A 125,137-nucleotide genomic window follows, 5' to 3' on the forward strand; every position below is an offset into this window, starting at 1 on the left:
GAGGAATCCACTGCAAAAATGTTCTAAAACATGGTGGAATGAGGCTGAGGAGCTCCAAAAGTGAGACTCTGAGAGCAGCAATGCTAAATAAGGACAGGTAGTGCCTCTGTCTGAAGGGATATTTTTATTGGGATGGCAGCAGGAAACATAATTTTCTTTAGCTGACATGTATATCTGGAGTGTGTTGCAGTACAGAGTCAGCCAGTGTTGTGTTTTTTTAAAGAGGGAAATCATATTTCATAAAACATCCAGAAAAAAATCACTGGGAAGGGAACACAGCTGGAGGTGGGCAAGTGGCCACTGGCCCAGGGGATGCTGCCATGGACAATGGCAATTCTGATGAAAAATACCTGTTTTCTGGCACGTCCCCATCAGGGTTTGGACATGTTTTCCCCCTCCAAACTCTGCTGGTTTAAAAGAGGCACTTTGGTTTCTTTTTTTTCTACAGACATGAGCTATTATTCATGGCCAGAATGAATATATGTTTGTACCCATATGGCTGTAATTACAGTATTCTATGTGCATTCCATACAATGTATATATTGTATATTGTGCATTATACTGCTGGCAAGGCTGTTGTCCAGAGGCTGTTGATTCTTCAGTTTGAAGCCTGTTTTTTTCCAGAGGTTTCACTTCCCGTAAAAGTCTATTCTGGGCTGAAACTCCCTGTGCCAAGTCTTAGGCCAAGATTGAAATTTCTTGTATGAAATTTTATTTTGAGCCGGTTGGAATGTTGTTCCAGAAGGTGGATAAGGGCTCGGAGTGAAGGCTGTGTCTTGCAAATCTGACTCCTAAAGAACTTAAATTCTGGGTAACCATTTATAGAGGTGCAAAATGCTGCCCTTCTCAGCTGGGTTTTAACCCCTTTCCTTTATGACCGAGGACAGATTGCTCTTGGTGTTGGCTTGTACATGATCATCATGGCCTGGGTTGGAGTACTGGGAAGGTTCTGGTGTCCAGGAGGGTGCAGCTGCAGACTTGGAGCAGTAAATGCTGAAGGGAGTTGGGTTTTGCACAGTTTATTTTAGTCCCTTTCTGGCTCCCAGAAAAGGCAGGTCTCTAAATTAGGTGTTCTGAATTACTGCTAAAGGGCTTCCCTGGCAGGGAATCTGGGCTGTAGCATTAGATGATGCAAATGCATCATCCCTGTGCTTTTCCACAGGTTTATTGATTCAGGCACATGGTTCCCAGTAAATACACCGTGTATCTCCTCAGCCTGCTGCCTGCATGAGAAAAATAGATCCAAACAGGAGCAAGAGATGGGCACAAGTGGGACTCAAGTTGGTTAAAAAGCAGATGGTAAGTCCAAAGGGAAATGTAAAATAATTTGGCTTTGTCTGTGCTTGACCTTGAGTGATTGATGTGATTTGGCTCCTGGTTCCCAAAGGGATCCACAGAGCTTTGATAAAAAAAGAAACAGTGAAAGAGCAGCTGCTTTACCTGAAGCTTCTGCATCAGTGCACAAAATCATTCCAGCGTTCCTGGGCTTCCTGAAAGCTCTCTGCAGACTGGGAAGAGCAGTCAGAGCAGGCTCTTCACAGCTGTGACAGAAAAACCAGAGCAGACAGCAGGGTCACATTCACCAAACTGAAACTGGAGAACAGTGTTCCATCTCTGGCCATTTATTTGTTGTCTTGATACTGAGCTTCTTCTCCCCTCTCTGCACAGCATAAGAAAGGATGGGCAGGACCTCCAGTGTTTAATTGCAAGAAACAGCCTGCTCTGATGGAGGCATCTCCCTCCTGCTCTGCTCCACATCCAGGTGCAGCAGGTTTTGTACAGGATGCACAGGGATGCTCCCAAAGAATTTGGAAATGGTCCTCTGTGATTTTAATGCTTACTTCTTTTTTTTTTGTTTGTTTTTCTTCTCTTTACTTTTGAAAGGCTGAGTCACACAAAGAAAGAAAAGGAAGAAAGGAAAGAAAGGAAATTCAGTCAGTCATGTTTCCTTTCTGGAATGTTTTCTTTCTGGATGAATTAATGCATTACCACTGCAGTGCATTGAACTGTGCTTCCATAATATCCTGTTTACTCAATTCCTTAGGTGAGCACCTGTGCACAACTTTCTTTTTCAGTGAAAGGAGACCCTTTAAACAGAAAGTGGAAGAAATGGCACAGCCTGGCAGGGAGGAAGTGCCATTCTGCATGTGCTGCTGTGGCTTTGGAGCTGCTCCCGATGTGATGCAGAATCCATCAGCCCAAAGTGATGAGGGCTGGAACAAAATGATCTTTAAAGTCTTTTCCAACCCAAAACATTCCAGGATTCTGTAATAAATCTTTGCTCAGAAGTGTAATCTGGATGGGTTTGTGGTGCCCACTGCTTGCAAACACACCACCCATCCCAATCTCAGTGCAGATTCCTTTTGGTCTGGAACAAATTACATCACCCTCAGCTTTTTGTGCCTATAAAGGGAGATGATGTTTAAGGCACCTGAGCACACAAGGCTGTTGTAAAAATGAATTAGGTGGTGGTTTTAATGTGCTTTGAAGATGAAAAGCATCACAGTGCTTTAGGTGCTAATTGCTCTCTGGAGTTTCTCTGCCCATGGTGCAGGTTGGGTTTGACTCTCAGGTGCTGTGGTTGGTGGTTCTCTGGCTGCAGCAGCACCCAGGGCCGGGGGTGTCCCACCCATCTGACAGTAGAACACCTTTTAGGGGATGTCATCCTCCCATATGACACAGCCTGATGTTTTGGAGCCCCCACGTGTGAAACCCTTCCCCTGCTTTGTGCAGACCCTCCACATTTCCTGGCCAGGAACTGTGCTGGGGGGTCATTGCTGCAGATCCTGAGCTCTGAGCTCTTCCCTGCAGGGACAGAGCTTGAGGTGAGTAAAGCTGTGAACCTCTTAGGGAGGAGCTGTTGGGCTGAAATATCCTAAACTCCAAGGAGTTCCAAACTTGGCAAAATCATGGAATGGTTTGGGTTGGAAGGGACCTTGGAGACCACCTTATTCCCACTCCTTGGAATGGGCAGGGACACCTTCCACTAGACCAGGAAGAAGTAGAATATGAATATGAGCACTTAAAACTTTTGAAGTATAAACAGAGACCACAACAAACATCAAAGTGACCAGAAGAATTCAGTCCCAGACAGGCTTCTATTCTGTGTAATGCTTGATGGATGAAGACAAGAAGTTTTGGGTTTTTTTTTTTAATTGAAGTTCTAGTTATGTCATTGTATTTATTCAGTATTCATAAGGCAAAACTGAAGGGCATTATTTAATTAGAGGGCTTTTACCTAATTCTCTTTGTTAAGGTGAAAAGAAAAAAAAAAAAAAAAGAAAGTTTCCATGAGATTTGTGCTGCTGTGGGGCTGCAGCACAGGGTGCTTGTGCCTAATGGGGGCTCTGGGAGCAGGCTGGGGCTTGAATCCTGGATATTCCCAATCACTGCTGGAGGTGAAGGTGTGCATGGCTGTGATCCCTACTCCTGCAAACAGTGCTTCTCACTTCAAACCGTGCCGCGAGACTCCATCCTTCTTTCCAGACGAGGACACAGTCTCCTGACTGTTTCCAAGGAAAAACGTGGATTCCATACTGCGGTTACAGAGCTGTGCATCAGCACAGCCGGGCGTGACGCTCGCGCGGCTCCTCAGGTGCACGAAACAACCGCGGACAAGGAATTCCAAACCCTCCTCCATCCTCCGCAGGGACCCGCGAGCGCTCGGTCCGAGGCGGAGCAGGAGCCGCGCGGGGTTTTCCTGAGCGCTGGATGCAGCGGCTCTGCGGCAGAACCCGGGATGCTCGGAGGCACCGCCGGGGTTGATGTTGGGCTCAGCCTTTCCCAGCAGCTCGCAGGAGGCGTTTAGGAAAAACGAGCACGTCGGATTGCGCTCCCGGCGACGGGAACAGGGTGATTAACATCGCAGTGGGTTTGATCACATCCCAATGTCAGCAAAAGGATGGTCACGGACTCAGGCCCGTCCGGAGGGGGACAGGGACACTGGCCGGAGGGAACCAGCAGCCGCCCGTAAATGACAGGAATGCGGCGTTTGTATTCAAGGCAGCGTTTTCAGTGTTTTAATTATATTTTTGGGCAATGCAATAAAATCCTGGCGACCTCCTGGATGCAGGCAGGAGACGGCAGCACTGGATGGAGGGAGGTGGCTCCCACCCAGCCCTAAATCCCTGAGCCCCTGGGACTATTTTCCAGCCCCTTTCCTCTGCTCCTCGACGAGGTTGTGCTGGGAGGCAGAGTGGGGGGGTCCCTGTCCTGTCCCCAGATAGGAAGGGGTCTCGGGGAGGGGGGGGTCTCCCGGAGGATGGGGTCTCCGAGAGGGGGGATCCCTGGGAGGAGGGAGTCCTTGGAAGGTAGGGTCACTTGGAGGATGGGGTGCCTGGCAAGGTGGGTGCTCGGAGGATGGGGTCCCCGGGATGGGGGGTCCCCGGGAAAGGGGTGCTCAGGAGGGATGGGGTCATCCGGAGAATGGGGTCCCCGGGAGAAGGGAGACCTCGGGAGGGGTGGTCACGCATTGGATGGGGTCACCGGGATGGGGGGACCGCGGGAGAGGTAGTCACCCGGAGAATGGAATCCCGAGAGGAGAGTCCTTGGAAAACGGGGGTCACTCGGAGAACGGGGTCCCCGGGAGGGGGGTCCTCAGGAGGGGAGTTCTCGGGCGGGGAGGGTGGGTCACCCGGAGGACAGGGTGCTCGGTAGGGGGGTCCCCGGGTGGAAAAGGGGGTCCCGGGAGCGGAGGTATCCCCGGGAAGGGAGGAAGGTCACCAGAAGGGAGGGGGATGTCCCGCCACTAGCGATGGACACGGCAGCCCTGCCCGGGTGCCGCAGGGATGCGGGGCCGGGGGCGGAGGGTGGGGAGCCCCGCTCCATCCCGCTCCATCTCGTTCCATCCCGCTCCGCTCCGCCCCGGGACAGCGGTCCGGCCCCTCGGAGCACCGGGCGGAGCAGACGGGGGGTACCCAGGGGTACCAGAGGTAAGGGGAGATACCAAAGGGTACCAAGAGCCTGCCGACCCCGCTCCGCTGCGGAGGAAGGCGGGACCGGGGCGGGGGGAACGGCCCCGCCCGGGGTGGGTCAAACGGGAAGGGGAAGGAGCGGAGAGGAAGAGGAGGAGTTGGGCTGCACCTGAAATGCGCGTCATTACTCCGGAGTACGGGCTGGGCTGGTGAGGGCTGTCCGTGCTGAGGTTCCGTGGCTGCGTGGAAAATGGTGAGAAAACCACGTTTAAAGGGGTTCGGGCTGGGGAAAAAAAGGGAGAAATGGAAATCCGAAGGAGTGTCCTCCCCCCGAGACCTACGGGGGCCCCCGGAGGCGACGGGCTGGGACGCGGCGGGGATGCGGGAGGATGCTCGGGGATGCGGGAGGATGCTCGGGGATGCGGGAGGATGCTCGGGGATGCGGGAGGATGCTCGGGGATGCTGCGGGACCGGGAGCTGTGCTGGAACAGCCCGGCCTGGCTCTGCTCCGTGTCATTCCTTGACCCCGCAGTGGAACCAGGATGAGTTTGGAGGGAAGCGGTTTGCGGTTGCGGGGCTCCCCGGGGCTGCGCAGCCCCAGGCACGCCTGAGCTTCCCCTTGGGGGTCAGATAAGGGGGAAAATTCAGCCCGTTTTTAGAGATCCATAAATAGAGCATCTCGCTTTATTATTGTATATTATTATATTCGCAATTTAAATAATTGAAGAGCAGTAAAGAGCACATCAGAGTTTTGCTTAAGTACCATTTCAGCTGCCGTCTCCTTACAGCAAGATCAATAATCTTATTTTCTGACCCTTCTGCAGGTGTTGTTCACTGATAAGTTGTTTTTTCCTCAAGCCACGGCTCAATTAGCTGAGGCTCTCACCCTCCTTGTTTGGTTTTCTTTCAGTTTTCTTTTTTTTTTTTTTTTTTAGCATAAAAGACAAGGAAAACATGATGTGCAGCACTAAGTCATCATCTGACCTTTAAAGACCGTTGCCAGGCTGAATCTGGGGAAGGGAGGAGAGCCTTCCCAAGTATCAGCTGAGCATTATTTAAGAAGCATTGGCATCTCCCATGTGGAATTAAAGCCTAAACCCAGTCATTTCCTTGAGATTGCTTTGATTGAGATGCCCACAAGCAGTTGTGTGTCACCTGCTTCCCTTGTCAGTGCAAATCATAAGTCTGTGGCTAAATTGGGGGAGTATTTCATAGGTTGAGTGTTTTCATTTTGTCCAGAATTATTCAATTAAATGCCTTGGCAGCTTTTTCTGCTCAGCCTACGTGCTCATTTTCTTCATCTGGAGTTCCATGGAGGATTTGGGGTTGTCTTTTTTATCCCAAATACAATTTTTCATCGTACAAACGATGCTTCTTCAGTGTCTTTCATCACCATGTAGCTTCAGTTGCTTACATGGAGGTGGCAGGTGTAGTATGAAAAGTTAATTAACATACTTAAAATGACCCTTCCTCCAACCTAGGTGATGTAAATTAAAGCGTGGCAGCGTTCCAGTGAAGATGTGGGAGTGTTTTGGTTTTTATAAGTGGATAGAAAATAATTAGAGAAACAGAAACTGGCACTGGTGATTGAATGTGATTAAATCATCTTGGCCAAATTTTAGATTTCATTAAAACAGAGAAGTGTGGCTGAGGGAAGGGGTTGCTGTGTCAGACCATCGTGTGGCTTTGAACAAGGACTTCACTGGAGCTTCTTCTCTGCTAAGTGCTTTTGAAATGTGCTCCTGAGAGCAAACAGTGGCAGTCCAGGCACTTGGAGGACATGCTGTGAGCAGAGGGGAGAAAGACAGTGTTTTTTATGACCTGTAAGCAATAACTGCTGCTTTTGATTATTTTGAAAACACTCTGCTGTCAGTGTGAAGCGTTCCTTCCTCGAAAATATCCGGAGGAGTTGTACTCATTTTTCCTGCAGGACTTAGTTACTATCACGGGTTGGTGCTTAAGCATTTTGTGGTTGGATTTTTCCTTTTTTTTTTTTTTTTTTTTTTTTTGAAGCAAAATATTATTTTTTTTTCCTTTAAATTTTATTTTCACGTTTGAAGTAGATTTGGTGTGACTTTAAGGGCAGCACTCCGGGCTGGAGGTGGGATTCCTTCCCAAGGCTTCTCTTTCAGCAGTGGGCAGCTGTGTCCCACGTGGGTCCTCATGCTGCCGGGGGGTCACTGCTCCCTGGAGGACCCCAAAACGCAGCCAGGGGAGCTGGGAGCAGGGGGGTTTGGTCCCTTTTAGCCCCTCTCTCCTCCCTCCTGCACTCAGACACAGGCTCTCAGTGCTGTCTGTGTGTGAGGTGTTTGTGTGTTTGAAGTTCTCCCAGCTCAGCTCGGCAGTGCTGACATCTGAGCAACCTCTAGTGAGATGCTGTCTGGGCTCCAAAAATAGATTTCCGTATTAAAATACAGCCAGGGCAGGAAGTTTGAGCCATGTGGTGTCTAACAGATAACACAGAAACCAGGTCCTGCTGTTGCCAAATACCTCCAAAATCATTGGGATAAATAGAGTCTCTAACACTGTCTTTTTAGTGTTAGAAAGCAAGGCGTTATTTTTATTTTCAGTGCTGGGCGTGTACGTGGCCAACAAAACTTCTGCCTCCACACAGACACCAACACATCACTTTTTCACCTATTTGTACATTTTTAGCAAACAAAGAAATTAATGTTCATTGGTTCTTAATTACAGAATTCTCTTTCATTAGTTAGTATTCTGCCTTCTATTGGTTATTAATTTCTCAGTGTCTGTTCTAATTAAGGCCACATTTGTAGTCTTTTTAGTATCTTTTTCCCCAGAAGGGACTTTCAGCACTTACACTGAATTCTTTGTTAGTTCTTTCATCTTCTGGTTTCTGCAAAAGGACCTTATAGGTCCCAATCCTTGTCCCAAATGTCCAGTATTAACAATACATCTTTCTCTCTCCCAGGCTTTGTCCATTGAAGCATATCAAGGTTAACTTTAGCAAAACTTAAGAGTTTTAGTACTTTTCCCCAGCTGTGTCCTCACAGAAGTCGCTCATGACAACTTTTTGCTGCGTGCTGGCTAAAAGTGATTTAAGGCCTGACACACAACCTGTGATTAATTAAAGGGGAGACCTCATCACTCTCTACAACTCCCTGACAGGATAGGGGAGCCAGGTGGGAATTGGGCTCTTTATCCCAGGCAACTATCAGCAAGACAAGAGGGCTTGGTCTCAAGTTGTGCCAGGGGAGGTTTAGGTTGGATATTAGAAAGAATTTCTTTCCAGAGAGGGTGCTCAGCCATTGGAATGGGCTGCCCAGGGAAGTGGTGGATTCTTCATCCCTGGAGGTGTTTAAGGACAGACTGGATGTGGCATCAGTGCCATGGGCTGGGAACCACAGTGGGGTTGGATCAAGGGTTGGACTTGATGATCTCGAAGGTCCCTTCCAACCCGGCTGATTCTGTGATTCTATGAAAGCAATTTACCGATAGGTTAATTAGGATCATTGAAAAGTTAGAAAAACGATGTCATTTCCAACCACTGCTGCAGAGCTGCCTGGAGCACGCAGGCACCAGGAACATCAGCCCGCCTCTGGAATGAGTGTTGGTGGCTGCAGAGCCTGGAACGTGGACGAATTCCTGAAATCTGCACTGAGTTTTGACTGAAGAGCCGAGGGGTGACTCAGTTGTTCACCGGGGGTGTGTGGGTGGCACTGGAAGGGTGGCGGCCGTGGAGCTGCGCTGGTGCTCTGCTGTCCCTGCCGGGCTGCTCACGGTCGTGTTCCACCTTCACAGGTGAAATATTCCAACGTTCCCAGGTGAGGAAGCAGCGGGAGATGCGGATCGACCCATAACTCCAAACCTGAGGCAGCAAAGTGGTGACAAAACCGGGGAGAGAAACCTGCCGGGTGCCCGGCCCGCCGGCCCTCAGCGGGTACGTGCAGGCCGCTGTCTCCCGGGAAAGCCTTTTTTAATTGGATTTAAGCGTTTTCCTCTTTCCAAAAGGTTACCCTGGGCGCTGGTGTGCTGTGCAGCCGGGCTAATGAAAAGGTTAAAATGTAAGGGGAAGGGAACTAAGCAGTGCTGGCCGTGCTCCAGGATGGAAGGGGGTTACTCACGGTAAATTGAACAGCTCGCCCGGGGTGAGCTGGCTCTGGCTCTCGGATGCATCGCCCTGGCTGGATGCCCTCGGCTCCTGCCATGGATGCTGGAATTCTGCTCCCAGAGAAATGCTTGGGTTTGTAGTTTATGTGGAAAAAAACAAGGCCAGGTTAGGTCAAGTCTGGCGAGCTCGCCTAGAGCTGGTCCTGCCCTTGAGTGGAGGGTTGGCTCAGGGGCATCCCGAGGCGTCTTCTGCCTGGATTCCCAGCTGGATTCCCCGGCTCTAAAGGAACATTCCCGATTTCTCCATGTAACAGACACCCAGCATATGTATCAGAAGGCATTTGAAATATGAAAAACTGAAAATAAAACACTTCTACGAAAATGTAAAAATAGGAGGCCCTGAAAGCTGCGACCGCCCGGCTTTGGATTTTTAAATTTTATTGTCACTTAATATTGATTTATTTGCTTTTCCCAAACTAGTCTTGAAAAATGGCACCAGCTGCTCCCAGAGAAGCAGGAGTATGGAGACAAACCCGAGCTCTCCTGTTCAAGAACTGTCTTATTAAGGGAAGGACTAAGAAAAGCAGTGTCCAGGTAAGGGGGGAGTCCTTGGGTCCTGCTGCTGGTGCATCCACTGTTATTCTGTGCTTAAATAACTCCCAAATCAGAGACAACACTCGGTTTTGTTGTGATGTTTACGAAGCTTCGTGGTCTACATTGAATTTTGGGTTGAAATAGGCTTTTTCAGAAGATGTTTTGTGATCCTTTGGTTGAAGATGTATCCTAATGTGTAAGGCTTTATACAGGAAAAATAAAATTATAGATACAGACAATATAAAAATATTAGTTAATGTGTTAATAACTAGTTAACCTATTAATACTATATATACTGTAGTATATATCTATACATATTTATAACATAATATAATTAATAGTAATTAAAATGTCCTTAAGTGTTGCCATCTTAGTGCACCTTGACAAGCATTTGTACCTGTAATTACACAGAATAGCAGAGTGAGACCTCCCCAAAAGATTTTTACCTTTTCTAACAGTTCAGCCCTGTGTGTGGGTGATGTGATGGTACTTGAGGATGAATGTTGAGGAGAAGAAGAGACAGTGCAGTGTTTGGCTGGGCTCATTTAGTGGTTCACAGCTTGTGTTTTGCCTCTTCTCAAAGAGCATGAGTTTGCAGATGTTTAAAGCTTGTTAGAATTGTCCCTTTGGGCCTTAAAATGGCTTCTTAGGTTACTAATGCAGGTGATTAAAATCCTGCTTCAGCGCCAGGGAAGGATTTGGCATTAAAGTTGCTGTTGCATTGAAAACATCCAGGGAATTTCACAGCCAGGAAACTGAGCTCACGGTCCCTCCTTTGAGCTTCGTGCGGGAGAAACCTGGGGAAGGTTTTATTTCCACGGCTGCTCTTTGAAATGCTCATTATTTTCCTTTGTGCAGGAGGTCCTTTTCCCCCTGTTTTTCCTGTTTTGGCTCATCCTGATGAGCATGATGCACCCGCACAGGAAGTACGACGAGGTGCCCAACGCCAACCTGGGCACCCTGGACACCTCCCAGCTGGTGAACTTCATCATTGGGTACACGCCACCCACCCGGATGGCACGAGAAATCATGAAGAAAGTGGCTTCTGATAACTTTGAAGATGGTATTCACACCCTAAACGTTGCATTTTTCTCCCTAAATCCCACTCTGTGACTTGTGTTTGGAGAGGGAACTCACGGGTGCTGCTAGTAGGAAAAATCCATTTATTTTCCATCTGAGTGAAGGCGTTGGTGGGGGGTTTTTTTTGTTGTTTTTCCTTGAGTGACAAATGTTCTGGCACTGCCATCTCGAAGTGATTCCCGTTCTCTTGGTGCAGCCACAGCGTTGTGTGGCTGCAGGGAAAGGTTTGGGTACAAAAAGCCCCTGAGCAGCTCTAGGGCTGATTGACACCTGTCCTGTCACACCCTGGGGCAAACTCAGGAGGTGGTGCTGTCCCAGGTTGTGTTTTCTATCCTGGTGTCACTATGAAAACAACATTTTTAATGTTTTTTAAATGCTTATTCTCATTAACACTTTGTCACCTCTTCTCTTGAAAGTGATTTTCCTTTTCTTTTGCCTTTTTTTTTCCCCGATTGGTTTTTTCCCCCGTTTGTTTTTTCCTCTTTTTCTCCTTGTTTGTTTTTTTTCCACACTTGTTTGGGTTTTCCTGTTTATTATTTTTCTTCCATTTATTTGTGCTTTCCTTGTTTGTTTTTCCTGGGTTTTGTTTATTTCCCCCATTTGTTTGGTTTTTTTCCTATTTGTTTTTCCATTCATTTGGATTTTTCTATTTGTTTGGGTTTTTCATTTCTCTGTGTTTTTCCATTTGTTTGGGGTTTTCTCCTTGGTTTTTTTTCCTTTTTTTTTTTCTCCAGCACTTTGCCTGCACACCTCACACATGTAACAGAAACTTATCTCTCCAAACCCACTGATGTATTTTTAGTTTGATATCTTTGATTTTCCTCTTTGTGTTCCTCCTGCTTCAGAGGAACTGGACACTTGGACACTTCCAGGGATGGAGCAGCTACAGCTTCTCTGGGCAACCTGTGCCAGGGCCTCCCCACCCTCACAGGGAAGAATTTCTTCCTAAAATCTATTCTAAACCTACTCCCTGTCAGTTTGAACCATTCCCCCTTGTCCTGTCATACATATATACATTTATATTTCTCCAAACTCAAATGATTAATGATTAACACGATACTTCAGAACCGTTGCACATTTTTTTCTCCCTGCTGTGCCAATACCTAAATCAACATAATAATTTCTTAATATCTCTCAGGCATCATCACTGAGGAGTATTTGAGTGAGGAGGAGCTGCAAGAGGCCAGTGCTGTCAAACCCCCCAACTTCGTGGGGGTCGTGTTCAAGGATTCCATGTCCTACCAGCTGAGGTTCCACGACTCCATCGCCATGTCCTCCGTTTATACGGAATCCAGAGGTAAACGTGAGCTCTCTCACATGTGCTCTGCAAGGGCATAAACTGGAAAATCATTTTCTATTTTTGTTTTCAGGCCTGGTGTTCCATATATTGATTTATGGAGGTTGTTTGCAGCACTGTCGGGGGTGGCCTCGAGCTGCGCGCTGGGGACAGGGCAGGTGTAACTCTGGGTTTTGGCGTTTTAACACAGAGCCAGGGAATCTTAGAGTGGCCTGGGCTGAAGGGGACTTTATGGATCATCATTCCCTGCTTTATTCTGCAGCCAGCTGCTCCAACCTGGGGAAGGGCTGTGAGTCAGTGACCTACTGGAGCTCAGGATTCACGGCGCTCCAAGCCTGCATCGATGCTGCCATTATACAGGTAATTGGAAGAAAACATCATAAACCCAGGGAAGATCAGCTCCAGGGGCTGCCTTGGCTCTGGCTGCTTGTCTGATGTTGGCTGTTAGTTGTGGGAAAGGCCATCTCAGAAGTCATCTGGACCCTGATGAGAAGGCAGAATGTTTTGGCTGTGCTTTGCTGTATTTTGTGCAGAATTGCTCTCGTTGGGCTGAATAATGTGGATGTTTGTCTCTAACTGCATCCAAATGAGCCTGAACACCCATCACAACAGTCCTCAAACACAAAGGCTCACAGTGCTCACCCCAAAATGCCATTTCAGGTGCTGTCCTAAAAGGGCTGCAGAATTTGCCTTATTTTGGTGTCAGTGTTGACCAGCAATTTTTCCCAATTCCCCTCCCCTCATCCCGCTCGTGGAGGGAGCAAATTTCATCTTTTCAAGGGCTAGAAATCTCACATTTGCTAATTTTGTCTCCAGGTGTTCAGATATTCTCCAGTTCTCCTGCTTTTGGATTGGGATTTGGGGTCTTCAGATCCCTCCCTGCCAGCGGGGATGGAGATGGAGCTGAGCTGGAGTCTGGGATGGGGCTGAAAAATCAGGAGCAATCCCAAAATAACTCTTCCTTCTCTTCCCTTCAGCTGAAGACGAATCAGTCGGTTTGGGAACAGCTTGAACTGACAAGAGCAGTGGTTATGGGAGAGGCTGCTGTGGTGGAAATCGATAATTTCCCCCGTGCAATCATTTTAATTTACCTGGTGATCGCCTTCTCCCCGTTTGGGTATTATTTGGCAATTCATATTGTGGCAGAAAAGGAGAGGAAGTTGAAGGAATTCCTGAAAATATTGGGACTCCATGACACTGCCTTCTGGTATGTGAGTGTTTAGTATAACTTGTTCTTTATAGTAGAATTATATATATATAAATAATTATTTAAAAAAAAAAAAAAAAACAACACTTTCTAGGAAAACTCTTCCATCCTTTGTTTTTTAAATTATTTTCAGTCTGATTAACTGAAAACAACCAGAAAGGGAAATATTCTGTAAAATCAAACATAGAGACACTTGCAGTATCATGAAAATATGAATATTTTAGTGAGTAAACACCAGAGTAATACTGTTGCATTTATGCATGTAAAGCTGTGCCAGACTTAGAGGGATCAAATCTGATGATGTGTGAGATTTTTATGTAGGTTTTTCATTCTCTTTAAATATTTTTGGCTCAGTATCTCCTTTCCTAGAGGCTCAAAAGGTAACCTACAGTTTGTTCAGAGCTTAGCAGCAGTTTCCCTGACACGTAATTAAATGAATCCAACTCTGTAATTTTAACAAGACAGAGTAGTCAAAGCAACAGGTTTTAATTTGTTTCCTTACCGTCATGGAAATTGTCCTGTGCAATACAATGTTTTATTTTTCCCCCCCGTGAGAGGATGTGCTAATTTGAAATCACTGATAGCTGAGGAGATAAAACCAGGTCTGGCTTTGCCCTTTCCTGCAGTGTTTTCACATCTGTCCCCACTGCACCGAAACAGCCACCTGGGCTTGTTGGAATGATTTTTTTTTTTCTCTGCTTCTGAGGAAATGTGTCATTTTTTTACTACCTGTACACAAACCACCCTTGCTTCCTGAGGTCAGAGTTGCTCACAGCTCTGCTTTTCAGAAAAGGATTTTATTACCCTGCCCGGTGACTGGAATGACTAGTGGATTAAATTTTAAATAGAATTTCTTGAATTATTGAAACCTACGACTCTGTTACTCTCTTTTGGTTATACCAGGGAATTAACTATGCAAGTTTAAAAAAAAAAATAGTGAATCATCTAATTGTGTGTCTTTAGCTGCTGTGGGTATCTGTGTGTGCTCTAGTGCCAAGAACAATTCCAGGGGTGTTTACAAGAGCTCTTTTATTTGGGGGCTCTTGTTTTGTTCCCAGCTTGGCCTTTGGTGCAGCTGTCTGGAATATTAAAGAATGGTGGGTTTAGCTATTTGTGTGGCCGGTTCAGGCTGGGGATTCATTGCCTGGTTTCTGTTCTTTCCCCCCCTTTGTTCCTAGGCTTTCCTGGGTGCTGCTCTACGTGAGCCTGATTTTTGTCATGTCCATTCTCATGGCAGTGATCGCCACGGCCTCCTCCCTCTTTCCCCAGAGCAGTGCCTTTGTGATATTTCTCCTTTTTTTCCTGTATGGAGTCTCCTCAGTAAGTATTCCTGGTCTTGTTAAATTCAGCCACCCCATCCCTGTGGGTTTTGTTCCTTTCCCACCTGTTCTTGTTCTCTCTCCTAAAGCAACAAGCGTTGCTTCTACAGGACCAAACAGTGCTGGGTGTCTGACCTGTCCCATCCCCTTCCTTGGCTCTTCTCCAGTTCAGGATGTTCTACAGGTGTCACCCATCACTGTGGGAAAGACATTTCCCTGCTGAAATATCTGGGTTTAAAATAATCAGTCTTTGAGCTGAAAACACTGTACAGAACCATTTTGCAGTCCCAACCCACATCCTCTTCAAAACATTTGTTGTTACTATATAGTGTAATGCTAAAACCCTAATTAAAGCTCAGAGAATTATATTTGAATATGTTATAAATATATTTATATAGCCTGTCTGAATTTATAAGCAGCCAGTGCCCAAGTAGGTATTTGTTTGCTGTCACTGGCAGAAGGGACACTCACCAGGGTGGAGGTGCACACTCAGCTCTATAAAAGAAAAATTAGGAACCATCATTATTTTCTGTGCTCTGTCTCCTGGCATCTCTGGGGAATCTGTCCCTCCTGATGCTCTGGAGGGATATAAAAGCTGTGTAGGTGTGGCACTTAAGGACATGTTTCAGTGGTGGCCTTGGCAGTGCTGGGGAAGCAGTTGGACTGGATGATCTGAAAGGTCTTTTCCACCCAAAATGATTCCATGATTCTGTGTGGGTGAATGCTGTCGTGACTATACCAGGAAAACGATATCAAGAGGCAAAATGGCATTTCACCTTAGTTTTTCTATACCTGTATTATTAGTTTTAAAACAACACCTTCCTCTCTGTTTTTTGCCCTCAGGTTTTCTTCGCCCTTATGCTGACACCTCTATTTAAAAAGTCAAAGCACGTGGGTATAGTGGAGTTCTTGGCCACGCTGGCTTTTGGGTTTGTGGGCCTGAACATTGTCCTGCTGGAGGATTTCCCCAAATCTTTCGTGTGGTTTCTCAGCCCTTTGTGTCAGTGCAGCTTCTTGATCGGTGTCGCGCAGGTAAAGAACCACCAGCTCCTCATCACCCCCTTGTCATGGATCATTTTCAAATAGATCTTGATGGAGATACTCTTAAACAGTTATTTTATTTCTAATAAACTGATGATGGTGGGGGAAAATGCCTGTTTTAATAACTTCCCCTGGGAGTTTGATATCAAGCCCCATCAAGGAGCTGTTATTCTTGGTGTTTGTTGCTGTGATCTCAGTCACTTCCTCATTATTTTTGTTTCTTTTGCCAAGTTTGCCCTGTGCTGTCCTGTCTTTCAGGCTGGCCCAGTGCTGGTGTGTAACATCTCCCTCTCCCTGTGCAGGTCATGCATCTGGAAGATTATGAAGATGGGGCAACATTTGCAAATATAAATGATGGTCCTTACCCGCTCTGTATCTCTCTTATTTTGTTGGTGTTGGACAGCATCTTTTACCTGCTTGTAGCTGTGTACCTTGACCAGGTTATCCCAGGTATGTTCCCAAGAGCTGAACTGTGCAAGGATCACCAATTCCTGCAGTCCTGAGCCCCCCCCCAGGCTGGTGGCACCTCTCCCTTAAATTCAGCTATGGAGAAAGGAGGTCATGCTGTTTGCAGATAGATTTTTGTGCTGTGACTCAGAATACTTTAAGCTGAAATAATTTATTTTCTGTTAAAACTGTGAGGTGTGAGTGGGGGGGGTTGGCATGTTGAGAATTGCTGACCCTAAAAAGCGAAATTTTTCCCTCTTTCTAGAGGAAAAACTTCCTTACTGGGCTAATGAACGCTTCAGCCTTTAAAATTTGCTCTTTGAGGGTTGAAAATCAAAGACTCCTCTGCCTGTTCCAGACCTTTCCCTGTGACAGAAGTACTTTAACATGAAACACAGAATAAAGTTGTTAATCTTACGACTAAATCCTGGTTAAGCCCCTCAGCTCCGTTCGCCTCTGATCCCTCTGGATTTGTATTACTGTGTTTAAGTCACCATTTTTTCAGTCCTGGGGATTTTTCTTGCACAGAAGGAGATTTGCACATGTATTTAAACTCCTGGCCAACCTGGAGCCTGCCAGCAGTGTTGATGGGAGCGGTGGCTTAAGTGCAGATGGTTAAACTCTGCTGAAGAAACCCCTCTGGAACAGGGGTGCAGGGTGGCTCGTGGACCTCTCACGGGAGAGCTCGCGGCTTTTGGAGCTAAAACCCAAAAGCTGAGGAATATCTGATGGGAAGCTGTGGGTTTTCCCTGTGTTCTCCAGGGGAGTTCGGGCTGCGCCGCACCCCGCTGTTCTTCATGAAACCCTCGTTTTGGTCCAAGCACAGGAAGAATTACAAGGAGCTGTACGAGAGCAGCATCAACGGCAGCTTGAGCTTCGGCGAGATCGTGGAGCCCGTGCCTTCGGAATTCCAGGGGAAAGAAGCCATCAGGTACAGCCCCACGTGCAGATGAGCAGATCACCTGGGTTCCCCGGGAATTTTTTTTTTTAACGTGGGATTTGAAAATCCCCTCTCAGTTCTGCGCCCGTTGGATTCAAATAGCATATGGTATGCATTGCAGAGAGCCCAGCGCGGCTCCTTCCCGGCCAATCCCCAGCATCAGTGGATGCTCTCCAAGGGTAAATCGCTGGGCTTAAAGGGAGGGTTTGTTTGTGGATGGTTTTCCTTTGGTTGGAGTCCTCTCCAGCCCGGCTGGTTTTCCGTTCCCTCCGTTTCACTGAGGCCTCGGGCGGCGTAAGCGGTTGCAGATGTTGGAGCGTCTGCTCTGCTGGGAGGGTTTAGTTTCTGGTAACACATATTTTAGGACAAAAGGCCGAATTCTAGGGTTGTGTGAAGACTGTGGTGTTCTCCACAGACCAGAGGGGAACTTCATGGTGGTTTTACCCAGCTGCCACATCTGAGAGTGTAAAAGGAAACTGAGAAATAGATATCCCCACTCTCATCTTTCGTGCTGTGCTGTGTGTCACCTGCTGTCTTGCATCTGGACTGTCATTGCTTTGTGGTGTTTCTCAGATGTTATTTTCAATGTCTTCCTTCGAGCCCCTTGTTGCCATCATTTTCCAGTGGCGTAGCCTGATGGGAGATGGGGAGCTCTGCATCTTCACTCCTGGTTGGCTCCACTAGTCTCAAATAAATATTTGAGCTCAGTGACCAGAATGAGTCTTGTCCACACCATCCATGTCTCTTTGGGCACCTGCCATGGGTTCAAGGGTCTAGTTTTAATCCTGATGTTCACATGAGAACGTTGTGGCCGTTGTTGCATTAAGTCCATCCAGCCTGGACTCTTCCCATATCATCCCTTCAGCAGCTCTCTAGAATTTTCACACTATCTTGTCATCTTTACACGTGCAGGTTTTCTTTTCTTTCATACCCAGTTCTCCTCCCTGCTTCTCAGCCATAACCCACTCCCATCCTCATTTCCAGGGCAGCCAGGCTTCCAAAGCCCATCCTGAAGGATGGGTGCCTTCAGGTTTTTCTCATTTGGGAAACCACTGGGGCTGGAAGGAAGGTTTTTACCTTTCTTGGGGAGAAAGATACCTGCTTTCTTTTACCTAATTTTGATGAGGAGCTGTCAGTAATCACATCTTTGGAGTCTGTTCTACTAATACCTCTTTTCTATATCATATCTGTGGAGTCTTTTATGGTATTGTGCAACCACTGGGGAGTAGCTGTTCCCTTTTCTACCTCGAGAAACCTCTAGTGTGTTGTTCTACCATGTGAAAGAGACACAGATTTTAAATAATTCAAGTTGTCAACAGAGGCAATACCTTAGAAGGTGATCAGAAAAAGCTTTCTGATGCCAGGGTGGAGATGGGCAGAGTTCATCAAGATGTCCTGTCTCTTGTCATGCCTTGATGGGTCTTGAATGTGTCTGGTGCCACTTTGATCTGATCATCTTGTTGTGACTGTTGCCAAGTATTGATCATTCAAAATGACATACAAAGATCCTGAAACAGTTTATACAATGACATGTCTTCTTTCAGAATCAGCTGTGTTCAGAAAACATTCAGGAAAAAGGGGGAAACTGTGGAGGCTCTCAGAAGTAAGAACATTTTAGCTTTTTAGCCGCTTGTCAGATGCAGAGGAGCAATAGCTGAATTGCTGAGTGATCTTTTGTGTTTCAGTTCAGGCTTTTTGGTTTCTCTTAGAGGGGTGGGACCTTGGAGTGTGAATGCCAGATGTGCCTGTGTGTGTATTCTCTCACAGCTTGGGCAGTAATCTTGTTTAGAACAGTACCCCAAGAAGTGAACCCTTATCACTAAGGAAAGCCTACTGGTATCATCCCTGTTATTCCTCCTCTGCCCTTGTGGTGATATGATCTTCCCTGCCCCTTCTCCCTGATATTTTCATTTTGTTTCCCTGTGTGGCTTTTAGATGTGGGTGCAGGGCCTATCCCATGCCCAGCCATGGAGGTAAGGTGTGCCCCCAGCAGAGTGTGAATGCATACCCCATATGTTAGTATTTGAATTTACCTCTGCCTTGGGAGCTGGCTCCAGTGCCAGGAGCACATCCCTGACATCTCCTCTTCCTCTGCCCCGGGGACCAGATTTGTCCTTTGACATCTACGAGGGTCAGATCACGGCTCTGCTGGGGCACAGCGGCACCGGGAAGACGACGCTGATGAACATCCTCTGTGGGCTGTGCCCACCCACGGATGGTGAGTCCTCGGGGCTTTTGGGTGCCCTGCTTTCAAAAGCAAAGCTCATGATCTTTATTTCAGGGTGCACCAAACTTTGAAACAGAATCATACAATCACTGGGTGGTTTGGGTTGGCAGGGGCCTTAAAGCTCATCTCATTCCAACCCCCTGCCTTGGGCAGGGACAGCTTCCTGTCTTTGAGCACTTCCAGGGATGGGGAGTCAACAACCTCTCTGGACAACCTGTGTTAGTGCTTCACTATCCTTATAATAAAGATTTTTTTCTAATATCTAATCTATCCCTGCCCTCCTTCATCTTAAGGTCTTTCCCCCTTGTCCTGTCACTCCCTGCCCTTGTGAAAATCCCTCTCGGGCCTTCCTGTAATGCCCCCTCAGACCCTATAAGGTCTCCTAAAGTTCACCTTCAATTCATAGCCACATTCACCTGCTCTCTGGCTGTAAAGACCTTCTTCCTTGATTGCTCCTGGATTTGTTTTAATTCTTGTTTTAGGGTTTGTCTCTGTCTATGGGCACAAAGTCTCCGAGATCGATGAGATGCTGGAAGTGCGGCAGATAACGGGGGTGTGCCCTCAGTCTGACATACACTTTGATATTTTAACTGTGGAGGAGAATCTCTCCCTCTTTGCTGCCATTAAGGGAATCCCTCAGAATGATTTGATACAAGAAGTAAGTCACCTGGGCACAGGTGTTGTCTTATAGGTTCACTTCTAACCTGTAAATCAAAATATCCTTTTAGACAAGTTTGGAGGGAAATATTATTTTATGGTACAGTAGACAAGAGGTACAGATATTTTGGCAAAGATAAACTGTTAATTTTTCCTAGGAGATTAAAATGTTCATGGAAAAACTTTAAATCCTGGCATTTGGGTTCAAGCATAGACACCTTTAAACTTCGTATGCACAGTTCACATACAGAATAAACTGGGAATTAGCAGCAGTTAATTTGAATGTTAATTGTTCATAATCTGGTTTAAAAACACTATACAGATTTATTTTTTTTTAAGACAGTAAATGTGTTTCTTGTGTTTTCAAGGTGCAGAAGGTGTTGCTGGATTTGGAGATGCAGCCCATCAGGGACAATCAAGCTAAAAAACTAAGTGGGGGGCAGAAGAGGAGGCTGTCAGTGGGAGTTGCTGTTCTTGGGAACCCCAAGGTGAGAGTGATGGAGTTGTTCCCAGCTTGGCATCACTGATACATTGATGGTTTGGTGTCTCTTGTCTAAACTAATTCATATATATAATAATATGTAAGATGCAGTAATTGTTACTCTCAGCATCTGTTGCTCCTTTTTTTTTTTTTTCTTCATTTATGGCTTAATTAAAACAACTTTAATGACTCAACCTTTGTGCTCAAGGCTGTTAAAGGTTCAGGTAATGGCAGTAACTCCGAATTTGATCTCTTTGGGAAATAAACAGTGTGACAAGTTTTCTGTAGCTTCTGGCAGGTAACATTTAGCCCCCAACAGTCAAATTGTTGGATGCTTTCCTCACAAAGCCATCCAGGAGCAGGAATGGAGCCAGAGAGCTCTTTTGTGTTCCAACTCTGTAATTTCTGGCCTGTGAGGATGGGGATTGCTTTGAGATCTGTATTTAAAAATGATGTGTGTGACAGTTCCTGGGGGTTTTAAAAGCAGGTGTGTGTATTTAACCACCCCTTAGGAGAAAAAGTGAATCCACAGCTAAATTGTTAATTCTAATATGTAATTGTGTTAGAACCAGAATAGAACAGACTATGGCATTAAGCTATTATAGGATTTTTCCATTTGTCACAACAGGAGATGGATTTATTCAAAGTGTAGTGGCAGCAGCTGCATTACTTAGTCTGGAATGTTCCTTATGTGTTTTAGAGGAATAACTAACAGGCTTCAGACAAAACCCCCTGGATCTGTAGGGGTTCCTGAGGTCAGTGCACATGGATGTGGCTTTGAAAACACTCTTGGTTTTGCCCCAAGGTTTTGCTGCTGGACGAGCCCACGGCCGGGATGGATCCCTGTTCACGGCACATCGTCTGGAACCTCCTGAAAAACAGGAAAGCCAATTGTGTGACCGTGTTCAGCACCCACTTCATGGACGAGGCAGATATCCTGGCTGGTGAGATCTTGTGCCACCCTGGGTGCCAGCCTGGGGTGCCAAACAACAGAATGCACGTTTGTTTGAAATATATCATTGAGTTTTGGGGGAAATTCTCAATCTTGTGCTTCAAAGGGGCCTTCTTGACTTCTGTTTCTAGATCGTAAAGCTGTGATTTCTCAAGGGATGTTGAAGTGCCTCGGATCTTCTCTCTTTCTCAAAAGCAAGTGGGGAATTGGCTACCGCTTGAGGTAAGTGTTTTGTGGTATTTATGTGCCATCAGGTATTTTCTTTTTATTGTTTTCTGTTGCAATCTCTTAAGATAGCACCCTCTGCCCCCCTTCCCTCCCCCCAAAAAAGAAAATCCTTTTATCATCTTGAAGGATAAAATTGAGTGTTTGGTGACTGTGGTGCCCTGCTGGCTGATTGTTGTGGTGCAGTGTCAGGAGAAGGTCAGGCTTTAACCCCCCAGTTTCTGGGGCTGTGTTTTTAGCATGCACATCGATGCCTATTGCAACACGGAAGCTACGACCTCTCTGATCAGGCAGCACATCCCTGCAGCCACCCTGATCCAGGAGAACGATGAGCAGCTTGTGTACACCCTCCCCCTCAAGGACGTGGACAAATTTGCAGGTATTGATGGGTTTTTGTGCTGCAGGGATGAGTGGCTGCAGAGGGGAATTCCATCAGGCGTGGCTGTAGCTGCACCTCTTGGTACAGTGTCAATTCTGCAGTTACCTGTGATTATATATGTTATTATTTGGCTGATGGTGAGTCAGTGAGGTCTTTCTCAGGTGAGTGAGGACCTTGTTACCTCCTCCAGGGGGGCTGTGGTGTGTCAGAGGGATGTGGGTACCTGACAGCAAGTGCTGGGCTGATGCCTCTGTGGTGAAGAGACCCTTTCACCCGACCATCCCTTTGTCCTGCAGAAGCATGATCTTGTTGCAGAGGGTTTTAATGGGCCAGGCTAGCCTCCAGTGGGAATCCAGCAAGCCCCAAATCCTACAAAAATCAACAACCCTTGTGTGAGCTGCAAAGAGCATCATCACACTCAAAAGCAATCTGTGAAAGACAGTAAAATGATAACCTCTAAAACAGTAATGCTGTCCGTGTCACTGCCTTAAAATTCAGTGGTGAGAGGGAGCATGGAGCAGATGTGAGGATTTCACTAGATGGCAGCAATTATCTGATCAGTCCTGTGCAGAGCTCCTTGTTCACCTCCCAGAAATAAATGGAATAAACACTGTGTCCTCTGTGCCATGTGGAAAGCGAAGGGAGAATCAACACCGATGGGAATATGCAGCTGATATTTCATAAGTGGGTTTTTTTCCCCTGCTGCATTTGAGTTAATAATTTATTAGCCTTGCCTTTAGCAGCCACATCGTGTACTTTTGAAAACAGACACCTTTTATGTAAGATGGAATCAATTCCCCCAAACTGTTGCAAGGAGAAGCCAAGGTTGGGAATGTGCCTTGGTCAGTGGGGCAGAAGAAATTGCAGAGATTAGAGCAGCAGCATCAGGGATCCAGCTGCTCTTCCCATTTTATACATTAGCATTTCCCTTCAGCCTGACCTTGGCTCTAAGCTCCTCATTTTAGGTCCTTTATTTTATAGGACTAACAAGAGCTCAATAGCATTTTTATCCAAGGGTATTAATTAGTGTTCTCTCTGAACCTCTTGTTGGTCCTCAGGCTCTGCTTGCTGTCCAGTTAACCTTGCTTTACACATCTGGGAATTCTTTTTATATGCATAAAAGTACGTATCTTATATAGATATCCAATTACTCAGTGGTTTTATTTGTAAAATCCCTTTGTGCCTGGGCTGGGATTTAGATAGGATGACCTGTCCTGCAGCCCCTGGGTATGATGCTACCAGGAGAGGGGCTTCTGAAGCTGCCCAGAGGCAGCTCTCAGCCCAGGAGCTTTAGGATGCTGAGGTGATTTTCATCAACACCACAGCTTCAGGAAAACCTACCATGTTTCCCTGACCACAGAGATTGAAGTTTGGTGCTAAAAGGAGCTTATCCCAACCTTGATTATCAAGCCATGACCTGCATCTTCATCTTTGAACATCGATATTTCTATGTTAGTGCTTTTTCCAAGGCTTTAGGGATGTGTCTGGTGTGCTTGGAGCTCTCTCAGGAGGTGGTGGAGCACAACTGCAGAGTTATGTGTCATGTCTGTCCCCAGGCTTGTTTTCTGACCTGGACACCCACTCCCACCTGGGTGTTATCACCTACGGCGTGTCCATGACCACGCTGGAGGACGTCTACCTGAAGCTGGAAGTTGAGGCAGAGATCGACCAAGCAGGTGGGGTGGGCCAGGAATGTTCTCTTGGTTTAGTTTAGTCTCATGTTTGTTTTAATCTCAGTTAGTATGGAATTGTCACTGCCAGCAGGAGGTAAGAGTAACAACTCCTCTCCCAAGGTGCTGCAACAAGGTGGGGCTCCTTTGGCCTGGTAACATTCCAGGCCGTTGAAATATTTAACGTGAAAACCGGGAAAAAGCAGTGAATTGGGCAGGAGGTGGTTCTGGGAGGATCCAGGGGAAAAGCTTTTCACTTATTAATTTTTCATCCAGTGCTCTTGCATCTGACTCCTCTGCTTCACAGTCACACATTTAATGGTTTGCTTTTTTAAAATGTCCTTTATTTTCCTAATGGACTTTTTGCTTTCAAGAATTTATAAATGCACAGCGTGAAATTAATTTCCAACTTTCTGCAACATTAGTGGCTGCACTTAAGGCTGAAACAGCTCAACTTGTCTCAATTCTCCTCCTTTGAAATTAACTTTCAATTCAAATGATAAGCTGAATAGGCTTAATATCATTCCAGAATTAATAAATTCCTTTTTTTTTGTTAACTTTAATCGTTTAAGCTATTTTCATAATTCTAAAGCTTTCTGTGTGATACAGACTTACTAGTATAAGTAAGTATATATACTCTATAGTGTATATATAGTATACTGATATATAAACTTACTAAGTAAGTAGAATTACTACCCTGCTCCACAAAGTTTGTGTGAGTGTGGGAGGATTTAACAGCTGAATATGCTGGTGCTGAATAATACAGGTGCATACACAGGCCAGTGGTATGAAATTGGGGCAAGTCTGCACGTTTTGAGTGGCAAAAATTTGTCATCTGCCTTAAGTATGTGCCATGTGTGTGATGGGGGTGGATCAGTGTCAGTGACCTTGGGATTAAGTTGAGAAATTGGGATGGGATGGGGTGGGATGGGATAGGATGAGATGAATTCTTCAGTAGGAAGGACCACCTGGCTCCTCCACCTCTCCCATTTCAACCCTGTAGCTCTGTCAGAGCATTGACTCTGTAGAGTTCTCCTCTCCCCTTTTTCAGATTACAGCGTGTTCCATTCCCAGCAAGTGCAGGAGGAGGTGGATAACAAATCCTTGGATGACATGGAGCAGAGCCTGCTGATGCTGTCAGAGACAAAGGCTCCAGCCATGAGCAACACAGCCCTGTGGAAGAAGCAGGTTTCCACCATAGCCAAAGTGCATTTCCTTACCCTGAAGAGGGAAAATAAATGTGTGAGAGTTATGTAAGTATTGAGATACAGAAGTCTTAAAACCTGTTTGAATGACACCAGAGAAAGGGCAGGATTTGATTAATTTTTTTCACATACTTACTGTGTTTTAAATGTAAATATGAAGCTGTCATTTCTGTTGAATACATTCTCTTTTGGGGGGTGAGGGAGGTGTTTTAATAACATGCACATAAACTGGACTGGCTTTCGCTGGATTTTAATGAACCCCAAACTTTTTATTTCTTTTCAGGTTGTTGCTTTTTCTGATATTTCTTGTCGTTCAGATTTTATTGTTTTTCATACACCACATCATCAAAAATTCTGTAGCTGCTATCAAACTTTCCCCAGATTTGTACTTGCTGAAGCCTGGAGAGAACTATCACAAGTACAGGAGTCGGCTCCTGCTGCAGAACTCCACAGGTAGGGGAGCAGCTCCTGTCTTCACCTCTCTCTTCAGTGTAGCTACTTTTGGGATTGGGGACAAAATTTTCCTGCAAGTTAACCCAGATGAACAGTTTCCAAGTACCCAGAGATGACAGAGAGTGAATATCATTTGTGCCATAGGGTTTAGTTCACAGATCTTCCTCCTCCTGCCATGTCCAGTAACCTCTTTCTTGCTGTGTCAGAGGATGATCCATATGAAGGAACTGGCCAGAGAGATTTAGATAATCAGCATTAAAATCCTGCTATAAAACACTTTGGAAAATTTGCTTTTTGTTTCAACTTAAGATGTTTTAAAAGTGCACAGCAGTAATCCAGGCAATGGAAAGGAGCATCTGTTCCAGCTGTTGGGAATTTGTGCTTAATACAATTTACTTTTCCTGCTTTTTTTTTTTTTTTTGCTAATTCACTGTTCAACTCAAACCTTGAATATCCTGATAATGCTTGTTGGCAGCTCTGCTCCCTCACTGCTGCACTTGAGTTGCACAAACTAATTGGAGAACATAACAAAAAAATTTTTCCTGAGTTCTTTGGAGGCTGTTGAGTGGGAAACCAAAATAAAATAATCTGTGTTGTTCAGAATAGCAGAGGACTCTCTGGTGGGCATGAGTGAAAGGAAACAGTGATCTTTCATGGGGTTATATCAGTGAGAAAATGCATCAATAATTTTGTGTAAAATACTACAAACTGGTGATAAGGAGGGATTTCAGAGTCGTGGAGATGTGGCACTCAGGGGCATGGTTTAGTGGTGGGCTTGGCAGTGCTGGATTAATGATTGGATTAATGATGTTTAAGCTCTTTTCCAACTTTAGTGATTCTGTGTTTTCTCTGTTCTTGCCAGAATCGGATATCAATGACATTGTCCACTCCCTTGGGAGCATGAACATACTCCTGGAGATGTTCAATGACAGTGATTATGTCTCAGCTGCACCTCACAGTGCAGCTTTAAATGTGTTTGCCCTTCAATCCAGGCAGGTGAGATGGACAGACTGGCTGGGTTGTGCCCCAAAGAGCCCCCAAGCAGCTGCTGGGGGCTGGTTTATGATACTCTTACCTGAAAAGCAACTATTGAGTCAGAGAATCAAGTAATATTACGTTGTATTCCTTATACAAAAGGCCTGAAAAGAGGACTTGTATTAACAGAATGGAAATATTAGCAAAATGAATGTTCTTCCATAATTATAATTACAGTAGGCCAATCAAACTTCCCTCCTCCTTTCTTCCCCAAAATGACACAAAAAGCCAACAGAAATGTTTTATTTCTCAAGGGACCTGACATAGGAATTCTTTTATCTTTTTTTTTTTCTTTTCCTTGTACTGACTGAATTACACAATCTGACAGAAGTACAATTCTGTGGTGCTCTCATGTGTAAAGAAAAACGAGTTTCATGGATTGTACGTGTTCTTTTCCATATGGTCACTGAAGGGCTGTCGGGAAGATGTGAGCTTTGGGGTTGTATTTAATCCCCAGCAGAGGAACTGCTTTGCAGTCTGCCAGCTCTGGTTCTTGTTCCCATTTTTGCTCATTGACACTGCTCCCATCAGTGTGCTAGTGCAGCTCCTCAGCTCCTGTAAATTTTTGCCTGTCTGGTTTTTAAATCCATTAGCGAGAACATCCGAGTGTGGGTCCTTGTGTGTTTTGTTTTTTCAGGCTGTAATTGCCTGGAGTGTCATTTGTCATAGTGTCACAGTTCCATAAAACATGCTGGGAATTTATTCCAAATAATTTGTTCTCTTTGTGAACATGACTGTTTTCCTGAATTAGGTTATGTGTTACAACCACTCTGAGCAGCCCAGAGCTCCCTGCAAAGCAGACTCAATTATGCAAAGATTTTTCCCAATGCTCAGGTTTAATTAAGGAGAGCCCTCTCAGGGAATTGCCCTTCGTGCAGAAGAATTAATACAGCACGTACTTTTCTTCCTAGAATTACGTTTTCGCTGTCATATTCAACAGCACCATGGTGCATTCCCTGCCAGTTCTGATGAATATTGTCAGCAACCTCCTGCTGCGCAGTTTAAATGTGACTGAGAGCATCCAAATCTGGAGCAACCCCTTCATTCAGGTGAGCAGCACCCCAAAAGTCACCCTGAAACATGGGGTGGGCGGCAAAGTGTCCCTGGAGTGAGAGAGGGAGTGTAGAAACACTCCACAAAACAAGGGAAAAGCTGGTTGGGATTGTTTGAGACCTTAAGAGGACGTGAAAGGTGCTGGGGTTTTGCTCTGCAGGTTGTGGAAGTGGAGGAGAAAAGGGCTTGGAAAGAGGATGTGGTGTTGGGAATTAAAGGTTGTACAGGGCTTGGAGTAACCTGGTTTAGTGGAAGGTGTCCCTGCCCATGGCAGGGGCTGGAACTAAGTGATCTCTTAAGATTCTTTCCAGCCCAAACCATTCCATGATCCCATGAAGTTGTTGTGGTTTGTTAGAGGTGACCTGCAGGTGTGGGTCTGCTGCCTCCTGTGCCAAGCTGGAGTGGCCTTTGGGAGAGGAGAGGACCTGCTGCAGGAGATAAATGCTCTAGAAGTTCATTAGCTATTATTTATTCCTCATATAAATACTCCCAGAACTTCCATGGCTGTTTCTCTTCATGCTGCAGCTCAAGTGATGTTGCCGTAGACAGAATTTATATTTTAGCATTTACAGTCACATTCCAACGCTTAAGGTGGTGTCTTGGTCCTGCACATGCTGGCACTGAAGAAATCTGGTTTATATTCCAGAATCTTCCAGACACAATTTTCAGGATGGAGATCTATTTCGAAGCCGTGTTGCTGGGGATCATCATCACTGGAATGCCGCCCTATTTTGCCATGGACAACGCGGAAAACCATAAGGTACCTCCCAGGTGTTGAGCCAGAGACACACAAGAAGTTAAAAATCTTGGATTTTTTTGGGGAAAACTTGAAGAGGGTTTAAAAATGGTGCCCTGAGAGGCAGCATGGATGGGATGGCTGTTTGCTGCCTGGGGTGGAGCAGGTTTGGGAAAAGCTAAAATTGGCAGTAACCGGGTAACACGGGGCCAGATTAACATGGCACTGATTTTAATTACTGTGCAATTAACACTGTTTTCTTCTCCTGTTGCAGATCAAGGCCTACACACAGCTGAAGATTGCAGGGCTCTATCCCTCTGCTTACTGGATGGGCCAAGCCGTCATCGACCTCCCGCTGTTCTTCTCCATCCTCGTCCTGATGATCGGGAGCCTCTTCGCCTTCCACTATGGGGTTTATTTCTATGTGGGCAAGTTCCTGGCTGTGGTGAGTGTGGTGGGGAAGGGAGAGCCTGGTTACCTTGTTTTCTACGAGTGTTTATTTCTCTTGGGTGGTTCAGTTGAATTTTTCCAATGGATTTATGGGGAAAACGCCCAAATAAAGCCTCCGGCGCTGAGGCTGCACCAAAGGCAAAACACTTTTTGTGGGGAAAATTGTTCAGATCTTGGAGTTTCATTCAGAGCTGGAGCAATAAAGCTTTAAAATACCAGCGTTTTCCAAGGAGGTGCTCCTTCTTTTTTTCCCTGTTTTCCCAGCCTGCTTTGTGCTCTTTGCTGGGACTGATAATTGCTCTGTTTGCATCAACGCACTGCTAATGACAAGGTCACAGTGACTTTGAGCACAGCCCATCTCTGCAGTGAGCTGCAGCATGTGATTCAACTGAAGACACCACAAGACTTCGTGTCTTTGATATTCAGAGCGGGCTTCCCTGTGAGATTGGCTGTAATTGAGAGGAATCAGCTTTTCCTTGCTGCTTTCCCAGAAGCTCTGAGATAATCAGGTTTGGGATGTGCTGCAGGGCTGGTTCTCTCCCCTTGTTTTAATTTCTACACAAATGCCAAGGTAGAATTCTTACTATTTGCCAAAATCTTGAGGTCGGCATTTATGGGATCCTGTGTTATAAAAAAAATGGGGAAGAGTTTAAAGGAGGGAGGTTCCTGCCTCACCTCACACTCTTGCATTTGTGTCTCTAATAATATATGTACCAAGGCAGCAAAATAAATCAAATTAAGTGACAAAGATGAATTCAGAGTTATGTATCACACCAAAGTCATTCCAGCTGATACTTAAACAAGAAATTCTTGCTTCACATTCCTGAGAAACCTTCCCTGTGTTTGCAGATTTTTTGCCTGATTGGTTACGTCCCCTCAGTTGTGCTCTTCACTTACGTGGTCTCCTTCACCTTTAGAAAAGTCCAGAACACGAAAGAATTTTGGTCATTTATATTTTCAGTGGTGAGTAACTTGACCTTGAGTTGGGATAACAGGGAAGATTGGTGAGCTCCACAACAGCTTCCCAGTTAATTTATTTAACTGTCTGCCCTTAATGCACAGGAAATGTGAAACATTTACCAGCATCTCTGTCTTCCTGTCACATCCTAAATGATAAAAGCTTTAAAAAATATGCCTCAAATTAGTTAACTTACGCTTAGAGAGTCTGAACTGGATGAAAATGGACTTTTTTTCCTTTTCTTTTGTACAGACAGCCTTGCTCTGCACAGTTGTCACTGAAGTGGCCTTTTTTCTGGACTATTACGTGGTAACCACCATCCTGCATTATGTCTTCTCCATCTTCATTCCTATTTATCCCCTTATTGGCTGTCTGATTTGTTTTATAAAGGTAAGGGGGCACAGGGGATCCTTTTCAGAGCACTTGTAGCTGGCTGGGACTGGGTGGGTATCTTTAATGTGTCATCTGTAGCCATTTAGCATGTGAAGAATAGCAATGCTGGGGAAAAAACCCACCTTTTTCCTGTTAAGCAAAGTGTTTCAGTTTTAAAATGAGGAAAGCAACAAGTTTTCCATTAATTTTTTTTCCAGTACCCGAAGGGAACCTACAAGAAAGATGGAGAGGGACTTTTTACAAGAGTGTGTAGTGACAGGATATGGGGGCATGTTTTTAAATTGAAAGAGAATAGATTTAGATTAGATATTAGGAAGAAATTCCTCCCTGGGAGGATGGGGAGGCCCTGGCACAGGTTGCCCAGAGAAGCTGTGGCTGCCCCATCCCTGGAAGTGTCCAAGGCCAGGTTGGATGGGGCTTGGAGCAACCTGGGCTGGTGGAAGGTGTCCCTGCCCATGGCAGGGGGTGGGAATGAGATGATCTTTAGGGCACCTTCCAGCCCAGCCATTCCACGATTCCGTGATATCCAAAGGAAAACCATGTGTTTCTCAGTGAGCAAACCCCATGATGGGGTTTTGGGAGTTGGTGGCTTGAAACCAGGAGCAGCCCCCGGGATTTGGATGGAGTTTTATCGGTGTCAGACTCATGCAATTAGAGCAGAGCTCTGAAAGTGCTTGAGCACCATAACTTAAATAGCTGCTGGAGATTAAATACACAGCCTCTGGTAGGTGGTTATGTGTGTTTTTTTCCTGAATTTTCAGGTCTCCTGGAAAGGCAAACGGAAGAGTGGGGGATACTACGACCCGTGGGACCGGCTGCTGGTGGCAGTTCTGGCTGTGAGCATGGCAATTCCATTATCTGCCTTATTTGCCCTAGGGAATTGCTGGCTCCTGCTGGGAACCCCTTCTGTTCACATCTCTGTTAATAAAGATTTGATCTAGTGCTCAGCACTGCTGAGCCTGCAGCTCCTGCAGCCTGTTGCAGCATGAGCAGAGTCAGTAAAGCTCAACATCTGCTGCCTCAGTGGCCTTAGTAACACTGCCAGCATTAATTCTGATTATTATGGGAGTCTGTGCTGATGGAGCAAGTACTCCAGAGCAGGGGCAATCCCTTGTCTCTCCAAACCCCCCAAATAATTGCCCTTAAATCTGAGCAGACTTTGATTGTGCATCCTCAGATGCGTTTAGTGATGTATTTAACATCTTGGAAACACCAGCACTTCTGTGGTGGTGCAGAGCTGGAGCTTCTCATCCCTCATCACACTGGTGGGGTCACCTTTGGGGTCACCAGCCCTGGAGGGCTGGCAGTGCTCCCAGTAACCAGTGTTTGTCTGCTTCAGCCCTATTTGCAGTGTGTCGTGTGGCTCTTCCTGCTGAGGTGCTTCGAGCTGAAGAACGGAGGGAGGACGGTCAGAGAGGATCCCTTTTTCAGGTGTGTCTCTTAAACAGCCTTTTTTTATTATTTTAAAGCAATAGTGCAAAGAAACTGCTTTTAAAGGTGCTGCTGGTGGTGAAACCGGAGTGTGCAGTGAAAGGAATACAATAACTTTCATTATATTCCATCCCAGGTGTCTGAAAAATTCGTTTTCCTCGCTTCAGTTGTGTGAAATTCAGGCACAGAAGGGCAGAAATAGGGGTTTTTTTTCTTTTTAAGTTATTTCAGTGCAAAATCCGGAATTTTGTAAGCGTGTTCCCTGTATGAAAACAGGGGGACTAACCCTTTCCCACTGCATGACTAGAGATGCCATAACCCAACAAATAGCTCAGCACAAAGGTGACACGGTGACAGTCCCCTTCAGCTCCTCCTGCTCTCAGATGAGCTGCAGGAATCTGTCCCTCCTGGGCTTGGCAAACACAAATGGCTTTCAGCATCAAAGCCCTGAGCCAACCTCAGCTCAGTGTTGTGTTCTTCCCCTTCAGAAAATGCTTTACAAAAGCCAGAACCTGGAAGTTCCCAGATGTGCCACATGAGGAGAACGAGGATGAAGATGTGAGGGCAGAGAGACTGAGAGTCAAAGAGATCCTGAGCAGCCCCAAAAGTGAGGAGGTAAAGTCCTGCACGCCCGCAGGCACTGCCCAAACCCCACATTTGGAGGTTTCCCAGAGCTGCTGGGATCTGCAGCCACTTCCCTCTCCCCTACTAGATGCCAGCAATCCTGGTCAGCAGCTTGCACAAGGAGTTTGATGAAAGGAAGGAATTTCTTCTGGGGAGAAAAATAAAGAAAGTGGCAACAAAACATGTTTCTCTCTGCGTAAAAAAAGGTTGGAGTTCAGTGACTTGCTGTTGAGCTGTTCTATGTACAAAAACAACCCTTGGATCCGTTTATCTGACCTTGTGGGCAATGGTTTGTGTCATCCTTTCTTTAGGAGAAATACTGGGTTTGTTGGGACCCAACGGAGCTGGGAAAAGCACGTTAATTAATATGCTCGTCGGGGAGATTGAACCCACCAGTGGGCAAGTATGTTACATGCTACAAGTTATATAAAAAATTAACTTTTATTTAGATTTTATTATTATTGTTATTTCGAGCGTTCCTGAGTGCAATGTGCAAAACCAGTTTGGAAATCTGTAATGTTCTGGAGCGAGGTCTGTGCGTTTTCCTCGCAGGTTCTGATGGGAGATTATTCTTTGGGGCTGAGCAGTGAAGATGACTCCGTGAAATTTGTGGGGTACTGTCCTCAGACAAACCCTCTCTGGCCAGATATTACACTGCAGGAGCACTTTGAAATTTATGGTGCTATCAAAGGAATGAGTCAGTCTGATGTTAAGGAAGTCGTCAAACGGTGAGTAGTTCATTTTAAAAATCCTTGAGGTTTAGCTGGATTTTTCTTAGGGTTTTTTCAGGTTTATTGCTGGAGGGGTTTTGCCCCTTTTATGGTGTTTTATTCTTCACCCCAAGTGCAATTTCTTTTTTTTTTTTTTTTCGTTTAAGTTGAATTGGATCTTTCCAGCAAACTCAGCAAGTGTGAATATTTAGGTGAGGAGATACAGGTTCAGCCACACAAAATTCAATTGGCATTTCTAATTTTTGTATATATTTTTTTTAAAGTTAGGAAGTGCTAACAATGACCTTTGGAGAAGCTGCAAGGGCAGAGAGTCCCAGGCTTGGAGCTGTTTCTGGGTTGTCACCACAGGCTCCTCCAGGACGTGGGGCAGGTGGCTTTTGTACGGAAGGACCCACCTCCAATTCTACTTATTGCTCTGCTTTTTTTTGTACTTCCTATACAAATATTTGTAACTGAGCTTTTCAAACAGGGTTGTTTGCACACTGGGATGAGGGGGAAGCTGAACCATCATCCTTTCTCTGGTCCTTCCCCTTCCGCAGCATCGCGAGCGCCCTGGATTTGAAGGATCACCTGCAGAAGACGACGAAGAAATTGGGTGTGGGGCTGAAACGCAAGGTATGGAGGCTGTTTGGATGCCTGTGCTCGGGGTCAGCAGCACCACTCTGCCCTCACCCTGCCCCTTTGCCTCCCTGCCAGCTCTGCTTTGCCCTCAGTATGCTGGGAAACCCCCGGGTCACGCTGCTGGATGAGCCGTCCACCGGGATGGATCCCAAAGCCAAGCAGCACATGTGGTGAGTGCCCCCAGGCCCAGGCTGGCCACAGGGTGCTTCCTCCTTGGGAATGTGCCTGAATTTGTGTGCATTATCCATGTTAACACTAGGGAGAGCCGTAGACAGGGAGTCACAGAATGGTTTGGGTGGGAAGGGACCTTAAAACTTATCCAGTTCCACTCCCTGCCATGGGCAGGGACACCTCCCACTAGCCCAGGTTGCTCCAAGCCCCATCCAACCTGACCTTGGACACTTCCAGGGATGGGGCAGCCACAACTTCTCTGGGCAACCTGTGCCAGGGCCTCCCCATCCTCCCAGGGAAGAATTTCTTCTAGTATCTGCTCTAACCTGCCCTCTGGCAGTTTAAAAACATTCCCCTTTGTCCTGGCACTCCAGGCCCTTGTCCAAAGTCCCTCTCCAGCTCTCTTGGAACCCCTTTAGGCACTGGAAGGTGCTTTAAGGTCTCCCTGGAGCCTTCTTTTCTCCAGGTGAACACCCCCAGCTCTCCCAGCCTGTCTTCCTACCAGAGGTATTCAGCCCTCAGAGCATCTCCATGACCTCCCCTGACTTGCTCCAGCAGCTCCACATCCTCCTGTGTTGGGAGCCCCAGAGCTGGACACAGTGATCTGGGTGGGGTCTCACAAGAGGGGGAAAATCAACCCAACCTCAGTGCCAGGTGCACTGTATCTATGTCCTCCCCCAGAACAGCTTGGGGATTAAAAGCTTGAAAGCTGAAAGAAATCCTTAAAATAATACAAGGAGTACAGATTTGAGTCATCTTTGGAAAATTCAGGTGTTAATTGTTGCTGTGGGAGTAGTGTCAGTCCATAGATAGAGGGTTTGTGTTGGACCATCACAGCCTTCTTTTCCTACTAACCCAGGAATTACTGTTACCTGCCAAGTGTTTTGTTCAAGGATGTTTTTTGGCTGTGTTTTGTAGGAGGGCAATTCGAGCAGCCTTCAAAAACAAGGAGAGAGCAGCAATCCTGACCACCCACTACATGGAGGAGGCAGATGCTGTGTGTGACCGTGTGGCCATCCTGGTGTCTGGGCAGCTCAGGTACCACCAGAGCCTCCCCCTGGGGCAGGGGGGACAGGACAGCTGTCAGCCAAAATATATTCCTTTGAAAATACAGATAGACAATTTTTTTTGTACCTTAAATCCGGAACAAAATTAATCTTAAACTGCCAGAAGGGTCTGTTTGAAGTTCAGCTGCTCCTTGAGTGTGGTCTAACATGTACAACTGGTATTTTCTCTCTGCAACTGCTAGATGTATAGGTACTGTCCAACACCTGAAGAGTAAGTTTGGCAGAGGATACTTCTTGGAGATGAAACTAAAAGAAACAGCAGATGTGCAGCAGGTGGAGTATCTGCAGAGCCAGATTTTGCACATCTTCCCCAACGCCAACCGCCAGGAAAGGTGAAGTTTGACAAACACGCAGAAAATGATGTTAATAAAAGCCTCTGATTTCTCAGCAGCAACTTGGCACCGGGTAGGGAATGTAAATATTTACACACAGCGAAAAAGAGGAAGGGTTTTGGGAACCAGCAGAGCCCAGGCTGCCAGGGCAGGGCCGGGAGCCCGCGCAGATGTTCGGCACGGGGGAAGCAAAACTCGATTTCTGCATAGCTGTTGCCTGACAACTTCCTCCTTGGTCAGGGCCTCTGGGAACTGGGGAAAAGCAGAGTCACTGGCCCTTACCTAGAAAAGCCTGAGTGTTCTCTGGGGCATCTCAGAGTTTGAGGGTGGGCTGGTTAGTTTTCCACCAGCAGCTTTCTTTGAACTTTTGCCGTATGAACCTGAGGGTGACTGCTGACGAGCCTCTCCAAAAAGTGCACTGCAGGCATCATATAAGGAGTGTTCCTCAAATGTGGGGGATCTGGAGGGGGGAAAGTTCCCTTTTCAGCAGCAGATGTGTGGGGCAGAGCAGCTCCCTGTCCTGGAATCTGAGTTGTGGGAACTGCCACGTGGTGCAAAGTTCCAGGAGATGCTGTGACCTCTAAGCTCATTTCAAAGGAAAAAAACTCAGAACTTCGGGACTTCCAGGCAGCGAATCTTCCATGAGTAAGCAGAATAGGAATGGTTGAATCAAAGTTGAAGAGCATGTAAGTCATAGAACAGTCTCTGGGGATCTCAGCTGGTGCACCTGGACCTGCATCTCTGAGATGAAAAACCAGCTGGAGCTGCATCATTCCTCCTGTCTTTATGATCATGATGAGTCAAAATGCCCAAAGGAACACTCAGAGAATGGGTTTAAATCCATTCAGTTGGATATTAATATTTTTACTTGGAATGATTTTGCTTGAAGCTAAATTAGTTTTGTCTCTTTGTTCCAGTTTTGCTTCTATTTTGGCCTATAAAATTCCTAAAGAAGATGTACAGTCGCTTTCACATTCTTTTTCCAAGCTGGAAGAAGGTAATTAAGCACTTGCCATAGTTCACATACAGAAATCCTTTTGTCTCCTATAAGTGACACTTTTGTCATGCGGTGTTGCTGCTCCATTTCTGTTCCACATTTATTTAATTTACTTTTCTTTTATCATTGTTGTCCCCAACTCTGTTTCTTGTGAAATCACGAGTAAGCACTTGTACCAGCTTAAAATCCAGTTGTGTGAGATAGTGAAGTATCCCTAAATCTGCTCTTATTAATTCTTTCCACAGTAAAACACACCTTTAACATCGAGGACTACAGCTTCTCTCAGGCAACACTGGAACAGGTATGTTAAATGATATTTTGTGGAAGTAAACCCTGCCAGGTGAAGGTGTCAGACAGAGGGAAGGGTTAGATTGGATGTTGGGAAGAAGTTCTTCCCTATGAGGATAGTGGGACACTGGCACAGGCTGCCCAGAGAAGCTGTGGCTACCTCATCCCTGGAAGTGTCCAAGGCCAGGTTGGACGGGGCTTGGAGCAACCTGGGCTAGTGGAAGGTGTCCCTGCCCATGGCAGGGGGTGGAATGGGATGAACTTTAAGGTCCCTTCCCACCCAAACCATTCCATGATTCTGTGGTGAAGGGCCCTGTGCAGGCAGCTCATCCCCCATGCCTGGCTTTCAAGCCACTGGGGCCACTTTACTGATGCCTGTGTGGGTATTTTTGGGAAACTGAGTTCCCCTTTTTCCAAAGTGAATAGGAATTGCCAGTTCCCCCTCTCCTCTTTATTCCCATTTTCTCCTTTAAAAATAAGATGCCAACTGCAGTGACTGGAGGAAAATAAATTTGTGGCATTAATGGGAAAGCTGCTCTGATTTATTCCGAGGTCGAGCGTCACTGTTCATGGCTGAAAAGAGGGTGAAGCTGAGGCTTGTTATTGCTTATTCTTGATTAATTATTGCTGATGATAAATGTCCTTCAGAATGTTCAATTTCCTTTTCACTGTGCTTCTAAAGAAACGAGGTGGGAGGGTACAAGCAAGGAGAAACCCCCCAAAATACTAAAAACTTGGAGATGAAGCGATGCTTTCAGTGCTCATGAGGTTTTTAGCATGGGTTGTATTTGTGACTGAGAATGTTCTTACAAGGAGCACGCGGGGTATTCATGTCCTCTCCATGTGTTCCAGGTGTTTGTGGAGCTTGCTAAAGAGCAGGAGGAGGAGGACAGCAGCTTTGGCACCCTGAACAGCACGTTGTGGTGGGAGAGGACGCAGGAGGACCGAGTCATCTTCTGAGCTCCTCGTGTCCAGATCTGCTCAGAAGCTGCTGGTGGTGCCAGCAGTGATCCTCTACACACACGCTGGGGCACGTGCCTGGAAAACACTGGAGCTGGGAAGGACAGGGAGAACTGTGTTTGGAAGCCCTGAGCGTGTCCCACCATCCTGGCCTTAGGAATAACGCCACAGTCGCGGTGTGAGCGTCCCCAGCTGACCTGGAATTCCTCCTCCCCTCGCTGTTCCCTGCTCTGTGTTGGGCAAGAGGACACTGGTCGTCTCCTGGTGTTGGTGGCTGGTGCAGGAGCTCCCACCTGCCTTCCCTCAGCCCTCCCATGCCTGGTGGGTGCCAGAGGTTGGGCTGTCTTAAAAGGAGACCCTGCATCTGAGCAAAGCCAGGTGCCAGTGGAGCATCCTTCCCTGTGGGGCTGGTTCACAGGGTCCTGCTGTGCCCTGTACCCTCAGCTGGGCACTGCTGCCTGTCCCACAAGGTGCCCTGCAGACACAGCCCTGCAAGGTCCTGCTCCTCCACCAGCTCATCCATCCCTGCTTATGCTTTGAAGATGCACCTGCTTAGAAGAGAGGGGGGGAAACCACTCCAGAGTAACTGCATCACTGCAGAGAGGGTCCTGAATTCCCAAAAAACCCACTCCAGAGTAACTGCATCACTGCAGAGAGGGTCCTGAATTCCACCGCGAGCTGGGCTTGGCATCTGACCAACGTGAAAATGTTCATTTTACAGGCATAACATGGCACTTGTTGGCACTTCCGTTCATTTCTCCTGCAGGTTGGCAGCTGTGGCTGAGCCCTGCTGCCGTTGTGGGTGGCACTGGTGTTTGTCCTGCATGCACTGGGGTGGCAGGGGGTGCACAGAGGGGATCTGTTCCTTCCCCCGCCTGGGGAAAGTACAAAGACATAACTGTGTAGTCACGGGATTTGCAGAGATGTGAGTATTCCTTGTGTTCATTAAAAACAGCCTGATTCTTTCCTTGGGTGTAACAACATGTGTCCTGCCAGCTGCTCTCAGACACAGTCCTTTGGAGATGTTTTCATTCTCCTTGCCAGTGGATTCATAAGTACACGTACCAGTGTTTCCTAATCCCTCTCTGTTGGGATAGCAGTCAGTAACACAGGGACACTTGCTTTGTCCTGGCCTGGCAATTTGTCACTGACCTTTGTGAAAACCAAGCTCAAATGATCCCGATTCACAGCCTCACCCGCAGGAATGGTGCCTTTTGGTTTGCACAGAAGCACTGAGAGGAGTAGAATAGGTGATCCTTCAGCCTAAGAGATGACAGATGTATGTTGAAAATATTTTGTTTGGTTTTTCTACACGAAGATATCATCATTTTATTTTTTTTTTTAGTTTTATAAGGTGAAATTAATGGTTGCTCCCAGTTTGTTTTGCTCTGCAATGAACAGGTACAGAGATGTGTTTATATCGAGATGTTGGCTTCATAAGTCATATCATTTATGTCTCTTCACAGTAAAGTTAGAAAAGATCTTTTGTTTTTCTTGTGAAAACTCAAAAAACTGGGTTAAGGTGGAGTTGTCCCAGCTGTTTGTAATTATCAGGCAATAATGTGTGTAACGTGTCTGATAATGGTTTATCATTGTGTTGAGCCAAAACCTGTTTTGATTAGTTTCTTAGTCCACTGTAGGGAGATGTGAGCTCTTTATGTACCACTTTGCTTCCTCTTCTTTTGTGCCTGTGCATTGCATATGAATGTGCAGCTTTGGTTTTGTGGTTAAAAACCAGCCCAAGCACTGCAGAAAGCTTGGACATGCCATTTCTTCCCCAGGCAACCACAGCCTGTGGTTCTGCCTGTTTTGGTGAGCCCTGGAAGTGAAACAGAGGTAAAGGGTGGCATTAAAGCACCAGCCTCTGAACTGCAGCTCCAGTGGAACCTTCTAGGGGTGAATCTTCCCTGTCAGAGAAGAAAATGCCCCAAATTCGGGTGTTTTGTTTGTTTAGCCCCCGGGCCCCCCAGCCCATTGCTCCCAGCCTGAGCATTTTCCTTTATTTGGAGCAAAGGTGGGACCCAGGATTTTGTCTGGTGGTACTTTCCCTTGTAGGTAGGTACAAGTTCAGTGTGTCTTCTCCAAGTCCCACATTTCTTACTTTGTAAGTGGTGTGTCAGCCAAGTGTCACATCAGTCCATCAGTGCACAGCACATTCTTGTCACGTGAACTTATGGAAGCCCAGTGTGACCTGTGAGCCTTGGTGTCTTCTTTTCGTTTTATTCTTTAACTTAGAGTTAATAGCCTGTAAAATAGTTCTGTACTGCCTGGGTGACAACGTCCTGTTTCAGATAGTTCCATATTATCTGACTTTTCAAATGGATCATATGAAAACTTGGGTTAGCAGCCAGATGAGCTCGGTTTGGTGCTGTTGTTTATCCTGGAGGAACCCAGGGGATGGTGGCACTGTATTTGTGCAGCTACATGGACAAAGATTTTTGGCTCATTTAAGTGACTGTGCGTTTGGGTGGGATCTTTTTGGCATGGTGACATCGTGTGTCAGTGGGGGGTAAGATGCCACCCCCAAACATCACTGTCATCCTAGTGTGTTGTGTCAGAAGTGTTTCAAAGCGTCACACAATGTCTGTAATTGCCAGGACAGGGGGGAAACACGTGCAAAATTAATCCAGAGAATCCCCTGGAAACACAAGAGCTTTGCTGCTGTGCTTTTGAGTCCCTTTGTTCAGCTGTTATCAGTGACATGCCAAGTCCCAGGTGTACAACACACACAGCGTGTGCTGTAGGAGATAAACTGGAGCCAAGGCAGCTGGATTTGGGGCAGATCCACCCCGTTTGGGTCACCATTCCCAGGTGTGATGGTTTTAGTTATCTTGCAAGGTTGTTGTGAGATAGTAGCTGATACATCCAAAGCTTGGAAAACACGTTTACTTTGTGGTGTTGTTACAAGGTTGTATTTTTCTATGGAGAATTTTATGTGTCTTGAGTTTTGTTTACACTCCTGAGAGAAGTCCTTATTTAAAAATATCTCTGTATAGTGAGTGAAGTCTATTGCATAGCCAACATCCAGAACTTTGGTAGCAGAAGCAGAAGGTGTTGGGCCTAAAGGTGCCACGTTTGTGATGCTCCTCCTGGTGTTGAACCACGTGCAGTTCATTTTATACACTTGCCTTTCTTTTACCACTTGGCTGTACTTGTAAAGGTGAGGATTTTCCTTTCCCTGCAGAAAGTACTAGCGAAATAAAGATGGGTTGGATTGTTAAACGCTCGGCTTTCTGTCATGTGTGTGTTTTGCCAGAAACAAAGGGGTTGTTTTCAAAGGCTTTGGCTGTTCTTGGGCTTCAGGTGAGTGGCTCAGGCAGAGTGTGGGGGGCCCCAGAACTTGGCTTGGCTGGGAGGGCAGACTGTGTATTCTTAGCTGAATTTGGGGAGTTTTTCAGGATTGCAACACTTGGGACTCGACCTCCCGTGGTTGTCTCCCGTTTTGCAGCCGGATTGATTCATCCCAACTTGGGGCTGGAAGTGCCCCCCCGGCAGCTGTGCGCTCCTGGCACGGCACGTCCTGCATCTGCAGGGATGAATCACCTCCAGCCACTGGAAAATTAACCCCACTGAATGAAAAATAGTTCATTTTTCTGGTTGGAGCTGTGCCCCAGGCGAACTCGCTGGGTGGGTGAGTGGGTGCTGGCTCTGGGGTAACAGGGAGGTTTGGCTGAAGGTGAGACATGGAAACGTGGTCTGCAGGGGTGGAGGACACTGTCTGCTCCTTGGATGTCCTCTGGGACTGCTGGCTCCCCAGAGTGACCCTGCTGAGGAGGAGGAAGAGGAGGAGGAGGTCACCTCCAGCCCTGTGGATCAGTGAAGGGTGTAGCAAACTGAAAGAGGTTTGTGCTCTCCAGACCCATCACTGGAGAGGAAAATAACCCCAAAGAAATCTAATCTCATTTTGGTGACAGTTCCCAGAATTTCATACTTGTTTGTCTTTCATGGTGTGTAGGGGCAGTGTGCCATGTATTTTTTTTTTTTAAAAAGCTGTAAAATTAATTCATTCCCTTATAATACTGCCTTTAAGAGACCTTCAGAAAGTCCCTGATTTAACATGCAGAATTTCTCTTTGATAAGGGTTTCCTGGAGCTCTCGCTGTTCCTTTTTCCTGCAATGCACAGCTTGGTATGTCCCTCTGGAAGGGTCTGGCTCCATTCCCAGCCCTTCCACTCTTCCTGGCAGATATAAAGGATGGTCCCAAGTCCCCTTCTCAGAAATCCTATGGAGCATCTGCTTGGGGATTTAATTAATGGTATTTTGTGTGTTCTCCTGCTGCTTTTCAGTGAAGCCCTGAGGGTTTGCCTTGGACTGGGGTCCAGCAGCAGAGCCATTCCCAGTGCCCAGGATGGGAAATCCTAAGAAACACTTTGGAGCAGGTGTTATTTTTATGTTGAAAAGCCTTTTCTGTAGCTGATGTGCAGTCGTACCAGGGCTCCCCAGGGCTAGGTGCTGCCAGCACACTGTGGGCATGGTCAGAAACATGCTATTTTTTAGTGAAGTGCATCTCAGAAGGGCTTTTTGCAGTCACGAGGAGCCTTCCCCATTTCCCACTTGTTGCCCAATGGGAAGTGATGCTGGAAAACACTCTCCTAAATGAGCTCATTCCTTGAAAATGAGTAAATCAGCAGCTGCAGCAGAGCTACAGACTTTTGTTAAGCAACAACCAGACAGCCCTTGTTTGGGTCAGCTCTGCAAATTAGATGCACAGTTCTCAAGCTGTTGAAATTCCAGGACAGTCAAATTAATTTAACTGGTTGAGTTATCGTGTGGCCATACTCCCTTCCAGCTCATTTGGATTTCCTGGCTTATCTGATTTCCTCACCTCCCTGTTTTGAATGCAGATCCACTGGAAAGATGTTTTGTAAAAGCCCAACACATTCCATCCTGATTCCAGCTGTGTAGCAGCTGCTGGAAAAGCAATTAAAAGAAATGGAAACAGGAAAAAAAATTTCAAAAATTACAAAAAACAACGAGGAAAGGAGGAACGAGAACTGAAATCCCCTTGGTCCTGGAAGGCAGGATTCACCTCGGCAGAGGAAGGAGCATTTGCTGAGTCAGGCTTTGAGCAAGATGGGGAGAAGGCAGCAGAATTTTCCCTCTGGAGAAGCTGGGGCGGTGAGGAGGTGGTTCTGCCAGCACTCAGGAGCTCCTGTTCACCCCACCTCAGGGTGAACCCCAGCTCTCCTGCCTGGTGGAAACGTCGCTGTTGTATCGCACGCGCGGCGCACGAGTCGTGTTAAATCCTGCAAACTCTGGTGTGTAAACATCTCCAGGCTCTGGGCCAGCAGGTTGTAGGGATTGCTCCATGGCTGGGTCATCACTCCAGAAGTTTTGGAAGCGTTCACACCCCTGGGACAGGGCTGTGACGTCTGGAGAGGGGCATGGCCACCGGACTGGGCTGCGGCGCTGAGCCCTCGCCGGGGCTGCAAAGGGACCAGGAGCTTGGACACTTCAGAGCTGGGGGGCACCTAGTCCTGATGGAAAACACAACATCAGGTAAGGAGCCTCATATTTCTCTTTTTTCTTTTTTATGGAGAAATTGATTTAGAAATAGAAAAATTCTCCTCAGGGCGTTTTCATGCAGAGCTTTTGTTTGGTGATCAATTTTTTTTTTTCCTGATTATTTAATACAGTGTTACACTGAATGCAGGGGAGCTGCCCCTTCCAGCTCATGTTCTCTGACAAATTTTAAGCTTCGTGACAAAATGTTTAAGAGGCAAAGGAGCAAAACTATTCAACTTTTCTGGGTGTGCGTGGATTTTGATTCTCATCACGGATGTACTGTGGCTGCTGGTGAAGAGCTGCAGATTGATCACTGGGTCTTCCCAGATGATAATCACTCCCTCCACTCTCCTCCTCCTGCTTTGCTGATGCCACTAAAGCCATCTGAAAAATTAAAAAAACCCAAGTTTCACTTCTCTGTAAGAGTTAAAGTGTTGAACTTTGACAAAGGGCAGGCTTGGAGTTGTTATTTTCAAGTTGAGAGTAGGAAAATAACCCGTTTCAAAGTCTGTGTGTTGAAGAGTGGAGTCGGTGTAAATCTGTCCTGCATTTATCAGGGGGCCAGATGCAAACAAAAAAAACTGCAATAACTGGTAAACAGAAGGGTACAGAAAGAGCACATTCACCTCTGCACTCCCCTTGTGCAGGGATTAATCCTTGGCTCCTGGAAAACCTGTGGCTCCTCTGGGAAGTGGGAGATGCAGCGTTCATTGCTTCCTCCACAGGCAGCATGGAGAGGCTCCTGACAGTGCTCCTGAAGATTTTTAGGAGTTAAAATCATCAACTCACAGAATATTTTGGGTTGGAAGGGACCTCGAAAGGACATCTAGTCCAACCCCCCTGCAATGAGCAGGGACACCTTCAGCTGGATCACAACAAGTTGATTTTTTATTAGAGGGAAAGAAGTCTGAGGAGGTGCCAAATAGGAATTCCTCGAGACAGTAAAGAAAGGAAGGGGTTATACGGGATGTGCCTTTCTGGGACAACCTGTGGGAGAGCAGAGCTGCACACACAGGATCCTGTGGAAGTTACTGCAACACCTGAGCAGTGTGTTCCTGGAGAGCAAGAAGTTTGGGTGTATTTAATGAGCCCTCAGGAGGCAAACACTTCCAGACTCATCCAGTTTTCCAGGGGATGCTCTGAACTGCCTTAAACACTGCTGCCCCCAGAGAAAATTCTGAGGGGTTTTATTTTGTCTTCTGAGCGTGAAGTTTTGTACCTCAGGTCTTGCAGAGGGTTCTCTCTTGCTTTATCTTTTTGATCATTATCTAATGGCTTAATTAGGTGTCTAATTAAAAGTTAATAATATCTAGTATTTATTAAGTATCTAACTGAAAGTTAAATTTCTCCTGATTATGTTCATACAGCTTTTCTGGGCAGCATCACTTGTTTGAATTCCTGGTTTCATGTTTGGCTTCCAGTGGTATTTGCTTCTTGCTCCACAGGAAAAAAAAAATTAAAACTGGTGGAAACTTAGTTGGAATTTTCTAAAAAGTTTTAGATTTGCTCCATCAGTTTTTAAATGAAGTGTTTGTCGTGCTTGTAGAGATTCAGTGCAGTTTGTACGAGACCATCATGTTTTCCATGAACCTTTGTTTACTGCCCCAGACATCCTGGTTTCAGTTCACAGAGCCTGAAATCCAGATCCGGGCGAAAAAAAGTAACGTTTCCTAGAAATCCCTTCCTATTTGTCTTTAACCTCCACTACTGGCTGGGATGGGGAAGCACAGGAGAAGGGAGAGCACCAGGAGATAAACCCTGTGATAACAGTCAGAGGGTAAACAGGGATTCTGGATCCATCACCCTCGGAGTAGGCAAATATGTAATTATTCCAAAAACAAGCAGGGAAGGGAACAAAGCAGTAGAACCATTTATTAACTCCAGCTGCCCAACCTGTGAAATCAGGAAGTGATGTCCAAGGGGAATAGAGCACTGTGCATTTGAGGCTGCTTTGATTTGGGGTTTCAGGCCATTTGAAAGGATTAAAACACAAAAACATGCTGGGAGGTTCCCTGCCCTGCTCTCCTCCTGGGAAGGGGGTGAGACCTTTCGCTCTGGACTCGCTGCTGTTCTTGTGCAGGGAATTAAACTTGGAGCTGAAATAAACATTCCTGATAAAAGTATCCCCCAATAAATATTCCCTGCTCAGTATTTAGGAGCATATAAAGGAACACATGGAAGGAAGGAGGGGTGGGAGGAAGTTTTTAAGATTATTTTACTTCTCGCTCTTTTCCTCTGATCCTGCTGGTCATAAATTTTATTAATATCCCCACTCAGAGTCTGTTTTGCCCATGATGGTGATCAGTCAGTGACCTCTCCCAGCTGTCATCTCAACTCTGGAATCCTTTGTTGTTTTTCTCCTCTCCTCTGTCCAGTTGCAGAGGGGAGGGAGAGAGTGGCTTTAGTGGGTACCTGGTGTCCAGCCAGGGTCAACCCACTGCAGCACCTTCAGCATCTCACCAGTGTTTTTGGTGGCCTCCTCCCCATGGATGATGTGGAAAGAGGGCATGTGTGTAACAGGGATGATTTTAGGACTTATTACAATACCTGGAGCAGGTGAGTGGTGGTTTGCCAAAAAACCACATCTAAGGCAAGGCATAAATGCTCTTTCTACAGTGAAATGTAGAAAGTGAACAGTTGTCTCATTCTACAAAGAGGAAGAAGGATGAATCTCTGCACGTGGAAGAGGCAGCTGAGCCCAGCCCAGCTCTCTGTTCCCTTCCATGATCTTGGGCTATTTCCTTTGAACTTCACCTTGGTTGTCCAAACTGTAAAATGGAGACAAGTTCTCAACCTTTGGCATGTTATTGGCTTCCCCCAAAATGCTGTTTACACAAGTAAATACCTTAACTTCCAGTGATCTGTTTCATTCTAAATTTTATCATTTTCTTTCTCAGCTGGAAAAATGCAGGGGATACTCAAGAAAGCCTCAAAAATATTTCGGCAAACCCGCGCTCTCCTGTGGAAAAACATCCTTCTGGTGTGGAGGATGAAGATTCAAAGTTTTCAGGCAAGTGTCGGTTCTTCCAAAGGGAAATTAGGATTTCCACTACAAAGTGGTTTGTTTTTTTTTTTTTTACATTGCATGGTTTTTATGCAAGGGGATATGAGAAACCTCAGCTGGTAATGAGGTTCCCTGGGAAATGTCAGCAGTTGCCCTTCTTCCTGTGACACTGGAACATCCCGGCACAATAAGGCCTTGTGACAAAGCTGGATTTGTTGCTTTTGGTTGTTGTTCCCACCCTGCACTGGACAAAGGAACACAATGTCTGATTCATGGCTACGGTGTACAATTACCAGCAGACCTCCTTGGCTCCAGCACTAAGAAAACATGTTTTCCACTTGAAACGTTCCTCGTGTTTTCAAATCCCCCACACCTGTGGAATGGCCTCTCCCTCGTGTGAGGAGCAAAGTCACCCTGTAATGGAGAGAGAAATTCAACTACAACAACTCCAGCTACGACTACTGCATTGAAGAGGAGAGACACTGCTGCCCTGAAAGTGGAAAGGATCTTTCCTTCTTCCCTTCTGGACTTTTATTGGAGGGAGAGGAGATTTGATCCAATGTAAATATTGCTTTATCATAGGAGAGAGAGTTAGGACTATGTATATAATGTATGATAATATTTATTTGTGTAATAGTTGTGATATAATTCCCTTCTCCCCATACTGAGTCCTGTGTTGTGTCTGGAAAACCCCTCTCACACCAGGGTGAGTTGTGGGAGGGGGGCTTGGACTCAGAAATTGGATTTTTTTGGGGGTCTCAAACCACAACACACCCACAGTCAGAGGAGCTGGACGGTGCAGAGCTGGGTGAGGAGGGGCCTGGAGGAGCCTTCCCACACCACCAACCCCTGGGCTCCAACTCAGCTCTGCGTTTCCTTCCTCCCCTCCAGGAATGGGTGACGTTGGCAGTTTTCCTCTTCATGCTCCACGAGACGGCGGATATGATATGGGAATACCCGAGGGCAGAATTCCCTTACAAATTCCTGGGGCAACTGGATGATCCACCCTTTAATGCCACGGGAGTGACACTCATGTACACACCAGTAACCAACACCACCAGGAGAATAATGGGCAGAGTGGCTTCGGATTCAGTGCTGAGGGGTAACGCTGCTCTTAAATCCCTGTTCCACGTCTGAACTGGCCCTGGGGGTGGGGAAAAACCTTTGGCCAGCGTGACTTTTGAGGGTACAAATTGTAGTGATGCCCATTTTCATGTTGTTGCCCGGCTAATCAGAGTTTTAGCTGTGATGGTTTTATTTTTATATTTTTTTAAAATATTGTTTATTTATTTTAACGACAGGTATAGTAATAGAAGAGATGGAAAATGAGGAAAAAATGGAAACGAAAGGAACTTTTGAAGATGAAGTTATTGGTGTTGTTTTCAAGGATGACTTCTCCTACAGCCTCAGACTTCAAATCACCAAAACTGTGTTTCCAAATGATGTCTTTGACCACATCGGTAACAAACCAAATGTAACCGTAGAATCTGATTTTATATTAAAAGCTGCTTAGTTGGATCTTTGTGCTGCTGTGCCACTCCAAAGGGATGGAGCTTCCATGTGCTAAATGACTCCAGAAAGATGTTGATTAAAATCTGAGAGTCTGTTTCTTGTGAAAGGAAACAAGGGTCAGAGAAAAAAGCTTCAGGAACAACTAAACCTTATCCACAGATATAGAATCGTGGAATAGTTTGGGTTGGAAGGGAGCTCAAAAGTTGTCCAATTCCATGCCCTGCCATGGGCAGGGATACCTCCCACTAGCCCAGGTTGCTCCAAGCCCCGTCCAACCTGACCTTGGACACTCCCAGGGATGGAACAGCCACAGCTTCTCTGGGCAACCTGTGCCAGGGCCTCCCCACCCTCACAGGGAGGAATTCCTTCCCAATATCTAACCTAAATTTCCCTTCTTCCAGTTTGAACTCAATAATCCCCCTTGTCCTGTCGCTCCAGTTCCTGATGAACAGTTCCTCTCTGGATTCCCTGTAGCCCCTTCAGGCACTGGAAGGTGCTGAGGGGTCTCCAAACAACCTTTTCTTCTTCAGCCCCAGCTCTCCCAGCCTGTCTCCACATTAAAACATAAAAGGCTGAGTAAAACTAAATCTTGATTTCCTGACTCTTGGGTAAAAGACATTTTCAACCCCACGCATTATACAAAAGTGTTTATACACACATACATATGGAAATGTATTAATTAATTTTTTTTTTATTTATTTCCCCAACAGAATCCTGCGGGGATTATTCGGAAAGTTACTGCAAAGTTCCTTTGTACTGGTACGGGGGTTTCCTCTCAGTGCAGTCCAGCATTGATGCAGCAGTCATAGAAGTAAGTGACCACGGTGGAAAACATGTTTTCTGTTCTTTGCAGAGTTATCTGTACATTAAAAAAAAAAACAAAAAAAAAAAAAAAACAAACAGCAAAAAAACCAGATAAAATCCTCCCCACCAAACCAGTTCATTTTCCCATCCCTGGAAGTGTCCAAGGCCAGGTTGGATGGGGCTTGGAGCAAACTGGTCTAGTGGAAGGTTGTCCCTACCCGTGGCAGGGGATTGGAATGAGATGAGCTTTAAGGCCCCTTCCAACCCAAACCATCCTGGGATTCCATGATCCCGTGATTTTCTGTGATTCATTAACTCCTTAAATACAGGGTGTGACTCAAAAGTTCAAAGAATGTCAGATCACTCCCAAGGCTCGAGGCAGGCTTAGTGTTTATTGCAAGGCAGCACAAAAAGATACTAAATATTTGTTATTTACCACTTATAAACATAACTTTATTGACAAACTAATCGTTTTAATGCTTACAAAAACCTCTTTGTTCTGATGCTGGCTCTTTCATTACAAAAACGAAATTTACACCTGGTTTCTTTTCTCTAGATGAAAACCAACCATTCTGTCTGGAAAGAAATGAAGTCAATCGCTGGGGTTCGTCTGAAATCACCCCTGATTAAACCTGTGTTTAGACTGGATTATGTTCTGTTCATTTTTTGTGCTATATTGTGCTACTCCCCATTCGTGCACTTTTTATCAGTGAAAGTTCTAAGGGAGAAGAAGAAGCTCAAGGTGTTAATGGGAGCAATGGGTTTGCAAGATGTTGCCTTCTGGTGAGTCTGGCAGAAATTCACTGTGTGATTGCAGGGGTTACATTATCTGATGTATGCAGGATGTGCTTGGAGCAACCTGCTCTGGTGGGAGGTGTCCCTGCATATGGAAGGAGGTTGGAATTAAGTGATCTTTGAGGCCCCTTCCAACCCAGAGCATTCTGTGATTCTGTTTGCTGGAGAACCTCTGTTTCCAAGCAAGTTGATCTAAGACAGGTGGTTTTTTTTCTTGCTGCTTGTTATGCTCAGGTCTGCTCTTCTCCCCCCAGAAAAGGGGAAGAGCACTCCTCGTGTGTGTAGCAAGGCTCTTGGGCTTGAGGTGTTGTTTGCCTCCAGAAAATGGGTGGATTCACACAGACGACACAAAAAGTGCAGAAACAACAGGTTTTGGAGAAAGCTGCCAGCGATGAAGCACAGGAGGGACACAGGGGCTGTCCAAACAGGCTTCCAAATCCAAATATTTCACATCATTAGGAAAAGCTCACAGATAAGGGCTCCTGGCTGCAGATCCTCTGTCTCTCTTTGCTGGCATTGCTGCATCTGCAGAGACCTGGGGAGGTGCAAGACCTGAACGTGAGGAAGAACTTCTCTCCTGTGCAGTGACCCCTCACCAGAACAGGTTGCCCAGAGAGGGAGTGGAGTCTCCCTCACTGGAGATATTCCAGAGCCATCTGGACACAATCCTGTGCCATGTGCTCTGGGATGACCCTGCCTGAGCAGGGAAATTGGACCAGATGATGCTCTGTGGTCCCTTCCAACCTGATCTTTTGAGTCTGTGATATTTGCACCTTTCCAGTCTGGAAGCTGTAAATACACTTAGAATTGTGAAACATTTGAATTACAGAGTATGTCATTTCAGGGCCAAAAATAATTGTGCTTTCCTTTGTAGGTTATCCTGGAGTTTGCTGTACACTGTGTACATCTCAATATCAGCCAGTCTGCTGGCACTGATCACACTGAAAGATGCTTTGAATCATCAGAGCTTTTTAGAGCTATATTTGTTTTATTTCTTTTATGGCATGGCCTCTGTAAGTCTGCTTTTGTCTTCTTAAATGATGCAACTTCTTTTTTTTTCAGTTTCCTAATTAAAATATCTGAAAGTCAAAGACTGCAGAGTTCTCCAGGGCTGGGCATTATATGAGAAAGTAAAAAAAAAAACTTCTCACTACTGGAATTTATTGTTATAATTGTTATAATTTATATCTTTATATATATAAACATATTATATACTTTATGAAAATTCACCTATATTTTAATATAATTTCTAAATATATCATTCCCATTACATTTTGAGAGATTCTGACTTGAAACCAGGCTGGGAGTGATTTGTCTGCCCCTATAAGCCTGCCCTAACTCTCAGAACTGTCTGCTAAATCACAAACTTTGTGATGTGCCATGTGCATCTCTAGGGGACAACTGAAGCTCAGCTGGGTCTCTAATTCTGCTCCTATTTTCATATTTGGGTTTTTTGTTTTTTTGTTTTTTTTTTTGTTTTAATTGCCAGCAGAAATGCATCCTGCTAACTCCTGGTTTTCTCTGCTGCAGATTCACTTCACTTTCATGATCAGCTCGTTGTTAAAGCAGCCAAATATTGTCAGTTTTGTGGGATTTCTCCTTCACATCCTCTTTGGGTCAGTGGGCTTTTTGACACTGTTTGACCTTTTGCCGCCGTCTGCAGAATGGATTTTGAATCTCTTCAGTCCTTGTGCCTTCTCATCTGGCCTTGCAACGGTAGGTCCAAAAGAAAGGCAGTGCACCACGCAAGTTCAGCCCACAGCAATCCTCCTGCTGCAGAATTGCACAGCACCATCCACAGTTTGTGTTTTCAGAACAACCCAGTCACACCCATCCATCTGCTCTAAATGCTTGGAAAGTTTGACTCCAAAAAGTCCATCCTAATTTGTAACAAAAATTATTGGGCAGTCCACTGCATTATGCATTTTACAGCCTCTGTATATGCAGTGTATTGAAATCTCTGTAATCACTGCAGCAGTGGGACGTGTGTGGTGGGCACTGAGATCTGCAAGAACCCTGAGGTCTGGGAGTGCTGCCTTAGCTAACCCCACGTGCAGCACTCTGCTGCTGTAGAAACTTCTCCACAGCTTAGAATTCAGCTTACTGAAGCATTTCTGATGCTTGTGGTCACAATAAAGCCCCTGCCTCCTTGGAAACAGCATCGTGATCGTGAGTGGACTTGGGTGTTCAGTGAAAGTGGTTGTGATGACACAGCAGTAGGTTGCACATAGTGTTTCTGCCTGAAGGAAGTGTCATATCTGACCCTTCCAACTTGTTGTTTTTGTTTTTTTTTTCCCTTAGATGGTAAAATTAGAAAAACATGGACCAGCATCTAACCCCAAATTGTACCCTTTGTATAACTTCTACCTCGCACTGAGCCTCGACAGTGTCTTGTATTTCCTACTGGCCATCTACTTTGATAAGGTTTTGCCTGGTAAGTGGAAATGTGAGGGGGGAAAAAAAGTAAATTTCCTTGCATTTTATTCTATAATTCTCTCCCCTTGTAGGGGGAAAGCTACCAAAGGGGTGGTGGGGTGCGAGAAGACTGTAACCCACGTGGAGCAACAAAAAAGGTGTCCTGGTAGCTGTGCTGGTCAGGTTGTGGAAGGGCATCTTAACAGCCTTGAGAGGTTACATCAGGGCATGAAAATGGGATTTACTGCATTTCTCAGGAAATAAAGGGTTGGGAAGAATCCTGTTTGCCCAGAATCTGGGTGTGTGTAACTGCCTTGTTTGACCCTGCCTCAAAAACAGGCTTAAACCCTGCAGGGAGGCACTGAGATCCCTCTCCCACAGCCCTGAGCACTGGGTTTGGAAGGATGTTGCAGGACTTGACCTGGTATTTTTGGACCCAAGAGGTTGCAAATGGGGTCTTTGCTGTGATTATCCTCCACCTGCATTTAGAGATATGAATGAATGAGTGGACAACTTAAATAGCAGAATTTATCAGTTCTTTTACTCTGCTGAGAGTCTACATCCTGCAGCTGTCGAGGAAGAGATGGCTGGGCAGTTTGGGGCTGATATTTTGCCTTCTCTGTCCCTGAATTAGGCAAGTATGGGGTGCCACATCCTCCTGCCTTCTTCCTGAGGCCCTCATACTGGTTCAAGCCCAGCAGTGGGTCCGTGGGGGTGAGAGTTGGCAGTGAGAGCACCCACGACCCCGTTCTCAGCGGTGACGCCGAGCCGATGCCCCCGGGCTTCGATGGGAAGGAAGCAATCAGGTGAGGGCTCCTGTAGGCATGAAAAATACACCTCTACATGCAATATTTGACTCTAGAGAGCACAGTCATGTTGCACTGGTGAATGTTAGACTGAGTCATGTTATGTATAGAGATAAAGTTTAATAGCAAACGTGTGAAAGGGAGGGTTTGCTCAGGGTTTCGTTCTGCTCCAGAGCTGGATTTGAACACTTACTGGACGTGGTGCATCCTCCAAACCAGGGCCAAATTCACTGCCATACACTTTCCTCTCTGCAGAGCATCAGCAGTGACTCTGTTCCCCTTCACCATCATCCTGTGCAGAGCTCAGTTGGACTCAATGATCCTTGTGGGTCCCTTCCAACTCAGCACATTCTGTGACTCTGTGATCTTTAAGCACAAAGCTGATGGAGCGTGGTGAATAAAATACTTCTGTGCACAACCTTCCAGGGCTAGTTGGGCTTTTTGCTGATGCTGCCTGTTGCTTGTTACCAGAAAACAAACATAGATCTGCTAAATTAATAGCGAAGTCATCACTTTTAATTAGATAACCAGGAGTTATCTCGTTCCCTAGGACCTCCTGCTTCCTTCACTAAGTGTTTCTCGAGTTTGGCTTGGAAACCTTTTAAACAGCTTTTAGAAAAGTACAGTTGCTAATTCTGCTTTAGAGGTACAAGAAATGAATTCCATAAAGTGATTCCTTCAGAGTGAGCAGGACCAGTTCGGGGAGGAGGTTGGGAAATATTCTTCTATTAGGTTTTCAAAGGTTATTTTGAGGAAACATGTCCAAATTGTGAGATTCCATAGTAATGGCTTGCTTACCTTTCCTTTAGGTTAAACAACATTAAAAAGACATATAAGAAGAAGGGCAAGAGCACCGAAGCTTTAAAGGGTAAGAAGAGATTCTGTAATTCCTTTATTCCTTTTTCACTAGATAAGAACTCAAAATGTTTTGAAAAGTACTGGATGTACTGAATTTTGCCTCTGGTACTGTTAAATTACATTGTGCAATGGTTATTTCTGCTGGGGTAAATTACTGGCAAATTTTTACCAGCTTGTTTGTTATCACCCTTTTCCCTCCAGGAAAATCACTGTTTATTACTTTTTGCAACAGCAAAACTCTCCTTAAAAGCGGTTTGTTTTTTCCACCACTCTAAAAATCCCCTCTCAAACTTCCCTCTCAAAATATAAGTTATTTTGGGAAAAGAAAACTTGGGGTTTTTTGGTCCCTGGCTGTGGCCAAATCTGCTGTCTCTGCCTGAGTTGAGCTCTCCAAGCACTTGCCAATGCAAATAGTTGACATAGTCACAGCATAGTTGTGGGGTATTTGTTAAATGCCTTTGTTCAACAGGAACTCCAAGTGAAAATATAAAAAATGAAAAATATGAAAAATATTAAAAATATCAATATGGTCCCAAATGTCTAAATTGAGTAAAAAACCCCAACAAACCCAACCCAAACAACCCACAGAAAGATGAATTAAGTATTTAAAAAAAAAAAAAAAGAAAATGAGGTAGCAAAGTCTGGCTGCTTTGAAATCACTCTTGAAATCTCCCATTTTGGGAAAGCTGTGGGCTCTTCTCTTCCTATGGACACTCTCTTGAGCCACACTAAAATAAAAGGTTGTGAACCTTGTAGAAAACTGAAGTCAAAATTCTTTAAATATTGAGGTTAATACACTAGTTCCCTCAATTCAATAAAGACTTGGCAGGAGGTTCCTTACCAAGCCAAGTCCCAACTTTTGAAGACCCAGCCTGTGCTTTTGGATCTGTGGTTTTGCCTCTCGGCTTCAAAACAAATGTCACTGTGTCACTCGTGGCAACAAACTACAGGAACAAGTCCACTTCTCACAAACTTCCATCCTAATGTTCTATTTCTGCTCCAGGTTTGTCCTTAAATATATATGAAGGCCAGATCACTGCATTGCTTGGCCACAGTGGGTGTGGGAAAACTGCCCTTTTAAACGTGCTCAGTGGATTTTCCAAGCCTTCAGCAGGTAAGATCGTGGACCTGAATGCTCAAGACAAGAAACTGTTTGGGTTTTTTTCAAGTGTAAAGGGGAAATATGCAAAAACCCCAAACAACCAAACAAACCAACCAACCAAACAAAAAATTTTCCCTCGTGCTGGTTTGTTTCAGTGCAAATTTCTCCTTCCACGTGAGCTCCAGGGATAATGTGCCCTTTATGGATATGCTCACGTGTGTAAGCATGCACAGATGGTTGTTTCTCCATCTGGATGACCTGATGCTTTCCAAGGAAAACACCTATAGGAAATATGTTTTTATTCTCAAGGGAGAGACCTGGTGCTCTGAAATATTTTTGAGGGGTGTTAAAGCTTTGGACTGCACAGTTATTTTGCTTTTCTAAAAATATTTTTAGTTTCTATTTTATCACTTGAGAAACACCCACAGTGCTGGGATTAATGTCAAAGGTATGAACACAAACCACTCTGTTTTCTCCTTATAACTGGGAAACAAGATGAAATTTGTTTCCTTCACCCCCCTGTGCAGGTTCTGCAATGATATACAACTACAACGTTTCTGAAATACTGGATAGGGAAGGAATTCAGGCAATGGTTGGGGTTTGCCCCCAACTTAATTTGCATTTTGAAGCCTTAACAGTGAAGGAAAACCTCAGGACTTTTGCCCACATCAAGGGGATTGAGCGGAAGGAAGTAGAGCAAGAGGTTGGTATGTGCTTGTCAGCTACTGACTTCTCTTTGACAGCAAATGATCATCACCAGCATCTGGTTCTGTGGAAATGAGAACAACCCTAATTTAGGGGTGAAGTGCTTTTTCAGTTCTTTCTTATCCTCATGTTGTGAGCTGGAACTTGGATTTGCAGCATTTCACTCTAAGAAAAGCCACTTAAAGTAGATAAGTTTGAAATCTTGAAGCTGTGCTCTCCTGTGCTGTGTGTAGCCGTTTGTGAATTAAAATGTGAGCAGTGCTTTGGGAATCTGACTCTTGTCTTCGTGTCTCACCAAGGTGCAGGAAGTCCTCGTGATGTTGGACCTCACTGACCTTCAGAACGTTTGTGCTGATGCTCTGAGCAGGGCCCAAAAAAGAAAGTTGTCTCTTGGAATTGCGATTTTAGGGAATCCCCAGGTAGGAATTTGATTTATACACACACAGTGTGTACTGTTTGAGCACATAGCTTTGCATTTTGACCTGGCACAGGGACAGGTGTAATCTTCTCCTGGCATTCCAAGGTTACTGACCTCCTCATTCACTTACTGGAAGGATGGAGGGATCTAGTTCAATGAGAACCACGTTTTTAATTAAAAGAGTGGTAATACCGTAGCAGGAGAAAGAGCAATAACAATGGCTGACACTTGAGGATGCATTTCATTCTTCGAGTGAGATCATCAAAAGAATGAAATGGGGTGATGTGAACATGGAACTGAGCCATGGGAACATGGTTCTGACCTTGTTGGCCTTTGCAGGTGTTGCTTTTGGACGAGCCAACAGCTGGGCTGGATCCCTGCTCCCGGCACCACGTGTGGAGCCTCCTGAAGGAACGCCGGGCTGGACACGTGACCCTCTTCACCACCCAGTCCATGGAGGAGGCTGATGTTCACGCTGGTGAGCCCAGATTTGCACTTTGTGGGTTTGCAGAAGAGGGTTTTCCATTGCAGAACCCACATGTGGGTGCCACCATGGTGCAGTCTGTGCCCACGGGGCACCTTCTGTCTGAGAGCAACCACCCAACCCGGGCTGAGCAAAGGCTAAACCTGGACTGATGTGTCCCTCCAAGACTTTGCTCGTGCTCTTCCTCAGGATAAAGCACTTCCATGTTGTCTGGATATGTCTCTAACAGCACCCACAGACATTAGTGCTGCTGTTTGAATTAATATCTTTCCTATTTCCTTATTATTCCCATGCCGTGTGGGAAATTCTCCACGAGCCCAGAAGAATTCATAATTAAAAGGGTAACCTTGATGTTTAGGAGAAAGGCAGTGGTTTAAAAAGAAAAAAGACCTTCAGCACTTGGCCTGGTTTTACTCCTCTCAATATATTATTAATGTGTCTGTTGAGTTCAGAAGGAGCAGGGTGAGGTCAGTCTACTGCACTCTTGTAAATCCCCCTAAATCCTTTGTTTTTGTACCTCCTCAGATCGGAAAGCTTTCCTCTCTAATGGGAGATTACAGAGTGTTGGCTCATCCCTGTACTTGAAGAGAAAATGGGGAATTGGCTACCACTTAAGGTAAATCCTTTTCTTTTGGTCATCACTCTTTTTGGAATAAAAAAAAAACCAACTTCCAGTTCTCATGAATGTTTTCTTGTAGAGTCTGTGTTTCTGTACAGTTTCTATGCAGAGCACTAGGAATCTCAACTATTCACTTTAAAAGACTTTTGAGGGTGCCAAAAATACCCTGCTTTGGGACAACAAACTACTTTTCTTTGGAACTCAATCCTGAAAGCTCTGAGCAGGTAGCTAAAATAACTTTGCAGCCTCCTTTGCAGCTGAAAGGGGACCAGAGTGATGTGCAGCAGCTTTAATGGGAAGCTGTTTTCCTCTGAATTTTAATTTCTGTGTTCTTGCTTTAGCAGTACTGGGTAGAATCATTATTCCCAACCTCAACTCTTTTTTTCCATGTGTGGCAAAACCAGGGGCACTGCAGGCACCTATAAAAATTCCCACTGAAATGCTGCCCAGTTTTGAAGGTTTCCCTGGCTTTGGATTTGAAGCAGATGATGCAAACATTTTTTTTTTCCCCCTCACCTAACATTCTAACAATGGTTTTTTAACACAAACAGGATGCACACAAATGACCTGTGTGACCCAGAGCTTATCTCCTCCCTGGTCAGACAGTACATCCCTGATGCTGTGCTCAAAGGGAAGAAGAGGGATGAACTGTGTTATATGCTGCCTCTGGAAAACACTGACAGCTTCCCAGGTAAGAAAACCTGTCACTGTGCCAGGGTTTTAAAGGGAAACCAAGTGGTGGGAAAAGCAGAGAGCAAAGTTGCTGTGAAGGGAGTAACTATTCCCTAGTCCATACTGTGTGGGATTAGGAAGCTGCATAAACATCAGTCTTGCAGAACGACTCCAATGCACATGTTAATATTAATAATGCAGATGAACAAAAGAAAATCCACCAACTAATCTCCAAACTAAAATCCACAGAGTCTCCTCTGTTTTCAGGATGGCCCACGTTAATCAAAAACTCTGAATTTTCCACTGCTTACCTCTAAAGAGCACGATAACGTTGTGATGGTTTTTAAGTTATGGAGGTTAACGATGTGAATGCTGGAACACCCAACTTTAACCCTGCCAGTCTGAGTTTGTGCTCAGCACCAGCCTTGGCCACTGGGCTGAGTCTGGTTGTCCCTGTTGTGCAGATCTGTTCAGCCACCTCGAGAGCAGCCTTTTGCAGGGGGTTGTTAATTATGAGGTTACCAGGACAACCCTGGAAGATGTTTTCCTGAAGCTGGAGGGTGAGGAAGCCGTCGATGGAGAAGGTAAAACACTGACTCCAATTTGCATGTGTGACATTATTAAGGTCCCATATACACAGATGTTTTAATTGAACACCTAATGAGTTTCTGTTAACTGTGAACTTTGGTAGGTCTAGAGTAGCAGTTGAATCCCGCTTTCCTTTAGTGAAGAATATCTTCTTGGAGAAGTCTGGATGATTCAGTCTTGACTTCCCATAGGCTTTTAAGCACAAGGATTGAAGGCTGATGGCTGATGTTGGAAGGGTATTTACCTTTGAAGGGTTTTACTGCCCAGACAAGGAGGTGGGAAGAGCTAAACTGGGCAGAAGGCACTTCACAAGGCCAGTGAAGATACTGGATGTGTTGCCATACAGCTTCAGCCAATCTGAATTCAGCAATGCAATTTACATTCTGGATAAATTACGGCCCCTTTTTGCCGCCCTTGTTTCTTTTCTGACTTAAAGAAAGCCAAAGTATTCCTCAGTTCAGAGCAGAAGATCCCTGTTTATTGTGATTAAAACGTGTCCTTTAAAGGCTCTTTGTGGATAATGGCATTTTTAAAACACAGGAGACAGAGACCTGGAGGAGAGGGACCAAAACCTCCCGGGGTTTCCCAGACAGGGGATCCTGGCAGGGAGTGGGATGGGGCTCTGGAGGCAGCAAGTGTGTGCTGTGATGAGAGTTCGCCTCCTCAAACTCCGGCACGACGGGAAGCTCCTCAGGGCCGTGTAAGTACAGGAGCTCTCCCCTGCCCTGCAGCCCCTGTTCTGGCTCAGTGCTTTCCAAGGGATTTGATCATTCCCTGCACTGACTCGTGGAAGGCTTCAGTACTGGTGGAGATGTTTGGAAGCAGAGGATTGGGTGGAAAACATTTAAAAGCCGGGGTAATAAGGGCAGTCTGAATTTACTGGTAGAGCTCTGAATTGCTAAAGTTTTAAGTTTCCCCACACATCATAATATTAGTTAAGTTGGAGTTCCCCTGGACTCACTCATGGTTTGTTTCTCCACCTAGATTGCTGCTGTTTGGAACATCCATGCTTCCACTGATGATGATTGTAACCCTCATTCAACTGTGGCACAGCTCCAGCAGCTGGGAAATCACAGCTAGTCCATATTTTCTTCCCACTAGGGAGAAAATTCAAAATAAGTCCTCAAACCTTCTCATCCTCAATGACACAGGTAAAGAAGAACATGTGATGCTGACTCACTTTCTGCACCAATCTGAATCTTATTACAGTTAACAGACCAACCTTGCCTTACTCTGTCTGTACATTCCTTTCTACATTTATGCCTTTGGGAGGTGTTTTCTTTTGGGCAAAAACAAATCCATTCCTAGTGACAATAACTGAGTAGATGATATGTGAAAGAGTAATGAACCGGGCAAATAAAAAAAAAAGGCAATAAATAAGCTAAGAATGGAAACACACATTGTATTTAACCAGTTTAATTAAAATAGGAAAAAAATATAGCAAATACATGTTTGCTTAGAATCTCAGTGTTTGTTTTTTTTTTTTAACATCCTCTGCTTTGCAAGTGGGAACTTGTTTGTATGAAACTGTTTACCTTTAAAGAAAAAAACCCTCTCTAATTACTCTAATTTCTGTTCTTGACTTGATCTCAGGATCAGAAATGGAGGATTTCATTGCTGCTTTGAAGACTCAAAGCATAACCCCAGAAATAACTCTTGAGAAGAACATCACAAGCCTTCCACATCATAGTGGAGCTATAAAAGTATCCCTGGAAGGCAAGGTGAGGGATTTTTTTTATTTCTTTCATCCCATACACCAACAGGATCCTCTGAAAAGTACTTAAACGAGGTGCAGAGAAATAAACACACCAGGAAGGGAGGATTTTGTTTTTTTTTTTTTTACCTATTAAATAATATTTAATGTTATCCGAGTGCTGCTCACGCTTCTCAAGGGCGTGAAGGTGACATCTTTTGCTCTCTCACCTTCAGAGCTACCAGTTCACGGTCATGTGCGGCGCAGAACCCGTCAACTGCTACCCTCTGCTCGTGAACATCATCAGCAACACCTTCCTGAGGCTCTTCAACTCCACCGCGCGCATCCGCCTCTGGAGCGAGCTCCTGTCCAGGGTGAGTGTCCTGTCCCGCCTTCCCGGCTGAGAACTAACTGGAATGCTGAAGAGATAAGGACTGTGCAGGTTGGAAACCTGGTTGGGTGAGCAAGTTCCAAGGGTTGGGGCCAGTGGTCTGACTGCTGCCAGTTCCCGGGGGATTTTAGGGACAGTTTCTTCTGCCGTGTTTGGGAGCTCTGTAGGGTCTCGCTGCCATGGCCTTCCAGCACCCGAAGGGAACCAGCAAGAAAGATGGAGAGAGGCTATTTACAAGAGCCTGGAGAGACAGAAAAGGGGGAATGGCTTCAAACTGGCAGAGATTAGGTTTAGAATAGATATTAGGATGAAATCCTTCCCTGTGAGGGTGGGGAGGCCCTGGCTCTGGACAGGTTGTCCAGAGAAGCTGTGGCTGCCCCATCCCTGGAAGTGACCAAGGCCAGGTTGGACAGGGCTTGGAGCAACCTGGGCTAGTGCAAAGCGTCCTTGCCCATGGCAGGGGGTGATGAACTCCAAGGTCCCCTCCAACCCAAACCATTCTGTGATGATGAATATGGTCTGAATACAACAGTGATACTTGCAAATCCCACCTTTCTCCAGCATCCATTTTGCAGGAATCAGCATCAAAAAGTTAGTCTCTTTTCTCAAAAATCTACAGTTATTAAAATACTTTTTGAAAATTCTAAGATGCCAGACACCTTTTTTTTTTTTTTTAATTTGCCTTGTTTTCTGTTCTTATCCACAAATGGTTTACCATTAGTGTTCTTGCTCACTTGCATGTTCAGCCATCCTACGAGCCAGATTTTCCCTGGATAGCTGTTGATTACAGGTGACTCTGAATTTCTCTCCACAGGTAGAAAGCTCAGATTTAAAGAACTATATTTTTTTCAACTGTCTCAGCTACCTGCTGATTTTGGCTGCTGGTTTGCCTCCTCTCCTTGCAGTGAGCAGCATGGAGGATTACAAGGTAAAGAGCACGAGCTGTAGACAATCTTACACAAGAAGTGAATGTAAATTCAGTATCTCTGGAGACCAGTTAAAGATGGTGATGCCCTAGCACAGGTTGCCTAGAGAAGCTGTGGCTGCCCCTGGATCCCTGGAAATGTCCAAGGCCAGGTTGGACAGGGCTTGGAGCAACCTGGGCTAGTGGAAGGTGTCCCTGCCCATGGCAGGGGGTGGAAAGAAATGGACTTTAAGGTCTCTTCCAACCCAAATCATTCTATGATTTCTAGGTAGGATGTTAGAAGAAATACAACCACACAAGCAGAGTGTTGTACCAAAGTGCATTTCTCTGCATCCTAGGGAATCAGGTGGGGCTCGGAATAGTTTGGATGTCAATAAAGATTTTGAGTTCGGAATGATTTAATTTCATTTTTTTCCTTTTTAGGAACGATGTGGTTTTAAACAACAGTAGAATTAGAAATGCAAGTGCTTGGGAAGGGGAGGAAGGCTCAGCCAGGGAAGGGAGGAGCGGGAAAGGTGTTTTAGACTCTTCTAACTCAGCTCCCTGTTCCCACTGGCAGCTCCAGGCTCGCTCCCAGCTGCGGCTCTCGGGGCTCTTCCCCTCTGCATACTGGTGTGGGCAGGCCCTGGTGGACGTCCCGCTCTTCTGGACCCTGATGTGCCTCATGTTTGGGCTTTTGGTGGCCTTCAGCCGTGCCTGCCCCTTGCAGGCCAGCGCCACCCTGCTCCTGGTGAGCTGAAAACAGGCAGACACAAATCCCCCTCCCTCCCTCCCTCCCTCCACAGCCAGCTTGTGCTTTGATTATTGGATTCAAAGTGGGCTGCTCCAGGCAGGTTCCCACATGTCCACATGCCCCTCCTTGTCACTGATGGTGCTCTCTCTCTCTCCCTCTCTCTCTCTCTAGATCATTTGCATTATTGGTTATGGGGTATCTCTTGTCCTCCTCATCTATTTAATTGCCTTCAAAATTGGCAGTGGGCGAAGCAACCGTCACGTTCGGTCTTTAGTCTTCATTCTGGTAAGTGAAGAGCATCTTCCCTCTGAAGTATTTGGTTTACATGTCTTGCCACTTGAGGCTTCGTTTCAAATATATCAGCAGGCAGCAGAATAAACCCAAATCAGTGACAAAGAGCCTGTTTTTTTAGCAACAATACATTGATGTTGGAAATTCTTTTTCCTGCGTTATTCCAGGTGAATTATGTTCTCTATATAATCAGTAACCAGGATGAACCAGTTTACTACACCTGTTGTTTGATTCCTGTGTTTCCACCTCTGGGCTGGATGATGTTCTCTGGACCAGTAAGTAAAATACATCCTACTAAATTCCATAATGGTCCTAATGGTGCAAACTGGCAAAGCAAGAGGCACTTTCCAAGTTCCCTGTCTCGAAGTGCCAACTGCCCAAAAGAGAGGGTGAGGAAAGACAACAGGGGAAGAAAAGGTCCAGGCAAAGGAGTGAGAGAAGGAGCCAAGATTCGAGTTGTTAATCCTTCATTTGGTGGGGATATTTTTGGTTTGTTTAGTTACCAAGAGCTGTTTCAATGGCTGTATTTTGGTAGCATGGGAGGGGAAGGAGGTGGAGTGGGAAGACCCAGAGGGAGGAAGTGAAGCTGGCAGGAGGTAAAAGAACTGGGAAGAGAGAAGCAAGGATGGGGAAGGTCAGTCTAACCTGATCTGATTTGAGGCCCCTCTGAATCACTGTGGCCAAGGAAGCCACAACCCTTTGAGCAGCACGAAGCAAAACCAAAGTGCAGCTCAAAGCTGCTTTATTCCATCCTGAAGAAAAGCTAAACACTCCTACCTCCCCCACTTGCTCTGACCCTGCACTCAGACACACCGTGCTAAGGACTTTTCCTAATTGACTAACCTTTTCTTGTAGCACTACCCAGTTTTAGACAATGATGAACTCCTTCAGACCTGGAATCACATCTACATGGCTGTCTTTGCAGTAAGGAACAGCTGGAAGATGGTTGCTTTGGAAAGGGTGGCTGTTGTGATGCAGTGGACTTGCACTGGGCTTGTATAACTCTCCCCATAAGTAAACCACGGGTTATGTGGTCAAAATTTCACATTAAGGGTTGGCAGGGGAGGCACATCCAAGGAATCATGGGCTTGTGCCTCATGTGGCCCCTGGGTGCTGCACCATCTGGATGTGCAAAAACTGGGGAGGGAAGGGGGGTGTGAAGTGGAGCTCATGTCTAAGGGAGAGACAGTATTAATCAACTAATCAGTTTAATGCTGCTTCTACAAAAGAATGATGTGATCCCCGATCCTGTGGGATCTGTTGGGGTGCAGATTATCTGGGCTAAAGCTGCAGAAGGAATTCAAGGCTTTTGCAAGAGATCTGCATGTCAGATGGAAATGTATGGGAAGCATCAATCTAACTTCTTCCCCTTTTAAGCCTTTTAGTTGAAATAAATGACAGAGGTTCCTGCTTCCCCTTATCATTAATATTAATCAAGTGTGTTGTTACCTTGTCTCCATACCAACCTAATTAATTTCTGGTGTTTTAGCCATACCTCCACTGTGTGATTTTTGTTTTCCTCCTGCGCCGTTTGGAGATGAGATATGGAGGAGTTACAAGATTTGATCCCGTCTTCAGGTGCGTCCCAGGGGTTCCTTGTGAGCCAAAACTATCCCAATCTGCAGGGTGGGCTTGGTGCTGCTCCTGGCTCACCCCTGACAGCAGGAGGAGAGGAGGGGGAACTTAAAAAACTTTGCAAAATGTGCATAAAGCTTGTTTTAACCAGTTTATCAGAAGGGCAGGAAACTAAGGACAAGGGGAGGGGTTTTTAATTCCTTTGGGTCATTGCAGTTTACAGCTTAACTTACTGGAGTTTCCCTGAATGTGTCTGCTCAAATTCCCACCCAGTGTGTTGCAATAGAAGATCAGTTGAACTACAGCGTCCTTGAGAGGATAAAAATTGTGATTTGAGCTTTTTTTTTTTTTTTATTAAGGTTCATAGCTGAGGTTTCAGAACATTTCACTGCAGCTGGAAAAATTATAGTTACAAATCGAAACACAGCATTTTAATTCCTTTTCAAACATGTCAGTATTACTCCTGGTAGGATGGAGACTCCCCCTAAAGCTTCATCAGGCTGGTCATCTGCAACCTGCTCTCTGCTTCTCTGTCACCAACAGCAAGAGACTGACCACCTAAGTCATGTGGGAGAAGATCTGTAGAAAAGACCAGATTTTCAAGCATTAGCAAATGTGACTCAGCTGGGTTGAATTGGACCTGATGGTCCTTGTGGGTCCCTTTCAACTCAGAATATTCTGTGATTTTGTGACTCTGGGTTAGATGCCCAAATTGCTTTGAAAACCTACTGTGTGTATTTTAATCCTCCTTGAACAGATCCCTGGCGTGTGCGAAGCAGGAACCAGTCAATAGTTACTGATGAAGGAAAAGCTGAACCTGGCCTTTATTTTCTCAAGGGTGCCAATGGGGTTTAGTTTCTCCCCCATGGATAAATGTTTGAGCAAACACTGTCTGTGGAACAGCCCAACGATCCTCGTGGATTCCATTCCAGCTCAGGACATTCTATGAGCTCCCTGAGCTCAAATAAATTGTGCAGTGGCTGCGTTGGCGCTGCCCTGGGAACAAACCTGGAAACACCAGCCTTTTTGGAAGTGACTCCCAGTGATGCCACCTCTCCTCCTCCACTTGTAGGATCCAGCAGAAGAGAGTGGCCCAGCAGAACAGGGACCACCCTGGGGAGGAGCCCCCAGAAGTCCAGGCGGAGAGGGAGAGGGTGCGGAGCTCAATGGTCTCCCTGCAGCAGGACGAGGTGAGTCCAATCCTCTTCCTTCTTCCCCTTTTCATTCTCCATCTCCAGGTTGCTTTCTTAGCTACTTTACCTTCATCTCTGCTTCCTGAGCTCGTGCACTCAGATGTCCTGACCTGATCTCACCCTGGCACCAGAAGGAATTTAGCTGACATTATTATTTTTGTTCCCATTCTGCTTATTTCCCCCCCCCCCCTTTTTTTTTTTTTTAAATTCTCCCTGTTGCTCTCTTTCCTGGATTTTTAATTGAGAAATCTTCTTCTCTTTTTAGAGAGTCATACTTAATGGTAAGAACAGACCAGCTATCCCATGGGACAGGAGGAGAGTTTTCATTTCCCTCTCTGTCTCTTCACAGGAGTCCGTTGTCGTTGTCAACAGTCTGCGCAAGGAATATGAAGTCAAGAAAGCCAATTCCATCTTCAAGAAACAGAAGAAACTTGCTGTCAAAAACGTCTCTTTTAGTGTTAAGAAAGGTTCAAGTATTTGGCTGCACTCCCTATAATACAAATGACTAAAATCTAAAGTGAAGGTCGCGTTTGGAGAAATATTTTCATCAGAATTTTCTCGTGGGCAACCAGACCCAACATCCCGGGCTCCTGCACTCAAAGTTTTAATTTATGGGGATAAGTTAATGAACAACCCCTTCCCCTACTGTACATTTAGATATTGCCCAGCACAGATGGAACAAGGTCTTATTAATAGTAATTATTATTAACAGTCGTTGCATATTTGTTCTAGGAGAAGTATTAGGTCTGTTAGGACCCAATGGAGCTGGAAAAAGCACAACTATCAACATGATTTCTGGAGAAGTAACAGTGACTGCTGGGGAGGTATGTGGTTCCTTTGGAGATGCCCTTGATGCCTTTATAAATTAAGGATATGATAAGGCAAGTCAGCAACACAGCCCTTCAGTCAAGGAATTTATGGACATTTATGTGCAATTTATATACTCTGGATATTTACAGAAGTGAGAAGAAAGTGCTGATTTACTTCAAGCATGTTCTAGTTTTCATCGAAGTCAATGTTATAGATTTAAGGATCTGAGCTACAGAAAATCTTTGGTGGGCATTGGAAACCCACTGTGAAATTTCCCAAGCCCTGCAGGAAATGTTGCCACGTAAATAAAACCCAAAAATAACCCTCTCCATAAACAGCCTTGCAAAACTAGGAAATTGGAAACAAATGTGGACAGTGTTGGGCCAGTAACAATCCATCAATTAATTATGTGCAGAATGATTAATGACATGTGCTGGGGGAGGGGAAATACCATTGCTGTTACAGATTTGGGACTGAATCTTGGAAACAGAAAAGTACTACCAGGAAAAGGGAGTCTCATCTTGGTGCTATTAGCAAAGTTTCGTGGTAGTGAAAAGGCAGATGGAGCAGGATCCCTGGATCCATGGTGACCACTCACCAGTGTCTGCTGACTGCTCAGCTGGCTACTGTTTGACTTGGCCAGGGCTTGGAGCAACCTGGGCTAGTGGAAGGTGTCCCTGCCCATGGACGGTGATGGAACAAGATGGGCTTAAGGTGCCTTCCAACCCAAACCACCCCATGATTCTATGATTAGGAAGAAATCCTTCCCTGTGGGAGTGGGGAGGCCCTGGCACAGGTTGCCCAGAGAAGCTGTGGCTGCCCCATCCCTGGAAGTGTCCAAGGCCACGTTGGAGCAACCTGGGCTAGTGGAAGGTGTCCCTGCCCATGGCAGGGGGTGGGATGAGAGGAGCTTTAAGATCCCTTCCAACCCAAACCATTCTGTGATTCTGTGACTCCCACAGCCCCCAGCTGTCTGTGTGTGTGTGTGTTTGTGCAGGTGCTGCTCAGGGACCACGATGCAGCCACCCTGTCCCCGGGGTGCCTGGGCTGTTGCCCTCAGCGGGACCCGCTCTGGCCAGACCTGACGGTGCTCCAGCACCTGGAGGCATTTGCTGCTGTGAGAGGGATGAGGAAAGAAGATGCAGCTCTTGCCATCAGCTGGTATGAAGCCAAGTGATCTCAGCTCTTGGTTCTCCCTCCCTCCAGATGCAGGGTCCCTCCCAGCCCAAGCCACACCACGAGTCTATAGGGCAGGGAAAGGTTTTTTCCTGATAACAAACCTGGTTGGTGGTCACAGCACCAAGCCTGCCAGAGCTCAAGGAGCATTTGGATGATACTCTCAGGCAGATGGGGTGACTCTTGGGGATGGTCCTGTGCAGGGCCAGGAGGTGGACTCAATGATCCTTGTGGGTCCCTTCACACTCAGCATCTTCTATGATTAAGTGACAGAGCCTTCAATACCTCTTTACCTCAGAGAAATGGGATGTCCTGATAAGATCTGCTACTTTATACTCTTCTCAATCCCTTGTCAATGAAGATTTTAGCCTAAGTTTATCTAGAAAACTTAAGGAAAAAATTAAAACTTGCTCCAGTTCATGGCCAGCTATATGAGCAACTCATTTCTCTCATTAGCTGCACTTATTGCCTTGAATTCCTGCAAAAATTCCTTAATTTACCATCCAAGTTAGGAGTAAAATCACCAAGTAACCCAAGGTGATATATGTAGTCAGCCAAGACAGGTATGTCTGGTTCCTCAGCTCCCCTCACCACAGTGTTTGCACACCGAGATGGTCATTTTGGCATTTTCCTTTTCCATTGCCCACAGCATAGCCAAGGCCTTGGACCTCCTGAAGCATTTCAAAACCCCAGCCAGGAGGTTATCTGCTGGAGAAGCCAGAAAGGTACGTGTTACCTTTGTCTGTGTTACCTGAGCAAACCCTGCTTGCTCTTCCTTGGACATTGTGCACAGAAAACCTTCAGCTGAGTGGATTCCTGGCATCATTTATTTTCACCAATAGCCTTGGAATTGAGCTTGGCAGGTTCCTCCCTCCCCTTCCCCCTACTCTCCCACACTGTGTGTTTAATAAGTGCTAAGCACAAATTGGATTTACAAGGTAATCACCTCTTCATGCCCCACCATGTGCATCTGCCAGCAAATGGGATGGAAAAGCACTTTCTCATCTTTGGCAGGCTTAGGAGTTTTGGGGAAATCTGATTTTGAGAGATTAAAATGTTAACTGAGAACACCTGATGTGTTGTTTTTTTTTTTAATCCATGTTCCTCCTGCGCTTTGGAATCAAGAGCTTCAGCCTTGAAAAGATGCACAAGGATTAAGATATATCAGGACAACTCACCAGTTTTGCAGGTGAAGTAAAGCAGACCTGACCTCGTGCTGTTCCCATTTCAGCTGTGCTTTGCTCTGAGCATCCTGGGGGATCCGACGGTGATGCTTTGGGATGAGCCATCCGTGGGAATGGACCCGAAGGGGCGGCGCCGCATGTGGTGAGCGTGACAAAAAAGCAAAAATTCCTGTTTTCTTCAGAGAAAAACTAAAAATCATGGGCAGTTCTTCCTTTAGTCATTCAGCCCTCATGTTTGCTTTAGCTTTTCACCAACAGTTTACACCAAAAGTGTAAAATTTGGAGGGGGTGCTGCCATGACAAACTGCAGCATGGCACTGTCACCCACGACATCTTCAAGCGAGATAACTGAAGTCTTTTAAACAGTCATGCTTTTAGGAAGGGAGACACATAAACCAGATTTTCTTCGGCTGTTCCTGGGAGGTAACTGTGATCCCTCTGTCCCCAGGAAGGTGATCCAGAGCTCCATGAAAAGCAGGGAACGAGCAGCCATCCTGAGCACGCAGTCCCCGGAGGCGGCGGCGATGTGTGACCGCGTGGCCATCCTGGTGTCGGGGCGCCTACGGTGGGCACTGGGTCACACCCAGCACCAGGATGGCACCTGGTTTTCAGTCTGGGGGGGCTTGTTTGGCTTTGTTTGGTTTTACTTTCATTTTGCCTTTTTTTTTCCCTTCCTAATCTAAGGGAAAATACTGGTTTGGATTGTGGCGAGTGTGTAACCAGCGGTTTTTGTGCGTTTCTGCTGCCCAACCCCAGCGACTGCTTTATCTGCTGATTATGGTGGGTTGAGCAATGTTTTCCCTCCTCTGCAGGTACATTGGTTCCCCTGAGGATCTCAAGAGTAAGTTTGGCACGAGTTACCACCTAGAAATCAAGATGTCAGACCCAGAGAAAAGCGATGCTCTCCACGCTGATATTCTAAACCTGTTCCCCGGCGCAGCTCGGCAAGGAAGGTGAATGTCCTGTGGGATTTGTGCTGGGATTCTCTGTTGCTCCCACTGACCTTGCTCAATAATTTACCTGGGAGCACAGTCGCCCTACAAGCCCCTCAAACGTTGATGCTGAGTCACAAAATGATGAATTAATTTTTTTTTTTTGTTGCCTTTTCAGGACTTCCTCCTTGCTCATCTACAAGATACCAATGGCAGATGCACTACCCCTGTCCCGGTCTTTCTCCAAGTTAGAAGCAGGTAAAAGGAAACAATCAATTAAGTAAGGAGATGGCTTTCAAGCTGTTTATATGGATTTGGGTTTTAAGGATATTTTCTCCACCCCTCTGCAGCTAAACAGAATTTCAGGCTTGAGGAGTACAGCTTGTCACTGAACACTTTGCAACAGGTACGTTATGTGGGAGTTCCAGGTTAGAAACTGCCTGTATAAAAGGAAGAAATAGCCCATGACCAGCACAAAAATGGTCAGTCCTTGGCAATAATGGGGTTGTTTCCTCTGTGCCACGTTGCAGGTGTTTGTAGACATCACCAGGGATGCAGAGGAGCATGACCTGGATGCAGCATCCAACGGGGCTGTGGAGCAGAGACCCCTTCAGCCCTGACTCTTGGAGCCACAGTGAAAATATTCAGTGTATTTCATCAGTGTTCCTGATCCCTGTGATCAACTGCAGCCCCAGAACTTGGTTACTCACGCCACAACACAACCAGCTCTGCAGGTGTTCTGCCTCACAAAGAGAAAAAGAATTATTATTTTAATAAATAAAGCTTTTATCCTTTGACAAACTGATGCCTGACGTTCATCTGTACCCCTGCTCTGACTGACTTATTTGTTGTGCTGAGGAATAACCCTGCTGGGATGAATTGCTGGTCCCCAGGCAGAGAGGGAGACTGTGGCTGGGGGGTGGGGGGGACTTGTTCAAACTCAGAGGAGGCTCTGACACCTCACTCACCCATGGCAGGAGGGCAACAGGGCTTTGTCTTGCTCAGTCCTGAAAAGCATCTCTCTGGGTGGTGTAATGTGGCCATAGAGGTGGTGATTGCTGGTGGAGTCTTTTGTGTTTTGACCCAAAAATCTGCTGTTGCTGTGTGTTCCAGCTCAGGTCACCTTGGAGCCTCTCTGGTCCCCACCACTGGAGACACAGAGACAAGGAAAGGACTCAGCAGTGCCTGGAAAAGTGTCATGAAAACTGGCAGCTCTTGTATCATCACTTGTAAAACCCCAATGATTATCAAAATGAGATGTGCTTTGACCCAAAGGAACAGTGCAGAAGGACAGCAGGCTGAACCTTGCTCTGGTCATTGAGAAGACAGGGTGGGCTTCTTGACAGCACCCACCCCTGGGGGAACTGGTGGGGAGACCAGCCACCAGCACCCTGACCCTGTCTGAGCAGATCAGCATCTCCTCTTAAACACCTGCCTGCCAGGGCTAGCTTTGAAGAATAAATTTACAAGAAAAAAATAAATCTGAAGAAAAATGAAACTCCCTACATCCAGGCAGCCAGGTGATTCCCCTGGTGCCCTGCTGTCCTGTCCCCCAGCATCCTCAACCTCAAGGAAAGGTGGGCTGGGGACCCACTGGAGGAGAGGGGCAGTGCCATCCCATGGGATGGACAGAGCAGCAAGACCTTCACCCATCCCCCTGGTTCCTGTGGATGATGCTGGTGCTACAGGGATGGATGATACAGGCAGGGAGAAAGCAGGTGGTTCAGGCAGGCAGAGGTGCATGACCAGGCAATGCAGGCAGGGATGTGGCCAAGCAGGTACCAGCAGGTGGCTGCCGTGGCTCAGAGATGGGCTGTTCCTGCCAGGAAAAATCCCCAAAGCGGCCACCCACACCCCCAGAGAGCTGCTTTCCACGTGGATCTCCAAACATCAGGGCTCTGTCAAGGAGCTGGGCAGGGAAGTGTCTCTGCTTGAGATTCACCGACTGGGAACTGGCATAGCCACCTGAGGGTTGGGTTTTTTTTCTCTTTGAAAGAAGTGGAGAAGGTTTGGACAAGCAGGAGATGTACTGGGGACAGGTTTTAACCTCATCCTGTGCCCTGACTTACTGCACCTCTGCAGTTTGCCTCGCTCTGAAACATCAGAGTGTTAATTAAATCTCAGGGGTTGTTTTTTTTCTGTCAGGCAGAGCAGAGGGAAGCAAATCCAGCTCCTCCACATCTCCAAGCCCAGCCTCTGTCCCAGCTGGTCATGCTCCCTCCCACCACGGGTCCCTCAGCCGTGCTGCTGCCGGGGACGCTGCAGTGGCACAGCCCGGGGATGGAATCAAACCCACCCCCTTCAGAAGCTCAGAGTTAGCCAAGGGAAGTTTGTTTCAGTGTTTACAACATGTTTTTTCATCGAAAGAGCTGTTGCTATCTAGGAGGCAGCGCTTCACTGCTCCTCCTGTGCCGGGGCTGGAGGCACAGGAGCAGTTTTCCAACACAGCCTTTGCCATTTGGAGAGGAGGGAGAGCCACCGTTTGCCCCCCTGCCTGTGCCGTGATATCGTTGACTTCAGCCTCTCTTGCTGCACTGAGAAACACAATGGAGTTTGCCAGAGGAAGGTTTTTTGTGTGGTTTGTTGTTGGGCTTGTTTGTCTTCCCTTGGCCAAGACTCAAGAATTTCCCGAGCAACTTTTCAGAGAATCCGCTCCAGGGACTCAACAGCAAAGTGCTCTGTTTGCTTTTTATAACACAAATAAAGCTGAAACTCTGCCAAGGAGGAAGAGGGAAGGAAGCCAGGGAAAAGAGAAGCGATGGTGTGAGGAATGCCTTTTACAGAAGTGCCTGAGTGAGGAAAGGATTGTGTGGACAAAGGAGCACTGAGAGCCACCAGGACAGCTGGCCAGTCCATCCCAGGGAGCCTCAGCATCCCCACTTCCACAGGCATACAGTGAAGGACAAGCTCTGGATCCCTTCCAAACTTTCCCCTTAAGGTAAGGCTTAAGCATTCTTCCTAAAGCAAATAAAAAAAATGTTATTTTAACGGTATGAAAACATCCAGTAAATTATAACCCCGTTAATAATACCGGGAGAGGATGTGTAGGTGAGGCACTGGGTATCTTTCTAACAGGCTGAGTTAAGCTTGTGATTAAGTTTAGGGGCTGTTTAAAGGCAATAGACTCTTTTTAGCCTTACTTTGAGATGAAATAACACACAAACAGAGCTCAGTGTACAGCAGAGGTTTATTTCCAGTGTTTCTGGGCATTAAGAGGATGCTGTAGGTTCAGCTTAGCTCAGTACTTTAATCCAGCACATACAAGGAGCAGATTTCTTTCCCTACATGCAGTGTAAGCTAAAGGCTGAATTTTAAAAGCCCTGTCATTTAACACTCTTAAAAATTCCCCCTGAAATACCGCAGGAGCAGAGAAATCAGTCCTACCTCATTTCCCCAAACTCTGCAGCAGTGGGATCAGACAGCACTGAGGGGTGACCAGGAGGAGGGACACGTGGGATATCCATGATGGGAACCTGGTGTGCCAGCTCTCCCTCCCACCCAGGATCTCCTGGGTGTGTCAGCTTGTTGAGGTTACTCCATGTGACAGAACGAAGGACAAACTGGAAACCTGCTTTAGCTGTGACACAAGCCCCTTGCCAGGGTGGAAATGCACAGGGGTGACACACGACGTCCTACACCTCCCTTCTGCTGGGTGACAGGGTGACCACGGATTTGTAAGTTTTATTTTGGTTTCCCCAGGGAAGTCTGGTTGTTACTACACAGGCTAAATTCCAATTTTTATACACTTGGATTTAGTGAGATCATCTGTAAAAAAAAAAAAAAGCCAAAAATCTGTTTAGAGATGCTGGGAAAGGAGCAGATTCCTGCCCCTGAGCTGTGTCCGTGCCCTGTCCTGCTGTGCCAGTGCAAGTGTTTGCAGTGTGTGCCCTGGGAAGGCCATTTGTTGCAGCTGCTTTTCCAGCATTTCCCTGCCTACTGTGTCATTACTCGGGGATGTGCCTCTCCCAGGAGCTGAATGTAAATATTTGGGAGAAGATGATAAACTCCATCTTGCCTGTCAGCACTGTGAGGCATCATCCCCCAAGGGAACAGGAAAACACAAATCTTCCTTCAGTGTGACAGGAAGGCTTGAAAGGATTAGATCTCTAAACTGCTCTGGTATTTCTACCTGAGAATCACTTATAGAAGACAAGGATCTTGTTTGAAAGCAGATTTTAGCTACAGATGTGACAGCAGAGTAGTTGGGCTGTGTGAGTGGAGCCGTTTTGCATAGGGGTACTTAATCCTTTCGCTCATTAAAGGCACTAATAAATATCTTACTCACGGTTAATATGCACATATCTCAGCTGCAAAGCAGTCTGACAGCCAGCTTTGTGCCTTCCTATTGCAGTTTCCACCACCAGCATTAATCCAGGCAAAAATTCCTTGTTTTTTTTTTTTTTTTAAATCAGATCTTTTTAAGGAAGCTCCCATGTCTTTTGGAGCAACACACCAGTGCATGCTCACGGCTACCTGTTTTTCTCTCATTTTTCATTAATATCCCAGCACTGACATCCCTCCCAACGCACTTCCAAGAATTTGTTCTCTCGTGGCTCCGAGTTGCCTTCGACTGGCGCCGTTTTCCAAGTGATCTCAGCTCACACCACAGCCAGGAGTTGCTCAACCCCTCTTGGTGTTGAGCCTGTAGCACATTAAAATGACATGCAAGAGGATTTTAGTGACTTTAATTCACTGTGGTGTTGTCATTCCTTAGATACGAAGCCCACCCAAGCCAATTAGGTCATGTAGTACGATGTTCCCTTTTTTTTTATTTCTTAAATAACTCCTCCCAACCTCACCATGCCACACCATGGAAGCCTGGAATTCTGGTTATAAATCAGTGTTTGCTGCTGAGCTGGGAGGGCTGGAGTGTGTGGAGGGTGATGAGGTCTCTTGGACCCTGTGCTGCGGGGGTGGCTTGTGCTCAGTACACAACATCTGAGATGCTTCAGCTCTCATTTTTGCTGTAAAAAGGGAAAGAAAGTGTCACTGGGCACATCTGCAAGGACTGTGCAAATAAAAGCAATCTCTGCTGCTTTAGCAAGTAATTTTTTTCAAAAAGAACTTGCCTGTAGGTTCAGAGATGAAGACACTGCAGAGAAATATGAGTGTATTCCAGCAAACGAAAATTCTCTTGTGGAAAAACGTCCTTCTCAAGTGGAGGATGAAGATGCAGAGCTTTCAGGTAAGAAAAAATTAAAAATGACAATAAAAAAAGAGCAGCTAAGCACTGAGAGTGGCCAATCCCTGCCTGCCCCTGGACACCAATTTCTTTAGATAAAACTAGAAGTCAAAGTACTTTTGTAAAGCATGACTGGTAGTGAACACTTTGAGACTTTAATATTTTAACTGATGGTTTTTATACCTGGTTTGTGACATGTGAGAGCTCAGATGGGCTCTTTGGATTAATTTCCTGAGGTGATGGGCACAATGCAGAGAGAGCCTTGACATCTCAGAAACTGGAGTGACCGAGTTCCTCTGCTTATATTTTAATCCCACAAAGAATCTGCTCTTACCCTGCTATATCTAATGTGTTATTTATTTCTCCCCCCTGCTCTGCCCCGTGCCCAGGAGTGGATGCTGTCCCTGCTCTTCCTGCCCATGCTGTTCATCGTGTCCCATTTCATGGGGCACATGCAGTACCCCGAGGTGCCCTTCAGCCACCTCGGGCACTTGGATGATCCTGCCTATAACACCACCGGGGTCACCGTGGCTTTCACACCCACCACTGCCACCACCAGGCAGATCATGAATAAAGTGGCCTCCAGCTCTGTCATGAGGGGTAGGTTTTGCTTTTTAAATGTTGAGTTTTGTCATTATTTAGCCTCTTCACACCTACGGTATGTTCTAGTGACTCACCAGAATCTTTGGTCAGGAGAGAAAATTCACCCCAAATCCCCTATTTTCACAAATATTTCTTCCCTAGTATTTAAATTACTGGTGACACCAGTGTGTTCCTCTGAACTGTAAAGCTCTGCCTTACCTGATATTCCCTAATTCTTTTAAGACATCCTGGTTCATTCTTTTCAGTTGCACTTCTTAACTGGTAAAGCATAAAGTATTTTAAGGTAAATATCTCAATGAGAACTGGAAAAAGAGGTGTTGAAATGCTGAAAAAACAGAACATACCCCCAGTGCCCATGGACACATTTCCAGACTTACAGAAACTCATTGCAACATTTTGCTTACACACCACAGGTATAAAACTGGAGGCACTGGACAATGAGAACGCCCTGGAAAAAGCCTGGATTTCAAATAATGAAATTATAGGGGTTGTATTTAAGGACAATTTCTCCTATCACCTCAGGTTTCCTACTGCAAATGTGATTCTTCCCAACGAAATCTTTGGACACATAGGTAATACAAAAGGAAAATTCTTGGGCTGGTCATTGCCTGGCATGGACAGGCATCATTTTGTCAGAATAATCCATATATGTTCAGTGATTTAATAAACTGTGGGGGTTTCTTTGTTTTGTTTTTTTTTTTGTCTGTGTGTCACTACCCATTTGAAGAGTTTCCCATAGTGCAAATGTATTCTTTCCATCCCCTTCTGTAGTGAAAATCAACTCCCTTTCTCTGCTCTTACCTGTGATGCCCTTAACCTTGCAGACAGCTGTTATAATTTCTCATCAATGCACTGTGACAGCCCAAAGTACTGGTACAAAGGCTTCCTGTCCCTGCAGTCCAGCATTGATGCTGCTATCATAGAGGTAAATCCAACTTGGGAACTGATGTAGGCATCCTTTTATTTTAAACTTGACACAGGGAAGGCAAACTGTACCGTGGGAATAGCAAGGGGTGGGTTTGTCGGCAAATAAAGCTGCCTTAAAAAGTTGATCTAGGGAGGATGAATCAGAAGGTTCCTTATACAAATACATCTCACTGTAGAAAAATAAATGGAATACTGACACGTTGACCTTGAATTCCTTTAGGTGGTGGCAAACCATTCTGTTTGGGAAGAAATGAATTCAATTGCTGGAGTCCGGATGAAGTCCCGGAGCACCATCGTCTCGATCACACTCGACTACGGTTATTTCATGATCACCATCGTGATGTGCTTCTTTCCCTTCATGTATTTCTTATCAATGAACGTCACAAGAGAAAAGAAGAAGCTCAAGGTACTGATGAAGACGATGGGGCTGCAGGATATTGCATTTTGGTGAGTTCTTTTCCAACTAAAGTGCGTCTGCCAAAAATCGGTATGTTCCAGGGCACTTGTGCAGTCAGGTAATAAGTTAAATGAGTTCATGAGTTTTCTCCAGCACTCTAAGGACAAACCAGAGGGTTGAGCATGGCAGCGGTGTACCCTTCTCCCGTGGGTATTTCCTCCTAAGGTGGATCATGCTCTGTGTTCTGCCTTGGGATGTAAAGGAGTTGACCGTGGGAAATAACCAATATTTAAATTTAAAACGGTTCTGATGTGGCAGATGAAGTTACAACAACACTTCTTAATTAACCAGAAGTGTCATGGCCCCTTTCCATCCATCCCCAGGCTCTCCTGGAGTTTGCTGTATTTCCTCTATGTGTTGATCTTCTCCTGCCTGCTGACAGCTCTCGTGCTGAGGGATCCATTCTACATCAGCAGCTTCCCTGCGGTCTTGCTGCTGTTTTTCCTCTATGGCCTGGCATGTGTAAGTCAAGCTTTAAAGACAGATTTTCTCACCACATGATTTATCACCTTGCTGATGTGCTGAAGTATTACTCCAGAGCTCTTTGCACAGTGCTTTGCACGGCCTTGCTGACTGAAGGCAGCTGAGTGGCTCCTGTGACTCAGCAGCAGTGATTTGATTTGCAGCCTGAAGGTCGGACAGGCAGTAGGTTGGCCACAAAAAGCCTGATTTGAAATTCAGATCGACCCACTAAGAAAGACTTTATTGTGTTATACTAACTCACCAGAGACCTGCCTGCCTGGCAAACGGACGCGCTGCTGTTAAAGGTATTTATTTCCTTCAGTGATTGAAGGAAACCTCTGTTCTTACAGATCCACCTGGTTTTCCTCCTCTGCTCCCTCTTAAGGACCTCCAAACTTGTCAGCTCTGTGGGGTTCCTCATCACCTTTATCTTTGGATGCCTGAGCCTGGCGGTGCTGGTAGAAAACGTTCCTGAACCACTGAAGTGGTTTCTCGGTCTCTGCTGTCCTTTCGCGTTTAACGCGGGCGTTGCCAAGGTAAGGGCCCCACCTCTGCAGCTGAACCTTCCCCTGCTGGCAGAGAAAGGCACGGGAGGGCACATCCTCCTTTACAAAGTCCAGCTGTAAAATCTCCAGGTATTTTTTCACTCAGACCCACATCCCGTTTTGAAACCTCCCCGCGGCCTGAGCTGCTGTTGGGCAGCAAAGAGGGGCTCCAATGCCCCCCATCCCATCCCACCGTTTGAAAAGCAGATGAATGCAAAGGCAACACGGCCCTGGTCACAAAAAATCTGCTGTTGTGCACTTCTGTCACTTCCACATGACCCCGAGGAGCCCATCCCTGCACACAACAACCCCATTATCCTCGGGGCCGGGCCTGGGCGGGCAGGAGTCGACTTGGGGACATCAGGGACATCATCTCTTGGCTGCCCCATCATTCCCCTCTCTCTGCTGCAACTCTTCCTGGCAGCAGAGACTGTGCAAACACAACTGGAGATCCCTGCTGCTGCCATTCTCCTTCCATCCCCACTTTGTGCAGCTCCCCAGTTTTCCATCAGTCATATCTCCACAGCTCTGAGTGATGTTTTCTGGCTCCAGCAGTCTAATATTTGATTTCCTGGTATATATATATTAAAAAAAAAGTCTACCTGGGAGAGGAGATTTATGGACCAGCAGAAAAAGAGACTGAATTTGCTGCTAATTTGCCATTTGGTTAAATCAACCACTATGTAAAATTATACCATTTTCATCATGCCTCTGTCACATCGAGGGTGCCAAAATCATGTTTCTTGAATGATTTCCTCTAAAACTCTGTTATTTATTTCTGTTTCTAGATTATTCTGGAAAAAGTCTGGATTAAATCTTTAAGATCTCTGCACAGAACAAATTTACCCCCTTAAATTTATTCCCCTCTAGAAAGTAAGAACAATTGGTCAATACTGCAGATGATTTCCAGGTTAACAAAGACAATTGGACCCATTGTTTGATGGCATGGGCATCATTCTCCAGCCTGAAAATTTTTCTTCTTTGTCCTTTTTTTTTTCCCTCAGATTTTCTATTTGGAAAAATATGGAATGGGTTTCTCTTTTTCCAACCTTATGGAGGAAGCATACTTTTTATTTTCAACTTACATTATGCTGGTCTTTGACTCAATCTTGTACATGCTGTTGGCTCTGTATTTCGACAAAGTTCTGCCAGGTAGCTCTGATTTATGCTTGTGATCCTACTATCTTCTTTTATATTTTATATTGGTATGGATTGCATGGGATATATCAAGGAAATGATGGGCTGCTCTGAGTCAATCAAAATAGGGTTTGGTTTTTGACTATTCTACCCCTGGCACATGCAAAACTCACAGAATCAAAGACAACACAGCATTTAGTGGTTTTTCTTTCTAATAATGCTGCTGTTGAAGTGATTATGAGATTACAGTGTAATAATGTGTGGGGCAATATTTTAATTCATTACACGAAGTATTGAATTCATTAAATAAACCCCTGAAGCCAAACTTCTTGTCTCTTCTACCTCTGCTCCAGACCTGTTTTTTTTAACTGGACAAAGTGCCAGTTTTGAGGCAGCCAAGCACTTACTAGTTCAGTTTAGTTAAATGTTTAGCCTTGGATGGTGCCTTGGTTGTGGCTCTGGTTGATGACAGGTCATCTTTGCTTTCCTGGTAGGCAAATATGGCATTCCAGACCCTCCTCTCTTCTGCCTGAAACCCTCCTACTGGATGAGGAGCAGGAGAGGCTCCACCAGGGACATTCCCAGACCCACAGCCAACCCTGAGGAGCTCCTTGGTGACGACGTAGAGCCGGTGCCCCCCGAATTCCGGGGGAAGGAGGCCATCAGGTTAGGGAAGAAGTAACTGCTATCCATGCTTACTGAATTGGGTACTTGGGTTTAATGCTCCACAGATCCCAGAGCCTTCCATCTGCTGGGGTTTGACTTATCCAGGCAGCTCTCATGTTTGTGAGGCTCTTGTAAAAACACTTGGTTTCACAGGCAAAAAATCAGAGACAAAATGCAGATGAGATAATTAGGTAATTCAGACCCATCACTAATGGTGAAATTTAGATAAATTCATAAAAAATAACAGGGTGGGGTTTTTCTTGTTGTTGTTGTTGGTTGGTTGGTTTTTTTTTTGCTGTGGACTTTAAATGTTCTTTAGGGACAAAAAGGAGAATGTAGAGAGCAATCCATTGGAAATCTGATGCAATGGGTTGGGCCTTGTCTTTGCAAGGGTTGGTGCCCCATTATTGGTGCCAGACAGTGACATTCACACTTGAGCACAGGGGATGCCAAACCTGTGAATCTCAGGGTTGTTTCCCAGTACCTCTTAGTATTTTTCGTGCCATTTCTGTAATTTTAACTGAAGGCCTACAGAAATGTAAAGGGGCACCAGGGAAATGCATTGACAGAAATCCCAAAATAATGACCTCCTTACTTTTCTTTAGACTCCACAATATTAAAAAAGCATATAAAAAGAAGGACAAGAAGACAGAAGCTTTAAGAGGTATGAGAGCTGTGGTATTGATTCCTGTCAAAGATGAGGGAAAAAAACACTTGTGCACAAACATTTCAGTCAGTCAATGAAATAAAACACTTGCATTACTTGAAAATTTAGGTCAAATATTAATTGATGTGATTTATAAATATTTTTTTCAGTTTTTACCGAATCTTCCATTTTTAATAAAACTAAAAGGAAGAAAGATTTTTTTTTATTGTTGTATTTCTGTCTTTTCTGCTAAATTCAGAGCAACTTCTTAAGCCTTTAGTTAAAGGTTTACAGAGCTTTTCCCTACACTGCTTAATGCTCTTTTAGCTAATTATTGTCTCTTACTTCTTGTGCTTCTTGACTTCTCTTGACTTTGACAATAAGTGGAGGCAAGTCAAACCTCATTTCTTCCCCAGCTTGATGTTGCTTCCATTCTAGGTTTGTCTTTAAATATTTATGAGGGGCAGATCACTGCCTTACTTGGCCACAGTGGGGCTGGAAAAACAACCCTGTTAAATGTGCTCAGTGGGCTCACCTTCCCCTCAGAAGGTAAGATGGAAAATGGGGGGGACGGGGTGGCCCTGATTCAAAAGCTGTAAACACCAGGTCATTCCACCTCTTCACATTTATTCCTGTAAACAGGCTCTGCCACCATATACAACTACAAACTCTCCGAAATAGGAGACAGGAAGGAGATCAGAGAGATGATTGGCATCTGCCCCCAGTTCAACACACAGTTTGAGGTCTTGACGGTGAAGGAAAACTTGAGAACTTTTGCAGAAATCAAGGGCATCAAGTCCAAGGAGGTGGAGAGAGAGGTGAGTGTGTGCTCCCCTGAAAAGCATCACCGTGCAGCAGCACGGGGCTGTTGGAAACCCCACAATTCCATAAAGGCTCCTTTTGCACTGGGAAGCTCAAAGGCTCCACTTGGATGCTGTGTCTTCTGAAAATTGAAGCTCAAAGCCTCACCCAACCTGAACATGGACACTTCCAGGGATGAGGCAGCCACAGCTTCTCTGGGCAACCTGTGCCAGGGCCTCCCCACCCTTACAGGGGAGAATTTCTCCCTGATACCTAATTTAAATCTAAGTCTACCCTAATAAAGGATGGAAGGACAACTGCTGCTGAGAATGGACATCCTTGTGCTGTTCTAGGTGCAAAACATTTTGGAACTGCTGGATATCAGTAACATTCAAGACACTCAAGCTGAGAAACTGAGTGGTGGGCAGAAAAGGAAGTTATCCATTGGAATAGCCATGCTTGGAAACCCCCAGGTAAAGCAGCAGGCACAGCTCTGTAATACAGGGAATATTCAGGTCCAACATAACTAAAACCTTGTCCGTGTATTTGGCTACAAGTTACTAAAATCAATAAATTTAATGATTTAATTTTTTTAAATTCACAACCCACCTTGCTAGTGCAGTTTGGAAGCTGACAGAGAGTTCCCTGACCTCCCACAGCTCCCAGGACAGCTGCCCTTGCATAAGAGGTGACCTGGGTCTCTCGCCTTCGGGACCTGAGGCTTCCAGAACACCAAACCCAAGGGACGTGCAACTGCTCCAGGGATGGGGAATGCCTGATTTCATCCCCTCTGCAGGTCTTGTTCCTGGATGAGCCAACAGCTGGGTTGGATCCTCTCTCCAGGCACCAGGTGTGGAGCCTCCTGAGGGAGCACCGGGCAGGACGGGCGATCCTGTTCAGCACCCAGTTCATGGACGAGGCCGATATCCTGGCAGGTGGGCAGGGGCTCAGCCTGGGGCACCTCTGCAGAACAGCCCCGGAGCAGAAAGCCAGTGGCCAAAAAAGTTTGGGGCGACTGCTCTGCACTATAAACCCCTCTGGCTTTTCCTTCCTTCAGACCGCAAGGCTTTTATCTCGCACGGGCGGCTGAAGTGTGTCGGTTCCTCGCTGTTCCTGAAGAAAAAGTGGGGGATTTGTTATCATTTAAGGTACCTACTTCAGCTGCATGATCTGATATCTGAGGGAAACCAGAATCGATGTAAATGGTAATGCAGGTGTCATTGAAACCAGCAAATTCACAGAATTAATAGTCAGTTAAATTAACTGAAACAGCACTTTACCCCGGAGTAGGGAATGAATTAAGTATTCTAGAGTTTTTTTTAATGCATCCTAGGAAATAATATGGTGGCTGTTGTTTGTTTGAGTGGGTTTTGGGGGTTTTCATTCCAAAACTAAGCATCTGTGCTTTTTCAATCCAACAGGATCCACGTCAGTGAGTCCTGTGACTTGGAGAATGTGACATCCCGGGTTAAGAGGTACATCCCCAATGCCACGTTCTCAGGACACAGTCAGTATGAGCTGAGATATAAACTGCCACTGGAAAACGTGAATAAATTCCCAGGTAATGTCTGTTAAAATAACTGAGAATTCTCCATAGAGAAAAAAATAATCACAACTGTGGGGAAAGTGAAATGAAAAGGGAGAATTTTCTACAGGGGTCACATCAGGACTTCAAAACTGTTGCATTTTGGCTTTTCTGCACAATTTTATCATCCGGGTGTTTAAGATCCAACTGTGTAACAAAAGATTTTCTACTGCTTGTAATGACAAACCCAGCAGGCTAAACTGTGTCATTGAGAGTTCAGTTTTCTTTCTGTTAAATGAAAAGACAGTGATTAGGGAGAACCCCACAGAACCAGCCCCGCTCTGTGCCTGCAGTGGCACCAGGCAGACCCTCACCCACCCTGTCCACCACATTCTGACCATCCTACAGCCCAGTTCCTCAGAGGATGCACAGCCTGAAATGCTGGTGTTAAGCAGAAAAAGATCTCCAGTGTGCTGTGGATCTGGCAGTTTTGTGTTCCTCCAGACCTTCATTGCTCTGTTGTTTTCTCCCTCATGGGAGATGTTCCAGGTTGACTAAGCTGAACCAAAGTGGTCTGGAGACACTCCAGTACTCATGCACTTGTTTTATCTCTGTCCTGCAGATCTGTTCAGTGGCCTTGACAGCTGCTCTGAGCAGGGAATTATCAATTATGGAGTCAGCATGACGACCCTGGAGGATGTCTTCCTGAAACTGGAGGAAGAAGACACGGCGGACCAAGAAGGTACAATCGTGGCTGTGAATACACAGCCCACAGCCAAAGAGATCAGCTCCTCTGAGATAACCCCTGGACAGGCCTCAATTTTCACAAATGACAGCACAGAAGGTGTTCTTAGCCATAAATGTGCTCGTGGGGACTCTCTGCAGATGAGCACGTCCTCGGGGACGAGCGGGCAGAGGCAGGACCGCGAGGCTCCGACGAGGCCAAGCCAGGCTCCCTCCTGCTCTCGGATGCTGGGAAGGTGACAGTGGATGGCCTGGCTCTCTGGAGGCAGCAGGTCTCTGCCATGGCATGGGTGCACTTCTTAAAGCTCAAGAGTTCGGTGAAAAACCTGCGGTCAATGTAAGTACCAAAGTGAGTCTGCCTTGGAGATCTGGAGCCTGGACGCAATTGCCCCCCAAGGCCACACTTGGGGGGGCAATTTCCACACCCCTGTTTTGATGGAGTTTGGCTTAATTGGTATCAGGTCTTGGGCATGGACGATCTGGGTAATCTACACTCAGAGGAGAGGAAAGCTTCTTCCTTTCCAGCACCAGGAACACAAAATCTCCCTGTTGTGTATTTCATTTCTGTATGAATAATTTACGTAAGAGAAATCCATTTTCTTTCTGAAGAAAAGAATCATTTAGAAACACTTGTATTTCAGATGGAGGAGGGGGTTTTAAAATAAGCTAATGTGTACAGAGAGTACCTTCAGACTTCCTTTGCAATTTTTTTCAATTTCTATAGTGTTGCCAGTGCCTAAACTCATTTGGCCCCATTGGTGTTCAAGCTGTCATTTCCTGGTGGAGCACAAGAAACAAAAGGAAGATGCTCATTTATTAAAAACTTGTATCTAAAGGAAGTCTGAAAGGCATTTCATGGCCCTAAAAAGTTGGGCACTCCAGATCTGAGGTCCTCTCCCTGTTAAATTTTGCATGTCTTTGTGAATGGTCAAGGTTTGAGACTTCTGGAAATAAAATTCTCCTCTCTGGTGACCAGTGACAGGACCCAAGGGAACGGCTGGAGCTGTGCCAGGGGAGGGTTGAGATGGATCTCAGGAAAAGGTTCTTCCTCCAGAGGGTGGTTGGGCACTGACCAGGCTCCCCAGGGCAGTGGGCACAGCCCCGAGGCTGCCAGAGCTCCAGAAGGGTTTGGACAATGGTGGGATTGTTGGGGTGTCCTGGGCAGGGCCAGGAGTTGGATTCCACAGTTATTGTGGGTCCCTTCCAACTCAGGATATTGTTATTCTATGATTTTTACCAGAAAGAGTTTTGGGCAACCTGAACATCACCCACCAATTCCAATATGCAAATGCATTTCTGCCGAATGTCTGGTTTCAGAAGGTTTATTCATCTCTTTCTTAATGTAGTTTGCTGCTCTATGTGGTTTTTCTGCTTCCTCTGGTTTTGCAACTGTCCCTGGTTGCTGCCTGGCAGAGTGTGAGTGTCTGGGAGCTCTCGTCTGCACGGTACTTCCTGCCCCTGGGGAAGAAATCCTACCTGGAGACGACCACCCTCCTGGTCCACAACAACACAGGTGAGCCTTTCCTCATCCCTCCCTGTTCTGGGGCTTCTTCTTATTCCAGAGAAAAATACCTGACAGAGCAGCTGGCTGTAGGATGTCAGGGATCTAAGGAGATTTGAAGGTTTCCATGGCAGAGGAGCATGGGAATTGTCTTTGAAGGGTTGTGAAGGAAACCCACTTTGGCTTCAGCAGCTGGTGAGGTCCTGATGCGAGATGAGAAAAGGTTCATCAGAGCAAATGAGGTTAGATGGGACACAGCTCTTTCCCTGCCTTAAATCCAGATCTGTATCCAAGAAATAGACACCCAGGCAATTTCTGCATTTTCAGAGTGTGGGACTCTCAAACCAGGCACCACATTCCAGAAAGGGTTCATTGATGCTGAGTCAAATTAATGGGCTACTTGCAGTTATACCTTCAACATTCCCACGAGTGGATGCTATTTTATGTTACTTGGCCAGAGTGGGACACTGTTACCTTCATCAGACAGTCACAAAGGAGAATACATTTTGCAGCACCTTGGAAGAGGCAGGGGAAAAAAATGACAGTGCAAAAATTCAGTCAGTGAGACAGAAATCCATTAACTTCACAAAAGTTAATGTGCAATGATCCACCACACATGTGCTGGCTGATGTCCACAGTTAGTAGAACTTCCCCTGGTTTCATTTGGTGGTCACGGATTTGAAAATAAAATCAAAAGTCAAACCATCAAAGGCTCTTTCATTTTTCAGTATTATGATTCCTCTGCTTTTGGCCTTCACACCAGGCACAGGCATTGACAGCTTCATCCACGTGCTCCAGAGCCAAGATCTTACAGTGGAAATAACCAATGAGGAAAATATCACAGAGGAACTAAAACACAACGGGGCTATAGAGGTGTCTCGCGAAGGTCAGGTGAGGATTTGTCTTCTCTCCCTCCAGTTTCTTCCCAACAATGAATAATTAAGCAAGATGCCTCCATCAGCTTTCCCTGTGGGATGGCCCTGTTGACTCAGGCTCACAGGTACAAAGATTAGAAAGTGTTTTAAGTAGTAAACTACATGCTAGAGGAGACCTTATCTCCCTCACTCTCCACCTCAAAATTTGCATTTTTTTAGCACAGACTTCCAACACCTCATAATTTGGTGTTTAGCAAACAAGGCACAAACAAAATTATTCCAGGCCTGGATTCTCCCCATGTGCTCCTTTTCCACTGCTTCCCTGCAGATGAGAAAAGCCAAGAGTTTTCATCTTGTTTCCTTGCCCTTTGAAGAGCTACAGGTTCACCGTGCTGTGCCACTTGGAGGCCGTGAACTGCTTCCCTGTGCTCGTGAACGTCATCAGCAACGCCCTGCTGAGGACCCTCAACTCCACCGGGCACATCCGGGTCTGGAGCCACCCCTTTTTCTCTGTAAGTGATGCCAGAAGGGGTCAGAGAACAGTTTAAGGCCTCAGTAAACCCTCAGGTTTTAATGGGGAGCTGTGCAGGGCTGTCTGTGCCTGTAAACACGTGGTCCTCACTGGTGACTGTTTGACATCAGGAAAACTGAAGCTCATTTTTCCCTTGTGGGTCTCGAGGGCTGCTGATCAGAGAGGGTGGCTGGGAGGGCTTCTCCAGGACGTTCCTTATCCTCTACATCACATTTTTCAAGCTGTGGCTCATCCCAAGTCTGGGATGGAGGAGTAGGACCTGCACCACCCATCTCTCCTCACCAGGGGCAAGCACTTTGCAGGGCTATGGTTTGTGAAAACCTTCCTCCTCTTGCCACTATTTGGTTTCAAATCCCACTTTTTGTTCACAGTGCCCTGTAACCCATGAGAAATGCAGTAAGATGAATGGTTGCATTACGTTGCAGACCATTTTCTCCAAATGCTTTGTTCTTCTGTTTTCAGATCTACAATCCACGATACTGGGACTATTTTATTTCCTTTTACCTCATTTATATGCTGTTGTTATTCCCCGGGTTTCCTCCTCACTTTGCAATGGGCTACATGCAGGACTACAAGGTAAATTCCTTGAAAAGGAATATTTGGGGTGGGGGCTACAACTGCATTGCCACAAGGATGTTTGAATATGGAAGCAGAGCATCGTTTAGGCTGGAACAGAATCATAGAATCATTCAGGTTGGAATAGAAGCACAGAATCATTTAGGTTGGAGTAGAAGCACAGAATCATTTGGGTTGGAGTAGAATCATAGAATCATTTAGGTTGACTCCAAGGTCATTGGGTCCAACCATATGATGGGCAGCTTGAAGTGTTTTGATCTGTATTGCCACGAGCAGCTTCGCAGCCACCACAAAATGTGAAAAGACAAAAAGAGGTCGAATTTTATTAGATTTTTTTTTTTTATTACCTTTTCATTTCCTGGAGCCACTCTCATGGGTGCAGTTGGCCAACCAGGCACTGACAGCAGACTCCCCTTTGCATTGTGCCTTCCCAGGTGGGAGCTCGTGCCCAGCTGAGGATCTCGGGGCTCTTCCCCTCGGCCTACTGGTGTGGCCAGGCACTGGTGGACATCCCACTGTGCTGGATCCTGCTCTTCTCCATGTTTGGGCTCCAGTTCGCAATGAGCACCAGGACTACTGGGACCATTAGCATCTTCTTACTGGTACATCCTATTCTGGTGATTGCTGGTTCCCTGGGGAGGGACTGAGGGAATATTTGGAGGCAATATGAGTGGGGGCAACTGAGACACCGTGGGGTCAGATGGTGCTGGAGCACCTCTGGGTCCACTTACTGACCTTCTCCTTGTTTCACCTCTTATCATTTGGGTTTCTCCAGCTGGAAATAAAAGGCAATAAATCTTGCCTTGATGTACTCCTTTACACCTCGCAGTAAAATTGGGGTAATTACTAAATGACCTTAATACATGATCATTTACCCTGAGCCCCATGGGTGTGCGTGGGTTTCTGATGGTTTAGATCACCCCATTTTCTCCAGTGAAAGCCTTTCTTTTCTGCAGGTCGTAGGGACGTTGGGTTATGGAATTTCTATCGTTCTCTTAATCTACTTGATCTCCTTCACCTCTCGCAAAGGATGGAACTGTGACCTTTGGTCTTTTATCCTGATAGTGGTAAGCACATGGTTGGATAATGCACTGCAGGCTTTACAGAAGGGTATTTTGAGATCTTAAGGATGAACTAGATGTCAAAACACCAAGTGTACATGTGGAACATAAATATGGGCATGTGTTTTATAGCAACCAGTTCTGCATTAAACTTGTGCTGCCGTGTTCTGTTCCCACAATCCTGCTGTGACATGGGGAAATACTTGGATCCATCTTGAGCTAGATCCTGGTGCAGGAATGGAGGCAAAAAAAAGGGTATTTATCACTCTGCTAAACACCTCCCATCCAAGAGATGTAAGGAGTTGAGATAGGAGCCATCAGGTTAGACTCAGATCACCCGAGCCTGGAAGGAGATGGATTATTTGGCATGAATTGGAATGGGAATGAACAGAATGGGATCCCACACTTCATTCTTCTGCCTGAAGCAGCCCTGTGTCTGGGAAGAAGTCTCCCTAGCTGGCCCAAACCAGCAGCCTACTCCAGGCAGAGACAGCTGAGGACCTTCTGAACCATCACTGTTTCTCATCTTCATATATTTAATCCATTTTTATAAATTCAACAGGGAATTGCAAAGCTAGAACCACACAATTTTAAAGACCAGTGAGCATAACCCTTCCCACCAGCTAAGTTATCCTCCTGTTTTGTTTTCAGGTGTGCTTTATCTCTTTTGTAATCAGCAGAATCATGGATTTTACAACGGACTCTCGGAACTCCCTCTACATTATGTCTCTTTTGATTCCCGTGTACCCACCGATGGGTTTTGTGGTCCATCAGGTAAGTGGTGCTGCTGGGCAAGGAGAGGCATAGAGCACAACTCTGGGTCCTTGGGAGCCAGGTCTGGGGGGCTCATTCCAAGTGGGATTTCCCAAATGGACAGAGTCCGTCATTAAATGACCTTTTCAGATCAGGTCTCGTTTTTCCAGCTGTTCATTAAGGGCTGGGGGGTCCTTCTCAGGCTGCTGAACTGTGGCTGTGGATTGGGTGAGCACTCTTAATTCTTTCCATGCAGAGTCACAGAATCACAGAACAGAAACATGGACTGGTTTGGGTTGGCAGGGACCTTAAAGCTCATTGTGTTCCACCCCCTGCCACGGGCAGGGACACCTTCCACTAGCTCAGGTTGCTCCAAGCCCCGTCCAACCTGGCCTTGGACACTTCCAGGGATCCAGGGGCACCCACAAAGTCAAGCAACTTGGCTAGAAAATTCACAGGAGGAAATCTGAAGTCACACATCTGACTTTGCATGGAAACAGAGTGAGAATTACAAATACTCACCAGGTGCTTTACTCTGTGTCAGCTGAGGGTGGTAGTGGAAAGTCAGATGAGAATTCAACAAAACCCTCCAGCTCTGTGCAAGACTGCTTATAAATGATAAATGACTTAGGGGTTAAGTCCAAGTAGAAGAGACTCCTCCACTGTCCTGCCCCACTCACCTCCACCCCTTCTCCTCTGGGACCCAAAGGAGAGGAGACCAGATGTTTTCCTGGGATAGGACATCACCCCTGGAAGGAGAGCCTGGTACATGTACTGGGGGCTGGGACATTTTCTGGTGTAGGACTGGGGTGCCCAGTATTTGTTCTGTATTTGTTCATCTGTATGGTGAATGTTTGGGGTTAATCAGAAGCTTTTGTACATTTTTAAAAGCATTTTTTCAATGTTATTGGATTACCCAGAATGATACTAAAGAATTATGGCTTTCATTGTGTACTTTTTTTTATTCTTACAGCTTTTTAAGGACTACTTTGACACGACTTCTGGCAATGATGCACTAGTCTCTGTCTTTGCAGTAAGAAAACATTGAACATTACTTTTATATAGGAATGTGGGTCTCCTAACCAGCCCCCCTAAGTTATGAGGAAGCAGGAAAAACCTTGAGCACACAGGAGGAGGATCTGGGTGGGTCTGGCTGACAGATCACCCCCTGTGCTAAAATAACCTCATACTTTTGAAATGGGAAAGGGAAAAGGGAATAAACCCAGATCACTTACTGCTGCCCTGTTATTCTATGATTTGGGGGCTTTTTCCTGCCCTGAATATCTTCTGCAGTGTTGATAAGTGATAATAGAGTTCACAGCCTTCAGGATTACCCTGAGTTTAGATGGTAATGGACTTCATTTTCACATCCTGTGTTTTCCCCCACATATTTTGTAACACTGCCACCACCTCAGTGCCAGCTGCAGTAGTAGGGAAGGCAAGTCTGTTAATGTGGCAACCTCTTTTTTTTTTTTTTTTCAGCCCTATGTCCATTCTGTGGCTTTTTTTTTTCTCCTTCGCTATTTGGAGTTAAAATATGGAAGAGCAGTTCTGAGAGAGGACCCAGTATTTAGGTTTGTACAAACACACACGGCCCACATGCACACGTGAGATCTAAACTCCCACCACACTGCTTTTCCTTGAAGACATCATTGCCCTTGTGTCCTGTGTATTTTTAAATAGGGTTTTTTTAAATACTGATGATTTTTTAATGACTGTGATAACATAAAACAGCTCTCAGGCTTGTAAGTACTTCCACATGATGTTGTCTGTGCCCTGGGAGGTACCAGCTTGGTTCTTTGTACAACATAGAAAGATTATAAATATTTTAATAATAAAAAGAATGATGATGATAGTAATAATTAATAATTTAAAAGTACAAGGAACATTGAGTCAGAGTGACATTCTCTCTTAGTCTCTCCAAAACACACTGGCAGAGAAAAAGGGTAAAGAACAAAATCCTAAGACAAATCTGATGGGTTTTCAGGATTACCCCAAGAAGAGAAAGCAGCCACCAGCACCCCAAGGAGCTGGAAGAGGAAGATGAAGATGTTAAAGCTGAAAGAGAAGCAGTGAAAAATGCCATAGCAGCTCCAAGCCAGGAGGAGGTACAACTGACTGTTGTCCTTCTTGTTTTGTTTTATTTTATACCACAAACCACCAACTATCAATTAGAGCAGGTCAGTGCTCTGGCTGTGTTGTTCTCACTGGGAAAATAAAACTCCAAAAAATACAGTGTGGGTTCCATCAGGGTAGAGGAGAAAACTGTTTAGGGGAAAATGGACAATAAAGTGTCCTGTGGCACCTCATATTCCTGGTGAACTATAAAACGAAGATCTTTAGAAGATTTTCTGCCTTTTTTAATGGAAAAATACTACTGAAGGATTAATGATATCCAAGATAATAAACTGACCTTGCTTCTTCCTCTTCTCCTGCAGAAATCAGTCATTATAGTCAGCAATCTGTGCAAGGAATACAAAATAAAGAAAGCTGGTTCTGTTTTTAAGAAGAAGAAGAAAGCAGCCACCAAGAATGTTTCTTTCCGTGTTAAAAAAGGTGAGAACTGGGACTGTTCTCCTAGACCTGTTTTAATCATACCCAGAGAGTTGATTCTCTGCAGCTTCTCAGTTATCTGAGCAAGGACATAAAGGTCAAATGTATTTGCTCAGTCATTAAGGCAGGTTTGGTCTGTGTTAATGAACCACGTGATGGGGGTCCATCCTATTAGTTACCTTTGACTACCCATTATCTAAAATAACGTAGATCCTGGAGAGAGGGTCCCCTTTAGCAGTGGCTTCTGGGATCAAAGCTCAGACTTGCAGCATCAGCTAGAGCTGGAATGCTGTGGGCTCTCAGAGCATGTATTGTATAAAATAAACCAGTTTATTTTATATGATCTTTGATATTTGTATTTTTTCTTTTGGGGGACTGTGATATATTTCTTGGATGAAGACTATTCTTAAGAAATTAAATGTACTTGTTCCAGGAGAAGTATTAGGACTTCTGGGGCCCAACGGAGCTGGTAAAAGCACAGCTATCAAAATGATTACTGGAGAGACAACCCTGACTGCTGGGCAGGTAGGAGACATCTGGAGAAAAGGGATGGATCCATGATAAAAGAGCAAAACTTGCACCTAAGCTAAGCTATAATTTTTGTCAAACTGATGAAGGTTTTAACTTAATTCACCGTGCCACCAAATCAGATAATGCGCTAATAAAAAATACTGAGCTACTTGTAATTTTGACAAGCGGCTGCACCTACCCCAATTGGCCATGTTTGTACTTTAAAACCATGCAAATGAGGGTTGTGAAATCACTCCTTGGGGTTTCCTGCCCCGAACCCCAGCGAAGCCCAGAGCTCCGAACGCACCCCTGAGCCTGGGCAGGGCTGTGCGAGGGGAAAACCACCGCCCCGGTTGTGCAGGTGCTGATGAAGAGGGGAGATGGAGGAGCAGCCCCCCAGGACCACGGGCCCGCCTTCCTGGGCTACTGCCCCCAGGAGAACCCGCTCTGGCCGGACCTCACCGTGCACGAGCACCTGCGGGTGTACGCGGCCGTGAAGGGGCTGCGCAAGGGGGACACGGCGGCCGCCGTCACCAGGTACCGAGGGAGCATCCCCAACCTCTTACCCCCTAAAGGGGAGGGCACCAAAAGGTCAAAATCCACCGTGAACCACAGGAAACCTCAAAAGAAACTCAGGAAATGCGGCGGCAAAAGTGCTTTTTGTGCCGAAAGCCGCGGTTGGGTGGGTTAAGAAAACTTCCAGTTTTGCCGAGGGCGTTCAGAGGGGATGTTTTTCTTTTCAATTTAAATGTCCTTTTAGGGGTGTTATCTTTTACGTGTGTTATCTTCAGGCAGATTTCTAAAATCTTTAACGTTACAGTTTGGCACAACAAGAAAGGGTTTTAAGCACTGCCTGCTCAGCTGACTCTGGCAAGGTGGAATGGATTTATGATGCTCTTGACGCTAATGATGGGTTTAGAAAAGAGCTTGTGGCTTATTCAGTACACTTTGCTTCAAATATTCACTTACATTTTAACAACAAAATAAATGATTAATGAAAACAAGCAGGAGTCAAGAGCAAGGGGAAGAAAGTTCCTTTTCCTTGTCATTTTGGGAATCCTTGATGAGCTGTTGATTTGAAATAACAAAAATGTTCTTTTTTTTTCACTTGTTCCCTTTCCCCACAGAATAGTGAATGCTCTGCAGCTTCAAGACTACTTAAAAAAAAAAGCCAGAAAATTATCTGCTGGGATAACCAGAAAGGTGTGGGTTTGGTTTACCTGTAATGGGAACTGCAATGCTCACAGCACAAATTAAAAACCTCCTTCATGAGTGGGAGGGACCTACCTGTGCTCTGAGCCTGGGAGAGCATCACGTTGCTTTCCCCGTGGTGGGGTGATGGGAATAAGCCTTTTCCAAAACGACTTTTCCTATAAATCGGAACCTTAATTTCCAAAAAACAGGCCAATTTTGTAGAGTGCCAAGGGCTGTCAAAGCTTTGACTGAACCCCTTTCCCTGCCCTAGCTGTGTGTGGCCATGTGTATGCTGGGCAACCCCTCCGTCCTGCTCCTGGATGAGCCCTCCACAGGCATGGACCCCAACGGGCAGCGCCGTGTCTGGTGAGTAGGAACTTCACCCCAGTGGTAAAGGGGTGGGAAACCAAAAAGCAGATGGCTAACTTTAGGTAAGGAGTGTTTTACCCCCTCCACAGTTGGTGCTGCTCAGCACGTGCCAGCGGTTTTATTGGAAACTCCCATGTTCTTGGTTCTCTCTGGATCAACCACGGGCAAGGAGAGAGAAGAACTATTTTACCTTCATCCTTTTTTGCAGATTTAGGACAGTCATACACGGGATTTGGAAGAATTCCTAATGACACTCGAGTCAAAAGTATTTTTTGTCATTATTTCAAAGTACTACCCTGTGCTCATCAGTCTAAACTCACTGTATGTGAAGATTATACACTTGCTTTAGAGGAGAGGCATTTGGAGGGACAGAGGTATAGGGGAAAGTGTCTGATATTTCTAGGGAGCGTTAGACTTTCTTTTTTATCTTTTTTTTTTTTCCCCTCTGATCCTCAGGAAGACGATCCGTGATGCCCTGAAAACCAAGGAGTCGGGAGCCATCCTGACCACGCACTACATGGAGGAGGCAGAGGCCGTGTGTGACCGTGTGGCCATCCTGGTGTCTGGGCAGCTGAGGTGGGTGACAGCACAGCCAGCACGTGGCTGAGCTGGGAAACCATCCCTGTTCCTCCCCTGGCCTCACCTGCCCCACCCCATCACTGTGGGCTTTATGAAGTGCTCCCCGTGGTTTCCCCAAACGCACCATTTGGGAAGGAGCAGGCAGTGGGGTTGCAATGGTTTCACACCAACTTCTATTCTTGTTCCTCCCTCCCTCCTTCCCCTGCAGGTGCATTGGCTCCATTCAGTACCTGAAGAACAAATTTGGCAAAGGATACCTGCTGGAAATCAAGGTCAAGGATCCAGAGCACACAGACCTTCTCCACGCTGAGATTTTGAAGATTTTCCCAAGTGCAGCCCGCCAGGAGCGGTAACCAAAAAATTTGGGATGATTAGTGGTTTCAACACTGCCTCATTCCTAAAAATATGCCCAGTGTGATGGCCAGACACAGGATGCCAGGTGGAGAAGGATGAACAGCTCAGAGTCCCAGTATGGAGACCTGATCTGATAAAGTCCCCACATCCAACCCCGCTGTGATCCTGGCAGCAAAACATCCAAACATCCATAAAGTTTTGATCCCAGAACCTTATTACAAAGCAAGAGTCACCTCTCCTTCTTTTTCTTGAAGGTTCCCCTCTTTGCTTGTCTACAAGGTCCCAATGGAAGATGCACTGCCCCTGTCTCAGTCTTTCTCCAAGCTGGAGGAAGGTAAGAGCAAAACAAGGTGACTTGTTGAAAGGGTGGAAAACACAGACTGTTGAGTTTTGACTCTGTTCCCATTTCTCCACAGCCAAACGAAGCTGCAACCTCGAGGAGTACAGCTTCTCCTTGAATACTTTGACTCAGGCAGGTGATTTCAGGGCTAGTTGTGCTGCAAAGGCCTGAGAAGGAACAAAGGCTGCAGTGAAACCTGGGCTGGCGCAGTGGCAGCTCCACCAAAAAGCTGCCAGAGGGTGCTGGGTGGGGAGTCCTCAGCTGGGAGAGTGGTGATCAATGGTCTGGGATTTTTACTGCTGGGATTTTCCATGGTGGGAAAAAGTGTGGGTGAAGTCTCAGTCTCCACTCACCTGAGATGGGCACACATCACACCCAAGGCATGGATGCCCCTGGTAGGTGCCCATGCCCAACCTCTCCAGTTTCTTTGGAAGCAGCAGGTTATTGCTGCTTGTACAGGGCTGGTGGCAAAGATGAGGAATGTTTATGTCAATTAATTGGTGGGTAAAACCTACTGTATGGATCTACCTATGGGCAGGTGGTTCCTCTCAGCAGGTTATCCCAGAGAACACGTTGAGTGTCAGCTGCCATGTACCTGCTCCCCACATAAAAGTGCTTCCCACACCTCTGACAGGGGCTGCAGAGCTGTAAAGGAGCATCACAGCATCTTGTGAAAGCCAGGAAAATCATCTGAGTTTTATCTTGCACGTTTCAGGTGTTTTTGGAACTCTCCCGAGAGCAGGAAAAGGATAATTTTGATCTGACTTTGGACGGGACTTTCGAGTGGAAACAGCTTCAGCAGGAGGAGTGTTGAAGGCCCAGGATGCTCATTTATGCATTACTCAGTATTAACCAAATGCACATATTTACTGCCACTATCAGTGTATCACAGAGAGGGGGAACAGGCTCTGCCTTTCCAGTGACCAGCAGCTGAGGGCTCCTCTCCACAGCAGAAGACATTCCACCTGGACTCTGCAGGCGTCTAAGCCCTATCCCAAGCTGCACTTCCAAAGGGTGGTTGATGAAATAGTGCCTGACTGGTGAGAGCTCTTGTCAAGCAGAGCAGGGTGCAGCCCAGGGACTGAAGGTTTGCAGAAAGAAGGGTCATAACCCGTCTCTGGGGATGGAGTCTCTCTGGATCTGGGGGCATCAGGGAACCCCGACACGCAGCTGACCTTCTGGGCTCCTCCCCCACCAGTGTCTGGGACTATCTGCCTATGACTTGTTCAAATACATCTTATTGAAATTTGCACTCTATTTTTATACCCTTCCAATAAATGTCTCTATAGAAACTGCAGTTACATCCTCATCTGTCATCATTGCTGGGGACCATCAGGAACAGCTCAAACTCCTCCCCCTGGGGTGGAGGTGCTGCAGAGGGCTCGAGGTGATGGCCAGGTAGTTTTAGTCCATCAGGTTGAACTATCTCTGGCTCCCTGGCTTGGCAAGTGCTCCTCCTGCCCCAGTGCTCCTCCTGCCCCCTCTCCATGCTTGGGCAAGTGACTGTCAGTCCTTCCCCTGGAAACCACCCCGGGCTTTTCAGCCTGGAGAAGATTCCAGGGATATCTCAGAGCCCCTTCCAGTAGCTAAAGGGTCTACAACAGACTCGGAGAGGGATTTTTTACATGGGCATGTAGTGATAGGACAAGGGGGAACGACTTCACACTGACAGGGTTAGATCAGATATTAGGAATCAACTTTTTACAATGAGGGTCCAGAAAAGCTGTGGCTGCCCCATCCCTGGGAACGTTCAAGGCCACATTGGACAGGGCTTGGAGCAACCTGGGATAGTGGAAAATGGTCTTGCTCACTGCAGAGGAGCTGGACTAGATGACCTTCAACAGTCCCTTTCAACCTGAACCTCTGACTCTGTGATTTTCCTCCTGTTATCCCTGTGCCCAGATCATTTGCAAAGGTTAAAACTCTCACAGAAAATATTGACTTCAATTCTCTTCATCCCAGTGGTGACTGTGTTGCAATCACTGCTTGTGTACGTTCCCCACTCAGCTTCAAAACATATTCTGGCAGCTGGAGGACACACATTTAGAGAGATCCTGGTTCTTTCCATCTCAGTTGCACAACAGCTCCCTTTCTACTCCTCAGCCCTGAGAAATGGGTAAGTGAAGTCATCAAACATTTTTGTCACCTTTTCATACACTCAGGACCAGGAAATGGGAATTCTGTGCAAGGGAAAAGTTTTATTTAGTGCCCTGGGGATATCAGTGGTGCTGAGGAACTAAAGGCACAGGCCTCCTGAGATAAATACAGTTTATATGATCCATTACTGTTAGGGGTTTTTGCATCAGCATTTTGTGGTCTGTGCCTCTGGAGATGCTGCTGGTGATGTTGGTCCCTCTGCTGCAGTGGCTGCTGGTTTGAGTGGATTTGTGAAATACTCTGGCTTCCCTCTGCTCTGCTCTCTGTGCCTCTGCCCTTACACAGAGACCCTCCAGGATATCTCTTCTCTTTACCACCCAGCATGATGGAACCAGGACCCTTTGGAGGTCTTTGGATGATGCAAAGACCCAAACAGCACTAAAAGGCCCGGAAAACAAGTCCTGTCTTAGAGAGAACATCTCTGGAGCTGGAAATGAGGAGTTCCTTCTGACAGCACTTGGACAGTTGTGTCTTCCAAGGAACTGCCACCAACACCCTCCACTTCCACAGGTTTGACTGACTATTCCCCATGATACTTGACATTTTCCATTGCAGAGGAAGATGAAGGAGCAGAGCTTGCTCCATCACCATCTGCACAGGGAGGAGAAGGAAAAAGAGAGTCCCCAAAGGGGAGCTGGTTGGAGCTGGGGTTTTGCATCAGCCTGGAGGGAAGGGGGACAGGGCTTGTGGCATTGCCAGCTCTCACTGGAGATTTCCACGTCCTGGCCCATGGCCAGTGCTTGGAGAAAGGGGTTCTGTCACCAGCACAAAGCAGAGCTTAGCTGGCAACAGGGAATGAACAAAAGTTCTCAAAAAGTTCACAAGGACTTAGCTTTTCCATTGGAAAGAAAAAAAAAAAAAAAGAAAAAAGAACAAGAGAGATTTCCTGGAAATGAACTGACTTATTGAATACTCCCTTTGGAGTTCCACCCCTCTCCCTTCCCCTGCCCGGAGCTGAAGGGCTGCAGGAGGAAAATCATCCCCAGCAGCTGTGGTTGCTCTACCTGCTCTGGGATTGCAGGGGCTGACAGTGTCACCTCCAGCACAAAAGCAGCCCCAGAACTGCCCTGGCAGTCTGGTTATTGCCCTTGTTTGGCAGTAGAGCATGAGCCCCCCGTGCCCTTTGCCACTGAACCCGGAGCAGAGGGTGTATCCATCATCCTCTAGCCGTGCCAGAGGGTGTATCCATCATCCAGCACAGAGTGGGCGAGGCAGCTCCTGCTGCAGATGCCACATGTTCCCCACAGTAACTCAGGCAATAACTTGATCTTATTAACAGGAAGATTCTTATTTAATAGATGGAATAATGCCCCCTTTATGCAGCAAAGCGATGAAGAGCACAAAGGGCCATTCACCAGCTGCCTCCAACTCTGATCCCCAGGCACCAAATCCCAAACAGGCATCCTGACAGCAAGGAGCAGCCCAAACCTTACAGGTTACTGAGAAAAAAAAGGCCAGATAGTAGTTTCTGAGTGCTAGGGACCAGGGGAGCAAGGCACATCTGTGCTCAGCATCTGGGAGCTTGGGGACAGTGTGTCACCCCAAGATTTGGGGAGCAAAGCAGTACTTGAAGTTGAAGGATAGTCCCTAGGACTGGACAGGAATGGCTTTCCAGGTCTCCTCAAAGCTGTGATAGAGATGGACATTGTCTAGTTCAAAGGCTAATTAAGCAACTCCCCTTTAAGTGCAAGTAAGCAAAACCAGCAAAAAAGTGGTATTTCTGAGAATTCCAAGGAACTTCACAGAAAGCAGTGACACAACTTCTGTGAGTCAAACTTCTGCAGGGTGGGGGGAGGGTAAAGCTGAGAGATGACAAGCAAAGGGCTGGTGTCCTGCAGAGGAAGCCCAGAGCAGGGCTGTGAGATGGTGCCCTGCCTGCAGACACCCTGTGGGGTGAAGGAAACGTCCCCCAGCCCTGAGCAGCTCCTCACAGCCCCTCCTGTACCCCCTCCCCAGCAGCAGTGCCACAGCCATGGGTGCCTCCTCTGGGCAGGCACCTCCAGATCTTGGAGCTTGGCTGGACAAAAAAAACATCCTTTTTTTTACAGAGCAACCCAGGGGGAAAAGAAAAAACAGGAGACAGGACCAGCATCAAAGAGAAAATTATTTTTGTGTGTTCTGGAAGGAAAGGCACCATGAATATGGAGTGTCCCCTGCCAGGATGGCAATGAGTATCTCCAGCCAGGCTTCAAGAGGCTTCATCACAGTGCACACAGCTCCACTGGCCATGCATGGCTGTCCCAGAGCAGAGCCAGATGTTCTTCAAGCTGAAGCAATGAGGCAAGGCAGGTGCTGGCAACCTTGACAGCACAGGAACCCAACTCTCTTTTTCCATTCGCTTGAGACAGAAGAGGAAGTCAGAGTTGGATCCCATCTCCACACATGGAGGGGTGAGCAGGGTGTATCAGCTCCTCCAGTGGGACCCAGCACAGCACTGGAGCACCAGGGTGTTGTAACAAGCATCTCCCAGCATTTAATTTTTAAGGCCTTTCAGCCTGAATTACTGTGCACGGGGAAGCTGAGAGAGGGGGTTTTTCTTCCCTTGCACTGGTACTTCCTGATTCGACTCAGCACCTCAGAACCCTTTTGAGACTTTTCAGCTCAAAATATTCTCCTCAGCAGCAGATGGATAAAATATCAGGCAGAAGACGATGTGTGGCTGTGACAGCAGCCAAACCCAACAAAATATTTGCTTCAAAGCAGGAAGAGGGATAGCGTGTCCAGCTGGAAAAAAGCAGGAAATGGTTTTTAAAAGAGTGAAAGAAGGGGACAGAGAAGGAGATGGTTGTGTAAGACATGATGTTTCAATTAGAGCAGGCCTAAATGATAACAGAAGTTCATGAACTCGTGTTCTAGGCAAAAGGGAGGTGTTTGATTTTTTCCTGTGCATCTTCATCCTGGCACAGACATCAGATGGTGTTTTATGGACAGGTAAATGGATGCAGCTCCAGGAAATTATAATACCTGTAAATAGGCAGCTGTTGGAGCCTGGTCCTTGCTTTGGGCAACTTCTTTCATTCTATCTATCTATCCATCTATCTATTCCTCTATCTATCTATTCCTCTATCTATCTATCCCTCTATCTATCTTAATTAATTAATTTATCAAGTGCCCCAGGATGAGGGGAGGATTTGAGGCAATACTCAGCCTCACCTTGGGCAGCTGAAGACACCTCCTTGCTGGCACTGGCTGCTGGCTTGGGCTGCAGCTTCCTCCACCCACAGATCTCAGTTTTCTTTGGCCTCATTGTGAGAAATTCATTCCTTGTTCTACATGCAAATCCTCTAAAGGGTTCTCAGGATGCTAAGTAGGAATTCAGAAAGAACAACAGAAAGAAGTAAGAGGGGATTTTTTTTGTTGGTTTGTTGTTGGTTTTGTTTTTTTTTTTTGCTTTAATTTGAAAAATAACTGGCCTTGAAACCGCTGGTTTTTTCCCTCTGAAGACAGGAGAGAAGCCTCCTGCCAACCTCATGTCACAGGCCTACACCACATTTCACAGGGGGATCTGTGATTGACTCTCACGAGGGACTGAGAAGGAAAAACGGGCTCCGGTGAGTAAATTATTGCACAACATCCCCTACATCTGATTTCTTGCATTTGCAGAACATCTGTCCCTGTCCTGGAGCTTTCCTGGAAGATGCTGCAGCAAGTACAGGGAAAACAGATGGGGGCTGTGAGTGGGAGGGTTGGAGAGCAGCAGCTCCGTGTCCCCCTGGACACCTTCACAGGGGTGTCCTGCACCAACCCCTCCAGCCCGAGATGGGAGGGCAGGGCATGAAGTCACTGCACCCACGAGGAAAGCTAAAAGTTGAACTGGCTTTAAAAAGCACCTGGAGAAACCCATGCAAGGAAAAGGCACCCCTGGGGAGCTGCTAAACCCTCCCAGCTTAGGGACCCCTGAGCTGGGCAGCAGCTTGGAAAGGGACAGTGGTCACTTGTCACTTGTCCTGTCCTCCTAAAGGACCCCAAAAAGCAGCCAAAGGAGGTGCTGGGTTGCAGTTTTCTCAGGACTCCATTAACTCACTGTGAACTATTTCAGTTAACTTTGGACACATGAACCCAAAAAGGAAAAACTGGGAAGAAATTTATTTCTCGGGAAATAAAAATTTATTTATTGGGAAGAAATCACTTTTTTTCTTTTGTTACAAGCTGGGTGTGGGCTAAGTGGCCTGGTCCATGTTGGCCAAGTGGCCAAGGCCAGGCTGGATGTGGCTCTGCCTGATCTAGTGGAAGGTGTCCCTGCCCATGGCAGGGGTTGGAACAAGATGATCTTTAATGTCCTTTCCAACCCAAACCATTCTGGGATTCTGTTTTACCAACAATAGCAATGCACTTCAAAATAATTTTTATTTCAAGTGAAGTATAGGCCATAACTTTCTTGAAGTGCAATGTTTCCAGCAGGAGGGCTGCAGGTCAAATGCTTCATTCAAAACAAACACTTCTGCTCTGTAATCATAGAATCATTAAGGCTGGAAAAGGCCTCTGAGATCATCAAGTCCAATTGTTGATGGCTGATCTCCTTCTTCTGCAGCCTCTGTTCTGCCTTTTCTAGGAAAGGAAAATTGCCATTGTTGAGGAAAAAAATGCTGATTTGCCATTTCCAGGTGTCTCACCTCAGACTCAGGTGCCCACAGAGCCGGGATTAAACATGTCCTGTGGGGAAAATGCTTTTGATCCCATTCAGGAATCCAGAGATGGAGACCTGTGGATGGGATTCTCAGAGGCCACAAGACACCTTGTCCTCTCTGCTCCACGGAGCCCTCCCGGTGTTGTGCTGCTGCTGGATCTGCTTTTGCAGGACAAACCTCTGCGAGCTGCTGGCTGTTGATGTGCTACAAGCCACGAATGGAGTTCCCTTAAGGAACAGCCCGCTGGGATTTGGAGCAGGGAATGAGGGCACCGGGGGGGGGAATAGGGAGTCAGTGGAGGCTCTGCTCGTGCGGGAAGGCCACGGGGACACAGGCAGTGGGTGTCCCGACAGCTGCGTGCTCTCAAAGCAGGGCTCATTTTTGCCTTCTCTCCAAATCAAACGCGGAGTTCGTGCCTCTTTTTTTTATTTTATTTTATTTATTTTTTTTTTTGTCCGTTTGTTTTCCGTGCGCGCGGGTTTTGCACAATGGCTTTCCGAGAAAGGAAACGCGAGACCCTTTTCTCCTCTTTCCTGGAACCGACGAATCCCGCCGCTCGCTTTTTGGGGGGTGCCGGGATGCGGGTCCAGCCCGGGATGCGGGACCAGGCGCGACATCCCCGCTCGAGCTGTGCCACCTCCTGGTGACACCGGGCGGTGCACGCGCCGAGCATCCCTGCATCCCTTCCCAAAAACCCGCCACCCCACAGATTTGCATCTCTAGGACTGTTTTGGGGGTTGTTTTGTTGGTTGTTTGGGTTTTTTCTCAAATTTTACGAGCCGGACCCCTTGTTCTGCAGCTCAGCGCTGCCGTCCAAAGGCGTTGGATCCACGCCGAGGGTTCACGGATGGAAGGAGAGGTCAAAAAGCTGGATCATGGCTGATGTGGACGTGGCTGCAAAGACCTGGTCCGGGTTTGGAAGCAAATGGTTCCCGAGACTCCCCTTTGCCAAAGGGACACCTCAGGATCAAGTATATTGATGATACTGAAGAAAGAGAGAGGAAAAGTAAACAGGTGTTATTCCAATATATTCCTCTCTCTCCTCCAGGTGCCACCTTCATTGAACTGGCATGGCCATGCCAGGGGACTTGGAACTAGGTGACCCTTAAGGTCCCTTCCAACACAAACCATTCCATGATTCTGTATGATGGAAAGGTAGCCCAGCACTTTTCTCTGCAGTTTGGGATGACAGACATCTGCAACATTTAATCCCTGCTGAGCCAAGGTGTTTCTGGTCACCTGTGCCTCAGTGCTGCCAAATCAGACTCTCTTTTTTTACAGTCTTAACACTCCACCTGGTCCTTCAGCAGCCATAAGTCTGTGCCTCCTTTCTCCTTCGAGGGGCTGAGGATGCTCCCAGTTCAGGGTAAGGGGAAGCATTTAATTGATACAAGAAGAATAACAAGTGTGGGCACAGATCCGAACCCAGGATTTATTTAGGAAGATTTTCTGGTTATTATCTACTTAGGAACAGAGGATTTGTCAGAACAGATCAGAGCATTTTAATCAAATCTGGCATCCTGTATCTAGCAGAGATAGTGAGAGGGTGTTCCAGAGGGAAAACTCTCTTCAGCCTCTCCCAGAAGTGCAGGTACAGAGTCCAAAGCTGTGGGAAGGGGAGCAGAGGCAACACTGGGTAGAATCAGAACCAGCAGCACATGTCCAGTTCCTGCCACACTGGAACCAGTAAAGGCAGCTTCATCCTGCCCTGAGCCTCAGCCTGAGCTGTCCCAGTGGAAGCAGAGGGGATGCTCCCCTGCTGCAGGGTGGTGAGAGCTGGCCTTGGGCTACAGCACATAAACACAAATCCTTCTCCAGCTGAGCCCCAACACTGGCCACGTCCAGCTGACTCAGCCAGAAGGACCCATTGGAGTCACATCTGGAGCCAGGCAGCACAAAATCCCCAGGCTCCACCAAGAAATATATTTTGGATATTCCCACTGGCATTCCAGTAACCATAACATTGTCTGAGAAACGGAGTGCTTGGGAAATGTTTGGTTTACGAAGCAGGGCAGGAGCTGCTACAAAAACAATCCCTGTTTTTAAAAAGAAAACATTCCCTTATAAACAAGAGGAGAAAAACCATGTGTGTGTATCCAAAGGAAAGAACCCTGGGAAATGCCCTTTCCCTTGCAGGATGGGGCTCTGGCAGGGCTGTGAGATGAACAGCTCCATGGCAGAGGGTGAGGGAGCACCGGGGCCGTGGTGGCCACATGAGCCGAGCTCCTCGATGCTGTTCTCATTTATAAATAGAAAGGCAGTTTATTATTATTATTATTATTATTGTTATTATTATTATTATTATTATTATTATTATTATAGCTTGTTGAGTACATAAAACCTTTCCAAAAGAGCTGCTTTCCAGTTCAAGCAGAGCCCCTGGGATCGTGCCTGGAGCAGGAACATCACAAGAAGCACCTTGAGTCTTGGAGACAGGTCTGGGTTGGTCTCAGACTAAAGGGCTTCACTGGGGTTGGTGTAGCGGCACCCTAAGGACGGTCTGCCCTCACCCCACTCTGTGCACCCGTGTTTCCCATTCCTATAACAAGGCAGGGCATCAACAGAGCAACTTTTCTTGTGTTTTTTACCTCCAGCCCCTTCCCCAGGGACTCGGAGGACACAGCCAGCTCCTGCACTGTCACACCGTCCCCAAGCACATGAGGAAGGTGTTTCCCACACCAGGTACAAGGACATCTTTTCATCACATCTTCAAGCTGCCCCCAAGCCTCTGTGGGCTCACGGATGGGCACGGAAAGAGGAAGATGCACACCTGGAAAACACAGGAGGTGGGTCTGTTCTCCCGGCTCCGGCAGAAGGAACACCATCAGGAATGTCAGGGTGGCTTTGTGTCCCACATTGTCCTTCATGCCCAGCCCCTGCCACCCTTTTCCAAACTTCTCCTAGACAGCAGCACACAGGACTCTCAGCCATGAGTTTCTCCTAAAATCGTGGAGGACGAGCTCTTCCAATGGCATTTTTCTCCTGAAAGATGCACGTGGGCACATCATAGATTATCTTATCTTGTCTAAGCTCCTCTGTACCCCCTAACTGTAGAGCTCCTGCTTTAATATCTTATTTTTCTTGTCTGCCTCTCTGTTGAAAGCCACGTTTTTCTTTTATCTTTACATTATACCTTCCAAAATATGTTCCTTAATCCACAAAACTGCACCCAGTAATGCCCAGAGATCCAGGACTGAAAGCATTTCCCTGGCGAATGTCCTTTACAGAGCCAGCAGTGTCAGAGGGAAAGGAAAACAACACACACATGATCAATATTTTTTAAAATAGGATTTGAAAGCAAAGCATGAGAAGCCTCTATCTGGTTTTAATTTCAACGGAAAAAAATATGGCTATTAATATATGGCCATGTCACTCCACTGTAAGAACAAAGTGTAGATAAAACCTGCAGGCTTAATGAGGCTCAGGAAAAATCAAATTGAAAGCAAATCTTTGAAAATCTCTAGGTAATCTTTGTTCCATTTATCATGCTTTGGCAATCAGAAAGTAAAACCAGGCTTAACATAATGAGGAAAATCAAACAGGCTTCTTTTTTATTTTGTTTTCTTTTTTTCCCTGCTGCCCTAAAATCACAGAACATCATCATCACAGAAAGGGGAAAAAAGGAAGAACTCCTGCCCTCCTGCCAGTGCACGGGGAATCTAATTGCAAAGGTTTCTTCCTGCATGTCTGAGGAGATGATGCAAGGCAGGAATTTTTTAATGACGATATTTAAGCTCTCCCTGGCGACACAGAGCTAAAGCAGTGGTTCTCTCCTGAGCTGAGAGATGTGGAGGGAACAATGGTTGTTAACAAGCTGAAAATGTGAAAAAGCCAAAAAAAAATTACTTGCCTTGGCATCTCCACCTGGCCAGGTCAGCAGCACAGCACCGACCCCGGCCAGGCTGGGGGCAACAGTGAGTGGGTAACACTGATGAGGAAAAACCTGTGGGTTTGGGGTGGGAGGTGCTTTATCATTCCAGACCCCTGAATCTTCCAGGCACTGCTCATGCCATGCACCCCTGGAGCTGCCACATTCCATCCTGGCCAAGCCCTGTCCCCCTTGCCCAGGCATTTTTGGGGTAGACAAGGGTGAAGCCCAAGGCATCATAGCCAGGACTCCTGGTGGGTGCTGCCCCCAGCACTGGTCGTCTCTGGGTTTCTTGGCCCAGTGGCAAGGGCTGTGAGCACAGAAGGGAAGCTGGTATTTGGGAATTAGGTCTCCAGAAGCCCCAGAAGGAACTGCTGACTCTGGGATGGATGTTCCCAGTTCCGACGCCGCAGCTCCTGCAGAGCTGGAGGTGGCACAAACCCCGATGGGATGTAGGATGCCTTTTAGCCCTGTCACCCCTTTGTCCTCACAGATTTCCCATCTAGACCCCTGAGATCTGCAAAACTGCAGCTGCAAAACAGACTCACAGCGCCGTCCTCTCCACCTGCCTCCACAGTCCCACTGCTCTGTCCCATCTTTTATTCCTCTGGGATGCAAAGGGTCATGCAGGCACCACAAACCCCTTGGGTTGGGGCTGCTAATACACCTTGCCTGGCTCCTCTTCCCCTCTGGGGGGGGATGTTGAAGCAGAACACGATCCTGTGGCTGATCCGTGGTCATGATGTCGTGGGTCAGGCAGGAGGTCCCTGTAAAGCTGGGCACAAGTCACTGGGTGATCTCACCAGCTGCTGGTCTGGCCTTTTCCTCCACAGTTCCCTGATGCTCTCCTGGGAGACTAATTATGACAATCCCAAGCTGGCTAAACCTGCAGCAATGTGATCTCTGTAAGCACCACCTGATCAAAGCACATAAAAAAATAAAACAGAGATATAAAACTGCCAGTTGCCCACAGAATCAAATAAAATTAGTTCAGCTCAGCCTCCCCCATCTTTCCTTGGTAATAAAACCACTCACTATGCAAATATGTAATTTCAGGTGTGTAGGAAAGCAAGTCATTGAGCTCAGGGGTTGTGTGGGGCAGTGGGAGAGCTCTGCCCAGGGAGGGGTGTTCTGGGCTCTCTCATATCATATTTATATTATTTATATGACCCATAAATAAAACAACAGCTCTCCACCAAGAGACAGGCAACAGGAGTAGATCATGAGCTTTCTTGGAGCTGTGGTGGCCTCATGCAGCAGCCAAAAGTCTTCTCCTTCCCATCCAGTGGGTACCAGAGTCAGGGGAGGTTTTTCCTTCACCAGTGCACATCCATCCTCACCCTCCTCATTCCTCACCACCTTGCAGGACTGTGGAAGGTCCAGAGCAGCTGCCAAGGGTTAATGTGCAAAATATCCTGTGTGAACCAGGCTGGTTAATGAGCATCTCTCCTGCAGGTGAAGACCTGTGATGAGAACACGCTCTGCTCCACTAATGCTGGGGACAGAACAGCCCACCGAGGAAGGAGCTGGCAGGTGAAGTGAGACAATCATCTCTCCTCAGCCGGATCGCAGTTCCAGCCAAGTTCATCTGCATTAATCTTATGCTCATTAAAATCAGTTGTTCTCTTTCTAATTCAACCAGTGCTGCCAAGCTCAAGAATTAAAAATTGATGAGCCAATGTCCCCGGAAAAAAGGAAAAAAAAAAAAAAAAAAAAAAAAAAAAAAGAAGTAAGTTCATCCTCTCCAGAGCAGCGTGGATTTTTAAAACGATCATAAAAAATGCCTGGCTGCTCCTTTGTGCTTGATGCCTTCATGAGGGATGGGGAAATGTCCAAAAGATGAGGCTGTAACACAACTGGGTGATTCCAGAGGCTGCTGCTTCCTAGAGGCAGCCTCACAAATGGCCTCACTTATGGGGAAAACCAAAGACAGAGTCATATGGGACAGACGAGCTCTTTCAGTTCCTCTTATCCTGCCTCAAAACCAGTGTGATTGCTGCAGTGACAGAGCCCACCCTGCAGAGCCCGGGCCAGGCTGTTCCTGCAGCGAGGGCAGGAGCCTGGGAACGCTGTCAGCAGTATTTTGCAGCACACAGAACTCTTGGCCACTCCCAGAGCTACCAGAGCAGCATCAGACCTACAGCAGAGACGCAGGACCTGGTGCAAACCCAGCTCTGAGCAGTGGGAAAAGCAGAGGCACTACATCACACCAGGTCATGCTCTGGGTGGCCTCCAGCATCCACTTCACCCCTCGTGCCACCTCTGTGCCAATCCAGCTTCCCAGCACCCATCCAGTTATTCCTGCCCTTGAAGCCTCCGTGGATAACGAGGACTGTCCAGGGTGCAGAGCAGCACCCAGGAGGAACATGTGAGTTAACAGGAAAAGTAAATAATGACTTTCTAATTGTGTGTGTGTGAGTGACAGACTCGACATGATTTCTGGTGTGTTCCTAATTAAGGTCATCGATGACAATAGCTGGGGAGCTGCAGACAAAGGCACTAAACACCATTTATTGGAAGCAGACAAGAACTTGGAAAGGGCTCTCCCATAGCCAAAACTAATATTTCACAGAGAGCCAGAGCCTTCCCAGCCCACGAAAACACCCACAGTCTCCACTGGCCTTTGCTGACCCAGGCTGGAGTGATTATGCTGAGTTGTCTGGGTCTCTCTCCACAAAAGCTGACATTTTTCCCCATAAAAAAAGCACCATGTTTACAAAGTAAAGCTCAAGTAGGAAAACACTGAGCCAGGCCAGTCCAATCCTGGGAATAGGTCAGGATTAACTCCTCTAGAGCCCAGCAGAGTTTGTTTCCTGAAGAAGAAGGAGCATAAGTAAAGATGGGTTGTCAGTTATCACAGTTATTTATAGCAGGCATTAATTTCCTTCACAATCTGGATAAATACCCATTAGCTTTTGAGGTGATGAATCAAGTATTAATTAACCTGCCAGGGGAAAAAAAAATGTGGATATTAATGTTTTAAAGGGAAGTTTCCAGCTGAGAAAAACAACAGAAGAGAATTAGTCTGAACTTTTCAAGTAAAACTTTATTTTATTAGAAAGGAGCAATGGGCAAAGAATGAACCTTGGCCCTCAGATCCCACCTTCCCTCTGTCCCACTCAGGGATTAGCTGAGCCAGGTCTCCAGTTCCTGTGGAGACCAGTGGGGCTCAGCTTGAAGAAATAAAAAATTAAGAAAGAAAAGAGAAATATTTCTGAAGAACGAGACTGTTTTCTAAGCAAAAATGCCAAAATGAGATGTGACACCAAACTGGACAGCAAAAAGAACCCAATTTCCTGGTGGCACCGATACAAGACCTGCAAGACCACCACACCATCCAGCTCCCTGGGCCAGCCTGGCTGCATCCCTCCTCCTCCCTGCAGAGCAGGGCAGCTTCCAAGGGACGTAAATCAGAAGTTTGGATGATTATTTTGCAAACTGAGACACAGCCCTCCTGCAGTGAAGGGGGGCATGGTGCTCAATGAAGCACAAAATATCCTAGATTAGATGTGGTCTTCAGGATCACCCTCCTTTGCCTGTGCTCCATCCCCACAAACCTCAAATCTTTAACACCTTCAAGATCTTCCTTAATTATTTTTTTTATATATGGGGGGGAAAAAACCATATGCAGCCAGCCTGTTCCTGCCCATTTTTAGCTTTTTTCTTTCCCTCTGCATATTTCCCAGCTCTCTACCCACACATACCCACACTACAGACAAACCATCCTAAAAAAAAAATTGAAAGAGGTCTAAAAAAACAACAGCAATCCAGGGTGTCATCAACTTCCAGAAATGAAAACTGGCTTGTGAAACCACAACCTCTTTCTGTTGTTGTTGTTGTTATTTTTTATATGGGGATTTTTTTTTTACAGTCTTTTACGATCTTGTTTTAAAAAATGGCACGAATTTGCTCCTTCCTTACCCTGCTCAGCCCTCTCTCTCTCTCTCTCTCTCTCTCTCTCTCTCTCTCTCTCTCTCTCTCTCTCTCTCTCTCCCCAGCTATATTCAGAAAGCATTTCTCGCCAGCCTTGCTCATCTCACATTTCAGGGCAGAGCAAATGTTTGTGCACCGAGGGGGGGCAGGGATGATGAGTCAATTAGACACCTAATAAAAATGTGATTTAGAAAATTCCCTTCCCGGCTGTGAGCGTGGCAGTCACCAACCAGCCCGCCCAGCGCCCCCCTTGCAGGCAGAGAATGGTTTCCTACGGTGAAACCTCTCTCAGCCTGCATTAAATGTCATGTAGGATGAGGCATCTGCCACTGAATGTGAGAGACACCATCACAGCTTAATAAATCACGCTGCCAGAAGGACTTTTGTGCCATCACCACTGCTCTTTTAACCAGCCAGCCTTCCCCCTCCGTATGCTCCCGTTCATCACCGCGCCCTGCAGCCCTCACGTGTTCCAGCTGATTAACTCCTCCTGGAAAAGGCAGCCAAGCTAAGCTCTCTGAGCCCTCTGGTCCTGCAGCCACCTCTTCTGTTGTTGCCATCACTCCAGCCACGACTTCCCGAGCCTCAAAGGAAAGTCCAAGGGATGGACCATTTGTCATCCACGTGCCACTTACGATCCCGACAGCACCCACCACTGCCTTTTCCAGGCACGCACTAAATTGGAGGGTGGATGGGAGGGATGGTGCCTATTCCTTCTCCTTGCAGATGGCCAGGCCACAAAACACCCAAGCAGAGCCACATCCTTCCTTCCAACCTCCTCTCCCTGGACCGGACCCAAACCACCCACCAGTGGAGACGTGTTGGACCTGCACGTTCTCCCACGGTGCATAACCTTCTCTTACAGTCCACAACCCTCTCTCCTAGTGCCTCCACCCTGGCAACACCTCGAAATGTGCTCATTTCTCATGCATGAAGTACAATCTGAGCAGTTTTAGCATTTTAGGTTAGATTTTGATTCCGTGGGACTGGTCGGGTTTAGATGAGGAAATGTTAAAAAGCCTCCCCGAGCTTTGGCGCGTCTGAGCAGCATCATTTCGAGCAGAACACAGCACTGCAATATTCATGCCACCAGAAACCAGTTCCATATTAAAAAAGGGCTGAATTTTTAAAAATGTGACAGTAAAACCAGCCGTTTCATAACCAACACCCCTGCAGGATGCAACCAAGCTGGGTGGATGTTACAAAGGAGCACAAAGGCATTTCTGGGACTGCACCAGCCCCCTGTGAAACCTGCCACCAGGCACGTCAGCCAGCCACGCTCACCAGCAACTACTGGGGCCAGTAGCCAGCAGGACTGGGATGAGGACTGGTCTGGCTGTGCTGATCATAGTCTGGAGTAACCAAAATCACAGAGGAGTGGAAGGCCATAGGATCATGGAATGCTCGTTTCCATCAACAGCTTTACACCCTTCCCACAATGGAGCTGGTGGTTTCCTTTGTAGGACAGATGATTTTGTTGCACCAGGAGGGCCCCTGTTTCATCTTGCTCTGGATAAATACGCCCAGTTTTGTGGCTGGGTAAAGTAACTAAACTCATTATTCAATCAAACTTGCCTGGATTTTTATTTTCCTTTTCCCCAGTGATCCCAGGGGACACCAGGAGGGGTCCAGGCAGGAGAAGGCTCTGAGAGGGCAGCAAACTGTGGTCAGAGTGCTCCAGACCCCAGACAGGATAAAGTCCCTGGATTCAGTGGCAATGCTAGGAAAACAGAACAGGGAGAGCATGAGCCACGTAAGGATTTATCAGCCATCCCAGAATAATGCATGTATTTTCCAGTAGACAAGTCTCCTCCTTTCCCCAGCAGAGTCCAGCCCATGGGAGTGCTGGAACAGATATAAAACCCAGGCTTCTGGCTGCTTGCTGGAGATAGCACATCCCAGAGTAGCCAAATGCAGGGGAAGGAAGGAAGGATACTGCCCTTGGATCCATCCTTTGCAGCCATGAAAACAAGTTAATGTTGGTGCAATTAGAGAGTGACCATTATTTGCCATTGAGCTTCATAAAAATGTGAGGAAAGATGTATGCATTTTAATTAAGTTCTGGGAGAAAAAAATGTATACCTGGCTAGACTGCAGAGAGATGAACTCATTACTTCATCCATGTCTCAGGCTGCTGCCTATTTTCCCCTGCAACAGAACGATCAGCCTGGGCTGCAGACAGGGACTTTAAAAAGCAAATAATCCTCCTGAAAGAGCCAGGCCAGCACTCTGTAATTCCTGAATCCCTGAACTGGGAGTCTTCATACAGCCACATTTCTAGTGAGACCCCTGGGCAAGCACTCAGAAAGCCAAAGGGGGGATCTCTCCAAATCGGGGTGGCAGGAGGGGGTCACTGATGGAGCTCACTACGGATTTTTCCAGCAGCCAGGCGGCTCCTGCAGCTGCCAGACTTTTCCATAGACTGGATTTGCCCAGGTCTGATTTTCTGCTACAGGACCAGCCCAGGCCTGAGCTGCCCTTTTCATCTCAGGAATGCACAGCTGCAAAAGTGAGGTCGAGGTTCCTCTTGCAGGACGTGGCTCCAGGAGTGGGGATTTTGTGCCCAAGCCGTTGAGGCCACGCTGGGATCACATTTGTGCTCGGGCTGCACACGATGGGAGGGATGGGCAGGTGGGGGGTGCAGACACCCAGCTGTCCCTGATTTAAAAAAAAACAGCAAAACCCATCCAGTGCTCGAACAGCGAAGTAAAACAAGTCAAACAACCTAAACCCTCATCCAGAAAGTTTTTAGGGCATAAAGAAAGAGCGAGCAATCAACATCAGCCTCCTCTCCCCTGAGAGCCAGCTGAGCAACCTTCCATGCTGGAAAACACTCAGGCAGAACTCCTGTGAAAGGCACTGCTCCTCTAACAGTCACATTTGGTGTCTCTGGGCTTGATAAAGACTCAAAAATCTGTTTGCTGCTATTGCTCCTTGTATGATGAGACCAGAGCAGGTAGATCTCACGCTTTGAGGTGCCAGTCAATAGTCTCAAGTGTTGGGTGGAAATCCCATGTTCCCCTTGCTGGCATCACACAGGTCAGACCCACCGAGACCCCTCCCCAGCCAAATCCCTGTGGAAGTCAGTGAAGCACATCTATATCCTTAGAGTTAAGCATTTCTTTAAGTGTTCTGCCAGAGTTTTGTGGAGCGAGGCACAAAGGTGGCCAACAGTGCCACAGCCTGGGGCAAAACCCCTCCACTTCACAAAGAGCTGACAAAACTGGGCAGCATCTGGTCTCTACCAGTGACATGGCCTTTGCAGGAAGGGAGTTGAAACAGTTCCTAGAAGCTGCAAGACCCGGGACCACAGCTCTGAGAGCTGCTGGCACGTCAAAGCCGCGGAGCTTCAGCCTCGCCTCGCACGGACAAGGCTCCCTTGCCTTCCCCATCCCGCTGGGAAGAGCTTGGCTCCAGCCCCAGCGGGCTGACCACAAACCCCGTCTGCATGAATGTATTTGTTAAGACACTCATTCACGCTGTAGCCACGGCGCTGGCTGGAAGGACATACATCAGGCTTTTTGTCAAACAAAACCCATTCCAGCTGTCTGGGAGGACGAGGAAATCTGCCCTCGCGCTGCTTTGAAGGGTTTACAGTTCACTGCAGCACTTTATAGCTGCAGTTGTTTCCATAACCAAGTCCAAGAGAGCCTGTGAACAGGAAGGAATTAGGCACTCGTGCAAAGACCATTAAAGTCAGGGGGAATCTTTCCATTGACTTGAGAGAGTTTGGCTCCCAGCCCTGGATATCAGGGTCTGCTGTGAGGGATTTAGAGCAGGAAACGGGAGCAGGACTTTGCAGGTTTTGTCAGCATTTGTTATGGAGTTTAGCACAGGAGCTCCCTGGGCCCGTTTCCCTGCATGTAAATAAAGGAGTGAGTGCTCATCCGAGATGCAAGGCCCTCAATGACACTTCCCAAGGAGTGCCTTCCTGGGAACCCAAAACTGCCAGCACATGAACCACAACACACTCAGGGAAACTTCAGGCTCTTAAAATACACCTGAGACTCTGATTGCCTGCTAAGAGGAGCAGTGGTGCTTCTCTGGGCTTGCAGGAAGAGAACTGGTCAGGTGAGTTCAGGGCAGGGCTGTGCCAAGTGTCTGCAAGTCAGGGTGGAAGGCACTGGCACCTGGGAGATGCTGGGTCATTTTCTGCCTCAACCACTTCATTATTCCTCCAGTGGTAAGAGCAGGGAGGACATTTCTCCACTCCAGGTGCCATGGGAAAGGTCACACCACAACCCCAGAGAGAGTGAAATGAGGAGGTTTTGAGCCTGGCCAGCACTGCATTCCCATCATCCCAGGCTGTGGGTTCACAGGAGGCAGCATCCAGTGGTTAGAGTTGTCCTTCCTGCTCCTCATGGGCAGCATGTGCCTGGGAGAGGAGCAGGGCTGCAAAGAATGAGTTATTCAAACCACAGGCTTAGGAAAACCTCTGTCTCCTGGCAGATGTTCATTGCTTGGGCTGGGTTTGGAAAAATAGAGGTGACCAAGCCCTGCTTCAGCCTTCAGTGGGAAACAGAGAGACAAGAGTAGCTCAGCTGTGAGAAACTTGATCCCAGAAAGAGGAGAAAGGAGGGTGGAGAAGGAAATGGTCCTAAACCAAAACCAAGTTGGTGAGCCGAATGAGCTCTGATGGAGCCAGAGGGAACAGAAACACCCAAAAACCAGATGGATTGTGGTGGCTGCAGCCTCACACAGCCAGCAGGACAGGCTTCCCATGTCCAACAGGAGGGGCTTCGGGCAGTGAGTGTCACCTTTCCAAGATGACAAGAGTGATGTGCCAACCCAAATATCATCTCTGTGGAGTGGTGGTGTCCAGGTTTCCCGTGCAGGAACATCCATCCCCACACCTGGAATCCCCCGTCAGCCCGGAGGGAGACGCGGCTGCCTCGACACAGGAATTCAGGTGGGGCTTTTTTGCTTCCAGGGGGATGTGGTTTTAGGAAATGAGCTTTGCTACCACCTGCTGCAAGTTCACTGGTTTAGAGGGACAGGCTGCCAAATTCGACAGGAACTGGGGTCTCATTAACATGACTGAGGCTTTGGCAGTGGGAAGCTCCTCCGCTTCCATTTATAGGATGCCGTGGCAGGAGTTCAAGGCACCGCTGCATTAGGGAGTCTAGACAGAGCCCTGCAAGCCTGGAGAATCCCTCTTCCCTGCCCTCCTGTGCTATTCAACACCCAGCAGCATTCCTCAGGCAGGAGGGATGCAGGGAAGTATTTCATTCCCTCCTTCAAACAGACTCTTCTGTGTCACCGTGCTCCTCCAAAACCTCCTCCTCCAAAGCTCTGCCTGGAGAACAGGAGGTTGCCAGTGTTGCTGCACATGCCAGCATGAACCCTTGTTTGACCAAACCCTGCCAGGCTGCTCAGAGGAAGAGAAGAAAAATTTTAAAAACTGCCTAAACCCCATGTTTTTATTCCTACCTGGAATGAAAACAGCAGCTTTGGAGCAATTCTTGAAATATCTGCTTTTAGCTGGATTTATTCCTCCTTTTTCTTCACTGAGCTGAGCAGTGAAACCCACCTGCTGAGACTCTTCTGCCCCCACAGACCTGCAGGCAGTGCCCAAGCAGCTGTGCTCACTGATATCTGCCACCACCCTCAGAGGGAGCAGGAGACCCCTTGAACCTAAACCAAACATTAAAACAGAATTAATTTTAATTCATCAGAAGACTTCTGTTGTGCTAAATGGATTTTCATGGGCTGAGGAGAAACTTGTGCTGGGAGAGCGTTCCAGAATCTCCTGCAAGACAACCTGGGGGAAGGCTGGGGGAAATTGGGCAGCATTTTCCTACCCATTGTCAGAAACTGGGATGAAATCTGGGCGATGTCTCCCCACCTCCAACTGCTCACCCTGCAGCAGGTCTGGTGGCAAGGACTCAGTCATTCAGCAGCAATTCAAAGCAAGAAAAATAGGATCCAGTGATGCTTTAGAATTTCCAGGCTGCCTCTTGCCTGCACAGAGAGCACATCCACGCTCCCCTAAGTGGATTGACAAGAGCTCTGAATCAGTATTAACACATGCCAGATGCTGGGGAATCATCTCCCACTCACAGCAATTACGAGGATGTCCCAGAATCCAATAAAGCAACTGAGAAGATGAGCATCTGGTGGTGGTTGTGGGGCTCCGCCACAGCGAGATAAATCTGTGTAATAAAGAGGTGTGATTTTCCTTCCCTTGAGTCAGATGGCATTTGGCACTGGAGGTGTGTGATTCCTCCTCCCTGTGGTGGCTCTCCTCGGGAGGAGATGAGCAGAGCATCCCTCCTCCAGCAGGGATGAGGAGCTGCTCCCCTTATCCTGCTTTTTCTCTGCTGACACCAGGGATCACATGCTGACCCCCCAAACTCCATCAGCATCCCCCAGCCAAAATTCTTCAGAGGGAACCATGAAAATCAACTCTTCACACCATCAAAGAGCATCTCCAGCCTGAGAAACTACCAGGTGAGACCTTCTCCCTCTCCCTGATCTTGTTCACTCCATGCTCCAGCCATGGCAAAACTCCTCAGCTCCAGATAAGAGAATCATGGAATCATGGAATGGTTTGGGTGGGAAGGGATCTTAAAGCTCATCTCATTCCACCCCCTGCCATGGGCAGGAACACCTTCCACTAGCCCAGGTTGCTCCAAGCCCCATCCAACCTGGTCTTGGACACTTCCAGGGATGGAGCAGCCACAGCTTCTCTGGGCAACCTGTGCCAGGGCCTCCCCACCCTCACAGGGAGGAATTTCTTCTTCATATCCCATCTAACCCTGCTCTCTTTCAATTTGAACCCATTCTTACCACTACAGCTCCTGATACAGAGTCCTCGTTGCAAACAGCTCTAAGTTATCAAACCTTCAGCCCTCTTCAGTTATTGGATGAAACATTTTGGCTTGTGGTGAAGAGAAGCTCACAGGAGATGCTTTAATGGCTGCTTCTGATCTTAAAACCAAACAGTCCTAGAACTGCTGAGAGAAACATCCCTGGCATTTACTTCATGAGGATGTGCTGAAGTCTATCCCAACACAGAGCCTGCATTTTCAGATGCTTGGGGATTACTTTTATCTTCTTCCCTCTATTAAATGTAGCTCAGCTCTGCTGCCTTTCCCACGAATAAAATGTGCTGGGAGACAACATGGAGAAAATGAGCTGAGGGAGAACAGCATGAAGCAAAGTCTGAGCAAACGTGGGGGACCCTCAGTGCCAGCAAACGTCACCCACCTGGGACCACGTGCTCACCTCTGGAGCATCCTCCAGGCTCCCAAACCTCCCACCCTGCTGAAATCCTCTTGCCAGGAAGACTTCCAAAAGACCTCCAGACTCAGTGGTCCTTGAAGAATATGCTCCTTCTTTTCATTTCATTTTCCTTCGGGCTTTTCCTAAAGCAGAGCTTTTTAATCCACATAATTTCCTACAAACATCTGAAAAACAAACACGACCAGAATCTGTTGTAGCGGCAGCATCCATTTAAAAAGCGTTGAGCGGCCCCAAAGTCACCCAATATACTTAGAGTGTCACAATGCTAACACTGAAATAATTTTACAAGTCGATTTTTATGTAAATTGGTGCTCAGTGTTTACTTCTGGTAAGATTAAAATGCTTGGCATCAGCTCCGGGTTTTCAGGACTGTGGATTCAATTTGCAGAGGGCACCTGGGAGAGAGGGGGGATGGTTTTTTTTTTCCTGGGGAATAATATTGCTTGTTTGAAACATCTTAAAGGCTATGAAATCATTCTGGATCCTGGCTTGTGAGAAAGCCAAAGTTTTTAAAACAAAATTACATTTGGAGTCAAACTCACCTTTTATTCCTTTTAAAAAGATGCTGCTTTTCTTCTTAAACCTTTAACTTTGACCCTTTTGTGTTTGAGATCTTCCTGTTTCTGTGTCCCCAGTACCTGGGCTGAGTTCCCCTTCTACCACTTGGGATCTTAGCACAGAATTACAACTATATCAACTCCATCAAATATACTTTTAATGTCCCCACTAGGGGACTTTAAAAATGAGCTTTAAAGTACGAATTTAATGACTTAGGATAAAATTTAGTTCATATGCAGTATTTGACTCTAAAAGCTCGTGTAAATATTTAATCAATTCATGCACCAAGTCCCCTTGCAGGGAACACAGTTAAGATATTTTGGCTCCTATTTTTTTGGGAGGTAGATCTGTGATAGAGCTTTCCTAAGGGTTAGTCAAAGTGCTGCCAGCAACACCAACTGCAAGGCTGTGCAGAGAAAGGTGCTGGTTTGGGGGGACAAAAAGGTCCCAGTCACAGAAGCCCAGGGCCAAGTCACACAGGAACCCCCAGTTTAACTAAACCCAACCATTTCACCTGGTTTAGGGACTCTACACCGTTTAATAAACACTTTATTAATAAACAATAAAGGGGTAACATCACCAAGAGCACAGAGCGAGGCCGTGCTGGGGTGGTTGGCTCCATCAAGGCCCACGCACAGGGAGGAAAGGGGAAGGAGTGTGTGTTTGCCCAGCTGGGTGCCTGCAGAGAACACATCCACGTCCATCCCAGTGCCTCTGGCCACGTGTCTGCAAAGTGCTGAACAGCAGGAAATGGTTTGACTTGTATCAGACCAAACCCGGAGAGTATCACCCTGCAATTAGCTCTAATTAACCAGCAGTGCCCCCCTGGGCAGAACCCACACACACCCACACCAGCCTAAAACCACCGTGCTGGTAGAGAAATGTGAGGACCACCTGCCCCAGGGGTGGCCCAAGTGCTCACTGAGGGTCCCTGTCCCCCAGGAGGTGCAGGAGCACCAGGGCTTGCCCAAGACCTCCCAGATGCTGAGCCAGGAGATGGTTTGTGCCACTGAGTCAGACCTCAGGGCTTTTCAAGCTCCCCTCCCTGCAGCCCAAACATTCCCTGGCCAGCCATGCCACGTCTCAGGGCCAAACTCCCCCCGGAATTTAACATATATATAATATATATAATTTATATGTATGTATAATATATGTAATTTAGCATATAGAGCTACTTTTTCATAGAATCACAGAAATATTTAGGTTGGAAAAGACCTCCAAGACCATCAAATCCAGCTTTTGACCAATCCCCACCTTGTCCTCCAGTCCAGAGCATCGAGTGCCACGTCCAGTCATTCCCTGAACACCTCCAGGGGTGGGGACTCCACCACCTCCCTGGGCAGCCCCTTCCAGTGCTTAACCATCCTTTCAGTGAAGAAATTCCCCCTGATGTCCAACCTGAACCTCCCCTGATGCAGCTTGAGGTCATTTCCTCTTACCCTGTCGTTCTAATGTGCCTTTCTGCACTGTAACTTTTCTGTCATTAATAACAAAAAATACCCTGCTGATGTGAGCAAAAATTAATGAATTCCCAGCCTCCTACTCCAGCCGTCTTCAGCCCTTCCTCCCCACCACCACCCAAATTCCAACGGGCTCCTAAACAACAACATGGATGTGGCCAAACCCAGAGTTATTTTTGCATTGCTAATGCCTGTGCCAGCACCCAGAATAACATCCAGAATATAACAGGAGAAGGCAGAGGCCAGACAAAAGAAAGAATCGGTTGTCACCTTATTTTCAAGGACATTTTGCACTTATGCTTCCCCTACTTAACTGTGCCTCCAGTAAAGCTAAACATTGCCACACCAGCAAAAAAAACCCAGCCCTGAGGAGATCTGGATGCTTGAGGATCTCATAAAATGACAGCAAGCTCAGCTATAATTATTGCCCTGCAATCTGCATGTCATGAATAAGTTGGTAATTCAGCAATAGCTGCAATCACTGCACACAGTTATTTGCTCCTTGCATTGAACTAAAGTGGAGGGGAAGATGGACAACAATTGAGTCCTGTGTAAATATTCATTTTTCAACCCTTTTTGGTCAACAGACCCTTAACATTTTTATTGTGGAGGCCCCACACAACAAAAGGAGGGAAGGAGTGCAGGGTCTTGCCTCCCTGAGCTGTTGTCTACACACCCCAAAACCACCCATCAGCCTCAGTGTGAGCTGAGGGCTGGGAAGAAAGGTGGGTAATTTGGAAAAGGGAAAAAAAAAATCTTTAACCACAACTAAAACTGAGGCTTTTCTCTTGCTGTTCTTTGAGCCATTTGGTTCACAGATGTTTTTAACAGCCTTCAGAGTGTGGGAGTCAGAGCCAGCAGGGCACCCACACCATGGCCAAGGGGAAAACTTGCTGTTCTGATCTCATTTTGAGTACATGGACTAAATGTTCATGTTTTGTGCAGGGAAAAATACTGAAAAAGTTGATTTGGAAACCACAAGTGGCCCCATCTACCCACACAGTGAATGGATGGAGTTCCACCAGTGCCAGGGTGGAGAAGGAAAACAAACACCTCTTGTACCTCCCAGATCTGATGGAGGAGGTTGTTGCTTCGAGCTACCCAACATATTTTTGCACATCAGGTTTGCTCCATGGCTTATTTTTGACAAAACAAGTCAGGTTATCTCTGCAGCCAAACTCAGCTCTAGAAATGCTTGAGACATTGGTACCATCTCAGAAGTGAGTTTGCTGTAGGGTGACAGACCCAGGGGAACATCTGGAGCAGCAGAAAGCAAAGGGACAATTTCAGCAGCTTGCAGGAACAGTTGGGGCTTCTCTCACTGCCAATTAAACAGTTTCCATGGCAGTTTCTTATATAGATTAACCATCCCCACACATCAACGTGGCTCTGCAGTTCCACCAGCCAGGACACAAGGAACGAGAGCTCCACAGCCTTTTGCTTCCCACCACCACAGAAAACCAACTGCCAAGGGCAGGAAGAACCTTATATATAAAATAATCACCTCTGTGGTTATTGCACACAGCAGATGAACAAATCCAGTTCATTGGCGTTTGCCTCTGGATGAGCAACAAAGGCAAAGGAACAAAACACCCCAAGGACAAGCACAAACCCCCCCAAAAGAGCCCTTGTGTTACACTCAGTAGCTCACTGGAGAAATGTGATACCATAGAAATGCTTTGGCTCCAGCTGAATCCATGTGTGAACACGAATTAAGTGGAATAATTCGCTGTGCACTGACTTTCACCACAGGCTCTAAGATTCAAATCCATGTTCTTTCCAAATTGCTGTAATTTCCAGCCCATCTCCTGTGATGAGGTACATACAGCCAGCCTGAAATGCCCCCCCTGGCAGTTTAATAAAGAGTTTAACCTGAGATATAATTTACTAAGAATTTAAATGTGTGCTCAGGAAGATCTATTTCTGCTTCAGGAACTTGGGCTAAAATTGGCATCAGCTCCCTCCAAGGTTTTCTCCACGGAGCACACTGGGCTTGGATGGAAAAGTCTACCTGTGTCCTTTCCCATGGACTGCAGGGGCTTGAAAATATGGAGAGAAACAAGGTCAAAGATGTTTGCCACTCTTGGAGGTCTCAACACCCATCCTGGCCCTTTCCTGTGCACTCCAGTCCACTCCAGCCTGTTGTTCAAGATTTTTTTGTCTCAGGGGCTGTGAGGATGGGGAGGCCCTGGCACAGGTTGCCCAGAGAAGCTGTGGCTGCCCCATCCCTGGAAGTGTCCAAGGCCAGGTTGGACAGGGCTTGGAGCAACCTGGGCTAGTGGAAGGTGTCCCTGCCTTTGGCAAAGGGTGGGACTGGATGAGCTTCAAGGCCCCTTCCAACCCAAACCATTCCATGACTCTATTAGGAAAACCTGCTAATTTGTTGATGTGACTGAAAAATCAGAGCAGTTCAAGCAATTCAGGTCCTTCTGTACTCACCTGATTCTCCAGACCAACCTTTTCCCTTCAGGCAGCAACTCCCTTTCTGCTCTGCACAGCATTCCCTGCCCTGGTGCTCATCCTTGGTGACAAGGGGTTATTAAGGAAGGACAGAGTGGGAAAACAGCTGAATTTTCTGCTGATAAGAGACTCCTCCTCCTGAACCTCATTAAAACTACCCTGATTATTTTCTTGCTCCAAAAAATATCTTGCTGCTGGTTCTCCAGCAGGACAGTGAGTTTTCTGGTGTGAAAGAGGTGAATCGACTCTAAGTGACCCCCAAAGCAGTCCTGGAGGGCAGATTAAGTCAAAGACCATTGCTCTGGTGCAGGAACTCATGTTTAAAATGCTGGAGGCATTTTACACAGAGACAATTGATCTACATGAGGTCCCAGTGCCATAATTTCATCTTAATTTGATATGCACACACGATTGTGCTGCAGACAGATAAAGACCCCTGGGAGAACACACCCGGGCTCAGCAGCTCTCCTTCAGTGCAAGGCATTAACTGATCCTCCTGATTTTGTATCCTACTGGTGAAAAAAAGCCCTCAACACTGGGGTTGACTTCCAACAAAGTGAGAAACCAGGAAGCAAAGCTGACAAGCAGCTAAGGCCCAAATATTTCAATATTTGATGGTAAAAAAGCCAGAGGAGGAGGCAGGTGATCAATCTGGGTGTCAATTGCCCAGATCCAGCAGGCACATCCATCCTGGAAACACTAGGAATGGAGCCCTCTCAGGGTCCCTCCTAGCTCTTTCCATTTGTTCTGATTTTTGTTTTATTCATTTTTAATTTATGCTGTATTTATTGCAGAATAAGCTATTTAACAAATTCCCGCCGCGCAGCTCCCTGCGCGAGCTCCGTGCTCCAAAATCGTTGCTTTTATTACCAAATACTGTGCCCACAGAGAGCTCCCCCAGCAGGGTTATTGCCAGCAGCCCTTTCCCAGAGCCAGCACAGAGCCAAGGTTAAGATGACCCCGAGATTAATATGTCAGGAAGGGGAAAAACAAATAGAAACACACACACACCAAAAAAACCCTCCGGAAAAGCTGGGCAGGGATGTGGTGCCACAAAAGCTGTCTGGGAAGGGGAAGGATCTTCCCCTCTGGTTGATATTGTGGTTATACACACACCTACAGCATCTTTACTAGTGAGAAGTAACATCTTGCTGCTCTGCAGTTTGTTTTAGACCATCCCAATTTACTGGTGCTTTTTAATGAACAGTTTCAATTGTGGATTGAGCATGAAAGGGCTTTCCCCCTCCTCTTAGTATAATAAACACTGAAAATCAGTTTGTGATTGAGAAGTTCACTCCCTTTCCTTTTCTTCCCTTCGTAGTTTTGAAACATGAGGGCATTTCCAAAAAATCAATGTATATATAGTGGTGCTGGAATAAAACACCAGTGATACTTGTATTATTAGTATTACTAGTATTAGTATTAATATTAGTATTATTGGCCCTTCCAAAGCCACCCAAGGTCCTTCTCAAATCCATGATCTTGCCCATAACAGCATGCCCCCAGGATATCAAAGCATCCATCCTTCCCTGCTTTAACAGTTCTACTTTATCTTCCTGCTGAAAAAACAGCCATAATTTCCCAGCCTGTCTGCCTGTGGTTTTCCCTGGGACAAGATGCACCATCATAGAGCAAACAGCAACCAAGACTGTATATTTTCCCCTAAATAATTGAAATCAGTGTTCTTGCAGACACAGAGGAGTCAGCCAGCCTCCTCCACGGAGGGATCACGGATGTACAACAACAATTAACTCATGAGATACTTATTAGCTACTGATAAATTAATGCTGCTTTTTTTTTTTTTTCTCAGAGTATTTACTCTTGGGGATAAAGGTGTCCCATCTTCCATCACAGCTTCCAAATGGGAGATTGGCTGTTCTCTTTTGTGGTCTGGGTGAACTGGTGCTGGGCTGAGAGCTGGAAGTTTGGGATCCATCTGTGATTTTCCCATCGATGGAAGGAAGCACAAAGCCCTTCATTTTCTCTGCTTTGTAAACTATCCTTGTCCCATCCACTGTCACGCTTTCAAATTATTATACAGAGAGTCCCACACCAGCCTTCAGTGATTTTACTGGGAAACTGGTGGGCAGAGGAGCTATTGCAAGTCTTGGAAAATGTTGCAGCAGCTTTGGAGGGAGGTTCAAACCCTCTGCCTTGGGTTTGGGTGCCTGGCCCAGCCAATGGCAAAGGGAACATCTGTGCCTCTTCCCAGCCCTTCTGCTCGGTTTCCACTGCACTGTCTGCTAAGAATAGACCAAAAAATAATAAAAGTTCCTCTCTCTGAAAGCCACTAAAATAAAATAAAAACCCTTCCGCAAACAATCTGCATTTTATCTTCTTAATGCCTCTAAAGCCTCCACTTGTCTCCAAAAATAATTGCCGTCAGCAAGGGTCGAAGAATATTCTTTCCAAATCATGGACCAGATGTTCCACTGAGACCACTACACAGTTAACTCCCAATAAAAGTAATTCAACAAACTAAACACTGATTAAATAATGTGCACACACAGCCCGGCACGAGAAATGTGATTTGCTGTTATTTAACCTTTAACGACACCGACTGTTCCCTTCCTCCTTGCCAAGGGCGAGTCTGGCCATTGGACAGGGTTGTTTTGGTTTTTCCTATCTTGGAAATCAGATCTTATAAACTCAACACAAGCTGAGCCACTGCCCGGCCGGCCAAAAACCCCCCAGTGTTGCTCAAGAGGTCAGTGCTGTTTTCCAGCCCATCCCAGCACGTCCAAGACAAACAGCCCCGTGTCACCCGCTCTGCAGGGACGTGCAGGCAGCCCTGCCCTTGTGCTGGCTCTGTGCAGGTCACCACCACCTTCCTCCATGAGCTCTGCTTGCTGCAGAACTTTTTTAGGCCCCCAGGGTTGGTGTCCATCAGTTGGATTTCAGGTGGGAGCCTCCTCATCCCCCACGCACCGTGCGAGGGCTCACGGCTTGCTCATCCTCTCGGGACAACATGGTGTTGGGATTGATCATGGGAAGCTGCCACAGCCCCTCAAGGCTTTGTTCTAAACAACACACCAGCTCCAGAGATGCTTAGAGGGAGAGAGGGAGGGGGGAAGCAGAGCTGTGCTGGAGGAGGCGGCCCCGGCACACGACGGCCGCTCGCTTGGACCGTGGAGGTGGATTCCTCCGGTTTGTGCTGAGCAGTGCAAAAGCTCATTGCCAACTGGGATAGCAACCACCCAGCCTCCCGAGCCTGGAGCAGCTGGGAGCTTGCTGAGGCCAAGGGATGAGCCTGGAACAGCAGCTGAGCCTGGAACAGCAGCCAGGAGAGGTAGACGGGAGGGAAATGAAACCACAAGTTGATGGGAGCTGCTGCCAGGGCTGGCAGGTTGGAGGGGAAGTGTTAGGGGTGTCATGCCTGGGGCACCTCTCACCTTCTGCCTTCCTAGTCCTGTGGCAAAGGAGGCTCCAGACTCATTCCCGCTTTGCATGTTTCTAAATGTTCCCTTTTATACCCTGTAATTGCATTTTTGTACCAAAAAATCCCCTGGAGTCAACAGAGGCTTCATTTCTCAAAAGACTCATCTCCAATGCAAGTGGAGAGGCACTAATTGCCCTATCAGGGTCTCCAGGGCTCTCCTCTGTATTGTTAGCTATCAAAAATGTGTTCTTAATTTCAGCACTTAGCCCAAATATTTCATTTTTAATTACAAGCCGAGGCAGAGCGTGAGACGGCCCAGAGCAGCAGTGAAGGCTTCTCCCCCCAAGCCAGCACAGCACAGGCTGGGGAGGGATCTCACACAACCCTGGTGGTGGGAAACCCTCAGTCCTGGGGAGTTCAGGCAGAGGGGACCCCACCAAACACCTTCTAAGAGGCACCACCTTCCCTGGGAAATAAATCCCAGCCCTGGCACGAGGGTGGGAGATGCACTTTGGGGACCACAATGACCATGACCAACAAAATAACCACCACCACCACAACCATCACCACCATCACCACCATCACCACCACCACCATCACACAGGAAAAAGATGGACCTGGTTCTCTGAGTCCTGACTGGACCAGCCAGACCAGGAGCAGGACTGGAACTGAGGGATGTGCTTCTGGCACGTCTGTGCCATGATGTGCTCAGACACATCTTGATTGTGGAGCAGCAAATGCAGAACTTGGCTCCTCCAACTCGTGTTTTTATTTTGTCTGTAATGTTGTGTAGCTGCCTTGGTGTTTAATACTTGTAATTAATGTCAGTGAGAAAGGGATAGTTCTCATCTCCTCCCTTTTCCAAACATTACAATCTGCAGGGTGGGACCAGGGCAGCCCTGCAGCATTTCAAGTGAAAAAGACAAAAAGCAGCAGACAGAGGAATTTACCTTTTGGCAAGTAAGAGGCATCTCTAAGGAAGATGATTTTTAAATCCACCCTGTGTGAAAGAATTCAAATGACATACTTACAACTCCCAAATATTGTAAGTTGCGTGTCTGGAAAAACAAGAGGAATATCCTTTGTTAAAACACGACTTTGAAAAGGATTCCTGGTTCCTATCTGAAACACAAAGGGAGTCTTTTTTAACACGAGATGTCATCATACATTTATTTAAAGCTTTAATGATATGTTTTGGGACATCATCTACGCCTGAACATTCCTCCACTGCAGTTGTGTGGAAGAGGGAGGGGGTTTTTTTCCCCCATCTTTAAATAGTAAATGAGGCCAATTATCTCATGGTAGTTCCAAACGCTAATTTGGTTCCGCTGTAGCTGTCAGTGGCCTATCAAAGCAGCATTTCCAGGTTGATTTTAGGAACACATCCACCCTTTCCAGGCTGCAGAGCCCTAGAGTGGGGAGTGATGCTCAGCTGCAGCCCAGGGACTGCCGGGGCTACGCACAGACCAGGTACAGCCTGGCAGCAGAGCCACCAACCAAGAAACCAGGACACAGAGAGATGCTGAGGGATGGAGACAAACTCCAGAGGGATCCCCCCTGCTCCCAAGGGACTCCGAGCCATGGATGAGCAGGGAAGCACTGCCATTGCTGAGTTGTTCTAAATAATAACAGTGATTTTGCATCCCAGCACGTTGGGAGCTGGCAGTCACTGAAGGCTTTGGGAAGGAAGGACCTCAGCGCTTCGATTTATTACAGATTAATGGGATTGATTTATTACTTTTTGTTTCTTTTTTAAGTGGGCTCATTAAAAGCGAAACGATCTTCCTGCGGAGCGTGCAAATAGCAGAGCCACGGGCCCGGGCACTGCTGGTTCCTGGTGCCTTTGTTCAGAATCAGCCTTGCAAACCAGGGAAGATTTATTAATGGTTCCTGGGAGAGATTAGCAACGGGGAAACAGCTCAGGGAGGATTAGGAGCCAAGCAAGTATTAGCCAGTTTTTTTGATGGAGTGTTTGTCGAAAGTTGCTCTTTTGAGTTTGGAGTGAGGCAGTGAGTGCCCTTCAGCGGGCTGGCAGCCACGGAGCAGGCTCTGTTCCCGGTGATTCATCCGGGTTTGCTGAATTCCAAGGTTTGTTAACTTCAGCTGGTTAATCTTTTTTATTTTTTTTTTTTTTTAAATAAGAATCCTATTGTTAGTCCCTCTTAGGCTGTTGCTTTGTATCGGGCTTATGATGACACTGGTTTGGGGAAGCTGCCAGGTCACCTGGAGGGACTGAGGACCTCGGTGTTCCCGGACAGAGTGTGCAGCTGCAGCACAACACGCTTTGCTCTCTCCTAAGCAACCTCACCAGAGAGCCAGAGATCATTTCCCCCCTTATTTACATCCAATTTTATATCCTGAA

At 46.5% G+C, this 125,137-nt stretch overlaps 3 protein-coding genes across 5 annotated transcripts; all 3 read left to right on the top strand.

Annotated features, from left to right (window-relative positions):
* Window positions 1-3,659: 3,659 nt before the first annotated feature.
* ABCA5 (ATP binding cassette subfamily A member 5) lies at window positions 3,660-40,227 on the top strand. 3 transcript variants are annotated; one of them, XM_027736553.2, is made up of 40 exons: window positions 3,660-3,852; window positions 8,676-8,814; window positions 9,465-9,578; window positions 10,437-10,641; window positions 11,797-11,955; window positions 12,218-12,315; window positions 12,933-13,162; window positions 14,341-14,482; window positions 15,325-15,513; window positions 15,825-15,972; window positions 16,732-16,900; window positions 18,454-18,512; window positions 19,017-19,127; window positions 19,619-19,794; window positions 20,162-20,281; window positions 21,080-21,218; window positions 21,358-21,448; window positions 21,691-21,830; window positions 23,387-23,506; window positions 24,552-24,753; window positions 24,989-25,158; window positions 26,021-26,154; window positions 27,105-27,242; window positions 27,893-28,006; window positions 28,257-28,427; window positions 29,282-29,395; window positions 29,643-29,780; window positions 30,545-30,619; window positions 31,123-31,214; window positions 31,703-31,829; window positions 31,927-32,044; window positions 32,150-32,241; window positions 32,391-32,566; window positions 33,109-33,184; window positions 33,266-33,360; window positions 34,280-34,399; window positions 34,611-34,760; window positions 35,678-35,757; window positions 36,003-36,058; window positions 36,898-40,227. In XM_027736553.2, exons 3-40 carry the CDS (start codon window positions 9,474-9,476, stop codon window positions 37,003-37,005), a joined length of 4,947 nt encoding a protein of 1,648 aa, XP_027592354.1. In that variant the 5' UTR covers window positions 3,660-3,852; window positions 8,676-8,814; window positions 9,465-9,473; the 3' UTR covers window positions 37,006-40,227. The 3 variants fall into 3 exon arrangements, with proteins under 3 accessions (XP_027592354.1, XP_027592353.1, XP_027592356.1); XM_027736552.2 differs by lacking the exon at window positions 3,660-3,852 and adding an exon at window positions 5,080-5,166; XM_027736555.2 differs by lacking the exon at window positions 3,660-3,852 and having other exon boundaries at window positions 8,674-8,698.
* A 2,162-nt stretch (window positions 40,228-42,389) lies between these two features.
* On the top strand, window positions 42,390-68,943 carry LOC113995974 (ATP-binding cassette sub-family A member 9-like). The gene is made up of 39 exons (XM_027736562.2): window positions 42,390-42,504; window positions 45,408-45,520; window positions 46,406-46,616; window positions 46,816-46,974; window positions 47,737-47,837; window positions 48,387-48,613; window positions 49,500-49,638; window positions 50,156-50,341; window positions 50,927-51,059; window positions 51,675-51,846; window positions 52,656-52,714; window positions 53,708-53,818; window positions 54,334-54,509; window positions 54,811-54,930; window positions 55,269-55,407; window positions 55,939-56,029; window positions 56,584-56,723; window positions 57,169-57,288; window positions 57,833-57,992; window positions 58,277-58,443; window positions 58,886-59,013; window positions 59,222-59,359; window positions 60,191-60,304; window positions 60,861-61,031; window positions 61,206-61,319; window positions 61,493-61,600; window positions 62,181-62,249; window positions 62,815-62,903; window positions 63,973-64,090; window positions 64,443-64,560; window positions 64,826-64,917; window positions 65,901-66,064; window positions 66,729-66,804; window positions 67,311-67,405; window positions 67,712-67,828; window positions 68,076-68,216; window positions 68,374-68,453; window positions 68,546-68,601; window positions 68,726-68,943. The coding sequence occupies exons 1-39, from the start codon at window positions 42,390-42,392 to the stop codon at window positions 68,813-68,815; spliced, it is 4,917 nt and encodes a 1,638-aa protein (XP_027592363.1). The 3' UTR covers window positions 68,816-68,943.
* A 1,747-nt stretch (window positions 68,944-70,690) lies between these two features.
* Window positions 70,691-94,384, top strand: LOC113995970 (ATP-binding cassette sub-family A member 10-like). Its single transcript, XM_027736556.2, has 39 exons — window positions 70,691-71,133; window positions 73,258-73,380; window positions 73,767-73,977; window positions 74,394-74,552; window positions 74,805-74,905; window positions 75,128-75,354; window positions 75,688-75,826; window positions 76,177-76,362; window positions 77,376-77,523; window positions 78,003-78,174; window positions 78,780-78,838; window positions 79,259-79,369; window positions 79,463-79,638; window positions 79,975-80,094; window positions 80,418-80,556; window positions 80,679-80,769; window positions 81,043-81,182; window positions 81,769-81,888; window positions 82,032-82,227; window positions 83,237-83,403; window positions 84,155-84,282; window positions 84,641-84,778; window positions 85,261-85,374; window positions 85,809-85,976; window positions 86,331-86,441; window positions 87,087-87,209; window positions 88,162-88,221; window positions 88,671-88,762; window positions 89,176-89,296; window positions 89,627-89,744; window positions 90,175-90,266; window positions 90,613-90,788; window positions 91,379-91,454; window positions 91,717-91,811; window positions 92,271-92,390; window positions 92,602-92,742; window positions 93,002-93,081; window positions 93,164-93,219; window positions 93,803-94,384. The coding sequence occupies exons 2-39, from the start codon at window positions 73,279-73,281 to the stop codon at window positions 93,899-93,901; spliced, it is 4,872 nt and encodes a 1,623-aa protein (XP_027592357.2). The 5' UTR covers window positions 70,691-71,133; window positions 73,258-73,278; the 3' UTR covers window positions 93,902-94,384.
* Window positions 94,385-125,137: the final 30,753 nt, after the last annotated feature.

This window comes from Pipra filicauda, unplaced genomic scaffold (genome assembly GCF_003945595.2).
Source record: "Pipra filicauda isolate LSUMZ 115617 unplaced genomic scaffold, ASM394559v2 scaffold80_size11013439_pilon, whole genome shotgun sequence".
NCBI classification, from domain to species: domain Eukaryota; kingdom Metazoa; phylum Chordata; class Aves; order Passeriformes; family Pipridae; genus Pipra; species Pipra filicauda.

Excerpts from the sequence above, each read along its gene's own strand:
- ABCA5 (XM_027736553.2), top strand. The coding sequence starts at position 9,474 with ATGGCACCAGCTGCTCCCAGAGAAGCAGGAGTATGGAGACAAACCCGA. Across the intron at positions 14,483-15,324 it reads TCCTGTATGGAGTCTCCTCA|GTTTTCTTCGCCCTTATGCT; the intron begins GTAAGTATTCCT and ends TTTTGCCCTCAG. Across the intron at positions 33,185-33,265 it reads GTGTGGGGCTGAAACGCAAG|CTCTGCTTTGCCCTCAGTAT; the intron begins GTATGGAGGCTG and ends CCTCCCTGCCAG.
- LOC113995974 (XM_027736562.2), top strand. The coding sequence starts at position 42,390 with ATGGCCACCGGACTGGGCTGCGGCGCTGAGCCCTCGCCGGGGCTGCAA. Across the intron at positions 51,847-52,655 it reads GATGGGAAGGAAGCAATCAG|GTTAAACAACATTAAAAAGA; the intron begins GTGAGGGCTCCT and ends CCTTTCCTTTAG. Across the intron at positions 61,032-61,205 it reads CCAGCGCCACCCTGCTCCTG|ATCATTTGCATTATTGGTTA; the intron begins GTGAGCTGAAAA and ends CTCTCTCTCTAG.
- LOC113995970 (XM_027736556.2), top strand. The coding sequence starts at position 73,279 with ATGAAGACACTGCAGAGAAATATGAGTGTATTCCAGCAAACGAAAATT. Across the intron at positions 79,370-79,462 it reads GCTCACCTTCCCCTCAGAAG|GCTCTGCCACCATATACAAC; the intron begins GTAAGATGGAAA and ends TCCTGTAAACAG. Across the intron at positions 83,404-84,154 it reads CCTGGTCCACAACAACACAG|GCACAGGCATTGACAGCTTC; the intron begins GTGAGCCTTTCC and ends CCTTCACACCAG.